Source organism: Elgaria multicarinata, chromosome 6 (genome assembly GCF_023053635.1).
Source record: "Elgaria multicarinata webbii isolate HBS135686 ecotype San Diego chromosome 6, rElgMul1.1.pri, whole genome shotgun sequence".
Taxonomy (NCBI): Eukaryota; Metazoa; Chordata; class Lepidosauria; order Squamata; family Anguidae; genus Elgaria; species Elgaria multicarinata.
In genome coordinates this window covers 9,130,512-9,272,197 of record NC_086176.1, presented here as the reverse complement: position 1 = coordinate 9,272,197, position 141,686 = coordinate 9,130,512, and the positions used below count along the sequence as shown (strand labels likewise).

The window sequence follows — 141,686 nt, the reverse complement described above, 5'->3', positions numbered from 1 at the left end:
TAGCGGGGTGGTTTGCCATGGCCTTCCCCAGTCGCAGTTACCTTTCCCCCAGCTAGCTGGGTGCTCATTTTACCGACCTCGGAAGGCTGGAAGGCTGAGTCGACCTGAGCCGGCTGCCTGAGAACCAGCTTCCCCTGGGATCGAACTCAGGTCATGGGGAGAGTTTCGGCTGCAGTAACTGCCGCTTACCACTCTGCGCCACACAAGTGCCCTTTAAGGGTCACAGTTTTATACAAATTAGCGGTTTTAAGAAAAAACACAATAAAAGGAAAATATAGTAGTTCAGAAACTCTTCTTGAATAGCTGAATCGAAGTTGGCAATTTTGGTGTGTGTGTGCAAGTAGCTCACCTTGCCTAGGGCACAAAATAGTCTGGCACCGGCCCTGGTAATGTGGGTAGGTAAAAGACAATTCTAAGCATGCCACATTTAAAATCATTTTTTAAACCAATTTTTAAAATCTATTCTAAAATCTAAAGCTGCTTTTTTGTTATTATTTTCATCATTTTTTTAAAAGGTAAGCCAGCTGAGAGAAGCTTCACCAGCAGAGGGGCTGTCCATCCTGGAGGCCCACAGCAAGATCTGCAGGTGGAAATCTACCACCAGTCTTATGCCTGCCTGCGGTAGGCCCCAAAATGGGGCATTCTGGAGGCAGGCGAAAGGGGCCTTGGGCCCCAGGATCAGGCTCCACACCTACACCAGCTGGCGTTAAGAATGTCCCCTCCCATTAAGAATTAAAAAGGGAACTGCCAAACTCACCCCACCTTTCTTGCCCCTCTATGCGGCAGGGTCTTGCTATTTACTGTTTTACTCTGTACAGCACCATGTACATTGATGGTGCTATATAAATAAATAATAATAATAATAATAATAATAATAATAATAATACAGTGGCTCTGCCTGCCAGGAAGACTTCCTTGCACTGCAGAAGGGCCTTCAGCAAGCTGCATTTTCAGCTTCAGCCCCCGTCTCTGCAATGTGATAATATCAGTATTGACTACCGGCTTTACAGGCTGTTATAAGAGATGATGATGATGATGATGATGAATAAAGATCAAGTATGAGCTGAGTAAGTAGGGTGGAGAATTTGGGGAGGTCTTAAAACAAGTGTTTGGATTTTCTTGCCAATCTCTCTAGTTAATGTGGAGAAAGCAGAACAGAAAGATTTCTCCATCCAGGCAAAGGGCTTTGAGTGCTTGGCTCTTAAAAGTCTAGAGGGCTGTCTGTCCGCTTTGAAACCCACGCGGTGGCTGCGCGGTGGCACTGCATCAGTTATATGGCGCAGCAACCACCGGAAGTGCGGGAATGCAGCCCCCAGCCCTTCGCCTCGCATCAATCTGAGGCTTTGCTTGGTCGGTGCCATTGCGCCAGCAAAGAAAAGTCCCGGATGTGCGATGACAGGCGACGGGCAGGGCTGGGGGCTTTCCAGGCCTTTCCCCGGTAAATTAAGGGCCAGTCCCGGTTGCCCTGGAGATCCCCATTTTTCCAGTGGTCTCCGGGGTTTTCCAGGTCATCTGGTCACCCTATAAGTTACAGGAAGGGGGCATTTTGGCATTTTGCTTATTAATGTGTGGAGATTTTTGGACATTGCTAGCCATGGTAGGACCTCTGCAGTCTACATGTGTCATCCTGCTCCTCCCCTTCCTTCCTTCCTTCCTTCCTCCCCCCCCCCCCGCTTCCTCCATGCGGGGAGCACACGGGGTGCTTGCGCTCTCTCCTGGTAGCCTCATAGGACAAAGAAATGGACTAAACAAACTCTTCTTTGCAACTGTAATCTTTGCCTGAATTTGCATATGCAAGAATACGTGACTAAAGCTGTTTTCTTTCTTAACTAAAGAGTTAAGTCTCTTAACTAAAGAGTGTGGTCTCTTTTTATTAAGACAGCTTTATGTGTGCATGTAGGCTGATAAACACTCGTTCTGCTAACTCCCTTTCTTTGCTAACTGCCTTTCTAACAAGAGGCAGCAATACTAATAAAACCCATCAGTGCAGATGGGTGAGGATTTTTTTTAGTTCATTGTTTGATAAGAACTAACAAACACTTGCAAAGTTCTTTTAAATAGGGTAACCATATGAAAAGGAGGACAGGTCTCCTGTATCTTTAACAGTTGTATTGTTGAATTGAAAAGGAAATTTCAGCAGGTGTCATTTGTAGATATGGAGAACCTGGTGAAATTTCCTCTTCATCACAACAGTTAAAGCTGCAGGTGCCCTGCCCTCTTTTGCATCTGGTCATGCTAGTATAGCTCCTGCAGCTTTAACTGTTGTGATAAAGAGGGAATTTCACCAGGTTCTGCATAAATACAAATGACACCTGCTGAAATTCCCTTTTCTATGCAACTGTTAAAGAAATAGGAGCCCTGTCCTCCTTTTCATATGGTCACCCTATTTTAAACAGGAGAGAAAGCAATCAAGATTTTAATCATTCAAATGTGGGAAGGAGTGAAACTAACAGATTTGTCCATCTCTAGTAAGGTACATCTATTTGGGTTTGATTTTTTTTTACATTTTTCTGCGGCCTTTCACTTCACAGGCTGGCTTTCAAAGGGGTTATCAGGCCCAGATCCTGAAAGGACACCCATACCTTTAAGAGCTACATAAAATGTATTTATGCACCTTTCCTCTGTGGTGGGAATACTGGACAAGTGAAATTGTCCACCTCTCTTGAAGGCATAGGAGCACTTTCAGAGCGTGGACCTGGCGACGTGCTCAGAGGTCTGCTCCGTACCTTCCTTTCTGTGGTTGTCTGTAGTCTCAGGGCGTATGTGCGTACACAAATTCAGAACTTTACTTCTCTGCAGTAATTGTTCCTGGCTTCTCATGTGCCTTGGAACATGTACTGCTCACCACCAGAAGCTGAAACTCCATATGCTTATTCCCAGCTAAAGCAGGTTAGGCTCTTGAAACAAGGGAAGGAGGTCAATTTATTATTTATTTTAAACATTTGTATCCTGCCCTATATCACTAGGCTCTCAGGGCGGCGTATCTACCTGGACAAGTTCAAAGCCTCTGCGCTCTCTGTCTGGCCTTGAGGGGCAAGGGCCAAGTGCTTCTATTGCGAAGGCAGAGTAGAAGAAGCATTGCGTCTTTTTCCATTCTCCTGGGCCAGGACTTCTTCCTTCCTCATTCCAATCCTCGAAGTATTACCAAAAGCACCTAGCTGTCAAGAAACGCGTTCTGTCCACATAATCTTTTGTTCTCCTGGTAACTGGGACATTAAAGTCACCTGAGGACAAGTCCCAGAGTTGTTCCTTCTTAACAGTTTGCCATGAGAGAAGGGATTTCAGTTCCTGTACTTTTAACAGGTGCACAAAAGGCCATAAGTGTGAGAGGTGGAGGTGGTGCTGTCATGAAGGTAGAGTTGAAGTTTTTTGAAACCATTAAGACTTTTGAAGTGCTATGAAAGGTACTTGGCCTACTCTCCTTTCCCTTTGCCCTCCCCCCTCCCCCAAAGAAAGCAGCCTTGCTCCTTGATCATTTTTATGGAGAATAAGCAACACAAATACAATCCGAAGGGGTGGGGGATGTGTTCCAAACCAACGTAGTGAAACCCTTTTTCTTTTCTTTCTTTTTTTACTGTTAATATAATCTCCTTTCCTGGAAGGGCTGGCATTAAGACAGTTAAGCTAATGTTTATCCAGTGCCTTTGAATTAGGCACAGGCTGAGTTTCCAATTCTACCTGTTCCCTCCCTGTGAGGTGATTCCAACACAGGCTGGGCAATGAGCCCAGGCAAAAGCTGAGCGTTTCAATCATTCAGTACCCTCCACTTAAAAGCCCAAAGACAGAGCACGTCGAAAAGGTGGATCCAGAAAATCACAACGCTTCCAGGAGGACTCAAAAGCTGAATAAGTATTTTGTACATGTCTTTATCATAGAATCATAGAATAGTAGAGTTGGAAGGGGCCTATAAGGCCATCGAGTCCAACCCCCTGCTCAATGCAGGAGTCCACCCTAAAGCATCCCTGACAGATGGTTGTCCAGCTGCCTCTTGAAGGCCTCTAGTGTGGGAGAGCCACAACCTCCCTAGGGAACTGGTTCCATTTACGTACTGTTCTAACAGTCAGGAAGTTTTTCCTGATGTCCAGCTGGAATCTGGCTTCCTTTAACTTGAGCCCGTTATTCCATGTCCTGCGCTCTGGGATGATGGAGAAGAGATCCTGGCCCTCCTCTGTGTGACAGCCTTTGAAGTATTTGAAGAGTGCTATCATGTCTCCCCTCAATCTTCTCTTCTCCAGGCTAACCATGCCCAGGTCTTTCAGTCTCTCTTCATAGGGCTTTGTTTCCAGACTCCTTATCATCCTGGTTGCCCTCCTCTTAACACGCGCCAGCTTGTCTGCGTCCTTCTTGAATTGTGGAGCCCAGAACTGGATGCAATACTCTAGATGAGGCCTAACCAGGGCCGAATAGAGAGGAACCAGTACCTCACGTGATTTGGAAGCTATACTTCTATTAATGCAGCCCAAAATAGCATTTGCCTTTCTTGCAGCCATATCCCACTGTTGGCTCATATTCAGCTTGTGATCTACAACAACTTCAAGATCCTTCTCATTTGTAGGATTGCTGAGCCAAGTATTGTATACTACAAGTATTGTAGTATTGCTGAGCCAAGCCATCTTGTAACTGTGCATTTGGTTTTTATTTCGTAGATGTAGAACTTGGCATTTCTGCTATTATGATGGTTGTATTGTCTCTGTCAATCTGGAAAATCTGGACCGTATGGCCATTGCAATAGTATAGAGAGGATGTGTTGTCTACTTTTACGTTTACCGCAATATGTGCCTTCATAAAATTGATACAACGGCCAAACATGTTTTCCTCGCACTCTGGATTGTGGTATGGGTACAGGGGCAATGCTGAATGTACTTATCACTTTAAGATCCCAAGAACAGACCAAGAGTCCATCTAGTCTAGCATTATAGGCAGTATCCTATGCTGCCTGCATGCTAGCGGGACCTACCACTAGCACAACGGGAGCTAGTGGTTGTTAAAGCAACTCAAAACGAACAGAAACACTTGTTTCCAGAATGGGGCAGGTCAGCAGAGTTTGTAGGAGGAAGCGGTGCTGTTCTGTCCCGATCCAGAAACTAGTGTTTCAATCAACGGGAGTGCAGCTATGGATACTGCCTTAGATTTTTAGCAGCTGCCAGATATATTATTTATTCATATTTTTTCCAATGCATTTCACTTTTTACGTTTTTTGTTAATTTACCATGTCTTTATATCACTTTCCCATTATCTCATTTACAGGGTACAGTATACAATTAATTAAAAACAACAAATCCAATTTCCAATGAGGGGGAGACATGTTAGTCTGGCACCTTAAACACTAACAACACAAATTTATTTATTTATTTATTTATTTATTTATTTATTTATTACATTTTTATACCACCCAATAGCCGAAGCTCTCTGGGCAGTTTACAAAAATTAAAACCAGGAGGAACATAATAAAACAATCTAAAATCCCAAACAATCTAAAATCCCAAATACAAAATACAAAATACAATACAAAAAGCACAACCAGGACAAATGGCGTAAGCTTTCATGGACCCACTTCATCAAATGCCATGAAATCTAAAATAATTCAACAATCAACAAATCTGCAGCTGCAGGATCAACCCTCAATATTTTTGGTAAACAGGATGCTCTTTGTTCAAAGTGTTGGCAGAACAAAAATGTGTTTCACTGTTTCTGAAAGGAGACAAGTTTCAGGATCAGCCAACAATGGATGTATAGAGGCAGATGACAACCACTCTGTACAATGGCAGCAGGCATTTCACAGTATGGAAGCGGACTCTGAACGTCATCACAAGGGGAAATTGCGTTTGCTTACCCTCGCTTCTCTGCCTGTGTGTTTGTCCCTCATTACTTCCTCTTTTGAAAGAGGAAGTAACCAACTTGCACATGGCCCATTCAGTGGGCGGTTTTGATCACACTGATTTTGAGTACGCAGCAGGAGATAGCAGCAACTTCTGTCTTTAAAAATAAGTTGGACTTACTGGAGTGTGTTTTTGTCATGCAAAGAAGACTAGAAGAGGCGGGAGGCGCTTGGGAGGCAGATGACGTCGTGAGAGTGACCCGTGAAAATCCGTGAGTGCCCAGTAACGAGCATACAATAAAATGCTCATCTCATGGAGCTCAATGAGAATGCTCTGATCCTAGTGTATGCTATTGTTGCAGCCACAAAGATGGTATCCTGAGCTTTGAGGGGCTCTCTAGCACATCTTAAAACACAGGGTGCAGTTATACTTTTTCATCCTGCAGGGACCCAAAATGGCTCTGGAAGGAAGGCATAACAGTGACGGCCAACCAGAGTTGTTCATACCCAGCAACTGGTACTGAATGGTATATTGCCTCTGAAAATGGAAATTCCATTTAGCTATTAAGGTTACGACATTCATCAGACGTGTTTTATCGCACGCTTGCTACTCCTTCTGTTTGTTTGTTTTTTCTTTTTTTCTTTTTTTGTGAATATCAACAAACAAAACAAGAAATACATCATGGAAACCGAGGGGGGACACCATACATTGGGTATATAACATTGTTGTCGTTTTCCATCATATGTACTGTTCAAAAAACAAAAAAAAAGTGAGAGAATTATACAAAGGTTTCAAGAAAAGCAGACCAGATATCTGTATATTTATCCACTTGCAAGTTGCATCTATATAACACTCGTTCAAAAGTTGATAATGTTATTAGGTCCTTGATACATTGCATTATGGGAGGCGTGAATTTGTCCTTCCAATGTGATAGTATAAGACTTTTGGCTGTCATAACGACTCTGAAGATCCATCTGCGCTGACCAGGTGTTAACTTTCAAGAAGCCAGTAGGTAATTTAGGAAGAGATGCACATTGTTCCTTATTATAGATTGTTTCAGTACAAAGTTCATCCTTATTATAACCTCCTCCCGAAAAGGGGCAACTATGGAGCATTGCCAAAACATATGAGTTAAAGAAGCGTTAGATGCATTACATCTCCAAGAATTGTGCAAGTTAGACAAACCCTTATTGAAAACGCGTTGTGGAGTCCTATAGACCCGAAACATATTTTTTTTTGCTGAATAAGACGTAACCTCAGATCCATAGAAGTTTCAGATACACATGCTAAAGCAATCATCCATTGGTTAGGCAAGATAGGGCACTCCAGTTCTCTATTCCAATCTAGTCTTAAACGATGGGTATCATATGTACTTACTGCTATTAAATACTTATATATATGGGTCATAGATCGACGTGTCAGTTCAGCTGTTATAAGTGTTTCTAACAGTGCTGGAGGCTCCGAAGCTGTAAAAGCAGCTGAGCCAAACCTAGATTCCAGCAGGTGTTGCAATTGTAAGCATTGCCATTTAACACACAAGTCTGAAAAGGACAAAAACTCGTCATCCAAACCTATTAATTGATCCAAAGTAAAAATAATCTTAACTGTCTATGTCCTCCACAGAAATGCTTTCTTCCAATTCTTAAATCGGGTTTTCCCCATATAGTCAATTTTGCATGAGAGAATGGATCAAACTGTAATTGGCGTGATATTATATGCCAATGTCTGTAGCAGCCAGAATTGTAAGCGGGGGGGTTACCGTCTAGCTCCTTCCTCTCTTTCCTCTCTCATCTCACACTATTGCCCCATTCATGCTCTTCGCTCCTCTGATGCCATGTTTCTCACCTGCCCAAGGGTCTCTCCTTCCCTTGCTCGGCTTCGTCCATTTTCTTCCGCTGCCCCTTACGCCTGGAACGCTCTTCCAGAACATTTGCGAACTACAAGTTCAATCGCAGTTTTTAAAGCTCAGCTAAAAACTTTTCTTTTTTCTAAAGCTTTTAAAACTTGATTTTGTTCTTACTTTTATACTGTTAGTTTTACTCTCCCCTGTGCCTGTTTGGTGCCTTCTCTTCTCCTTCTTATTGTTTTATTATGATTCTATTAGAATGTAAGCCTATGTGGCAGGGTTTTGCTATTTTATTGTTTTACTCTGTACAGCACCATGTACACTGATGGTGCTAAATAAATAAATAAATAATATACCGTTCATTTTTCTGTGGCAAAATAGACTCCTTCAATCCAACTTTTTTTTAAAAAAATAGAATGTGCCATGATCTCCTGCTGTGCAGGAAAAGCAGCATGATAAAAATGGCCCCTGAATGGGACATATGGTCTTTGTTTATTTCGTCTTTCCCCTCCAGCAGAAAGAGGAAGTGATAAGGGACAGAAGCAGGGGCGGAGAATCCACGGTAAGGAAATGCAATTTTCCCCCATGTGATGACGCTTCACTTCTAAGTCCAGGGATCAGCAACATAGTGTCCACGGGTGACACTGTACCTGAAACCATCTCCCCCTGTTCCCACAAAGTGCTTGTGAGGTTTTAAAGGGGTTAAAAAAAATCTTAAATCAGAGGGGGAGGAGAGAACTGGGCGGGTTTCAAAGTGAATGCTTCCAGGCTCCTGCCATCTTTATTTTCCAGAATGCTTCAGGCCCCTATTCTATCTTAGTAGGAGGTGGAGCTGGCTGGTGCCTGGAGGCAGCGCTTCACTTTGAAGTGTTCCCAGTCCCCAAAAGAGGAGTGGTGGAGAAAGGCAGGAAGGGATCCACTAAAGCTATCTGGGAAGTGGGAAGCTAGGCGTGACCTGACATGGGTGAAGGGAGGAAGTGGATAGGAGGAGGTTAGACAATCAACTCTGATACATTTGTAAGCAAAAACATCTGTTTTCTCCATGTTTGTTTTTGTGCTCAAAACTGGATTTGCATTTTTATGCACATGTAACATTCATGTGTACTGTCTGGTTAGTAGTTGGTAGGTTTCAGTGTGCTGGGATTGTGCAAATCTATTTTATTTATACGAGAGGCAATTTAGATGGGGGGTGGGGCAAACAGGCAAACCCATTGCCTATTGCATGGCCTTACCACCATCGTTGTTGTTATTATTATTATTATCAGTAATGATAATAATAATGTGTCATTCCCCCAGCTTCCCCCAGCCTGTCCTCTCTAAGCATCTCTGCATTAAGAGGACATCACATTGCTTATCCAGGGCTTTGTGCTTCCTGGTTCTTTCGTGCAATTGTTATGGGCTGCATTAAATGGGCCAAGAAGGGCGCCCATGTGCTTTGAATTGAATACTTCCCAATGCCATCTAGTGGCAGAAGATCCCGCTTTTTCCTGCATATTACCACATGAAAAGTGGTTCTTTTCATAGTGGGATTTCCAGGGGAAACCATGGGAGATGTCTTGGTCATTAACATCATGTAATGGACCCAAAAACTTCCATGAGTGACCTATCACGAATGTGCAATAAATTGCTCATTTAGAGGAGCGCTCTGTTGGAGGACTGTGTTGTGTCATCTCACACGCTGCCCTATCCTCTCCCACCGCACAATGCGAAGCTAGCACTTCCTAAAGCAACTGAAAACAAGCTGAAGCACTCATTTCCAGAACAGAACAGGTCAGCAGAGGTAGCAGAAGGCAGCTCCGCTGACCTGACCTGTTCTGGAAACAGGCATTTTGGCTCATTTCTAGGTTTGCTCTAAGAAGTGCCACCTTCCTCTTGCGCTAGCGGTAGGCCCCACAGGTGCAATACAAAGAGCAGAGGCACAGTGGCAACATAGGATGCTGCCCTTCACCCTTAAATTGGACTTGGACCAGGCAGCCCTTTAAACAGAGGATACCTTCAAATAGAGGACTCTCCTCTGTAAAATAGGGACACTCATTGCTAAGTGGTAGATCCTCAAGATGAAGAACAGGAACCACTAATCCTGGCCACTGATTATCATCTCCTGAAGTTTCCTGAATTTGCTGCCAACTGCTTTTCTCTTTCTTTCTTTCTTTCTTTCTTTCTTTCTTTTTTTCTGCGGCTAGGATATTGTTTGCCCTCTAGTCCCCCTCCCCCATTCCTGGAACGCAATGTTCTCAAAGTAGTTTGTAGTTATACCCTGAAGCAGAAAATGTGTTTCCTCCCACTCGGTCCTTCCAGGTGGCAGAGGAGGGCCAGGAGATTGCAATCGCACCAAGCAAGACACAGTCGACAAAGTCATGGGACAAAATGGTCACCTGCTACGTTCACCATTATCTTTTGTACCGACTTAAAGAACTGAGCAGCACATGTCACTTTTGCTAGCACTGAAATAAACAGGGCAGGGGGGGAAGTGTCACCTGCTGAACATCCATCCTCCAGGTGCAGAAGCACGCCTCTTTCTGTGTCAGTCCTGGTCAGGTGTGTCCGTTTTGCCCAACATGGCTGGTAGGCAGGACTTCACGTGACATAAGAACATAAGAAGAGCCCTGATGCTGGTCCATCTAGTCCAGCACTCTGTTCACACAGTGACCAACCAGCCATCGGCCAGGGATGAACAAGTAGGACATGGTGCAACGGCACCCTCCCACCCATGTTCCCCAGCAACTGCTGCACACAGGCTTATTGCCTCAAATACTGGAGATATCACACAACCATCAGGCTAGTAACCATTGATAACCTTCGCCTCCAGGAATTCATTTAACCCCCTTTTGAAGCCATCCAGATTGGTGGCCATCACTACATCTTGTGGTAGTGAGTGCCATAATTTAACTATGCGCTGTGTGAAGAAGTCCTTCCTTTTATTTGTCCTGGATCTCCCACCAATCAGTTTCATGGGATGACCCCACTGGGTTCTAGTATTTTGAGAGAGGGAGAAAAATGTCTCCCTGTCCACATTCTCCATACCATGCATAATTTTGTACACCTCTATCATGTCTCCCCTTAGCCTCCTTTTTTCCAAGCTAAACAATCCCAGTTGACGTAACCTTCCCTCATAGGGGAGATGCTCCAGCCCCTTAATCATTTTAGTTGCCCTTTTATGCACTTTTTCCAGCTCTATAATATCCTTTTTTAGGTGTGGTGACCAGAACTGTACCGACCCCCGTGTCTGTGTGCTGTAGCTTACTCAGCAGATAGTGTGTCCTGATGTTTTATATATCACTATGCTCATAGCAGTATGTTCCCTGTTTTTTACCCTCTAGGCAGTGCTGGATAGGTGAGCCACAAGTTGAACCATAGCTGTGAATTCCATTTTATTTTAAAAGCATGATCAGCAACTAATTTTTAAAGAAGGACTATATTTTGAACTGAAAAGTCCCTGAAGAGCCAAGTGATGCTGGCCTGCTCTGCAGGGCCAAATTAGAAGTCCACGTGGGAAGTTCTTGGGGGTCACTTTGAGCCCAATGGTCACAAAATTTGCCTACCCCTCATGCAGAGCTACTATGCAGTTGATTCTATTGCTTTTGTCTCACTCCACTTCCGTCACGCCTTGCACAAGCTCCGCAGTTTTAGCGTAAATAGAAGAGAATTGGGCAGGGTTGGTCTTACCGGGAAGCCATGTGAAATAGTCACTTTGAGCCACATGTTCCAATAGGGATGGTCTGTTCCTACCTCCTGTCTCTGGGCTCCTTTAAACGAGTGATTTATAGCACACTCGTGACTGGCCACTCGCAGAAGTTTGTGGGTCGATTTCATGATGTTGTCAACAAACAGGACATCTCCTGCAGTTCTCTCCCCCTCCCCTATTCCATTTTTTAAAAGATCAGAGATAAGCTACATGGGTTCTCAACAAGCTGGGAATTCCCCCCCCCGGGGTGGATTTTAGGGTTCGGGGGGGGGAATTGGGACCACTATTCAGCAAATTATCATGTCCTGTAGATTATGTTTTCTACACGTTATTAAAAACATCCCAGAAAAGTGTCGTGTTGTCTGCAAAAGCCAGGCCTTTGCTCTCTTTCCCCTCCCTCGTAATCCTAGAAGTTTCAAGCTTCCCATTTAAAGGAGCAACGCAAAGCATGGGAGCTGAGAATGGGCCATGCTTTGCGTTGCCCCTTGAAATGGGACTAGTAGCGAAAAAAATGAAAGATTTTCAATATTATATGCGTATTATTTGGAATGCACCTTTTGAGTTAGACTATGTTGGGAAGGGGGGAATTATATTCTGAAAAATGGTGAACAGGGGGAATGGAGCAAAAAAGGTTGAGAACCACTGAGCTAGAATAAACCCTTAATAGTGCAAAATCTGCAGTATGTAAAGCTGGCGTTACGCTATGAATTTGCCAAGGAATCATAGAATCATAGAATAGCAGAGTTGGAAGGGGCCTACAAGGCCATCGGGTCCAACCCCCTGCTCACTGCAGGAATCCACCCTAAAGCATCCCTGACAGATGGCTGTCCAGCTGCCTCTTGAAGGCCTCTATAGAATCATAGAATGATTCTATAGAGAATGATTCTATAGAGAACCATAGAATGATTCTATAGTTTGCAGACATGGAAGGACTTTCCATGTCTGCAATCGGAGGGAGAAGAGGATAAAATGCCTCCCTGCAACTGCTAGTAGTTCAACTGTGGTTGTTCAAGCGACCCGGGGGGGTGTGTGTGTGTGAACAAGCCAAAACTCTCTTTTGGAGGCAACACTGGCATTTTTTGAGCCAGAAGTTGAGCTTTTTCTCAATATGGTTTGTTGAATAAGCGGTGGGTGTTTCCATGACTGTGGGAAGCAACTGTGGCCAATATTCATACAAATGTATTAATTTGTACATGTCATAAAATTGCTTATTGTTTTGCTTCTGGGGGTTCTGGAATCCGCTTCAGAAAAAAAGTAGGCTCAAGGGAGCAGGAGGTACTGTTTGGCCCCCATCATGACTTAGCTAACAACACCACTGAATATGGAGCACTAATTCACACAGATCTGACCTGTGCTCTGCATGAAAACCAACTGAGATGTTACTTAGAGTTGCTGCCCAACCTGTTCATAACATTTTGCTGCCTGAGGCAACGGGCAAGATGGCCTCCTCTCCCATTCCACATGCAGAAGCTGCATGGACAAATAAAATGAAGTACGTCTTCACACAGCACATCGTTAAATTGTGGAACTCACTACCACAAGATGTAGTGATGGCCACCAATCTGGATGGCTTCAAAAGGGGGTTGGATGAATTCCTGGAGGCAAAGGCTATCAATGGCTACTAGCCCTGATGGTTGTGTGCTATCTCCAGTATTCGAGGTAGTAAGCCTGTGTGCACCAGTTGCTCTGGAACATGGGCAGGAGGGTACTGTTGCACCATGTCCTGCTTTGTTGGCCCCTGGCCAATGGCTGGTTGGCCACTGTGTGAACAGAGTGCTGGACTAGATGGACCCTTGGTCTGATCCAGCAGGGCTCTTCTTATGTTCTTATGTGTGTACAGCTCACTTCAACAGTGTGCTCCACTGCACCTGAGGAGTGTAGGGCAGACTGTGTGGCACACACTGCTTGCTTCCACTCTCTGCCCCCTCAGCTTCAGTCACCAGCACTTGCCTCGTTCTGCCTAATGGTAGGGCTGGGTTCTTCTAGGCCCAACTCCAAAACTACCCAGCCTGTTGGTCTGATCTGAAGAGTTTGCCTCCTTCAAATTCTTTATGGATAGAGCTCCTTAAGTCTGTTTCTGATCTGAAATGAATCCAGCTTGGGGGCAACTCTAATGAGGACAGTCTAGAGGCCCTGATGCACCACGTTCTTCTGCCACGCTGGAGAAGTGCAGAGGTGCTCCAGCAGCCATTCTGCTCACTGGCCCACCCCCTCCCCTATCCAGCTGATGGCGACCAATCAGGGGTCACCATCGGCCGGGGTACACCTCCGCCGCAGCTCCAAAACAAGGCGACAGATAGCAGATGCTGTCATCGCCTCACTCCAAACGGGAAAAGTCGGGGTAAGTCCCCAACTTTTTTTAAAGCGGAGCTTCAGGGGAATGCCCTGGGATGGCTCCGCAATGGTGGCTACATCATATAAATGACCTGCCACCACTGTGGGTCCATCCCGTGGCTTTGCCCTCGTCAAGATGTACCCCCAATCACATCAGGGCAGGATCTATGCTACTGCTTTAGAACGGTTTATAACAGTAGTGACAACTGTTCAGGCCCAGGACACACTCTCCATATAGAGTTTTCAAACTGTTTTCAAAGTGTTATATTCTGCTTGGTGTAGATCTGGAGGGGTCCAGGTTTCTAGTGGCCTCTAGGCCCCAGTGCATACCCGATGTTACTTGGAGGTGCCAATCAGTGCTAAATTCTTCCCAGGAATTCCACAAAGGTTTTTGGGATATTCAGCGAGCATCCTTAAAGTGTAACTGATCCAAGTTTTTCTAATCATCTCTACTGTTACTGTTTTGAACTCAGCATTGAAAAGGTCATCCTGTCCCCATGTGCTGCACAGCAAAATTGTGGGTGAGTGGAAGGAAAGTATTTTGACTGTTGTTCACGAGCAGGGCTTTTTAAAATAATGAAAGAAGAGCAGGGAAGGGTGGGACCTTTTTCACCCTGAGGGCCACATTCCCTGGTGGATAACTTTCTGTGGGGTGGGTGCCAGAAGCGAGGGGCCCAAAGTCACATAGACACTGCATTTACACACATCCGTCCACTGGCTCCCCACTTTCACATCCATCAACACACACAGACACACTCTTACCGCTACCCTACAGTTCCTTTCCTCCTCCCCCCTCACTTTCTGCACCATTGATCTAGAGGAATGACATATGAGCCAGTCTCACCCACCGTATCAATGCCAGCCACCCTGCTACAAGCCAGGGCACTTAGAGACACGGAAAAGGCGTTTCAGAAGCGAGAAGACGATGCAGAAACGTACGATGAAAAATCAAAGTAGAGCTAGTAACTAGAACTTCATAACACATCAAACCCTTTCAAAAACGTAACCAGGGTGTCCTGCAGGGCAGACACAGACTCGTTTTCTTCTTCTACTGACATCTCTGCTCTCTCTTCTCCTTCCCATCTTTCCCAACCTTTGCTTCCTTCAAGTATCACCCAGTGCTGCTGCTGCTGCTGCTGCGGCAGAGACTTTTCTTTCATCCCAGCCCCTCACATGGGCGGGGAGAGGCAGGGAGGGCCGGAGGAGCAGGACAAACTGCAAGATAGATCTGGAAAGGAACCAGTTTAATCCCAACCATCAGGAAAAGAGTGCTGCCAGCAAGGCAGGGCCAGTCTCCTGAGATCTGCAAGCCAAAAAAAGAAAGAAAGAAAGCAGCAGCAGCAGTATCAGCAGCAGTATCAGCAGCAGCAGCAGCAAAGACAGGACCTCTCTTCTAGAGGGGAGACCCTGGCTCCTGGGAGAGAGACCCCCTTGGAAAAGACACCAGGACCGAAGTATCATCCCAGGCAAAATGCGTGAGGTTGGTTGCTGTTGATTCCAGTCCTGCTTTCAATCGGCTTCTTCTGAGGCTGGGTGCGGGGAGGTGGTCCCTGTGCACCTGAGAGAAGGGAAGGACCACTGAGGAAAGGCAGGATAGGAGGGATGCTTGTGGATAAGGAGGAGCTGTGGGAAGGCTGTGCGGGTAGAGCCAGTTATTTTCCACGGGAATAACAAATCACGTCTATAACCGAACAAGGTTGCCAGGTTGGTTGTTATTACGGCCATCCTCCTGTGCCTTTAACAACAGCCAGGCATGCAAAGATTGAAAGCTCCATCCCGACGAGCATTTTATTGCATGCTCCTTACTGGGCACTCGCGGAGTTTGCTCTGGTCCCTCACATGACGTTGTCTGCCTCCCATCTGCCTTCCACCCCTTCTGGCTTTCCTCGCGCGACAAAAAAAACCCTCATTAAATCCGATGGTTTTTTAAACTCGGAATGGCTGCTCTCTCTTGCTGCATGCAGGAAAAGCAGCGCCATTAGAACAGCAGCCTCTATGGGCCTCGTGCGCATTCTGTACTTCGCCTTTTGAAAAAAGGAACTAACTGAGGAAGGAAAACCCAGGAGGAGAAGCGACGGTAGGGAGCATGTTAACCCCTAGTTTGAAATGTAACTTTCTCTTTATGCTAGGAAAGGGTGACCCTATGAAAAGGAGGACAGGGCTCCTGTAACTTTAACAGTTGTATTGAAAAGGGAATTTCAGCAGGTGTCATTTGTATATACGGAGAACCTGGTGAAATTTCCTCTTCATCACAACAGTTAAAGCTGCAGGTGCCCTGCCCTCTTTTAAATCGGGTCACAGTATAGCTGCAGTATAGCTCCTGCAGCTTTAACTGTTGTGATGAAGAGGAAATTTCACCAGGTCCTCCATATATACAAATGACACCTGCTGACATTCCCTTTTTTATGCAACTGTTAAAGATACAGGAGCCCTGCCCTCCTTTTCATAGGGTCACCCTATTTACAAGGTAGGAAAAGGTGGGAGGAGAGAATCTAATCACAGCAAGAGTATAGATGAGTTGTGCCCCAAAGGCCCCTGGGATACATGGTGGAGTGGCCGGGAGGAAAGAAACCATGCTCAATCCCTATTTAAATAAACAGGGAAAGAAGCCATGACAAGCCGGTGAGCGTATGGTTGTCTGTCAGCAGCAGCAGCGTGGTTCAGTGAGCAATTAACCAACCTACCAAGGTGGGTTTTCAGAATGCGTTATCATGAGCTAATGTTCCGCTCCATGTTAGGCCAGACTGGTCATAAGCAACTGTGGCAAACATTAAACTTGCGCCTCATCAAAGGGTTGGTGACAGGCTCCTCTCCTTGCCCATCCCACCCAGGTTGGCAGACCCCTTTGTTAAATGCTACTTTCACTGCCTATTAAACAAACTTGTACATCACTGGTTCGGACAGGAAGACATATTTACAAAAGTATTCCTGCAAATATTTTTGCAGGAATACTTGCAAAAGTATTCCGGCCCTGTTCCTTTCTCCCCCCCCCCAAAAAAAGTTCTCAAGAGGCACCAGGCAGGATGAGTTCAGAGGATGGGGCGTCCCTCCCCCCCCCTTTTTTTTTAATTTAAAGATCCCAATATGCAGAGCTCCACATATTCAGATGGGGGTTGAGCAGTCGTCCCATTTATATTTATATTTGTTTCTGCGGAACTCTGGAGACTTAGATGATAAAAAAGGGTGGGGAGATGACTGGCACTGCTCCTCTGCTCTCCCTCACCCCATTTTTATGGTTTTTTAAAACTTTTCAAAAGTTTTTAAGAGCCTTGGAGCTGCCTCCCCTGGCAAAAAAGTCAGGGTAAATGCCCTACTTTTTTGGAGTGGATTTTCCAGGGCTTGCCCCTGGATGGCTTCGCATTTGCGACTGCATCATTTGTCCAAAAAGAGAAAGATGCGCATTTACTGCGATGTAAACAGCTGTAGGGACAAGGCTGTGGTTTGCCAGCCACTTTTGGCGGGTGGGGTGGGGGAATTACACTGTGTTTTGTATCTCCTGGGATTTTTCACCTCTAACTAGAGTTTCTGGACATATATATATATATATATATATATATATATATATATATATATATGTGTGTGTGTGTGTGTGTGCGTGTGCGTGATGTTGCTCATTTCATTGTGGTGAGGCTGCCAGCTAAGAGCTCATCTACACTAGCATTTTATACCATCTGGCTCAAGCACGGCGCACATGACATGCACTACAACCCGCTGGGTCGATGTTATTTCTCCCTCAATATTCTGTTGCTTCCCAAACTGCTTTTATTATTCTTTTTCCAGTGCTTGCGGTTTCCATGCACGACAAAGAGATGTGTGTGTTCCACATATAGACACACACACACACATCCTGCTTTATACACGAACAGGGCCATTACATAAGTATAAAAGATCGCTGTTGACCCCATCACGTCTTGTTTGCCTGTTACAGCATTTGGCAACAGCTTGTTCTGCGGTCTGCACCTGGGCTGTGACCCTGCAAGGCAAAAATGCTCATGGGTTTGGCCAGCAGTGACAATGGTTGGAGTGGCATGTCTGGCCTGGGCCAACAGAGAGCGTCCCTGAGTGTGGGGGTGTTCTCTGTGTGGAGGACATGGCTTTTTGCTGTTGGGGGGTAGGAAAAGAGTATTAGAGCTACATAGTTCAGACAAGACATAGTATTCATATATGGCAAAGCAGGTGGAGGGGAGAGGCAGTTGCAGTAGAATTATACATTTTAACAGTGTGGCGCAGTGGCTAGAGTGTTGGGCTGGGAGTCGGGAGATCCGGGTTCTAGTCCCCACTCAGCCATAGAAGCTCAATGGGTGGCTTTGGGCCAGTCACAGACTCTCAGCCCAACCTACCTCACAGGGTTGTTGTTGTGATGATTATGTACGCTGCCTTGGGTTCCTTGGAGGAAAAAAGGCAGGATATAAAGGTAATAAATAAATAACATACATCCCCCCCTTCCCTTACTTACTTGTGTGAGGCCCTTTGTCCTGGGAGTCCCAGTTGTTGGAGTGGAGTTTGGTGTTGGAGGTTTGTGACTGGAGTCCCAAGGCGAGGTGCCGGTTAGGGCTCTGGGCAGAGAAATAGTCGCCATGTGCTCAAGTTCTCCTGTGTGATCTGAGGCTAGGTTCTCTGTGAACGAAGTGCGCTTTCCACATAGTGCCCCCCTTCACCAGAATTCTCCTTGGGGGCACTAAGTGGGCATGACGTGAGGCCAGAGAGATATGGCCCCATGCCATGTGCCCCATCACTGGAGTTATGGTCTCTTTGTGTGCGGTTTTTATACTGGTGGTGGACCTGCGATTGCACGTTGAATTGTCATAACCTACATTCTGTCATGGAGATACATGTGTGCGGTATGAGGGGGGGATAATAATAGTTTGACAAGTGAATGGTGACATGGAACGCAGCAAATGTTGGATATTTGTGAATATTCCTTTCAGCTGTAGTAGCAACCATGAAGACTGACAATCCACCAGAAGCCAAGAGGATAGAACAGCTCAAAGTAGAGGCTGTGCAGCAGAAAATGAAGGGGGCAGAAGAGATGGAAGGGGAGAAAAAGGAAGAAAGTGACAGCTTCCTTGAGTTCTTCAGTTCCTACCAAGAGCTTTTCCAGTTCTTTTGTAACAATACCACCATCCATGGAGCCATCCGGCTGGTTTGCTCTAAGCAGAACAAGATGAAGACTGCCTTCTGGTCGGTACTCTTCTTCCTCACCTTTGGCCTCATGTACTGGCAGTTTGGAATTATCTATAGAGACTACTTCAGCTTTCCTGTCAACCTGCAGTTGAACTTCAACTCTGATAGGCTTACCTTCCCTGCTGTCACACTGTGTACTCTCAATCCCTATAGGTAAGCGTAATGGGGTACCTGGTGGTGTCGTATACTGCAAGCTTGGGCCGACTTCAGTCTTGCATGGTCTACATCTTTTCCCCTGTCCTCCCCCGCTCTAGAGTCTGTGTGGTTCATCAGTGTTTTAAATGTATAAAGCAAGAGTTCCCACTCAGGATCCAGTAACCATTAAAAGCTGTATTGTGTGATCCTGAGTAGGTACTCTTGCTTTAGAACAACTTTCTCCAAACTTGTTCCCGCCAAACATTTTGGATTTCAACTCCCATCAACCCTAGCCAGCAATGGTCACAGTTCAAACCACCTGGAGAGTGAGGGAAGGCAGCTTTAGAAATAAGTTCTTTGTGGGATCAGATCATGGGTGGAGTCCACCTGTTCCAGCAGTAAGAACCGCAGTGCTAGGTGACCCACCACAGATTAGCCATTGGTCCAGTGGTGGACTGGAATCTACCTTCTGCCCCTTTTCTTGGGTATTGTATCCCTGAAGGTAAGTGTGGAGGACCCCCACTCTGGACCCCCATCCTTCCATCTTTTTTAGGTACAGTGCTGTTCAGAAGGAGTTGCAAGAACTGGATCAGATCACCCACCGGATGCTAATGGGGCTATACAAATACAATATGTCCCTGGGGATGGCCCAAACCTCCCGGAAACGCAGCTATAGAAGTCTTTACCACCATATCCAGCGCCATCCACTGCAGAGACATAAGCGTGACAGCCAAGCCACCATGGAAGACAACAACCCCACAGTGGACAAGGATGGCTGGAAAATTGGTTTCATCCTGGTAAGGTTGGCTTCGCTTCTTTTTAACTCCCTTCTCTGCTTCTCCCTCCTGTTTGTTGTCTGTCATACATCTTTTCCTGGAATGATTCTTCCCCTATTATTGCCTTGAAGTCTAGTATTCATGCTGGACCTAGGGAAATTCAACAGTTGGGAAAACACCCAGGCCTCTCTCTTGCCTGAATTCTCTTGCCTAATCCAACGCTGCTGGGTTGTTTTTCTTTAGACCACTCTGTAGATTTTTTTATCCTCTAATTCTCCCAAATCTTGGACCCTTACTCCCAAGAAAGCATGCTGGTAGGATGACTTTTCTTCTTTTAAAATCTCCACTTCTGCCCTGAGAGCAGCCTGCTACACATATCTACTCTGAAGTAATCCCCATTTTCTTCCATTGCACTTATTACTCATGGGTGTGGAGAGAAGGGCGTGGAAGGGAATTTCTTTCCATGTTGTTTCAAATTTTGCTCCTCCAGAGGAGCAGACCTGTGCATAAGTTAAATGACTTTAAAATCTGATCATGTTTTGTTTTCCCCCAAATGAGTCTCAAAGTCAGTGCATTACTTTGGGGTGACTGTTGTTCTTTAAAATCTCCACTTCTGTGCTGAAAACAGCCCACTAAACTTGTCTACTCAAAAATAATTCCTATTGTCTTCCATTGCACTTACTCAGTACGGAGCTGAGAGGTGGGTGGGTGGGGAAGAGAATTGGTTTGCCTTTTGTTTCAAATCTCACTCATCTGGAGGAGCAGGCCTGATACTGTGAGACTCCATCCACATAGGGCCAAACTAATGCCATTTCTCTTGCAGTCTGCCATGCAAAATAATAATAGTAATAGTAATAATAATAATTTGAGGCTGGACATCAGGAAAAACTTCCTGACTGTTAGAGCAGTGCAACAATGGAACCAGTTACCTAGGGAGGTGGTGGGCTCTCCCACGCTAGAGGCATTCAAGAGGCAGCTGGACAACCATCTGTCAGGGATGCTTTAGGATGGATTCCTGCATTGAGCAGGGGGTTGGACTTGATGGCCTTGTAGGCCCCTTCCAACTCTGCTATTCTATGGTTCTATGATTCTATGATTCTATGAGGCAGGAAACAACAACAAATATAAAAATACTACAAAATATATAAAACTACTACATTATTAAAATAACAGCCAGACATTTTAAAATTCAACTGGGTATAGGCCTGCCGGAAGAAATCAGTCTTTATAGCTTTTTTAAATTCAGAAAGACTGTTGAGTTGGTGGATCTCTCCCGGCAGGGCATTCCACAGTCTGGGAGAGAAAAGGTCCTCTGGGTAATGGTTGCCAGCCTAGTTTTCACTAACTGGAGTAAATTCTTCCCAGAGGACCAGAGTGTGCAGGGCAGATTGTACGGGAGAAGGCGATTCCGCAGGTAACCTAGACCCAAACCATGTAGTGCTTTAAAGGTAATAACCAACACTTTATACTTGGCCCAGAAACTAATTGGCAGCCAGTGAAGGGATTTTAAAATTTTTGTAATATGGTCACCCCTAGGTGTACCTGTGACCAACCTGGCTGCCATATTTTGAACTAGTTGATGTTTCCAGACGAGGCACAAAGGTAGCCCTATGTACAACACATTGCAGAAGTCGAGCCTTGAAGTTACCAGCGCATGCACGACCGTCTTTAGGTCTTCCAACTCTAGAAAGGGGCACAGCTGGCGTATCAGCCAAAGCTGATAGTAGGCACCATCAGTGGAGGGTTCTTTTGTATATGCCACTTTAATCGACTACCTGTGCCACAGGAGGAGCAAATCTGATTTGATGAAAACGTGGTTTTCAACTGAATCACATTGGAAAGTGTCTCTGTGAAGATGGAGCCCTGGGAATTGTAGTTTGTGGGCACTGACAGTTCTCTGTTTGACATAAGTTTGAGCAGTATACACTAACACAGTGGGTAGAGGCATGGGGCCATGCAGGCTGACCCAACTTCCTGTGTCTCAGTGTGTGCCAGTCCTGCTCTCACAGTTCCAACCTTGCTGCATTGAACAGCAAGGTCTGAAAAGGAGTTCTACTCACGTTTGCTTGGATGTGAGTACAACTTTCTGCATAATCAGGGACCCTGATTGTGCAGAGTGTTCTACTCATGTTCAAGAGAACTCAAGTAGAAATCCCTTTCAGACCTTGAAGCTTTATGCAGTGTGCATCTGGCATGCAGAGGATGGGGCTTAATTCCTGAACAGGGCTATAGTGGTCTCTTAGAAAACTACACTTCCCAGGATTCCTTGGGTCAAGGCAATAAATGTTAAACCAAAGTATTTGTAGTTTAGCTATACTAAAAAAAATCTACATATCTTATAACCATCATACTCATGACGCCGAAGTTTTGAGCCTCTCTAACATAGTGGGCATGGCTAGACAGGGTGTTATCCCGGGGATTGTCCCTGTGCGTCCACATGATGCACGGGATCCCGGGAGCAGGGAGGGATGATCCCTGCATTTCCCCAGGATATGGCCCTACACATTTTTCATGTTTTTTCCCACGGTCCTAGGATGATCCCGAGACCGCGGGACATGTGGGCAGCCATCCCGGTATAGTCCCAGCTCCTCGCGAGTAAATGCGAGGAGCCAGGCACAGAGCTCTGCAAGAGCTCCATGCCCATTTGGGGTGGGGAGTGAGGTCAGGGCGTTGTTGTTTTTAAAAACCCACTTACCTTTGCGCTGGTACGCTTAAGCTCCTGTTTCTTTAAAAAAAATGGTGGGCACGATGTCCTCTTCCCCCTGGGACGTCGCGTGCCACATGTGGACTGAGGGGGATGATCTCATGATCATAAAATCGCGAGATCCTCCCCCCTCCCTCCTGGAAAGCTGGGAGGTCTAGACATGCCCATTGTCATGGAGCATTTGGAGTGTAAAGGAAATACCTTTACAAGGACCAACTAAACGTGGGCAAGCCTTTGAGATCTTCAGATCTCTTTGTCACGCAAGATATTACAAAAAAGAAGTGGAGAGGCAGAAGAAGGGGGAAGGTTGACTTATTTTATTTATTTATTATTGCATTTAAATCCCGCCTTTTTTCCGGCGTACATAATGCTCCTCCTCTCCATGCTATCCTCACAACAACAACAACCTTGTTAGGTGGGTTGGGCTGAGGGTCTGTGACTGGCCCAAAGTCACCCAGTGGGTTTCCACGGCCGAGTGCAGACTAGAACCCAGATCTCCTGAAACCCAGTCTAGCCACTACACCATACTGGCTTGATCTTGAAGTCTGTATGGTCAGAGCCTTAAGATGGAGCGAAGCGTTCCCTGTGTCCATTTGGTATTTCTGTTCATTGTTTTTCCTATAAACAGAGATGCCTTCACTTCCTATCAGTTTCCCTTTTGTCCTGGGAGCGGCTTAACAGGATTACTTGTCTTCACAGTGTAACAAAAACAAGACAGACTGTTTCCACCAAACGTACTCCTCCGGTGTGGACGCCGTACGCGAGTGGTACAGTTTTCACTACATCAACATCCTGGCGAGGATCCCTGACACCAAGGCCTTAGATGAGTCCAACTTTACCAGCTTCATTTATGCCTGCCGTTTCAACGAGGCGACATGTAATAAAGCGTGAGTCCCTGCTGCTTGGAGGCCACTGTCATTCTTGTCTCTAACCTAATTCTCACAGCTTTATTTTATTTATTTAAAAGGTCTCTATCCCAGCTTCCCACCATGGATTAAGGTGTCTCTCAATGTCAATTAAAAACCATTTCAAATAGCAGATCGTTTTGGATGAGAGATGCAATCCTGTATTTGTTTGGTGTTTGCAAAGGGGTAGTTTGTTTTTCTGTAGAAGCTTTACGGCTCCTGCCCAGGGCCGGTGCCAGACTATTTTGCACCCTAGGCAAGGTGAGCTACTTGCACCACCACCCCCAAATTGCGTGGAAGTCTGAACGTGTGCGCCGAGTGGAGAGCTGGGACTGGCTCACTTCGATTTGGGACCGAGCCATCTGGAATGGACTTACTTATATGCAAACGCAACCCGCTATGCAGCCTGGCGTCTCGATCCCCTCCACATGTTTACTCAGGGGAATAAGGCTGCTGAGTAAGGAGGCATAGGCGGATCGGGCCGCACTGGTGCCTCCCGGTGCAACGCTTTCTCAGATGCATGTCCCATTGATCCACGCACGCAGGATCGGGAAGCAGGAGAGTTTGCCTTGCAAGGAGTCCACAAGTCCCTAGCTTTCCTGGGGGAAGGGAGAGGGAGTCCTGCTTGCTCGCCTGCCTGGACATCGTGACCTGTTTGAGGAGAGAGGAGAGATGACCCAGTGCCCTTTCCTCGGGAGTAAGGCAGAGGCTGGTTTGAGCCAGGGTTGGGCTCGCCATGTGCTTTTTCTTCTTCCTCTGGTGGCAGCCTCCCGGCTCTGGGAGGGTGGCTTCTGGGTGGCTAGAGCGGCTCTGGGAGGGCGGCTTCCAGGCGGAAGTCTGAACGTGGAGCCGTCCCCGGCTTCGCTTCAACTGGGCAGGCACGGGGCGCCATCTCGCCCGCCCAGGCCCAGCTGAATCCTCTGGCTGGGCTGGGCTGGGCTGGGCTGGGCTGGGCTGGCTGGCTCACAGCCAACAACGCGCGTGAGTGCTGTGTGGCGCCCCTCTTAGCTTGGTGCTCTAGGCAGCCGCCTGAGTGGCCTCTATGGTAGCACCGGCCGTGCTCCTGCCCAAATGGCAAGTTCTGTGCCAGAAAGGTAATGGCACTGGGGCATAATTAACGTGGGGCTGATCTTACTTGCTCAACTTGCAGTTCACCCCTACGCCTTGCTCTCCAAGTAATACACTTCAGACTCCAAAGCTTCCACAACTTTATCAATATTTACATGAGAAGAAACTAACTCCTGAAGAGCCACACTCCAGATTGCCTGGCTCCAAAACCTACACAAAGAGAATGGAGAATGGGCCCTACCCAGCCCTGCAGAAACTAACAGCTTCAGGGACTTCTGTCCATGTACCTCTGAACATGCATAGGCAGCAATACACCCAGTGCTTAGGAACCCTGGTTCCACTGGGTTCTCAATCACACGGAAGAGCTTGCATACATACTGCTGTTTGCATGTAGAATTCCATTTCAGGTGTTCTGCTGAATGTTCAGAAGTCTGTGGTGGGGCCAATGGGTAGGGTGACCATATGAAAAGGAGGACAGGGCTCCTGTATCTTTAACAGTTGCATAGAAAAGGGAGTTTCAGCAAGTGTCATTTGTATATATGGAGAACCTGGTGACATTCCCTCTTCATCACAATAGTTAAAGTGCAGGAGCTATACTAGAGTGACCACATTTAAAAGAGGGCAGGGCACCTGCAGCTTTAACTGTTGTGATGAAGAGGAAATTTCCCCAGGTTCTCCATATATACAAATGACACTTGCTGAAATTCCCTTTTCTATGCAACTGTTGAAGATACAGGAGCCCTGTCCCCCTTTTCATAGGGTCACCCTAGCTCTAGTAAACGTTACATTATGATCGAGCAGTCCACAAATACCATGCCCTGACCAGCTTTGCAATCTATGCATGGAATTTCGGTAGGGTTTGCATTACATTTTATTTATTTCATTCCTATACCACCCGATAGCTGAAGCACTCTGGGCGGTTCACTTATTAATAGGCTGGAGGATTGAAGTTTCTCTCTCTCTTCACTCTGATCCACACGTACTTGCACACATCCCCGCAGCATACCTTGCTCATATGCAATTAGGAATAACGTAGGAGTGTGATTTATGTTTTATTTTATTTCAATGAACATTTTTAGGGTAGTTTACAATAAAAAAGAAAACAACAACAACATAAAAATAATAAAACAAAAACAATAAATAAACACAAGTCCAGAACAGCAGCGTTAGAAATAAATAGAGGTGAAAGAATGTTACAAAGTCTGATATATATATAGAGAGAGAGAGAGTATTCACCTGGTACTCGATGGAGATCAACATAGGGGCCAAGCAAATCTCATCAGGGAGTGAATTCTGTAAGGGGGGCACTGCAACCGAGCACAACTTCCAAAATTGGGGGAAGGGGGGATTTCATTGTGGTATGAAGCTTTCCTAAAATGTTGTTCCCATTTCATTTTAACTCTAGTTTGTTCGTTTTTGAAGTTTTCCCAAAATATTGTCTCCATTTAATTTTTAGCTCTAATTTTCTTTTATTTTGTAAAAATAAAACTAATAGCTTAGACATGGGCCTCATCTATACCAAGCAGGATATTCCACTATGAAAGTGGTATGAAAGCGCTACATAAAAGGCAGGAGCCACACAACTGCTTTATAGTGGTATTGAAGTGCACTGCAGGATCTACTCTACTGCTTTATAGTGGTACTGAAGTGCACTGACACCTGTTGGGGCCCATGACACCTCTACACCAAGCAGGATATCACACTCTGAAAGTGGTATGCATCATGGGCCCCAGCAGTTGTCAGTGCACTTCCAATACTGCTATAAAGCAGTAGTGTGGCTCCTGCCTTTCAGATACCCCTTTCATAGTGGAATATCCTGCTTCGTGTAGATGAGCCCATTGATAACAAAAGTCATTTGGGTCAATATTTTACAGCTCTGTTCCTCTCAGCCACTGACCAACCCCAACTCCCATCACCCTGTTGTTTTGAAACCTCATTATGTTAGGGTGACCATATGAGGAGGAGGACAGGGCTCCTGTATTTTTAACAGTTGTATTGAAAAGGGAATTTCAGCAGGTGTCCTTTGTATGCAGGCAGCACCTGGTGATGTTCCCGCTTCACCACCACAGTTAAATCTGCAGGAGCCCTGCCCTCTTTTGTATCTGGTCACTCTAGGCAGGGCTCCTGCAGATTTAACTGTGGTGGTGAAGAGGGAACATCACCAGGTTCTCCATATATACAAATGACACTTGCTGAAATTCCCTTTTCAATACAACTGTTAAAGATACAGGAGCCCTGTTCTCCTTTTCATAGGGTCACCCTAATTATGTATGCATTGACCAATTCACCATTTCATCTCTCTCTCTCTCTCTCTCTCTGTATGCTTATAGAATGTATAGAATTTAGCAATGTCTAGAACAGCAGAGTCCTGGAGGATTGGAAGGACACAGATGTAGAAGTGGTCCTACTTCAGACCATAAGGAGTGATTTCTGTGAAGCAGGTCCACTTGTGGTTTTGGCAATTGGGGCCATATCAACAAATAGGCCTCTTCTGCCCAAAGGGAGGTTGAAATTGCCCAATCCCTGTGAGGAGCCACTTCCGAAGTAGAAAGGGGCCCACACGGCTCTGTGGAGGCCAGTCTGCGGCCCACCAGCCATGTAGCCAAGCCTGCTGCCAGGCCCTTGACAACCAGCCCCATCCCACTTGTTTCTGCCGTGCCAGGGAAGCACCAAAACCAGGAAGTTTCTCAAATCCCAAGCGGGTTGTTTTTTGTTTGGCTTGGTGATAATCAGGCTTCCGTGACCACAGTTAAGCAAGAGTTAGCTACGCTGGTTAGTTCTCTTGCCTAGAATGAAAATACCATTATTATTATTTCATTTCAGTTGAACCTTGGTTGTTTGGAGCCCAGACAGGCCATCTTCAGTTCCTGCGGATGTTTGCAGTACTTTATGAGTTAACCTTCCCCTAACCTTCCTTTCACAACTTGTGTACACCTTCACCCTCCCCCCAACCCACCTGCTGCTGACACCGGGCTTCATCACAGGTGTTTTGAATCACTACCGAATGCCCAATTATCCTTGTTTAAATTTGCATTGCATTTAAGCCATGCTGATCGGCACCTGATGCTGCAGGTACTTTAGTGTAGGCACGATTTATGGAAGGTCACTTCCACCCCCTTGTACATCACTAAGTATAGGTCATTTTGGAAGCTCTTAAACTTCTCCGGGAAGATCGCTATGTGCCTCTGTCAGGCTTTCCCAGAGAAATGATCCTGTTATAGGGTCATCACAGGCAAAATTTAGTTGCCTTTAACTTGGCCAACTAAAAGATTACCAGGTAATGAACAGGTTTTTGAATAGGGATAAATGCCAAGTTCTACATTTAGGAAATAGAAACCAAATGAACAGTTGCAAGATGGGGGATGCATGGCTCAGCAATACTACAAACAAGAAGGATCTTGGAATTATTATTATTATTATTATTATTATTATTATTATTATTATTATTATTAATTTATATAGCACCATCATCGCAAGCTGAATATGAGCCAACAGTGCGACATGGCTGCAAGAAAGGCAAATGCTATTTTGGGCTTCATTAATAGAAGTATAGCTTTCAAATCACGTGAGGTCCTGGTTCCTCTCTATTTGGCCCTGGTTAGGCCTCATCTAGAGTATTGCGTCCAGTTCTGGGCTCCACAATTCAAGAAGGACGCAGACAAGCTGGAGCGTGTTCAGAGGAGGGCAACCAGGATGATCAGGGGTCTGGAAACAAAGCCCTATGAAGAGAGACTGAAAGAACTGGGCATGTTTAGCCTGGAGAAGAGAAGATTGAGGGGAGACATGATAGCACTCTTCAGATACTTAAAAGGTTGTCACACAGAGGAGGGCCAGGATCTCTTCTCAATCCTCCCAGAGTGCAGGACACGGAATAACGGGCTCAAGTTAAAGGAAGCCAGATTCCAGCTGGACATCAGGAAAAACGTCCTGACTGTTAGAGCAGTACAACAATGGAATCCTAGGGAGGTGGTGGGCTCTCCCACACTAGAGGCCTTCAAGAGGACAACTATCTGTCAGGGATGCTTTAGGGTGGATTCCTGCATTGAGCAGGGGGTTGGACTCGATGGCCTTGTAGGCCCCTTCCAACTCTGCTATTCTATGATTCTTCAGGCTGGATGTCATGGGTGAGAGAACAAAAAAAGACGTGGCTGGGCTTGATGAAAAGCTGGAGTTAACAGTTTGTAATAGTTTTAAGATGGAAGGGAGGAGGGAAGGGATTAGAATAAGGGCTGTGTTGGTGCAAAAGAGCTCAGATTGCAGCAAAGCATGCTAGGACGAAGGAGCAAAGGCTGCTGTGACCTAATTGAATTTGGATCATGTCTGCTCCATTCAATCTTAAAATGATTACAAGTTGCAGACCTGGCCATCTCATCATAACCAACAGCATCATTTTTCTTTCTTCCTCCACCTCCATTTGATGGGATTAACACCTAGTGTGAAGAAAAGATCTCAGACTCAAAAGCTTTCTTGCTACTTTGTGGATTTTATTTTAGTTTAGTTGCCATTTGGATTTTTCCGGCTTCTAGTGGACCAATACAGCTGCATAGAGGTCTTATTCAGCTACCTTAATAAAATAATTAACCTGCATGCTGTGTGTCTCTTCTCTCAGGAACTACACCCATTTCCATCACCCCATTTATGGCAACTGCTATACATTCAATGATAACAGCAGCACTCTGTGGATGTCTTCACTGCCTGGGATCAATAACGGTGAGCAGATGCACAGGTGGTGATGACGGGTTTCAGGGGAGGCTCCTTGGGCTGTAGCCTTACCCCCCTTTTTCCTGTGGACTATGGCCAAGAGCTGCTAAAAAGGTGCTATCTTGGATAGAAGGTAACCACTTCTGTTTCCTATAATATATGCAGGCTGCAGTCCTTCACTCAGCCTGACCAGGCTCCCCTTTGTCTAGGGCCTGGTTTGTTTAAAAGAGATGGTAACATTAGGGTGACCCTATGAAAAGGAGGACAGGCTCCTGTATCTTTAACTGTTGCATTGAAAAGGGAATTTCAGCAGGTGTCATTTGTATATATGGAGAACCTGGTGAAATTTCCTCTTCATCACAACAGTTAAAGCTGCAGTTGCCCTGCCCTCGTTTAAATCTGGTCACTCTAGTATAGCTCCTGCACTTTAACTGTTGTGATGAAGAGGAAATTTCCCCAGGTTCTCCATATATACAAATGACACCTGCTGAAATTCCCTTTTCTATGCAACTGTTAAAGATACAGGAGCCCTGTCCTCCTTTTCATAGGGTCACCCTAGACATGTTTGTGGACCTCACAACTTTAAGTTACAGGGTGGTGTGACACATGAGTAAATCCTTCCCCACGGGGAGGGGGGGGAATCCTGCACGTAGAAAACTTAGCATATCAAAGCAGCCAGGCCACAACTTTAAGTTGAAAAAACCAAAAGGGTTTAAGAAAATTGGTATGATACAATGTTCAAATGGAGCTATACGTGCTAAAATAAAATAAGTAATCCATAAAAAGTATTAATAAGTACTTGGTAATGTAAATATTTAATACGATAATAAATACATAAAACTTAAAATACAAACTAAATGGTCTGCAAATATAAAACATACGGCTATCCCAAACGTGTTTCGACCCACAGGGTCTTCGTCAGTGGGATAATTTTTTAAATAGCATTCTAGCCTCAAATACAAAAGATTTTAATTATCTCAGTGCTTCCATTTGGACCAAGCATTGTTTCTAGAGGCCTCTTTGAAAGTTTGCGCTGACGAAGGATTTGATCGACGGATGCTTGTTACACTTTGGAAGTTATGAGATAGGGAACATTACCGGTAAGTCCCCTGTTTTTTCTGATGCATCCTCAAGCAGACAGACGCAGATAAATTTCACAGGAGCCAATGCTTGGCCCAAATGGAATCACTGAGATAATTAAAATCTTTTGCATTTGAGGCTAGAATGCTATTAAAAAAATATTATCCCACTGACGAAGACCCTGTGGGTCGAAACACATTTGAGATAGCTGTATGTGTTACGTTTGTGGACCATTTAGTTTGTATTTTAATTTTATGTATTTGTTATAGTATTAATTATATGAGCCTCGTGTGGCGCAGAATGGTAAAGCAGCAGTTTCTGCAGCCGAAACTCTCCCCACGGCCTGAGTTCGATCCCAGCGGAAGCTGGTTTCAGGCAGCCGGCTCGGGTCGACTCAGCCTTCCATCCCCCCAAGAGTCAGTAATGACTCAGTGCTTGCACGAGAGGTTCCTTTCCTTCCCTATAGTATTAAGTATTTACGTTACCAAGTGTTTATTAATACTTTTGATGAATTAGTTATTGCTCCATTTGAACCTTGGAACAGTGTATCATACCAATTTTCTTCAACTCTTTTTGTTTTTGGATTGACTTTGGTTTAAGACACCACTTTTTATAATATTCACAACTTTCAGTTGGACATTTAAGGTGTTTCCAAGTGAGTGTGGATCAATCAGCCTGCCTCAAACATGGAATTTTATGGGTGGGCTGGGGGTGGTTCCAGACAATATTGTCTTCCATTTGGAGCTCTTGTATTTTTTTCCAATGTTTTTTCCATCTTTTTTTCTTACCACAGAAAATCCATTAAGTGTGAGACATTGCCTGAGTCCTGGGGGAGCTATTCCCTGTACCTCCAATTTTGAATCAGGGATGTGGGTGGGGTGGCGTGAGGAACTTTAATGTCAGGCCCAGCTATGGGAAGCCGGATGCCTAAGAATACAGTTATACCAAAGAATACAGTTATACCAGTTACCTAAGGAGGTTGTGGGCTCTCCCACACTAGAGGCCTTCAAGAGGCAGCAGGACAACCATCTGTCAGGGATGCTTTAGGGTGGATTCCTGCATTGAGCAGGGGGTTGGACTCGATGGCCTTGTAGGCCCCTTCCAACTCTGCTGTTCTGTGATTCTATGATCCCACTGGCCTGTGAGCTGAGGGCGGAATAAGACTCACAACGCTGATATGGCCTGTCTTCTACACAGGGCCGGTGCCAGACTATTTTGCGCCCTAGTCAAGGCGAGCTACTTGCACCTCACCCCCAAATTGCATGGAAGTCTGAACATTTGCGCCGAGTGGAGAGCTGGGACTGGCTCACTTCGATTTGGGACCGAGCCGTCTGGCCAGATCTACACTACTGCTTTAAAGCGCTTTATAACAGTTTTATAGTGCCTTAAAGCAGTTAAAGCGCTTTATAACTGTTATAAAGTGCTTTAAAGCAGTAGTGTAGATCCGGCCCGGGACTTACTTCCGGGTGAACGCAACCCGCTATGCAGTCTGGTGTCCCAATCCCCTCTGCACGTTTACTCGGGGGAATAAGGCTTCCAGGTAAGGAGGCATAGGCAGATCGGGCCGCACTGGTGCCTCCCGGTGCAACACTTTCTCGGATGCAAGTCCCGTTGATCCACGCGGGCAGGATTGGGAAGCAGGAGAGTTTGCCTTGCAGGAGTCCACAAGTCCCTAGCTTTCCTGGGGGAAGGGAGAGGGAGTCCCGCTTGCCCGCCTGCCTGGACATCGCGGCCTGTTTGAGGAGAGAGGCAAGGCAACCCGGTGCCCTTTCGTTGGGAGTAAGGCCGAGGCTGGCTTGGGCCAGGGTCTAGGGTGACCATATGAAAAGGACAGGGCTCCTGTATCTTTAACAGTTGTATTGAAAAGGTAATTTCAGCAGGTGTCATTTGTATATGTGGAGAACCTGGGGAAATTTCCTCTTCATCACAGCAGTTAAAGTTGCAGGTGCCCTGCCCTCTTTTAAATCTGGTCACAGTATAGCTCCTGCAACTTTATCTGCTGTGATGAAGAGAAAATTTCCCCAGGTTCTCCATATATACAAATGACACCTGCTGAAATTCCCTTTTCTATGCAACTGTTAAAGATACAGGAGCCCTGTCCTCCTTTTCATATGGTCACCCTACCAGGGTCAAGCTTGCCATGTGCTTTTTCTTCTTCTGGCGGCGGCGGCCTCCCAGCTCTGGGAGCTTCTGGGTGGCTAGAGCAGCTCTGGGAGGGCGGCTTCCAGGCGGAAGTCCGAACATGGAGCCACCCCACCCCAGCGTCCCTGGCTTTGCTTCAGCTGAGTGGGCGTGGGGCGCCATATCGCCTGCCCAGGCCCAGCTGACTCCTCGGGCTGGGCCGGCTCACAGCCAACAACGCGCGTGAGTGCTGCACGGCACCCCTCTTAGCTTGGCGCTCTAGGCAGCCGCCTGAGTGGCCTCTATGGTAGCACCAGCCCTGCTTCTACAGCTGAGTGACCTGACCATGGCGGAGATCCTGTTTCTTGACCAGGGACATCTTCCATGGGAACAGGGCAGCAGGGAAAGGATTCTGTAAAAGAAAGGGCTTCTGGGATATGTCCAAAGAGATGTCATCAACTAAACAGAGTGGAGCAGAGGTGACTGGCAGGACACGGCATGCTTTTGTGAGTGAAGTTTCCCTGCCAAGATCAAAAGTCTGATAGTAGCCACTCCTGTGTATTTAAACTAGAGCAACAGGCAGTAGAAGGTGCTAGAAGCAAAGTGTTTTCAACTTAGAAATCTTCCTGACTTTGCTGGAACTATAAAGCCATTTAGATTTATTCTTTGAGTTGAACCCAAGGCTAATTGGGTCTTTTGTTGTAGTCGGTTGTCTGTGAACTTTTATTAAGACTGTAAACACTTTTACTATAATTACTGCAACAAAAGTTTTACTTAGACTTTTTGCCTCTGTATCGGGAACTCAGGCTTTTATGTTAAAGGATGGAAAGAAAAACAGAACAGCTGCTCATTGTCGCCTAATTGCTAGCACTAGGAACTGCTCGTTATTATTATTATTATTATTATTATTATTTATTTATTATTTATTTATTTATATAGCACCATCAATGTACATGGTGCTGTACAGATAACACAGTAAATAGCAAGACCCTGCCGCATAGGCTTACAATCTAATAAGTTGTAGTAAACAATAAAGAGGGAAGGAGAATGCAAACAGGCACAGGGAAGTGTAAACAGGCACAGAAGAACATTCAGTCATGGGATTGCTACATTCTTAGTGTGAGGTGGTACAGTCCTAGAACAGTTCTGCCATCTCATCTGCTACTTGTGTAAAATAGGCTTCTGTGAGACAAAGGTGAGGTGTAGTGGCAAAAGTGTTGGACTGGGAGTCGGGAGATCCGGGTTCTAGTCCCCATTCAGCCATGGAAACCCACTGGGTGACTTTGGGCCAGTCAGACTCTCAGCCCAACCCACCTCACAGGGTTGTCGTTGCGAGGATAAAATGGAGAGGAGGAGGAGGAGGATTATGTACGCCGCCTTGGGTTCCTTGGAGGAAAAAAGGCGGGATATAAATGCAATAATAATAAATAAATAAATAAATAAATAAATAAATAAAGATGCAGACATAAGTTCTGCCAGTATCTGGCACATGGCCCAAGTACTGTTTTCACTGGAATAAACCTCATCATCAACACACATCTTGGAAAGGTCACAGTGGCCTAAGAGTCTGCTCATCTGAGGTTCAGTCATGGACACAATTTGCACTCTTCATGGTCACCAGACTCTCTTCCTCTCCTCTAACCTTAATAATACCTAGATGATCTGACGTCCACAGCCACCTTCTGCCCTGTTTTTGACTATGGACTCGGTCTTCCTTACTCTCTGTCTCCACAGGCCTCTCCCTCGTCGTCCGCACGGAACAAAATGACTTTATCCCACTAATATCCACTGTGACAGGAGCCCGAGTAATGGTCCACAATCAGAATGAGCCAGCCTTTATGGATGAGGGGGGGTTTAATGTGCGTCCTGGTATAGAAACATCCATCAGTATGAGAAAGGTGAGGGGGGAAATAAGATGAGACATGTCTTCGGTCATTTCTCATGTGAGTAAAGGAGGGGGAAACACCTGGTGGCAGTAAGACCCATTTGGTTCAGCTTTATTCAGTGCAGAGTTTATTTTCTGAAGTTGTAGGTCACATAAAAAACATATGAAATAGCTTTGGTTATTACAGAGCTCCATAAAAATAAGAGGGTATCAATAGCCCAAATCCTGAATTCTTAATTATGATAACCGTATAATTTCCTTATCTAGTTTTGTTTGTAAGATTAAACAACTGCAGAGTGAGAAAGACAGTCCATGCCAAAGCTAAGGGCTGCTGCAAATATCATCACTGAAATAAGCGTCCATTAAAAATGTAGTCTGTACCTGCTTCTACCCTATAACGCGTGAGCCAGCTCGGGGTCTTCTCTTTGCAGCCTGTAAACTGTGGAAACGTGCAGCAGGAAGCCACGATTGGCCCCAGCTCCTCACTGGGCATTCCCACGAAGCAAAAAGCCTGGGTTCAAATCTTGCTCAGCATTGGGTGATGCTGAGCCAGTCGCTCTCTCCCAGCCTAATTATACATCACAAGGTTGTTGGGAGGATAAAATTGGGAGTGGAAGATGGGCAGGATCAAAAGAAAATAAGTACCGTATTTCTTCGATTCTAAGACGCACTTCCCCCCCCCCCCCCATATAAACATCTCTAAAAATGGGGTGCGTCTTAGAATCGCGGGTGTGTCTTAGGGTTTTTTTTTCAGTTGGTGGTACTGAAATTAGTGTGCGTCTTACAATCGAAGAAATAAGGTAATCTTGCATGTTATGTGGTAGAAGCAAACAGGCCTGGCTGTGTAATTCCGCACCCTGCTTGCCTGGAGAGCAAGTGCTGGAGTGTGGCTTTGCACCAAGCACCCGTATAACTCCCTCTCTGCTTGCCTCTATACCCAGGGTGCCATTGCTATGCCAGGCACACTGCCCTACAGATGCCAAGGCCCTCCTGGCCCTCACCTGGGAGCATCTAGTTACCTATTCTTCTCCTTCCCCCGCCCCCAGGAGCAGAGCTCTGCACCAGAGCACAGACAAGCACAAGATACTTTAAGGTGAAGCACAAAAAAGCCCAGCCTGGCTTGACCTTCACGGCATACTGTGTCATAGCCGGAATGCACTCGGTGCAGAAAAGCATAGAAGAAGGGAGAGAGAGAGAGATTGGAGCACGATGAGGACCAGACAGAAGGAACTGGGCCTGGCAGAAGCAGCCCAGGTTCCTAGTCTCTATATCAGGCCCAGCCAATCCTTGAGGCCTCAGGCTTCCTACCCGTAGTAGGGCCTGATGTTGCACAGCCCTTCTGTGCCCGGAGAGGGTTGGAGGGCAGGCAACAAAGACTTGCAGAAGAACTAGGTAATCCTTTAAAGCACCGACAAAGTTCCTGGTTCGAGCTCCAGTGCCAAGCTGTGCATTCACCAAGCGGGAGGAAAGGAAGGTCCCTCGGCACGGGAGGCAGGTGCAAAGTAGAAGGAAGGGAACTGCAGCGATTTAACCTGTTTCAATTTGACTGGCAGGTAACAACAAAGCGCCTTGGGGGCACCTACAGTGGCTGCACAGAAAACGGGAGTGACGTGCCCGTGAAGAACCTCTACTCATCGCATTATACTGAACAGGTATCTTCATCCAACTCCCACCACCACCAGTTGGGGTGGTTCCCATTACAGACATGTCACCATGGCGTTCCTGGGGGTATTATTAATGCTACCATGTGATGAGTTCCCCCCCCCCTTTTGCTTCTCCTAGGTCTGCATTCGTTCTTGTTTTCAGAACAGTATGGTAAAACGGTGTGGCTGTGGCCATTACTTCTACCCCTTGCCCCCCGGAGCAGTTTACTGTGACTACACCAAACATGTTGCATGGGGTAAGTGCAGACGGAAGGCAGGGAGCAGTCCGCCAGCCCACCCATTGCGCACTTCTGAACCCACCGCCCCCCAGTCTAACGCCTTACTCACGTGGGTGCAAGTTTCTGGGGCCTCCTATCCCATTGCACACTTAACTTATTGCATGTGTCTCTGTCTCTTGCTAAGGTTATTGCTATTACAAACTTCAGGCTGAATTTAAAGCAGGCTTCTTGGGCTGTTTCACCAAATGTCGAAAACCTTGCAAGTAAGTAGGTTTCAAAACTTGTGGAGTTGCATTCCTGGGCCTGGTCAAATTCCACAGCGCTTGCTAAGCAATAGAAATATTCAGTGAAATGGAGCAAAACAGGGTTTGTACCCAGCACATTGTTCTACGTCAGCCACCAAAGCTTGTTGGAGGAAGCTCCCAGTCTCAAGCCTTCTCCAGAAACCCAGGAGGGTTCTTCAGTTAGTTTTTGGGGGGATGGCCTATTTCTCCAGCTGATGAATCCAGTCCCAATGCAGCCCACATAGGCTGTGAATGGCAGCAGGTGACAGTGCCACAGATGGCATAACTCAGTGTATGATTTAGCCATGCCACGCAAGGCAATTTAGCCTAGGCCTAGGGCATCAACAGAATAACAGCAGTATAAGGAATTGCATGAGGAATGCTGGTGTGAAGGAATTTCCCGTGGCAGCGTGCCTTTAAATTTCTCATATGCCTTTCTTTAGGGTAACAGAGTACCAGCTCTCAGCTGGATACTCACGTTGGCCTTCTGCTGTCTCTGAGGTAAGGAGATCATTTTCTGGTTACTTCTGGGAGCTGAGGGGCAAATTACATGTTTCGCACAAATTCATGTAACAGAGGCCCCATGCCACTTTTTAAAATGAAAAGCCACTTCAGGTGAGGGGGGTTAATCCTTTCCCTGCACTAGGTTCCAAACTGTTTAGGGCTCCCATCCTAGGCATTATGTGAAGCGTGTTTATATTAAACACTCTTTGGGCAGACAATTTGGCGGGGAGAAATGTTGAGTGTGTGTGTGGGGGGGGGAACTGCTCCTCCCATACCTTTGCATTTTAAAAAAAATGGTGTTGAGGCTCGATTACATGAATTTGTCTGCACTGCTTGTGGTGATTTTTTAAATTGTCGGCGGTGCTGTCATTCCAGGCCTGGGTGTTTCACATGCTGTCTCTGCAGAATAAGTACAGCATCACATCCAAGAGGTAAGAGCGCCACCTCCAGTCCAACTAAACCAGCCTTCCTCAACCTGGGGCGCTCCAGATGTGTTGGACTGCATCTCCCAGAATGCCCCAGCGGCATTCTGGGAGTTGTAGTCCAACACATCTGGAGCGCCCCAGGTTGAGGAAGGCTGAACTAAACATTCAGGGTTGGAGACAAATCTGGTAACGGGTAAAATTTAAATCACCAATGGGGGGGGGGGGGAAGCAAGAGCAGAGACGCAAAGATTTTTAAAAGGGCTTGGAAATAGGATAGAGGCTGTAACTTCGCACCGACTCGTGTGATACGCTACAATGGGTCAGAAGAGGAATGTGCTGAATTCTATTTACCAAGAAAGAAATCGCTCGGGGATAGACTTTAAGCTAGATGGCTGGAATGAAAGGTATGCTTTCTGGAACTCTGGACGTGATTTATAGTGCATGAAGCAGGATGGAAATCAATTCCAAGTTGCTGAGTAGCTCAAAGAGAGCCACTCTTTAAGTGAGGTACTTTGCAGTTTTCAGGGGGTCGAACAGGAAATTATGCTTTTCACATTCTTTTCATATATTTGATGTTATGCTACAGTTTATGCAAGTTAGTGGAGCGCAATGAGGTAAAATTGGGATACAAGCAGAGTATTAGGGATAAATATTTGTAGGTTTGAAGAATTCCTATAGACTTGGCTTATAGATTTGTAGATTTGAAAGACATACAGGTATTGATGGAGCTACAAATATCTACAGGCCCAGATTCACTCAATCCCTTTTTTTTATTGACAGGGATGGAATTGCCAAAGTGAATATATTTTTTGAGGAGTGGAACTATAAAAGCAACGGGGAGTCTCCTGCTTTCACCGTATGTATTCCATTCATCATTGCATATTGCCAGCTGCCTGAATCACAGCTCTGACTCCACCCATGGCAGAAAGGAGCCACCAGCCTTTAATGGGGACCTTTCCAGAAGATCAGTTTTTTACAGCTACAAAAGGGCAAATGGTTGTTTATTGTATTTGTTCAATAAACAAGGAAAATATTCTTTCCCTTGAAGGGAGGGCCATTGCAATGCGGAGACCTGGCTGAAACGCGATGGTTAGAATAGCATGGGGTATCTGGTGGAGAACACCCGGGTCATCACTGACACTGAGTAACATGCCTCCCCACCCAGAGTCATATTTGATGCCTACTAACACACTTCCCACCTTTTGGTTGCCCAAAAGGAACCCTTGACGATAGTTTCAGCTTCTGTGTGAGTCCATTTTTAGTAGACCAAGTACTGATTACTATTCACTGGAGCTACAGCTGAAATGAATTTGCTCTCCCCCACCCACCCACCCCCAAATTCTCTTGTGCAAATGTTGATGGTGAATATTCTCTGAATGCTCTCTAGGTATCCAAATCTTCAGAAAATACTGGCCAGTCAACACCAGCATTTGACATCCAAAGATTTTAGAAATGGTACGGTTAATTAGGGCTCTGCACGGACCCCCCCGCTCCACTCCATCCCTGATCTGCAAATTCCGGATTGGGCCCGCTCTGCCCCGCATTGATCCGCCTACGGGCTGCTCCGCTGCGGAGCTCCGGCTCCGAATCGGAGCTCCGCAGTGGCGGCAGGTAAAGCCCCCTCCCCCCTTACCTGCATCTGTTGCGTTCCGGCAGTGGCTTCACCTGAGGCCGAGGCTCAAAGCAGAAGGGCAGGCTGCGGTTGCGGCCTGGTCTTCCGGTTTGAGCCTCAGCCTCAGTTGAAGCCGCCGCTGGACCGTGACAGAGGTAGGTAAGCCCCCCTCCCTGGCTCTGCCACCGTCGCCGCACAGACTGCGGCAGCGTCAGGTAAGCCCCCACTTACCTTTTTTTCAGAGCTCCGGATCGAGGCAAAGGATCCGCTTGGTCTCGATCCTCTTCACCTCGATCCGCAGCCCCTCCCAACCCGCTTCGTCTCTGCCTTTGTCAGAGGCGAATCAGGCCGCCTTATTGCTTCTACACTCCGCTGCAAAGCGGAGCACAGCCCTACGGCTAATCCAATTCAGGGTAACTGCGTTCTCCTCTGAATAGGAACACACAGAACAACTCCCCCACCAAAAAGAAAATGTAGCGGTTGACACATTTAGAATGGATAATCTAGGAGAGATGCAAAATATGCCAAGCTCCTTCAGGCCCTAGCAGTAGCTCAGCTGTCCAGGGAATCAAGAAACTTTCTGGAAGTTATTTTGTTTTGTTTTTTAATTTTATTTTTTTTAAAAAAATCTTCACTGTACAGGTGGTGACGTTGCTTTCACAGCTGGGAAACCAGTGGAGTCTTTGGTTTGGTTCATCCGTTCTCTCCGTGGTAGAGTTGGCTGAGTTGATTTTGGATTTTTTGGCCATTACCTGCATCTTGGCTTTCCACCGGCTGTACTTGCATCAGTCCTCTGACCTCCCGACGCCCAGCAGCCCCGGCAACACTGCCTTCCGCAGGGTATCTCCTGCTCCTGCTCCGCCACAACCCATCACTGTCGAGGCTGAGGTTGCTACGCTGCCATCCTACAACAGCTTGGAATCGCTAGACCTGCACAGAGTTTCCTTCAGGAGAACAGAGTGAGGCCTAGATCAGCATGGCTTGAATACATCCTGAAGCATTAAGATGATACATTGCTGCTAGCGTAAGGAAGCAGCTCACAGAACCAGTCAGCTAGCTGTACTTCTGACCTCCACAGGACAGAGGGGGCGGAAGGCCTCCTGTAAAGTTGTGAGCAGCATGAAGTTCACGGTATGTACAGGACCAAGTGACTTGGATGCTCCTTCCTTTGCACGCTTTGCCTCTGCTGCGTGCAACTGCCTGTAGTATATCTAAAGGAATGAACCAGATTAAAGAGATGGCTGTGGCGTTACACCCCACAAGTCAGTTCCCAAATGTATGTCTGAAATTTGTAAGTCTGTGGTTTTTAGAATGTTGGCCTGAGTGGGCGGAGTTAAATGTCTTGGGGAGGGGGAGGAGTGATATATAAGGGAAGGACTGAGGGGATTTGGGACAGACTTTTGAGGTACTCTGGGGCCTCATCTACACCAAGCAGGATATAGCACTATGAAATCAGTATGAAAGTAGTATCTAAAAGGCAGGAGCCACACCAAGCAGGATATAGCACTATGAAAGCAGTATATAGTATGTGTCAATGGGCCCCAACAGTTGTCAGTGCACTTCAATACCGCTATAAAGCAGTAGTGTGGCTCCTGCCTTTTAGATACGACTTTCATACCACTTTCATAGTGCAATATCCTGCTTGGTGTAGACGAGGCCTTAGAGTCTTTAGTGCTCTCTGTGTTTAGAGTACTTAAGTTCTAGGAAATTTGAGGTTCAGGGTAGAGAGTGGTGTCTTTGGAGTGTGGTGTGCACGTAGTTGATGTATATGAATCAAAACAGATAATAAAGCTCAAGAGTGATTGTGTGAGAGAAAGAAAAGCGCATATGTGAATGAGTGAAAGGATTGGATGAAAGGTTTCAAAAAGGTTTTAAATGTTTTATTTGAAACAAAACTTGTGAACTTTTAAAAATAAATTTTAATTATTTTGTTTTTAACTACCACAAAAATCCCACGTGTCTGTTTGGCATTTATCATCTGAAGTTTACTCATTTAGCACCCACTCTGTCAATAATTCACCTCAGCACATATAACTCACAGTGTTTTATTTTATATATTGAAATCCTTCTCCATTTAACCCCTTTCTCCGCATGGTTTGGAGGAAGGTGGTTTTTATCCCTTGCCTCAGGCGGTGGTGCTTGGCTTGAGCAGGGAGTAGCCGTGGCCAGGCCTGGTGTTCAGAGCCTGTGTCGTGGCAATGGCCTCTCTCTATAGGCCTGAAAGCCAAAAGAGCTTCCTTTTCCAGCCTGATACAGGATGATAAAGACCCTAGAATGAATTTGAAACCAAGCAGGGACGTGAGCATGAAGAGCAAGGTAACAACACCTATATACAACCCTCAGCCCATGTATTTTATCGCTTCCTTCAGACAGGCCGGCTGCTGCCTCTCGCCCACTCTGCTTTCCTGGATTTTGTCCCCTGGTCATTAGATTCGCTCTATGCAGGAGGTGCACAGAAAGCAAGCTTAGATGGGAGTCCCCCTCCCTCAGTGCATACACAGTCACCAGGACTTGCTTCTGTAGGGTGCTAAAAGGAAAAGGAAGGACCTCCTTGGAACCATCTTTTCCCGTCTCTCTCAATGGCTGGAAACACCTTTCATATTACAGCAAGTGTCAGTGTCATACACTGGGGAACAGGCAAGGAATAACTCAGAAGGATTGGAAGCATAGAATCATAGTTGGAAGGGGCCTACAAGGCCATCGAGTCCAACCCCCTGCTCAATGCAGGAATCAATGTACATGGGGTTCCCTGGTAGTCGCCCTTCCAGAAACTGACCAAACCTAGACCTGCTTAGCTTCATCAAGGTTGCAGCATCCCATGCCATCACACCAGATAATCATGGCAGTACCCCATTCACAAACTGGCTACTGTGAAAGGATGTCTGTGACTGTGAATGTGCCTGTCAAAATTAAGTCAGCATGTTGGAAACATCCACTTCTCTACCTCTGTTCAGAGCTGGGAAGCCCCATGAGATAAGACGCCCTTGGGCAGTGACACCCTGGGATTTCCTCAGGTTGAGCCCAACACAGTGGTCCAGCACAGGTGAATGGCAAAAGCATCACCCTGCTTTTGAAATCAAAGGACCTCTTTCTCACCCCTTGGGGGGCGAAGGGGAGGGTGAGGCAGCAGAAAATATTAACAGAGCTACATCACAGTAGCCAGGAGAATGCTTATCCCCTGTTCTCAGAGCTGGTAAAAATTGCATATGTTTGAGTATAGCAGTGAAGTGCCCTTCTAATTAAGGAAAAGGTACTCTACCTCCGCTATCAGAAGTCTAGGGAGCGCTGTCTTTCAGCTCCTCTCTTCTTACCAGTCTACCTCATATTGACAAAGGTCAAAGATACTCTATAAAAGCCCAGAGAATGCACCTTTCTGAATAAAGGAACCGCCTGGAATTGCTTCACACTGCTCCTCTTTGGACCAAGCTCTGTCAAGGAATTTCTCTTAGTGTCTCACTCCGTTTCTCTTTCTTTGAGCACACCCAAGGGTACCCACCATGCTGTACTTTTTGCAGGGATGCTGATGCTGAGACAAGTGTCCAGCTGTATTGACCCCCTCAGGGATTTGTTTACTTTCAGCCCCCTTTGAGGCACAACTGCCTTTTGGGGGCTGCAGGACAGAGGCGGTCTCTCACTTCCGCTTTGAGCACCAGCCCTAATTTCCCCCACCCCCAAAAAGTGTTGTACTGTTTGCCTAGCCCTCATCACTCTTCTGGAGGGTTTTGTTTCCCCCCCCCCCATTCCTGTTTCATGAACTAATGTGACGCCTATCCTAAGTGCCCTTTCCCCATTTCTAACAGTGCAGCCCAAGTAAGATTAAAGCACAGGCATAAAGAGAGCATGGCAGGGGATACTAGGATTGCAGGAAATTGATCGGTATTCAAGATGTTATGTGAAAACCAGTACTGCTTAAGGGGAAGGGGAACTTAGGCAGACCCTTCCAGTGCTCTACCGACCCAGGTCCAGCTTCTGTATTTGACCTCCAGAGCTAGGAAATGAAGGCAAAGGCCTTCTGGGGCAGCCCCTCTCCTTGAAAATAGTTCTCGAAGAAGATTAGAATCGGAGTCTCTCCTCTCCCTCCCCATAGAAAGTTCTAAAATGCAAAGAATACACAGTGCAGAAAGATGTGCCTTTGTTCAGTGGTTAGCATGGGATTTTTGTATTGGCAAGGAACAAGAATCCATCAGTTGTCTGTGCTCGTCTTCCAGTGCTGCCTTGTGGGTTCTTAGGTATTTACTGCCTCATGTCTTTGTCATTGTGGGGACACAGCATCAAACAAACTCCCTAGATTGCATGTGGACACCTTAGGACCCACCTGCCCCAGCTGAGAAATTTCCTTGAATGAGTTCAAATCTCCAGGGCCCAATAAACGGCATCCTAGAGTAATGAAGGAGCTAGCAGAAAAACTCTCAAAACCACTGTCTATTATAGAAATCGTAGAAGTGAAGTGCCAGACGACTGGAGGAGGGCTAATGTTGTCCCGATTTTCAAAAAGGAGGAACCTGGGAACTACAGGCCAGTTAGTCTGACATCCATCCCTGGGAAAATTTTGGAGCAGATTATAAAGAAGTCAATCTGTAAGCACCTTGAAAACAATGCAGCGGTTACTAGAAGCCAGCATGGATTTGTCAAGGACAAATGCTGCCAGACTAATCTGATCTCATTCTTTGATTGGGTAACCTCTCTTGTGGACTGTGGGAATGCTGTGGACATAGTACATCTTGACTTCAGCAAAGCTTTTGACGAAGTACCACATGACATTCTGATCAGCAAACTAGCTAAAAGTGGGCTACATGGAACAACCATTAGGTGGACCCACAGTTGGCTACAGACTCAGACTCAAAGAGTGCTTAACAACGGTACCTTCTCAAACTGGGGGGAGGTAACGAGTGGGGTACCGCAGGGCTCAGGGCTCTTCAACATTTTTATTAATGACTTGGATGAGGAGGTGCAGGGAACGCTTATCAGATTTGCAGATGACATAAAATTGGGTGGGATAGCTAATTCCCTGGGAGACAGAAACAAACTTCAAAGTGATCTTGATAGGCTGGAGCGCTGCGCTGAAAACAACAGAATGAGATTTAATATTGATAAATGCCAAGTGCTATACCTAGGAAAAAGAAAACAATGCACAGTTACAAGATGGGGGATACTTGGCTCCGCCATACTGCAACTGAGAAGGATCTTGGAATTGTTGTAGATCACAAGCTGAATATGAGCCAACAGTGCGATGTGGCTGCAAAAAAAGCAAATGCTATTTTGGAATGCATTAATAGAAGTATAGCTTCCAAACTGCACGAGGTACTGGTTCCCCTCTATTCAGCACTGGTTAGGCCTCATCTTGAGTATTGTGTCCAGTTCACCACACTTCAAGAAGGATGCAGAGAAGATGAAGTGTGTTCAGGGTAACCAGGATGATCAGGGGTCTGGAAACAATGCCCTATGAGGAGAGACTGAAAGAACTGGGCATGTTTAGTCTTGAGAAGACTGAGGGGAGACATGATAACACTCTTCCAAGTACCTGAAAGGTTGTCACACAGAGGAGGGCCAGGATCCCTTCTCGATCCTTGCAGCGTGCAGGACACAAAATAATGTGTTCAAGTTACAGGAAGCCAGCTTCCAGCTGGACATCAGGAAAAACTTCCTATTACAGCAGTACGGCAATGAAACCAATTACCTAGGGAGGTTGTGGGCTCTCACAAACTAGAGGCCTTCAAGAGGCTGCTGGACAGCCATCTTTCAGGGATGCTTTAAGGTGGATTCCTGCATTGAGAAGGAGGTTGGACTCGATGGCCTTATAGGCTCCTTCCAACTCTACTATTCTATGATATCATTTTACAGACACTTTTTGCTGTATCTACACTTACCAACACAAGGCATTACGATCAGCCTGTCATGATGAAATAGCTGAAGTCAACACATCACAAGGACCCCATTCTGCTTGGGCTAGACATTTCCTATATTAGGCCACCTAGCTCAAAACCATGTAGTTTTTAAGTATTCAGCATTTCTGTAGGAACACGTGTGGTTATGACAACTGAAGGCCACTGTATACATACCAATGGCCTCCTGCAAAGGTTTAGATTTCGTGATAAGTCAGCAACCCTATGAGGCATTTTGTAAAAATGTGTTCGCGTAAGTTGCTCTTTTCCAGGTTACCACTCTCTCCTCCAAATCAATGGTACTTAAATGTTTGAGCAAGGACAAACAGACGACTCTTCGCTCTAGCAGACCTGCACAGAAAGGCATGTGCACGCTCACTACCATTCAATTAGAACCTCTCATTTCATACACTGCAGCTGGGGGTGATGATGTTGAACTGTTTAATATATTATAGGACAGTTATGTTTTTCCAGTATATCTGTAGCAAAACAAACACTTTGCCTTGCATTTAAATCAGTGCAGGACAGATAGTAGAGAAAATACATACACCATATAGCAGAGAAAGGAGAGCCTTCTGCAACGGGAAAATGGGGGAGGGCGACTTCAGGCAGTGATCCTTTGAATGAGAACATGGGTACCCGAAGTACACAGGATTGGTCCTATTTCCATTTGCCACGTCTGTGCAAGAGGGACGAAGAATTGCTCTGATTTGGGTACCCTCCGATGTTACACGCTTGTGTGTTAATAGCAGCTGGGTACGACCTCCAGGTGCTACTTGCACATCCATCTACCCATAACAAGGATAGTAGTGACACGCGGAGTTGTGTCACACACCACACAGCATCCCCCCAAACTGCTTTTCTCATGTCTTTTCTTTTGCAACTTCCCACTTAAGAGTTTTATTTATTTGAACAGAAATGATACAGAGATAAATTTATGTAGATCGGGGTTGGGGAATCTCTTGCAGCCCAAGGGCCAGATTTCACTTTGGAGAAGTTCTTGAGGGGCGCTGAAAGGAAAAGGGATGGGCCGAAAATGCCAGCCTAGTGTAGCTTAAAGCTCTTTCTGCTGTAAACTAAGCCTCAGAAGAGGCATTTCAACCTTTTAGAATTGGGGGGGGGGGGCAGAGTCATCAGGAGAACCCCAGAAGGCCAGATTGGAACCCTGGGCCTGAGGTTCCCGACCCCTGATGTAGATGGAGGTATCAAATGAGCTTCTCTCATTACTTCCAGTTGTTCTTGCACCCATGAGCTGGGCCTGGGAGGTGCCCAAGAACAAAGCGCCCAGGAGCCTGTCTTGTCAGTGTCCCATTTTACTGAGGCCTCCCCCCGTGTCCCGTAGGAGATGCAGTTTGGTCTACTTCGTATCAGATGAGGGGGAAGGTCCCTGTTTTCTCAAGAGTTGAGGCCCATGACTTTCCCCTGTGTATACAGCAGCCTTAAAGACGAGCAACTTTCACCAGAACCAGACACCTATACAATCTGGACTGCAGCATTCAAGGTGCTCAATTTCACACAGATCATCTCCCCTTATTACAAGTGAGTTATGAAAATTACAGGGCCAGGTATTTGGTTATCTTGACACAGTTTATTCTGCTCGTAAGGATGGTTTTCACTGAATTCAGCGGTTTACGCAAAAGAAACAGAAGGTGCAGTATGCCAATAAGAGAAGGTCAAACAGGAGAAGTAGGACTGTAAGCGTGATATGGGTCATTTACGCCGTGGTCAAGGTCTGCCCTGGCCTCGGGCTCTTCTCACAGTGCCAACCCTTTCACAGCTGGCTGCTGAGCAGCTCGTCAAGCCCCTCCCCTTTTGAGCAAGGCTCCCCATCACATCCAACATGTGAGATGATGCCAGTCATGTACTAGAAGACCCCTGCAGCCCCCTTCTACCAGGGTGCGGTTTTACCTGTAGCGTACTGAGCCAGGAGCAGCATTGCTGATGCAACAAGGAACATGGGCCCAGCTGTGCCATTACCATACCTGCAAGCTCTCCTGCTCTTCTTATCCAGGTGTTACACTGTCCACCCAGGGCCTACTACAGCATAACAGCTGCTATGATCACCTACATTTCATACCCGTTATATTCCCCCCCCCCCCCGCGGCGTCTTTTGTTTGGACACCTGCAAGCAGAACCCCTTCCCTCCAATACTCAGACAGATGAACCAGACTCATTTAGGTGACAGGGAAGTTTTTGTTAGCATAGCCTGTGTTAGTTACACATGCCGGGGGGAAAGATTATGGCTGCCTTCCTCACAAGGACAAACCACGCGTGCGTGAGAAAGCGGCTGAAGTCCTGTGCATAGAGAAAAGTAGTCCCTTGCTTTAGGCCCAAGAGGGCCCAGGGGAGTGGGTGTACTTTTTGCCCATGCAGAAAGAGATGGAGCAGTGGAGAGGGAGAAGGGGGAGAAGGCGCAACGTACGACATCCATGAGAACAGACAAGAAAAGCAGAAGAAAGCCGCCGGGAGGCCTCCTCGCCATCAAGGTGGTGGCAGATCAAGCCAAGATCTTGTCCAGAAGAAATCGAGAGGGGCCTGTACACCTTACTGTGCTTCCTCTCATACAGACAGCATCACGGATCAGGCCCCGGCTCCTCTTCAGATGTCACGCTTCCACAAGCACAGTTCCACTGAGATAGAGGCTTGTCCACTGAGATAGAGGCTTGTCCAAAGGAGATGGGAGCTCTGTTCCTGGCCTCCTCCATCAGCCCCCAAGGTGGAGAAAGATGGGGGAAATCGCAAGGAGATGAACTCTGCAAATGAAAGGCTGGTGCATGGCAGTGAACATGCAAAACGTCTGCACCGTCGCAGCATGCTATGGGGATTGTAGAGGCTATTCCTAGCACAGCTAGAGTAAATGCTCAGGGGCCAGATAAAATTGCTTTGAGGGCTAAATTAAGCCCAGAGGTCACTAGCTGACCATTCCTGTCCTAAAACATCCCAGCCTCTGCTCCCCCTTCAGCAGTATTCTCTCTGGCCAAACCCCGATCAGCACTTTTTGCACATCCAAACAGGCCTTCGCTGCCGTGCCACTTCCTGTGACTTGATAGGCAAACATGGCGGTGCCCGTCCTTAAGCACATTCAGACTTGCACCCTTTGCTCTGAGCTCTTTTCAGCCAGGAGTATTACAACACCTCCCTAGCATGTTCTGGTGGCAATTGAGCATGAGTTCCTACATTGCATGCTCACCACTGACAGCATCATCAAGTGATGACCGAAAACAGGAGGGATGGAAGGCTTGTGAGAAGCAGCATTCAAACATTCCCAGAAACATGGGCACTCTGCAGTGCTGCCTCCAACCCCAGAAACTTCTTAAAACCAGACCACAAATTCAGCCCCGTCATCTTACAGCACACCTGCCTTTAGAAGCAAATCCTTCTACGGTGATTTCTGTAGAAGACGACGGGAAACCTGTGGCGTTGGGCGCGCCAGTGCTGTTAAGTTGCTGCGATTGCTACTCAGCTATGGAGTGAGTAGTGTGGGAGTTGCTAGCTGAACGGCAGGCTCCGTCAGCTACCCGAGTGGTCAAGCAAGCCACACAGCCACAGAACAGCAAGAGCCACACATTTTATCCCCTTTCTCATTCTGACTAACTACGAGTATACAGGGCTCCTCTAACAACACACCTGCTTTTGAAGCCAACGGGATTGAGTCAAGCCAACCTTAGCCATGAGGCCAAGTGTGGCTTTAGGGACAGTAAGGGAAGGGCGTCGGTCTTCACAGGACCAGAACGCCTGTAGTCAGAGCATCCATCTTGAGATTATACCTCTGAGTAAGGGACTGCCTGCCCAATTCTGGCATCACACCCTCTGAATCCTCTCCCTGTTGGGGCTCGGCTTCTCCGCTCTGGAGGTTTCTCCAACACTGCCCACGGCCAGAGGAAATGCTTTGGAACGGAGTCGCAAGTGAAGTGGACACTTACAATTCCCCTCAAACTGCAAGTGAAACCCCAAGTGTGTCGTTAGACAGCGTGCACCAGTCCCCCACCCCGCCCATTTCTCCACTAGGCCCACTGCCACCCTCCAAAAAGAGCTGGCCCATTCAGAGGCTGCAGCAGCTATGAAGGGGTTCAACTCAAAACTGGAAACAGTGCGTTAAAAGTCTCATATGGAAGGCAAACGAAACGAAAGGAAAACTGATGTTGAAGCCAGAATGAAGGGAGAAAGGAAAGAGGAGGAGGAACTGGGACAGGAAAGGGAGGGGGGGAAGAGGCTGCAGACTGGGGAGGGGGAGAAGGGGAGGGGACCACATTCTCAGGTAAAAAAGTAGACTGGGGACAGAAGCAACAGAAGGGAGAGAAAGGAGAAAACAAGAGGGTGTGTTACACCAAGCACCCCACACTGAACATCCAGGATAAGGAAGGCCCTCCCGTACCGGCATGCCTGGGTCCCTTCCTCCTCCTCCTCCTCCTCCTCCTCCTCCTGCGGCAGACAGAACACCCCCAGTGGTCCCAAAGGGCACCAGGCTCACAGCTTTGCTGGACTTGAGCATATCAGAAGACAGAGGCGCAGGAGCCGCTCCCCAGACCCATGCGCAAACAGGCATCGCCGTCCGTCCAGTGCTTGTGGCTCCCAAACCACTTACGCTGGTTCCCCTTGGTACTTACGTGCAATTGCGATCACCACAATGGCACAGATCACTCCCAGCATGATCATCATCTGGAGAGGAGAGTTAGGATGAGGCCGCGTGTAGCTTTCTTAACACACCGCCCCCAGCAAACAAGAGGCATCGAGGCCTCCCGCAAAGGCGGGCAAATGAGCATCACGACCCTTGGAAGCTGCCTCATACCACCGCCAGACCACTGGCCCATCTAGTCTGGTACTTTCTAGCCTCCAAGATTTCAGGCAAAGACACTTTCCCAACTAGGGATGGGAATTGGGCAAATCTGTTTCGCTTGCTAAAATGTTTGCATTTTTTCAAGCACACGTTTCTTCCAGCCCATTTTTGCATCAGTTTGCACATTTGTTTTAACATCGTCGCAAACATTCATATGCACTTTCATGCTTATTTTTGCATGCCCCCAAAAGTTCATATATTTTTGCATGCAATTTTCCCCAATGTATGCATTTTTGTACTCATTGTTTCAGGGCTGTGGAGCCGGAGTCGGTAAAAATGTATTGACTCCAACTCCTAATAAATTTAAATTGTATATAGTGTTGTGATATGTATATTCACTTGAACTTGACCCGGGCTTTAACAGGTTAGGGTTCTAAAAAGTTGTGTGCTTGCAGTCGATGTAGGAAATATATGGGAAATTTATTTCCTATATCAATATATGATTAAAGGAGTCAGAGTCGGAGTTGGAGGTGCCATGAATAAAGGAGTCGGAGATTTTATGTGCCGACTCCACAGCCCTGCATTGTTTGAGCGGAGAAATGCATTGCAAAATTTGGGGGAAGTGCAAACACCAAAGGATAATTGTGTTCCAATCCACCTGTTAGTTTGAGAAGTGGAAATTTGGTCAATATGTATTCAAATACAACCCAAATGAATTCCCCTCACTTCCCTTTCCCTGGCCCAGCTTCCCAAGATCTCCTTTCCCCAGAATTACCAGGGACTGAACCAGGAGGCCTTGTGCGTGCAAAGCACATGCCCTACTCCTGCCCTATGCCCCCCCCCCCTCACCCCAGTTCTGGAAGCAGACTGCTGCTTCACTGGACAGGGCCCTGTAGTTTCAGACTGTGGCTACTGACTGAGTGCACTCCTCACGAAGACTCACCTTACAGTTCTTCCACCAGTACTTCCTCTTGAGCGCTGCCGCGCTGCTTTCAAATACTTGGGCACCAGCTTGGAGGGCATCTGCTCGTTCATCTAGTTCTGATAGCTTCTGATCTCGTTCCAAGACTTTGTCCACATTCACACGCATAATATCCACCACCTGAAAAGGAAGGACAGCCAACTCGCCAATAAGAAGGAAAGAGCAAAGCTATCAAGAACAACCCAGGAGGTCACTAACTTACCTCTTCCACTTGAGCTTGAGTTTGTTGCAGGCGGCGATTACTGGTCAGATTTGGAGGTTGTCCTGGGGCCCCACCAGCATTTTCTCCCCCTTCTTGTCCTGGGGCACCTGGCTGAGCTGGATCAGACCTGTGGAGACACACCAAGCACAGAGGTGATAGTACCTGTCTATGCCCAATACTCACCCAGAAACCATGGTCTTAAGCAACTACCACAAAACCATAAGCAACTAAACTCCAACAAGAGAAGACAATGCCAGATGTTATATATGACTGCCATCATACAAGGTAGCCAAGGATATAGCAATGCTGGAAAAGGTACGGAAAATGGCAGTTTAAATGACCAGAGGGCTGGGCACCTTTCCTATGAGAAAAAGCTAAGCGCATTTAGTTCTATGTTCCTCAAGCTAACAAAAGTCCTAATTGTTAACATCAGAGCTTAAGATAAGTCTACATGGCACGGAGAGAAATTTCTCCCCTTGTACATTAATGGAATTCCAAGTCATACAGTGAACATGTTTAGAAACAGGCTCAGGAATGGAATTAAGTACATGCTGAATCAGACTAAAGACCCATCTAGTCCAGCATTCTGTTCACATAGTGGCCAACCACATATCTGAGGAAAACCCACAAGTAGGACTAGAGATGTGAAGGCCTGGAAAAAAACTGGAAAAATTCAGGGGAAACGGGTTTTTTCCAGGTTTTTCTGAAGCCTTTTTGGGGGTTTTCCCGAAAAATTGGAAAAAATGAAGAAAAAACAGATTATGGGATGTTTTATTTTATCACGATGAATAAAATGTTTAAGGCAAGGTGTTCAGATATTTACTTCTCCAAATGATTTCTAAAAACTGTACAGTATCAGATTATTACAATGTCTGTGCATCAAGGACAAGCAAGTCCTAGGTTGCAAACTGAGACTACAACTCTCAAATGCAAGAGGAAGATGCACTTCTGCCTCTAGGGGGCAGCACTGCCATGGAAGCAGAGACTGAAACTGATCCTGATGGCTAGAGGTCAGAAAATGAGTCTGATTAAATTTCATGCATATTCATTGAATCCTGGTCCCCCACATTTTTCTCAGTTTTTTTTATGGGAATGGGGGCTTTATGTCTTGTCACTGGAGGACTAGCGGAGACCTAAATAATTTTCTTTGTTACTAATGTCGGTGGTTTCTTCAGTTGTTGTTTTTTAAAATTGTTTTTTGCCTGCTCCTCATAAACTGGCAGAACTAAAGAGGTTCCTTACAGTTCAGGAGCTTGTAGCTCCATTTGTTACCAAAAAAAGTAAAATAAATTTGTAATCATTGTTTGAATACACTAGTTTTAATATACCAAATCTAATAATTTTATGCCAAACCAACTTGGACATAATTACATTTTATGTTCCTGAAGTAACAAAGTGACTTTCAATCTGTAAAAAGTGTGAATATTGCATTATTTCAATTTTTCTGAAAATTTTCATTTTTTTCTGGGAAAAATGGGGGGGGGGAGGTTTCCATGGCTTCAAAATTTCCGGAAATTTTACATCTCTAAGACATGAGTGCGATAGCACCATCCCACTTGTGATCCCCAGTAAATGATATACAGAGGCATCCTGCCTCCGCTATTGGGGAAAATATATAGCCCTCATGATAAAGCCATTGATTGCTTTATTCTCCATAAATGTGTCTAATACCCTTTTAAAGCCATCCAAGTTAGTGGCCATCACTGCGTTGTTCAGTAGCATGTTTTGTCCTTATCTACTTTCTTGAGACCGTGCATGATATTATACACCGCTGTCATGTCTCCCACTATTCATCAACCAAGATGATCAAGGGGAGTTGCTCCAGCCCTTTGATCATCTTGGTTGCCCTTTTATCTTTTTTCAGCTCTACAATGGCCCAGTGCAGAAGACACCTTAAACCACGGCTTTAACCACAGTGAATAAGGCAAAAAGCCTTATTCACTGTGGTTAAAGCTGCAGTTTAAGGTGTCTTCTGAACAGGCCAATATCATTGAAATCTGTTGACCTGCTTTATTGGTGCCTGGTTGAAGCTGGTTGGCCACTGCATCCAATATTCCAGGTGTGGCTGCATCATAGACTTGTTTAAAGGCATTAGGATATTGGCAGCTATAGTTCTGACACTGGGTCAACATTTTTGCAAAGCTATCAACTACAACCCTAAGATCTGTTTCTTAGCCAAGCATTGTCAACTCAAATCCCATCCATGTATATGTGAACTTAGGAATTTTTGCCCCAACATGAAAAGAAAGATGCTTAATTTATGCATTGAGCAGGGTGTTGGACTCGACAGCCTTATAGGCCCCTTTCCATCTCTACTATTCTATGATTCTATGACATTCAATAGTATAACATAAGAATTGCCACGCAGGATCAGACTGAGGGTCCATCTAGTCCAGCACTCTGTTCACACAGTGGCCAACCAGCTGTCAGCCAGTCACCAATAAAGCAGGACACGGTGCAACAGCACATTCCCACCCATGTTCCCCAGCAACTGGTGCACACAGGCTTACTGCCTCGGATACTGGAGGTAGCACATATCCATCAGGGCTAGTAGCCATTGACAACCTTCTCCTCCAGGGATTTATCCAACCCCCTTTTAAAGCCGTCCAATTTGGTGGCCATCACTACATCTTGTGGTAGTGAATTCCATAGTTTAACTATGCACTGTATGAAGAAGTACTTCCTTTATTTGTCCCGGATCTCCCACCAATCAGCTTCATGGGATGTCCCCGGGTTCTAGTATTTTGAGAGAAGGAGAAAAATGTCTCTCTATCCACATTCTCCACACCACGCATAATTTTGTACACTGCTACCATGTCTCCCCTTAGCCTTGTTTTTTCCAAGCTAAAATGTAGTGAGGGTCACTAGCTTAGACGGCTTTGAGAAGTAGAGGTTTTGATATCTATTAGCCATGATAGCTAAACGTAGACCTTTCAAAGGCAGAGACTCACTCAGTACTAGTTGTTGGGACACAAAGAGAGTCTACACATCCTGCATATTATGGCTTCCCAGAAGAACCTGGCTGGACACTACGTGAAACTACATTGGAATTAGAATACTGGACCTTTGGCCTGATCCAGCAGGGCTCTTCTAATGCTCTTTAGAAGATGAGAAACGCGGCAGAGATGGCAAATGGCATAGAAATCCAGAACACAGCAGCAGAATAACGGGCTCAAGTTACAGGAAGCCAGATTCCAGCTGGACATCAGGAAAAACTTCCTGACTGTTAGAGCAGTACGACAATGGAATCAGTTACCTAGGGAGGTTGTGGGCTCTCCCACACTAGAGACCTTCAAGAGACAGCTGGACAACCATCTGTCAGGGATGCTTTAGGGTGGATTCCTGCATTGAGCAGGGGGTTGGACTCGATGGCCTTGTAGGCCCCTTCCAATTTTACTACTCCAACTGGTTTAATTCTGTGCCAGTGTCTCCTTTACAAGGGGGACACAAAGAGAACCACAACCAGCTATTAAGAGCAAGTACAAGCTGTAATCTAGGAAATCACCCAGTTCAAGTCTTACCTCAGCAACAAGGCCTTTGGGCTAGCCTTCCCTCCCCAACCTGGTGCCCTCCAGGTGTATTGGACTACAACTTCCATAATCCCCCAGTCCAGCACATCTGCAGAGCAGCAGGTTAGGGAGGGAACGCTGCTCTACGGGGCTAGAGGTATGCAACTCTAAGGTCCTCCTCCGAGTGCCTACTCCGAGGGATGCTCGGAGGATGGCAACAAGGGAGAGGGCCTTTTCAGTGGTGGCCCCCCGACTGTGGAATGCTCTCCCCGATGAGGCTCGCCTGTTGCCAACACTGTTATCTTTCAGGCGCCAGGTCAAGACTTTTCTCTTCTCCCAGGCTTTTAACACCATTTAACAACACTGTTTGTATTTTAACGGACCCCCAGAACTGTTGTTTTTAAATGGATACTGTTGTTTTTATACTGTTGTTTTTTGTGTTTTTAAATTTTGTATACTTTTTAAATGTTCACTGGTTTTTAACTTTCGTAAACCGCCCAGAGAGCTTCGGCTATGGGGCGGTATATAAATGTAATAAATAAATAAATAAATAAACTCCCTCAGCATCCCTGCCACCAGCCCCCTGTTCGCAACATGGGAATATTGGCCTTCCATTAGAGCCGCTGTTGGGTTTCCTGTGGGCTGTATGTGAAGCACTTTGGATGCTTGAATATGCCCCACGTGAACACCAGCGTGGCTGCGGTTATACCACAGCAGCAAATGTTGTAGCCAACAAGGTCAGGCGACTTTGTGATCATCAGGGAAATTGAGAGAGATCCCCAGGTCTGCAAAGATGAAGGAACTGCTGTGTCACAAGGCACGCACGTTGACCACTGCGGGGAACTGCTGTTACCATCCTTGGCTTTGCTGCCATGTTCCTTCCTGCAGGAGGAGGGCTGCGAAACGCCTGTTCAGAGACCGAGGCTGTGCTTCTCGCCTGGCAGCTGCCTCGGGAGGAAGAGAATGAGGGCTACGCTGCTGTGCCCTGCTGTAGGATGCTTCAGGTGACCCCACCGGGCAGCCGGGGCTTGGCCCACAGGTGAACAAAAGCAAATGGATGGAGGCTGGTGGCTCCAATTTCGGGGAGGTCGGGCATCCGTTCTAGGTTTCGGCCAGAGCCAGCCAGAACCCTAAAAGAGCGCTCCCAATTGCTGGACCCTATCCCTAAACTGGGTTCAGGACCTTTAGAGGTCTGGTTGGTTCTGACTGAAACCCAGAATGAATTCACAGCCCCACAAACACTGGGCCACCAGCCTCCACCGATCGGGGACGGTGTTCAGACTTGCCCAAGTCCAAAGGCAACGCTGCCCTTTTCTGTTCTGCTGCCCAAAGCAGAGAACTCCCCCCCTCCCTCTCTCTCTCTCTCCTATTTCCTCCCAGGTGACCCCTCCATCACCGGCTCTTTCATCAGCACAGCGGAGCTCACAACACAAGACCCCCTACCCGGTGGAGGGTTTCCACATTCCCTGCACCTCTTGCGGGTGATGGGGGGAGGGGGGCGCAATGTTCCGCACACCCTCCGCCCCCGCACACGCCGCCTCGGTCACGCACGACACCACGACCCCTTGCCGCGTTTCTGCCACCTCTTGAACACGATGCGGAAACCTCCCACGGTCTGAATAGCTCCGCTCCGCGGCCCCCGCAAAAAAGCAGCGCTATTCACACGTGCACGCCAAAAAGCAGCATTACGAAGAAGCCTTTTGGCGTCCCGTGTGAAAATGCTCCCGTGTTTTGCTTGGTGTCGTGTCCGCCGCACCCCACCCCCTCTTTGCACCCTCCACTGGAGCCGCCCTACGGACAAGCAACGTTTCGGGGGCAAGCAGCGCTGGGGAGACCGGGGCCAGGGAGGGCAGGGGCGAGAGCGAGGGGGAAGCCGGAGACCGCGCCGCCACTCCGACGGGGCGACCGCGGCAGGCACACCCGGGCAAGGGCGCCGGGCAGACCGGACAGGCGATGGAGAGGAGAACGGGGCGGAGGGGGCGGAGGGATCCCGTTGCTGCAATGCGCCACTCGGCAGGTGCCGCAACCGCGCGGGGAAAGCGGCAGCGCAGAGCGGGAGGAGCTCGGGAAGGCGGCGGCGGCGGCGGCGGCGGCGGCTCCCCCCTCCATGCCCGCCCGCCCGCCGGCGTCCCTACTCACATGGCGGGCCGCGGCTCCGGGAGCTGCCCTTCCTCTCTTCGGAACAGAACCTCGGGAAGAGCGCAGGGGTCGAGGGCCCACCCGCGGGAGCGTCCACACGAAACAGCCTCTCCCGCAGGCGATCGGAAATGGCTGCAGCAGGCAGGCGCCTCGCCGCCACCCCCGCGTCTTATAGCAGGGGAGGGGGCGGCCCCCGCGTCACGGCCGGAGCCACGCCCACGCCCCCACCCCCACGGGTGCCGGCGAGGCGCGGCCGGCCAATGAGCGCGCCGCTGCCCGCCCTGCCCCAGCCACTACCTGGGCTCCGGGAGGGACCCCTTCTCCCATGGCCAGTCAGCGCCGGGGCTGCGCTGCACAGGCTCTCCACCAGCCTGCCTTGAGGCTGCCAGCCGGTGCGCGCGTGCAGCGGGGAGTCCGGGCCATTGAGCTCAATGGGAGTAGACGATTAGGATGGCACTCGGTCCAAGACTGACGGTTAGGATGGCACATAGACGATAAAGACGGCACATAACGGTTAGGATGGCACTCTGTCCAAGACTGACGGTTAGGATGGCACATAACGATTAGGATGGCACTCGGTCCAAGACTGACGGTTAGGATGGCACATAGACGATAAGGACGGCACATAACGGTTAGGATGGCACTCGGTCCAAGACTGACGGTTAGGATGGCACATAGACGATAAGGACGGCACATAACGATTAGGATGGCACTCGGTCCAAGACTGATGGTTAGGATGGCACATAGACGATAAGGACGGCACATAACGATTAGGATGGCACTCGGTCCAAGACTGATGGTTAGGATGGCACATAGACGATAAGGACAGCACATAACGATTAGGATGGCACTCTGTCCAAGACTGACGGTTAGGATGGCACATAACGATTAGGATGGCACTCGGTCCAAGACTGATGGTTAGGATGGCACATAGACGATAAAGACGGCACATAACGATTAGGATGGCACTCTGTCCAAGACTGACGGTTAGGATGGCACATAGACGATAAGGACGGCACATAACGGTTAGGATGGCACTCTGTCCAAGACTGACGGTTAGGATGGCACATAACGATTAGGATGGCACTCGGTCCAAGACTGATGGTTAGGATGGCACATAGACGATAAGGACGGCACATAACGATTAGGATGGCACTCGGTCCAAGACTGATGGTTAGGATGGCACATAGACGATAAGGACGGCACATAACGGTTAGGATGGCACTCGGTCCAAGACTGACGGTTAGGATGGCACATAGACGATAAGGACGGCACATAACGATTAGGATGACACTCGGTCCAAGACTGATGGTTAGGATGGCACATAGACGATAAGGATGGCACATAACGATTAGGATGGCACTCGGTCCAAGACTGATGGTTAGGATGGCACATAGACGATAAGGACAGCACATAACGATTAGGATGGCACTCTGTCCAAGACTGACGGTTAGGATGGCACATAACGATTAGGATGGCACTCGGTCCAAGACTGATGGTTAGGATGGCACATAGACGATAAAGACGGCACATAACGATTAGGATGGCACTCTGTCCAAGACTGCCGGTTAGGATGGCACATAGACGATAAGGACGGCACATAACGATTAGGATGGCACTTGGTCAAAGACTGACAATTAGGATGGCACATATCGATTAGGATGGCACTTGGTCAAAGACTGACGGTTAGGATGGCACATAATGATTAGGATGGCACCCGGTCAAAGCCTGATGATTAGGATGGCACTCGGTCCAAGACTGATGATTAGGATGGCACGTACAACAATTAGGATGGCACTCAGTCACAGATCTCAGTTCACACTTCTGTTAGACTCCCCGCGATCCTGAGAAGCCTATCGAAATCAATGAGAAATCTAGGATTTCATCCAGCACAACACCCAGATACAAAAAGAAGTATCAAAAAGGTGGTCTTATGGATTTTAATTCAGGTCTTATTTCGCATTCGAAGAAAATAAAGTTTAAAACATGCTAAAGCGCAGCGAGCCCACAGACAAGTCAATGGAGCTGAAGACTACTGCACGCAACAGAGCACTGGATTTAGGCTGGAACAGGTCTGGGAAAGAATTTAACAAGATCTGTTGTAGTGGGGGATTTTGGGTTGGAGAATCCAAACCAGCCTCAGCTGCAATATCAACAGAGAACTACATCGCAGGGCTGTCGCAAGGCAGTGTCTTCGAGCCACAGCTCCCCCAACTCTCATTATGGAGATAATTGTTCGTATACGTGCACTGGAGTGAGTCTTCAGTTAGAAAGCGCAGGAGCTGCGATCTTCGTTGCGACCTTTCCTTTCAGCGCAATTGCACTGCTGTCCAATTATAGTTAAGCCAAAATCCTGGATTTCGCCTTTGATTCAGTTAGCTCTCACATTAGCCCCAGGAGAGAAAGGGGGAAAGGGGGGGGGCTTCCAATTTAAACCTGGAAGTTATCCAGACAATGAGCTGAGTTGCAAATTTTATCTCTGTGATACATCCTCGCTCCTCCCTCCTCTTCTTACTGGTCGGGTGAACTGCAACCTGGAGGTGGGGCGGGGGATTACTGTATACCACTGAAGGCTGGTGGATCCGATGTGAATCCACTCTAGGTTTCAGCAGAACTCTACAGCCAAGGTACTGTACCCATTTGGGGTTTGGCACCTTGGATAATCCTTTAGAGTTCTGCCTGACCCCCAGAATGGATTCATAGCCTCACCAAAATCGGAACCAATGGCCTTTGCTGGGTTCCTCCTTCAAACCCCACAAAGTTCACTGAAAGATCCCCGGTGCTTCAAGCACTCTGTCCTGTCCTGTGCCGCAGAGGGGCAGTTCCGCAGCCTCCTTCCCCTCTGTATGCCCTTGAGATTTGAGGTCACAGAATCCTAGGAATTTGTTGTCACACTCCGACATCTTGTTTTTATAGAAACTTTTATATTCTGCTGTTCTAATATATTCATTTTACTGTAATTTTATTTTTTTGTAAGCTGCCCTGGGGACCTGTTGAAGGTCAAGGTATGATTCATTTAAATACTTAAAAAAATATATCCTCTTGTCCAGGGAGTGTGTAATATCATCTCCAAAATGGCCAATAACCAGAAGGTGACAATGTGCCTATGAGTGGGGGTTAGGTTATTTTCTTGCCTTTACCAGGAATAAAACAACCATGAAAGGTCTTCATAGTCATAAGAGTGGTGTGAGGGCTGAATATCACTAATATTCCTAATGAATATGCAGTGGAAGTGAAGAACAGATTTAAGGGACTAGATTTAGTAGATAGGGTCCCGGAAGAACTATGGACAGAAGTTCGCAACATTGTCCAAGAGGTGGCAACAAAAAACATCCCAAAGAAAAAGAAAACCAAGAAGGCAAGATGGCTGTCTGCTGAGACACTGGAAGTAGCCCAAGAAAGAAGGAAAGCAAAAGGCAACAGTGATAGGGGGAGATATGCCCAATTAAATGCAAAATTCCAGAGGTTAGCCAGAAGAGATAAGGAATTATTTTTAAACAAGCAATGTGCAGAAGTGGAAGAAGACAATAGAATAGGAAGGACAAGAGACCTCTTCCAGAAAATTAGAAACATCGGAGGTAAATTCCAGGCAAAAATGGGTATGATCAAAAACAAAGATGGCAAGAACCTAACAGAAACAGAAGAGATCAAGAAAAGGTGGCAAGAATATACGGAAGATCTGTATAGGAAGGATAATAATATCGGGGATAGCTCAGACGGTGTGGTCAGTGAGTTAGAGCCAGACATCCTGAAGAGTGAGGTCGAATGGGCCTTAAGAAGCATTGCTAATAACAAGGCAGCAGGAGACAACGGTATCCCAGCTGAACTGTTTAAAATATTGCAAGATGATGCTGTCAAGGTGATGCATGCCATATGCCAGCAAATTTGGAAAATACAAGAATGGCCATCAGACTGGAAAAAATCAACTTATATCCCCATACCAAAAAAGGGAAACACTAAAGAATGTTCCAACTATCGGACAGTGGCACTTATTTCACATGCCAGCAAGGTAATGCTCAAGATCCTGCAAGGGAGACTCCAGCAATTCATGGAGCGAGAATTGCCAGATGTACAAGCTGGGTTTAGAAAAGGCAGAGGAACTAGAGACCAAATTGCCAATATCCGCTGGATAATGGAGAAAGCCAGGGAGTTCCAGAAAAACATCTATTTCTGTTTTATTGACTATTCTAAAGCCTTTGACAGTGTGGATCATAACAAACTGTGTCAAGTTCTTGGTGGTATGGGGATACCAAGTCATCTTGTCTGCCTCCTGAGGAATCTGTATAACGAACAAGTAGCAACGGTAAGAACAGACCACGGAACAACGGACTGGTTTAAGATTGGGAAAGGAGTACGGCAGGGCTGTATACTCTCACCTTACCTATTCAACTTGTATGCAGAACACATCATTATTATTATTATTATTATTTATTTATATAGCACCATCAATGTACATGCGACGTGCTGGGCTTGACGAATCCAAGGCTGGAGTTAAAATCGCAGGAAGAAACATTAACAATCTCAGATATGCAGATGACACCACTTTGATGGCTGAAAGCGAGGAGGAGCTGAGGAGCCTTATGACAAAGGTGAAAGAAGAAAGTGCAAAAGCCGGGTTGCAGTTAAACCTCAAAAAACCCAAGATTATGGCAACCAGCTTGATTGATAACTGGCAAATAGAGGGAGAAAACGTGGAGGCAGTGACAGACTTTGTATTTCTGGGTGCAAAGATTACTGCAGATGCTGACTGCAGCCAGGAAATCAGAAGACGTTTACTTCTTGGGAGGAGAGCAATGACAAATCTTGATAAAATAGTTAAGAGCAGAGACACCACACTGACAACAAAGGTCCGCATAGTTAAAGCAATGGTATTCCCCGTAGTAACCTATGGCTGCGAGAGCTGGACCATAAGGAAGGCTGAGCGAAGGAAGATAGATGCTTTTGAACTGTGGTGTTGGAGGAAAATTCTGAGAGTGCCGTGGACTGCAAGAAGATTAAACCAGTCCATACTCCAGGAAATAAAGCCAGACTGCTCACTTGAGGGAATGGTAGTAAAGGCAAAACTGAAGTACTTTGGCCACATAATGAGAAGACAGGACACCCTGGAGAAGATGCTGATGCTAGGGAAAGTGGAAGGCAAAAGGAAGAGGGGCCGACCAAGGGCAAGATGGAGGGATGATATTCTGGAGGTGACAGACTTGACCTTGGGGGAGCTAGGGGTGGCGACGGCTGACAGAAAGCTCTGGCGTGGGCTGGTCCATGAAGTCACGAAGAGTCGGAAACGACTGAACAAATAAACAACAAAAACAAAACGAGGGCTGAATATTAAATAAGAGGTAGGAAGACTAAAGTGTCCTCATCCCTTAGGGTTAAACTGAATTTATAAATCCAGCAGCAGAGTTGGAAAGAGTAATCCAGAAGAATAATTGAGAGATGTTTCAGCCTGGTATTTAGAGTTCTAAAGCGTCTAATACCTTTTGTATTGCAGTCAGTTTTCTTGTACATTTCTCCCCTTTGGAAGAGTTTTAGCTTGTGAGGTATTACCAGTGTGACATAGATATGCTGCATCAAATATAGAAATAGATTTGAATCCAACATTGCACAAGTAGAGCCCTGCCTCCCTGTCCTTTTCTTCTCCACCCCTAGACCCCCAAATTAGCTTGAGAGAGTCCCCAACCCTCCGGAGCAGATTTTCTGGCACCTGAGGGGAGGCTGGGGGAATTGGAAATCTGTTCTACCAGTGGTTTTTGTTCCACTGGTGGAACACACCATTGGATTAAAGCCTTTGCAGTTGTCTTAATTAAGCTCCACCGGGCTATAAAATTACAAATGCCTAAATTCTGAGGTCTCCAAGTTGATGCCCATGGCACCATTGACACACCTGCCAGGCTCCCTGCACTTCCTGATTTAAAAGAGAAAAAAACTTGGGAAGGTGGAGGCTGGTGTGATGCAAACTGAAGCACCAGTCTCCAATGCCATCCTTATTTCAAAGAATGCCACTAGTCCCCATGTGGCCCCTGGAGGGATGTTTAGAAAATAAAAATGATAGTTGGCTGCCATTCATCACTTCAATTTGAACCACACCCAGCTGTCTAGAAAAAAAAAGGGGTGCTAGAAAGCATCTTGGGGGGCTAGAGAAGGCAGGGGAGCACAAGGGATTATTGGGCGGCAGGAACTAAAAACAAGATTACCAGTTCCCACATCTATTGCTATTTTCCCAGCATTTCCTGCAGAATGGGATATTGTTAATTCAACTCAGTTCTCAATCTCCCAGGCACCCCACTATTCAAGAAATAGCCACAGGCATTTCACTGGAGAGCGCCTCATGACATCACTCCCCCAATCCTACTCTGCAGGGTGAGTGCTTCACCACACATCCCTTTACAGGGCATAAAACCCAGAGAGGTGCCTGTGGGCTGGCCCAACTGTTCCCACCGTAGGAAAAACTGTGCTGGATCAGACCAAGGGATCATTTAGACCAGCATTCTGTTCACAGTGGCCAACGAGCTGCCCATGGGAAACCCACAAGTAAGGCATGCGTGCAGTAGTACTGTCCCGCCCATGTTCCCCAGCAACTGGTGTACATAGGCATGCTGCTTCCGATGTACATTGGTATTCTTTGTTGGTATTTGTATTGTATATATTGAAATGTGTAATTTTACGAAGAATAAATTCACTAAAGAAAAATAAAATAGGCAAAAGATTGTAACAATCTAAAAGCAGGTGTTTAAAATTAAGGCACAAGAAATGCTGAACCATTCAGTGTCAGCCTGTTAACCGTTTAAATAGGGGAGCGTCCCAGACAAAGGTGTGGGCGGAAGTGAATAGGAGGTGGAGGGTTTTTTTTGCAAAGCTGGTTATCTTGTCATTCGGTGGCTGCAAGAGCGAAGACCTCAAGCAAGTTCATCCTGAAGGTATTCAAAAAAGTCTTTTCCAAAGGAAAGGAGGAAAAAAGGACTCTTTGCAGAGGAAAACAACATAACTTAGAACTGTGTGTATGCAAGGAATACAAATTGTTCAAATGCTGCTAATCTGAAAAGTAAAGAAACTCATCCTTAAACCTAGCGTAAGAAGTTTGTTCCGGAACGTAGGTTCAAAAGGGTGAATCCACTGTATCACTCCGTTTCAATAGAAAACTACCCTAACATTCTTGTGGGTGGGGGAGAGGGGCAATTAATGAAGAAAAACTCTTCTCCTACCCCAGCAGAGATAATATTCCTACAGCAAGACTTCTCTCCCTTTCATAGCATATAACAGGTCAAACGCTATCTTGCAACAGGTGTGTGGGCAGAAGAGCAGACTTCTGCAGGCTGGGGAAGACTGGGCTAGAGGAAAGCCAATCTCTGCCCTGCAGGGTAAGTTGAGGGAGATATATACTGTTGTCCACCACAATGGTGAGCAGACTGACTCCTGCTCACATGGCTGTCCTTGCCTCTGCCGCCAGGAGACCTTCCCTCAGCTCAACACTAAAACATTCCTTGCAGATGGCTGTTGCATGCCGACAACTCAAAATCCATACCCATCTATAGGCCTCTTTATAGAAAGTAGTGGTGGTGGGCAAAGCCAATGAAGAGGGCACCCTCACCACACAGAGCTGGTGGGAATGATGTCTCTCCAACCACCACCATTTGCTCCTGGCTGTCAAAGTTGCATCTGCTCAGTACTATCTTATTATCAGCCTAGACAGAATTCTGGCAAAAGCCTCCCCTCTTCTTCTCCAACTATTAACTAGCCAGTGAGCTGCAGCTCTTCAGGGCCCAACTTCTCATCTATCATTGACTTTCAAATCCAAGCTAAACCACTGGTGGGAACCGTTGGGCCAGCCCACGTGCACCTCTCTGCAAGATCATCCCCCAACCAGCTTCTAAGTCTACAGTCCTAAGAAAATGTACTTGAAAGCCTGTGGCACCTTTAAGGCCTGAGGCATCTGATGAAGTGAATTCTGGTCTGCAACAGCTGATTATGCATGCATACATCTGTTAAAACTTTAAGCTGCCATAAGACTCATCGTTTTCTGTGCAACAAATGAACATAGTCATCCCTCAAGAAACTGTTACCCAAAAGTAACTTTCCAGAGCAGGCAACGTGATTTATTCTAAAATAAGTCTTTCCTGGGTATGGCAGGAAAGAAGCGAAAGCCCTGCCTCTCTCCTGTGAAGGAAGAGTCAGCAGCAAAGCACCCCTCCCCCTTATGCATTTTGGAATTGCAGACCAATCTTGATCCTACAACAGCAACTACCTCTGAACACTAATAGCCAGGAGTCATAGAATAGCAGAGTTGGAAGGGGCCTACAAGGCCATCGAGTCCAACCCCCTGCTCAATGCAGGAATCCACCCTAAAGCATCCCTGACAGATGGTTGTCCAGCTGCCTCTTGAAGGCCTCCAGTGTGGGAGAGCCCACAACCTCCCTAGGTAACTGGTTCCATTGTCATACTGCTCTAACAGTCAGGACGATTTTCCTGATGTCCAGCTGGAATCTGGCTTCCTTTAACTTGAGCCCGTTATTCCATGTCCTGCACTCTGGGAGGATCGAGAAGAGATTTGAAGAGAGCTATCATCTCTCCCCTCAATCTTCTCTTCTCCAGGTTAAACATGCCCAGTTCTTTCAGTCTCTCTTCATAGGGCTTTGTTTCCAGGCCCCTGATCATCCTGGTTGCTCTCCTCTGGACACGCTCCAGCTTGTCTGCATCCTTCTTGAATTGTGGAGCCCAGAACTGAACGCAATACTCTAGATGAGGCCTAACCAGGGCCGAATAGAGATGAACCAGTACCTCACGTGATTTGGAAACTATACTTCTATTAATGCAGCCCAAAATAGCATTTGCCTTTCTTGCAGCCATATCCCACTGTTGGCTCATATTCAGCTTGTGATCTACAACAATTCCAAGATCCTTCTCGTTGGTAGTATTGCTGAGCCAAGTATCCCCCATCTTGTAACTCTGTGTTTGGTTTCAATTTCCTAGATGTAGAACTTGGCATTTATCCCTATTAAATTTCATTCTGTGGTTTTCAGCCCAGCACTCCAGCCTATCAAGATCACTTCTGTCTTCCAGGGTATTAGCTATCCCACCCAATTTTGTGTCATCTGCAAATTTGATAAGCGTTCCCTGCACCTCCTCGTCCAAATCATTAATAAAAATGTTGAAGAGCCCTGAGTCCTGCAGTACCCCACTTGTTGCCTCTCCCCAGTTTGAGAAGGTTCCATTGAAAAGTACTCTTTGAGTCAAATAGGGTGTGAAAGTAACAGCCATTTCCTTTGCTTGTGGGCTTCTCGGTCACTCTGGCTGGATACTAAATAGCCTCTCTCAGGGTGATCTGGTAGTTAAGAGGTACTTTGGCAACAAAAGCATCAAACAAGTAGCAATGTCCTGGCTGAAATACCCAACTTCTTCCACATCCCTCAGATTATGGTCCAAGAATTGCAGGAAGAGGGAAACATCAACCCAACCCCGAAGGGCGTCGAGAGCCCTGCCATGGCTCAGTGGCTAGATGTGCTACTCCAGGAATTAGCAGGCATGTTTGAACACTGCAAATAGCCCACAGTAAAAATTATAAGAAACAAGGACATTGGAATCTATTTTGCAGTAGAAGATTCCTGGGGAAGAAGGAGGCACAGTCATCAAAAGAAAATTTCAAGGTAGGCCAAAGGCAAGGGCACAGTTTCTGAACCTATGTAGCAATCCATTAGGTAAGTGTTGCCAAGGCTTGCACTAACACCCTTTTCACTGATGTGTACTACCAAGCAGCAGGACAACACCTAGGCCTCCCACCCCAAGGGTAACCTCCCGACCCTTCACCAACAGTGGCAAGCACTCCGTATACACAAAGCAGGCCAGCCCTAGCAGCCCGTCTTATTCAAATATGCACAGGCCCACATGTACATCTCACGTTCCCAAGCATTTCCCTAGTGTAAGCCCTAAGCAAAGGCTGCAGCTAACAGATACAAGCATAACCCCCCCCCACCCCACACAAGCCAAAGGACCATGACAACAGGCTGAGATGCAGTTCTAGGTCTGTGTTTGTATCAAGTCATGTATTAGCATACCTAGTGGGAATGTAAATACAGAGCATACAGCAACTCCCATCTTAACAGCGGCACTGTTACTGTCTGTTGGGCATTTGTTGTTTGCGGTGCTCTGCCCTTTGTGCTATCACAATATAGCCCCCAGCACCATTTCCCTTGTTTTCTTCATGTTCTTGCATATACGCTCATGTAGGAATAAGATAATATAGCTCGTTGCAACACATCTTAATAACATCACCCATGTTTCTGCTGTTATGCCTTCTTGTGCCCTAGCTGCTGTGCCACACTTGGCTACCAGAATGCTCATTATCTTCTCCCACACACTCCTTTAGGATGGGGTGGTGTGTGTCAGTCCATGGCTGTGCTCGGGTATAACTTTTTTGCCTGTGTTCTCATGCTTTCCAACATAATTTTGTCCCAATAGGCACTATAGTTTCAGCCTATAACTCCCATCAGCCTTGGCCAACACAGCCAATGGAAAGGGAAGATGGGAGTTACAGTCCACCAGAAGTTACCCACCTCTGATTACAGTATTGCTTGCTCCGGAGTATACTACTAAATTGCTTGCTGAATAAAGTAAAGAAAAGCAATGTACTTCGGAGAAGCATCTACTAAAACCGGTGTGACTTTTTTTCTTTATCTCACTCCTTTCTCCCCGTTATTCTAGTGTCTTTGCTCAGAGCAAGAATTCTAACAGCATTTTAAAACATGAATTCAGCTCACGGGGGAGGGAAGAAAAGTCAAATTTGGTATCTGAACAGATTTGTGCTTATTCATGCTGGTCCCAGTATCTTCATCCTATTACACATAGCTGACTTGACTCTACTCTCTATAAGTCAATCCATATGTGGAGAACTCAGATGATCAGACAAAACAAGGAAGCAGTGAAAAAAGCTGGAATTAACATTTTTTGTACCTATGTTATTGACCGCCTTAGCAAATATTCATAACAAAATCATCTTATTCTTGAACTGCTAATCAATTTTCAGTCTGAAATACATGAGAAATACTGATGTATGGGGGGGGGGAATGCTGGGAGTGGCTATAGTTATGGAAGACAGCATATAGCAACTATTGTGTATGCATATACACAAACATGGTTGAAACTGAAGGAAGTTCAGCAACTTCAGGCTATTAAGCTGAAGGAGACCACCAGGAAAGGAATTTCAGTGCATTGCACAGGAATTCATTGGCAGATATGAAGTAAAGATATAAAATGGAAAACATATTCATAAAACACAAGACCATTTGAACAATTTCACATAGGCATCAGTCTCTGCATGAATATTCTCCACAAATACACGATGTTCTTGAGGACAGATGTTAGTTCTCAAGGAGATACTCTTAGCGATGCTTCCCAGTTCGGTTAAAATGCTTGTACAAATATTTAATCCTCTTGTTCAAGTTGTGGTAATCCTCAAAAAACATTCGGTCACCCACCATTTTCTTTTTGCGGATGCACCTTTGCAGCTCATTCCCCCGCCAGCCACGTAACCATTTGGGACCTACAATCAGTTCCCTGGGGTGGACCAAAAAGTCCCCTAAAAAAAAAGAGAGAGAAAGAGATGCAAAGGACAGAAAAGGAAGTTGATCTTTGAGTCCATCACTTTGGTGTACAAATGGTGACTAGGTTTAGTAGCCAGCCAATGTCCACCTTCCTCACTCACACACTTGTCCTTATCTCCCAAGGCAGCCTCCCCCTTAGAGTACCAAAATAACAATAAGAGTATCTTTGAACAGATAATGGTGGCTTTCCCTTACTACCTGTTATCAAAAGCCAAAACATACCCCCTCCCCTGAATTAGAAAGTAGATCTTCCATGTCAGTTTTCCCTCCATCTTCCAAGCAAGGGGGAAATGTGTTTCTTAAGTTTCCTTTAACGTCCTGCTAGAATAATTGGAAATGAGGTTTGTAGGGTCAGCCAAACAGAGGAAAAATATACCACTTAACCACACTGTACTAGCAGAAGAAATGTGAGAGGCAGTCTCAGGTAAATAAAATAGGGAGGCAGAGGTGAGAGAGGTCATAACAAGAAGTCTAAGAATAAGGGGAAGGAGAAGAAAAATGTATGAGCAATGAGAAACAAAAGGAAGGGAAGGGGAAATTAGACAGAGGAGGGGGAATAGGCGAGCAAGCAATGAAACACAGAAGACTGAAGGAAGTGAGAGGGAGAGTGTGTGCGTGCAACCTTTACTAAAGCGACTGTTGGCTTTGTTGGCTTTTCTGTGGCACAAAAATTAGGGGGGGGGAGGAACAGAGAATTGTAGGCATTCTATTAATGTTAAATAATAACATTACGACCAACAATAGCAACTAGCAAAGCAGCAGGAGGAACACTAACACTGGTTAAGAGCTTTTCTATTTCACATGGTCACAACCCAACCCCAAACCCCCAAATCTAGTTTGCTGAAGTTTAACTCAAGAGACCAGGGTCACACATTATTTGTAGGATTAACCATTGGGTTGTTTTTAGCTCCTAACCTGACCATCGTAGGTTGGCGATTAAAAGCAGAAGTGAGTAGCACTGCTCCCTGCAAACTGACTCCAAGTCATCATTAAGAATCTGATATGCATAGTTCTGGATCCTTAGCTCTCATTGTAATTCCATATCCTAGTATTATTCCATTGCTATCAATGAAAGAATGCCCACATTGGTGAGCAAGGGCTTAAATCTGAAGTTTATTTATTTATTTACAATATTTCCATACCACTCAATATCTAAAAAAGTTTCTAGAGCAGTGAACATAGGTGTAAACAGTAAAAAGAAATATTAAAAAAGCAAATTAAAATTGTTCAATTTAAAAACAAAGGAACCAGAAAAACAGTGGCTAGTCAGTTGAGGAAGGCTTCTCGAAACAGAGTTGTTTTGAGGAGACACTGGAAGCAGCCTAGTGTTGGCGCCTGCCTGATCTCCAGGGGCAGGGAGTTCCACAGAAAAGGGGCCACCACACTAAAGGCTCTTCTCCTGGTGGATTCCAATCAGGCCACAAGTCAACGTGGAACCACCAGGAGCATGCCCTCTGACAACCTCAGTGATCGGGCAGGTTGGTAAGGAAGAAGACGCTCTCTTAGGTATCCTGGTCCCAAGTTATTTAGGTCTTTGTACAATAGTACCAAAACCTTAAACCTGGTCTGGTAGCCAATAGGCAGCCAGTGTAATTTCCTCTGCAAAGGAGTTATATGCTGGAAGGAGGCATTCTGCATCAGCTCCAGCTTCTGGAACAGCCTTAAGGGCAGCCCCCACATAGAGTGCATTGCAATAATCCAGTCTTGAGGTTACTAATATCTATACCACTGTGGCCAAGCTATCCCTGTCCACTTGGGGGTGGGGAAATTATCACTCAACAGATAAAAGTCTTCCAGATATTTACCCAGAATTCCAATGTTGTCATAGACCCCAAATAGTGCTCGTTTCTCTGTCCAGCGATCAACCTCTTTGGGGCGGGGGGGCTCCCTCACATGGAATGAGTGAGGGACTCCTGGAAAAGGAAAAATCAGTTAGCAGAATATCAGATGCGTCTCTTCTTTAGAAGGCTTTCCTTGGGTGCTCATAGTTGGAGTTTTCACATTGCATATTTCCAAAAGAAGTTCTTATCTGAAACCCAGTTAGATGTAGATATGGGAGACCTGAGCTCAAGGCCATGCTTTGCTACAGATTCCATTGTACAGCCTAGCCCTAACCCTTAACCCTAAACTTCAAATTGCCATTTGCAAGAGAATAACTAGTGATCGATCTCAGAGCTGTTTCAAGATGAAATACAATAAAGACTTTTGCACGACATTTGGGAAACAACTACCATTATATAAATAATAGTCTGTATTCACTGGTTTGGATTTTGAAAGCATGCTGCCATTAAATAATTGTTTTAAATTGAGAAGCATGCATTCATTTACATACACCTCAAACAAGAATCCTCCAGAGCCACTTTCTAGAACCGTCCCTCTGTCACTGAACGGTGGCACCTGGTCCCACCCCTGCCAAACTACCCAGAAGGATACCATGGCCAACAACACCGGAAGCCAGTGCATGTGCACTTTTAGATTTACAGCCTATGGCAGGGACTGACTTCCTTCCTATTGAGGGCCATTCTGACAACTTTTTCGGCTAAAGAGTAGGGTAAAAATGCTTTAATATCCGCTTTAATATGTATTTTTATCATGTTTCTATACGGTTTGTTTTATACTTTGAATTGTTTTAGTTTTTGTGAAGCACCCAGGGAGCTTCAGCTACTGGGCGGTATAAAAATGCAATAAATAATAATAATAATAATAAGAAGAAGAAGAAGAAACGTACAAAACAGGGATTGAAGCTAGCTACAAACTGTTTCTAGGTAATAACAATAACAATAATAATAATCTAGGTAAACAATTATCTAGAAAAAACTTCTAGAATTAGCAGGACTTTCCCCCAAGCAAATAAGTTAACGAAGATAAAAGATGAGGCAAAAACACCCAGAGACTTTCCAGAAAGAATCAGAAGGAATCAATTAGGTCAAGGCGACCTTAGTGACGTCATCAACAAGCGACAGCCCCCGAGGCATTTCTCCGCTGCTCTGTCCAATTATCCGCCATTGACTCACCCGAACTGGCCAGCCGACGACCTTTGGGAGCGAAAAAACTGCGGCCGAGTAAGCCCCGCGCGGCGGTCAACAATAGCGCTGCGGCCGCCATCGAGCTCTCGAGTTGCCGAAGCGCTTTCCCCTCAGACAAGCACCTAGCTCTCAGGAAGCGGCCATCTTAGAACCTTCCCAGAATGCCGTGGGTTATTCTGTGGGGAAGGGGGGCGGGGTTAAGAGGAAGGAAGGAAATCACCGTAGATATAGAAAACGTGTAGAATCTACAGGTATAAAAAGTAAGTGAACTAAATAAGGGAATTCCGGATTCATGTCAGAAGCTGGGTGTTTAATTTTAAATTTTAATGTAGGGCCTAAGTGAGCGCCGAAATCAATGGAGAAATTCAGGATTTTAGCGTAGTTGCAATTGGGCTGCAGTATGTCCATCCAGAAGGAAAAGGTAGCAGCAAAGACAGACATTCATGCTCTAATTTAGGGTGACCCTATGAAAAGGAGGGCAGGGCTCCTGTATCTTTAACAGTTGCATAGAAAAGGGAATTTCAGCAGGTGTCATTTGTATATATGGAGAACCTGGTGAAATTCCCTCTTCATCACAACAGTTAAAGCTGCAGGAGCTATGCTAGAGTGACCATTTTAAAAGAGGGCAGGATACAAAGTAGCATACATAATCCTCCTCCGCTCCATGTTATCTAAGGTGACCATATGAAAAGGAGGACAGGGCTCCTGTATCTTTAACAGTTGTATTGAAAGGGGGATTTCAGCAGGTGTCATTTGTATATATGGGGAACCTGGTGAAATTCCCTCTTCATCACAGCAGTTAAAGCTGCAGGTGCCCTGCTGTCTTTTAAATCTGGTCACCCTAGTATAGCTCCTGCAGCTTTTACTGTGGTGATGAAGAGGGAATTTCACCAGGTTCTCCATATATACAAATGACACCTGCTGAAATTCCCTTTTATATGCACCTCTCCAGAAGGTCTAAAAACCCCAGGACATTTTAATGGGAGAAGGTAGTTTGGTCCCAAGCCATATAGGGGAAGAATCCACACATGTATTAATACCGTTTAAGAAGAGTCCTTTTAATGGTGCATTGAAATGTTTCAAAAGCACCAAAACGCTAATGAAGAGACATTTACTGTTTGGTGTGCCCCGCCATACCGGCTGCAAAACAGAGGCATTCGCTCTCTTTTCCCTCCCTCCCTCAGCAAGCCCATTTAAATGCTTCCCATTTAAAGAGGCCGTGTGCAGTACGACCCCTTTTTCATTCTCAGCTCCTCCGCCCAGTTGTTGCCACCGCTGCTCAGCCCAGGCGCCCAGACCAGCAGGATCCAGAGGATTTGAATAAATATTCAATTAATTGTTACTGTTTTGAATTTTATTGCTATTATCTTCCTTAGTGGGTTGTTGAAAACTGCTATTCTGAATAATGATTTTTATAGGGTAGGGTAGGGGGCACAGGGCATGAGTTTGTGGAACCAAGGGGGCGGTGACCTGAAAAAGTTTGGGAACCACTGATTTAGAGCGAAACCCTGTGCATGTTTAGAGAGAAAAGTCACATAACTGTGAGGCCACCAGTGAGGGAGGAAGCAGCAGCCAGGCACCTCTCCATCATGCCTGGGTCCAGCTGAGAGCCCCCTCCCTCCTGCTGCCAACTGCCAACTTTAACTGCTGAACTTTGCAACTAAGATTGTAGTGCCTGAATTTGCTTTGATTTCCCCCCTCCTCCTCCTCCTCCCTCCCAATCCTGTTTCCTTTTGTGTCATGTCTTTTAGATTGTAAGCCTGTGGGCTTGGACTGTCAAGAAATACTTTTGTAAGCCGCTGTGAAAGCCTTTTTTGGCTGAATGGCGGCATAAAAATGCTTAAATAAATGAATAAATAAATAATTCTCAGTATTCGATAGCCGGCAGTGCTGGCTGCGGAGTGCTGGGAGTTTTTTCTGTCTCAACACGCATAGGATCTCACACTTATAACATAAAAGGACTATATTATTATTATTTATATTTATATCCCGCCTTTTTTCCTCTTAAGGAACCCAAGGTCGCGTACATAATCCTCCTTTTCATGTTATCCTCACAACAACAACCCTGTGAGGTAGGCTGGGCTGAGTCTGTGACTGGCCCAAAGTCACCCAGTGGGTTTCCATGGCTGAGTGGGGACTAGAACCCGGATCTCCAGACCACCAGTCCAACACTTTAGCCACTACACCACACTGGCTCCTATACTGGTAGGGTGTCGTAAGTAGGGTGACCATATGAAAAGGAGGACAGGGCTCCTGTGTCTTTAACAGTTGTATTGAAAAGGAAATTTCAGCAGGTGTCATTTGTATACATGGAGAACCTGGGGAAATTTCCTCTTCATCACAACAGTTAAAGTTGCAGGTGCCCTGCCCTCTTTTAAATCTGCTCACTCTAGTATAGCTCCTGCACCTTTAACTGTTGATGAAGAGGGAATTTCATCAGGTTCTCCATATGTACAAATAATACCTACTGAAATTCCCTTTTCTATGCAACTGTTAAAGATACAGGAGCCCTGTCCTCCTTTTCATATGGTCACCCTAGTCGTAAGCCAAGCGCCCTGCCCACCCCAAAATATAGGGATAAACGTTTCCTATTGGCAGGACAATTTTTAAATATTTACGAATAAAAAGCATTCTTTTCCACATAAAACAAGACGTGAATTGGGGAAAAAATGAGCTGCTCCTTTTAAAAATCTGGATAGTTCAATGTTTTTGAAACAAACAAACAAACAAAAAGCGTCAAAGGGAACCAGAAAACTCTGTCTCCACACTGATTTTCATATCTCTTTGCCTTTACAAAGCTCCTCAGCAAGGCCGTTGTTGTGGTATTTGAATACGGGCCGTTGGAGGGTGTTATTTCCTCATTGGCTACTGAGCCCTTAACTAGCAGCTTGATTGGGCGAGCGGATATTATTCGAACGGTTGGCGCGTCTCCCCCCCCCCCCAATTTTGATTGGCCGGCGGGTGAGCGCGAGCGAGAGACTGAGGCCGGTTCGGCTTTTCCAACGGCTTCGCACGTTTTCTAATTAGCCCACCCGGAGCAGAGATGTCCGTGCGGTAATTGGTCAGCCTTGCGTTCGAACGTTGTGACGCCCTGATTTCTGCCCGGCTGCCTCTGGCGCGGGGCGTTCGGGGATCAGTCTGTTTCCGGTCAAGGTCCGGAGCGGAGCCAGCATGGACGACTCAGCTTGTTCCCCGGCGCCCGCTTGGGAGTTCCACTTACCTCTGTCTCCCGCCGACTTGCTCCGCAGTGCAGGGCCCTCGCAATACGTGGTGCAGGAGGTGCTGCCCCTCAAACAGCTCCCGGGGCAGCTGGCAGGTGGGTAGGACGAGAGGGTTTGTGTGTGCATTTATTTATTTACATTTGTATCCCGCCTTTTTGCCTCCAAGGAACCCAAGACGGCGTACCTAATCCTCCTCCTTTCCATTTTATCCTCACAACAACAACCCTGTGAGGTAGGCTGGGCTGAGAGTCTGACTGGCCCAAAGTCACCCAGTGGGTTTTCATGGCCAGGTGGGGACTAGAACCTGGATCTCCCAACTCCCAGTCCGACGCTTCAGCCCAGTGGTTCCCAAACTTTTTCAGGTAACCGCCGCCCCCTTGGTTCCGCAAACTCATGCCCAGCACCCCCTACCCCACCCTATAAAAATCATTATTCAGAATAGTGGTTTTCAACGACCCACAAAGGAAGATAATAATAAAATTCAAAGCAGTAACAATTAATTGACTATTTTATTCAAAATCCAATTGGTGTGCCCTGCCATGCTGGCTGCAAACAGAGACGTTTGCTCTCTTTTCCCTCCCTGCCTCAGCAAGCCTGGGGCGGTTGCTTCCCATTTAGAGGGGATTCTAGGAGTTGAAGGACTTTTTTCTGTCTAAACATGCATAAAATTGTGCCTTTAACTTATCATGTCACACTAGCATGAATACAGGAATCAAATTTGCCGCTCTTTCCTGATTGGTCCCTGGGTTTTAGGACCTTCTGGAGAGAGCACCTCGAGTGCCCCCCTGCTGCCCCTTTGCCTGTTAGCGCCCCCCTGCCGTCCCTTTGCCTCTTAATGCCCCCCTATGCAATCCCACCACCCCCAAGGGGGTAGTACAGCCCACTTTGGGAACCACTGTTTTAGCCGCTACACCACACTGGCTCACACCAGGGCTGCAAAACGGAGCTGGAGGGAGAGGTTCCCAACGAAGATAGGTAACTTGTATCATCAAGCCTGCTCGTGTTGCCATAAGGCACCCTGGCTGGGGCGGGGGGGAGTTGTAGCCCAGCACATCTGGAGGGCACCAGGCTAGGGAAGTCAAAGTTGGGAGGAGGGAGACCAATGAGTTGTGGCAATAGCTCCTACTATCCCTACTAAGAACATAAACCTAGCAAGATAGCTTTTTTTTTTAAGACTTAAGGCCTCTCTTAAACCGGTAGAATCAGCCATCCAGATGTTTGCTCCAGTCAAAAGGAAGTCATGAAGTGGATGATGGTCGTTCTGTCTTGTGTGTTTAAGTGTCTGCTGTTGGGAGGTTCTCTTTATCATATAACGGTTAGCATAAAGCTTTCAGGGTGTCCAAAGTAGTGTGTGTCATCCTTACAGCAGGAATGCAGAACCTCTTCCATCTTGAGGGCCAAATTCCATATTGGAGATGCTTTGAAGTGTTAGGTTTCAGTGGTGCGGCCCCGGATCTGACGTTCTACATGCCTACCTTTCAGCCACTCTGTATGAAGTCAGTAGTTTTTTTAAAATTTATTTTAGCAGGGTATTTATATCCTGACTTCCTGTCTTTAAAAAGACTCCAAAGATTGCCAACATTGCATATGGATGGGACAGAATGGCTTGCCTAAGAGGGGTACCAAATGAATTCATGGCATAGGTGAGATTTGAATGACAGGCTTACCAATTCATAGCTCAGGCTTTTAGCTACTGTGCTACACCCGTTATCCTGGCTAATCACTGTTGATAGACTTGGCTTTAGCCTGTTTAAGCCCTTTTTAAAAATCTATGGGAACTGGTGTTGCCTTCAACATTAATATAATCTAATATTACGCAACAACCAGAAATCAAAATTACAATGCTTCTTGTTATGGAAACTTTGTTGGGCTTGTCATGGATCATATCCATTGATGTATTTTTCCATGCATATAGCAGCTTGATATAGCAGCTCCACATATGGACTTTTCTTCCTTTGCAGCTTTTCGGGCAGCGTTCCGCACACATGGAGCTCTTGCTATCCTGCAGCATTTTGATACTTTGTACAGTATCTTACAGTGAGTTTGCACATTCAAATGCACTATTGATATTGTTGAAGGGATCTCTGTTCCTTGGGTTTGGGAGTTCCTTGCCTAGGGCCCTTTTAGTAGTAATGAGGTTAAAAGAAGAAAGTAGCCAGGAAGACATGGAAAAGTAAAAACAACAGAGAAACACATTGAATTTTTTTTAGCCATTTTGCTAAAGAAACTATGGTATTTCCCAGTGACACATGTTAAAATGGCAGAGACACTGCAAAGCTGTTTACTAATTCTAACAGCTTAAGCACTGTGTTTACAAGGCCAATGGGTTCTTATAACTATTCACCAAAAGGGTTATAAGATCCATAAGACTACATCCAAGGTTGATTCTCCCTTATAAATGATGATATTCTAGGAGTGTTTCATGTAGAATAGTTTTCTAGTGAGTTCAGCTCCCTCCAGGTCTTGTATTTTGTTGTGGCAAAATAAAGTTGTGCCACTCCTCTTGAGAGTACCGCAACACAAAAATGCCATGAATGGAAGGATGTATGTTCTCAATATTCTAGCCTATGTATTGGTGCGCCTGTTTAACCAGTCGCTCAGTTTTCCTTCTGAAGTGAGTGACTTAATCCATCATGATCTGTGGAAGTGACTTGACTTTTGGGCTCAGTTCAGACAACACATTAGTGAACACAGTGTGAAAACTCCACTCAGCGGTTGAAATTTTAGAGAGTACTCCCTACACAACATATTCTAACTGTACCGTTGTGTGACTGTGGGCGCTACCGTGGAGCTGAGTAAAATCCATTGTGATGTTTGATTGAGAGTTCTTCTGCCCTCTCTCCTTCCCTCAGTTCTCCAATCTCAGAGGCTCTCCTAGAGCGGTACTCACTCCTTTTGCTGCTCTTGCCAGGGAACTCTGTACCCAGTAGGAAAAGTCAACTCAACGGAAAACACCACGGAGCCCGCCACACGACATGCAACACAACGGTTGTGCAGGAACTCTCCTCTGCACAGCATGGATATTCTGTGTGGAGTGTTTTCCCAAAAAAACTCCAGTGTTGCATGGAGTTTTCCTGCCAGACAACACGTTTCTCAGCGGTGGTGTAAAAACTCCACCATGGAGTTCTAAAACCACCGTTGAGGAATTGTTGTCTGAACTGAGCCTTATTCTGCTTTGAACACCATTCTTGACAGGTCTTAAGGGAAACTTCTCAAATTTTCCCAGGAAAAACTTTCACAAGTTAACCCATTCCTCATGACACCTAATAAATTAATTCCTTTAGACTTCATTTGGGGTTTATGGGGTGCTAAAACAAGTTTATGCTAACCTTTATGGTCACTAATAGTTACATTTTCTTAACTTTATGTCTGTGTCCTGCAGCCACTTCAGAACTGTAGATTCTGCTATTAAAGAAGATGCTCTAGAACTGATGGTGAAAGGTGAGCAAACCCCTTTGATATAGGAAGTAAGATTTCTTTTTTGGCAGCTTCATGATGATATCAAGGCAAATGTGACTTCATTGGCAGGCTGCTCCCTCAACCTGTTCCCTTTATTAAGGTCTGTAATCTTGGTGGTCAATACAGAGTAATGTGTGTTCACTGTAAGGGCAGACCGACAGGATGTCCCATTCCTTCTGCCTTCCAGTCTGGAAGTGATCCATCTCTTTGTAAAGCGATACAAGGAGTGTTTAAATGAGTGGGAACAGGACAAGCTTAGTGTGGCAGGGTTATGGGTTGTTGGGTGTTGCCAGAGTTATGGCTGTTGAGGCACCATGAGCACAAGTCTTTGGTAATCTGAAAGCTGCACTAAATTTGCATCTAGGGCAAAGATGCACAAAGATCATGTCTGATTATCATATCTTCCTACTTCTCTCTACAGCTGTGACCAGTCACTCCAGTGCCTTGACATCCATCATGAATGATGCTGACCTACTACCTTCACTTCGTGCTCTTCACCTTAATGCTCTCAAAATGAACTGTTATGTAGTAGTACGGCTAGTGGAGGCTTTTGAAACAGAGTCTGGCAAGAGCAACCTGGTGGGGCTGGATTCCAAGGGGAAGGTAGAAGACTGAATCCATAAATCTGCTGGGCTTGGAATGGCTTTTCTCCCTGAAGACAGTTGCCTCTAAGTCAAATTAATGTCAGCCTTGCAGGTTGTATGAGAAACTACAGAGTGAATGCTTCAGTAATGATGTGAGGACTGCAGCTTATGAGAGATGACGTGTGCCTGATCTCAGTGTTTTTTCGGTCTCTATGTGGCAGGCTCTTTCTTTTACTGAGCATCATTGGATGCTGCCAGACCACAGCTTTCCCTCCAAGTCCCACTTTGCTAATTGGGGAATTCTCCTTCAGTGGAGGATGGTATCCCTGAGTGGATTATTCACCTGGCTTGCTCCAGTCAGCAAAACTCTGGCTTTTGCCTCAACCCATTCCCACCCAGTTTTGTTCCTATGGCCTCCAAAGCAATAGATAGGAGTAGTTCCAGCAAAGCTTCATCGCTCTGATGAAGTGAGAAGACTTCTTCTCTTTCTTGGCTTAGATAACTAGGATGGGAAGGGAGTTATGTCTTACTGGAGCAACACGAGGACAAGAATGCCTTTCCCCCTGTGTGATTTATTGTCTAAAGAAGTAGCTCTCTTCAGGAATTAGGCTCCACGCATTAAAAGACTACTTTGAACTGTGCCCACTGTGCCCACATGCAACATCACTGGACCTGGACCTTTGCACTTTGGGTGGAAGGCCTGAATGAGGGACTTGCATTCAGCTGAATTTGCGTTGATTCTGACTTCTGCCCAACGCGCAGCAGTCTGGAGCTGGCCCAGTGGGTGTAGTGCTGCTCTTTCAATCTGCGGAACCTAAATTCTGAAAGCGGTTTGTATGTGCTTGGTTTTTCTCCCCTACACACATCCTTTTCTGAATTTGATGTCCTGGATTTGCCTTACAGAGCAAGAAGAGCCAGGCTGAAGGCTTTCTCTGGGAGGAGGAAAGGCGGGCAGTCTTACTGCTTCTCACGCAGTTACTTCAGCTGGACATTCATCGCTTGTGGAGCGGCTTAACAGTGGAAGAAGAGTTTGTTAGGTGTGAATACTGGAAGGGGTTGAATGGGAAGCTGTGTTCAGACAAGGCCCTTGAAAGCATACTTCGTTCTGTTGGAAGAAAGTGACAGGGATCAATCAATTGCAAGGAGGAGGGAACGGTTGGAGTAACAAGGTGAACTTGAGCCAAGGAGGAAGTTCACCTTTTTATTTATTTTTAGCCATATGTGGGCCTTGGAGGCTGGCAGCTTGCTGCTAACTGAAATCTCTCCATTGCTCTGGTCTACCAAGTAGAAGATGCACCTGTTCTAATTCCTATTTTTATTTCCCCCCTTCAGTTTAGTGACTGGCTGTTGTTACCGCATCCTGGAAAATCCTAGCATCGGCCTCCAGAGACATCAGCTGTCACGAGAGGCAGTGGTTCACCTGCTAGGTGTTGCTCTACTACGATATGACCACATGCTCAGTAAGTCTGCTCTCCTCTTAGAATTCCTGCAGCGCGTGGTACTGTTTGACCTAACTGCTGCTACACCATGTACCCCAAATCTAAATCTACCTACCTACCCTCTTATTGAAAATGGCTCTTCTCTTACCACAGCTATCTTTGTTAGGTGCCACTCTGAAGGTCACACAGATGCTTCAGCACTTTGAACATGTGGCTCCAGTGTTTGTGGAGGCTGTGAGTGTGTGGATCAAGGAGTATGGTATGAAGAGCATTGTGGGGGAGTTACTGAGGTGAGAATGGTTGTTCAACCCCTTCTTCCCACCAAATCTCCGCAGCTTCAGCCACTGACTCTTGATTCACTGTTCAGGGAGATTGGGCAGAAGTGCCCTCAGGAGCTGGCCAGAGACGCCTCAGGGGTGAAGGGCTACGCTGCCTTCCTTGCTGAACTAGCTGAACAAACACCAGCCATCGTGCTGGCTAACATGAGTGTCCTGCTGCATCACCTGGATGGAGAGGTACTGCTCATACAACGAGGTCCTGCAAAATATGTATTATGACTGCATAACTTCTGCCTTTCGTTTGGCCTGAGAACTGCATCTTTGACTTGTAAATGAGGGAGAGAGCCACCTCTTCACATTCTCATCAAACCACCGACATGTGTCAAAGCAGTGTAACTGTCTTCTGTGATTTTGTCTGCCTTGTGTGCTGTGGCTCCCTTTCTGTTGCGTCTCAGTATGCTCAGAATCCGAATGACCTTGCATGTTCTAAAGCAGGAAGTAATAAGCACTCAGATCTTTAATTTCCCCCTATCTTGCAATTTAGCATCCTCCCTAGGAGTGAGAAATAGGGGAGTTGATGCTTCTGCTTGGATTTTCTGTAAAGAGCCTGATTCAAATATAGATCAGATTGTGATTCACAGTTAATGAAGTCTTCTGTTAATATGCCATCAGTCATGCTGATGTTTATTTAGAAACAGTGGTGTTAAACCCGGTGGGACTTTCTTTTGAGTATACATGACTTGGATCAGAGTGCATGTTTGCCATAAGCTTGTGCTGCAGGTGGAACCCTGAGCAGTGGAGGGGAGACGTGCCAGCACTGAAATACCTTTTCAGCTATTAAAAAAAAAAAAAAGGAGGGGGCAACTTCTTAATTCTCCATTGTGACTCACCAATAACTCTCAAGTATTGCACCAGCCGATTCTGAATTTGGATTGCCTTTTCCCTGCAGTATTTGGCAGCCCATGACAAATAGGCCCAGCCTGGCTGCTATAGTGGGTATTTGGCCTATAATTGCTGCATCGATGATGCAATTCCACCTATTTCACGTTTGAAGCTTCTTTGTGACATTGGCCTCCGAAATGTTGCAAGATGTGCAAACTGCCAAGAGGAATGCCCTTCTAAATAGCACTGTTGTTCTGCAGAACTATGGGATGCGCAATGCCATTTTGGCTGCTATGGCAGAGATGCTGCTGCAGGTGCTGAATGGGGAGCAGCTGGAAGAAGCTGCCAGAAACACAAGGGATCAGTTCCTGGATACCCTGCAGGCACACGCGTGTGACGTTAATGGCTTTGTGCGCAGTCGTGTGCTGCAGCTCTTCACCCGAATTGTGCAGCAGAAAGTGAGTTCTGAGGGAGGGAGGGAGGCGAAAGGGCTCTTGAGTCTAGTATTTTTGGAGGCCTTCGTTTCTGTAATTCAAAGGGTAGGAGCTAGAGATGGAAAACTTCCGGAAATTTGGAAGCTATGGAAAAAACCGAATTTTTTTTCTGGGGGGAAACGGAAATGTTCACAAATTGAAATAATGCAATATTAGCACTTACAGATTGAAAGTCACTTTGTTACTTTAGGAACGTAAAATGTAATTAAGTCCAACTTGGTTTGGCATAAAATTATTACATTTGGTATATTAAAAGTACTGTGTATTCAATTATTACAAAATGAATTTACTTTTTTTTTTTAAAAAAAAAAAATACCTTTTTGGTAACAAATGGAGCGACAAGCTCCTGAACTGTTAGGAACACCTGAACTGTAAGGAACCTTTTTGGTTTTGCCAGTTTATGAGGAGCAGGCAAAAAACAATTAAAAAAAAACTACAACAGAGGAAACCACCAACATTAGTAACAAAGACAATTATTTATGTCTCCGCTAGTCCTCCACAGTGTCAAGCAGACATAAAGCACCCATTCCCATAAAAAGAACTGAGAAAAATTGGGCGGGGGGACACACCAAGATTCATTGAATATGCATGTCATTTAATCAGACTCATTTTCTGAGCTATTTCTATCCGTTTCAGTCTCTACTTCAGTGGCAGCGCCCCCTAGAGGCAGAAATGTATCTTGCTCTTGCATTTGAGAGTTGTAGTCTCAGTTTGCAACCTAGGACTTGCTTGTCCTCGGTGCACAGTAATTAATAATCTAATACTGTACATAGTTTTTAGGAATCATGTGGAGAAGTAAATATCTGAACACCTTGTCTTAAACATTTTATTCATCATGCTAAAATAAAACATCCCATAATCCATTTTTTCTTCGTTTTTTCAATTTTTTGGGAAAATACCCAAAAAAAGCTTCCCCCCCCCCTGAATTTTTCCGGTTTTTTCCCCAAGCCTTCACATCTCTAGTAGGAGTGCAATTCCCATCGGGAAGTGCCCTCTCCTTTGCCTGTCACTGTCCAGAGAGAGGACACTTTCCAGCAGAGACAGTACTACTGCCTAAACAATGTTGGCAGGGGGGAAGTTACGTTGGTCCTGCTAAAGAAATATTTGTTTGCCATTTCTTCCGCTGCACCTGCTTAGTCTCTCTTCTCTTCCCTTCTTGCTCTAGGCCCTGCCCTTAACTCGATTCCAGGCTGTGGTGTGCTTGGCTGTGGGCCGGCTACAGGACAGATCTGTAACTGTGGTTAAGAATGCTATTCAGCTGCTGGCTGCCTTCCTTTCCAATAATCCCTTCTCCTGTAAGGTATTTGTTTTCCTTGTTTCTTAATACTTTATGGAAGAAAACTTTTAATCGGAACGCTAATACTGTATTTCTTCGATTCTAAGACGCACTTTCCCCCCATGTAAACATCTCTAAAAACGGGGTGCGTCTTAGAATCGCGGGTGCATTTATTATTTCTTAAAATCAAAGCTTTTTTCCTGTTGGTGGTACTGAAATTAGTGTGCATCTTACAATCGATGGCATCTTACAATCGAAGAAATACAGTATTTCCCCCAATTTTGATTTCTGTCCAAACACACAATCAGTTGAAAAGAGTAGGGCTGTGCACGGACACCCCCATCCGCTGAACAGCTTCGTGGCCAAATCCGCAACTTACGAACCTGGCCCGAACTGCTTCGGATCGATCCGACCCGCTCCATGGAGCGAGATCCGGAGGGACAGAGCGAGATTTTGCCCTCCCCTTCCCCACTTACTTGCCTCTGCGGCGGACAGCAGAGGCAGGTAAGGGGGGACAAAATGGGGGCTGAATAAGCCCCCCTCCTCCTTTACCTGGCTCCGTCGCCCCATGGACTGCCGCAGAGCCAGGTAAGACCCCCTCCCCCACACACACTTACCTGCTTCCAGCTTGAGGCCTGGGCCTCAGTTGAAACCGGTGCCGGACCGCAACAGAGGCAGGTAAGCCTCCTGCCCCCTTACCTGGCTCCACTGCAGGTGCCGCACGAACTGCAGCGGCGCCAGGTGAGCCCCCTCCCCCCCACTTACTTGCGTCTGGAGCTCCGGATCGAGGCGACCCGATTCGGATCCGCCTTTGGCAGAGGCTGATTGGGTCGCTCCACTCCGGATTCGGGGAATCGAAACAGAGTGTAGCACAGCCCTAGAAAAGAGGCAACTTATTCGAAACTTGTGAAACACAATAAAGTTCCGTGAAATTTGACCCAAGGGCAGGCCATCCATAGAAAGGCTTCACGAATGCCCCACATCACTTTCTCATACCCATTTTTGTCCAGCTTTTGAATTGGGTTACCTCAGATCTTACAAGATTGGAATGTGAAATTTGGGGATAGAAGGAGGAGTGGGATAGTGGGCAGGGATGAGGTGGCTGTATTAACAAGAATTCTCCTCAAATTCATAGTTAAGCTGCACAGACTTAACACAGCTGCTTGAGAAGGAGAGGCAGAAACTTCGGGAAATGAACAACTGCAGAACCACAGTTGGTAATGTGCTCCTTTTGTTTTTTTACCTGTGCCACAGCTCTTGACATGTGAGGTGCCTGTGGCTGGGGAGATGTGGGCCAAACCAGAAACAGGAAGGAAAAGGCATGGAGAGCAGAATGGAAGAAAAGAATGCAAAAATGGGACCAGTGGTGGGAGCAGAGTAAGAGGAAAGGCAGAATCCTTCTCAAAGGCTCTAGCACTGGGGACCCCTGATATCTAATATTGTACCTAAAGCTTCAAGAAGGCCCATGTAAAGGAGCAGGGAAGTCGAAATCTATTTTTATTTACCCTTCTTCCCACGGTTAAGGCTGGAGAAGCTGGCAGGAATCCAATGCCAACTTCTCCACGTAAGTGGCAAGTTAAGTAATGGGAGTGTGAAGACACACCTAAATCAAAGCCAGTTCAGTGTCATGATGGGCGGAGGAGAACTCCGCAGAATGAGTAGATGAAGTACAACAGGGCAACAGTTAAATTTCTGTTACTTTCAAATTCCTATCCCATAGGTTTTCTACATGGTTTGCAGTTACTTTAAAACCACCCAATAATACTGGGATAAAAGATGCAATCCCTGTCTGAACCTATATTTCCTGGCTTGGTAGTGTTCAAAGGCTCCATTAAGTGCTGTGTATTTATTTGATCATTATGGGGATGGAAGGCGGAATCTGACCCTTCTTTTCCCCTTGGTAGCGGTGATCTCCCCAGAGGAAGAGTGGGAAGCGATGCAACCAGAGCTCCAGGCAACTTTGAGGAGGTGTCTCGATTCACAGCCACAGGAAGAAGAGATGAATGAGCTGGAGATAGGGGACCCTGCACAGTTAGTCAACAGCATTGTCCAACTTTTGAGAAGATCCAACTACAAGTGAGTAAAGCTGGGAGGGATATGGGCCCTTCTGATCACAATAGGAATATGTCACAACACAGGCCTCACACACCAGGCCTTGTCACACACAAACCCTCCTCAAGCCAAGCGGCACCGCTTTGAACAATCTGAGGGTAGGGCAAAATACAACCTTTCCCTCATATGAGAGGGTACAGGCTAGAATCTGAAAAGGTTTTACTGTGTATGTAATAAGCTGAAGGTTATATATATAAGGTGTATACTGTAGAGCAGGTGATAAAGCCAAGCAGACACGTGGTCTGAGGTAACAAAACAAAATAAAATGTTTATTTTCGTTTAACAGATCTTAGTTACTTCAAATTCAAGTTAACCTCCTTAATCTACTAGTTTTAGTAATAACACTAATTTTAAAACTCTTAAAATCGTATCTCCTTTCACTCTCCACACCACTGACACTCCTCACTGACACTCCCAAGCAACTCCCCAAGCTCTAGACTCCCCCATTTATACTCCTCGCCCCACCCCTTTCACAGCATCATCAGCCCCACCCACTCAGTCCAACATTCTGCACTCACTAGACATACAAAGCCAGACATACCTAAGGGAACAACTGTGGGGTGATGCCACAGAAGGCTTTCCTTGGGACCTTGCATATTTCATGTAGTCACGTTCAAGTAGTTCCTGAGGTACCCTTCATTTCCCCTAAGTAAGTTGGATGCATAGGAGAAGGGTGGTTGGATCATGTTTAGCATTGCTGTGTCCTCTCTCAATGCAGGGATGCGATCCGGCTGACTCAAGAAGGCATGAACCATTTCCAGGGGGTGGAGCCCTTCAGCAGCCCAAGAACAAAGGGTGATGAAGATCTTACCTTGAGCATGTTGAGGACGTTTTACCTAGGTAACCATCAGCTTGTGCTTCAATTAACTTTTGTCCCTTGGTTGGTTCTGCTGTTCACAAAAGCCGCAGCAGCTTCTCTTTCCCAGGGCCAAACTAGACAGGGCAGTGACAGCTATGCTAGTTTGATCACATGTCTTTTCTCTTCACATATCTAGTGGATGGCAGGAGGTCTAAACTTTAAAATCAAAAGGAGTGAGGAGCTGAACCCTCCCTTCTTCACCATACCTCTCTGCTGTCAGCCACCCAATCTCCTCCTTCCTCTGAGCCCAGTGTCAGTAGAAGTAGTATGCCCAGGGGGTGGGGGGAAGCACCTTGAGGCAATAGCGACCAGAGAAGTAAGTGTTATGTACTATAGCTGTTCCAGCGTTCTCTGGGAGACGAATGAGACAAAGTGCTGGGCAATTTACAAAGCTTTATTGCAAGCAATAAACACTTCTGTAACACAAACTAGGCGCCTTCTGTGAAACTCCCCCTTAGGCAATAACTATGCAAACTAAGCAAGACAATTGTCCGTTCAAAGAAAAGGCTGTTCAAAAGTTCATAACTTCGAGGTGGTTGACGCATGGACCTTTTCTCATGCAATCTGTCCGCCTGTCTCTTTGCCGCTAACCTCGCTGAACGTTTTAGTTTCCGGAGATTCCTAGCATCAAGTAAGGTCTTTGAATGCTCACCCCCGGAAGTTGACTCCCTGTCTCCTGAAAGCATAGAATTGGGCCTTGAAGAGGTAGACTTTGGAGGGGGCAGATTACCAGCTGGAGTCTCTCCCGTGTGAACCTCTTCCTCCACTGGCTCTAACTGCCTGGTGTCTGGCTCAGCGTCTTCTGAGGCTGAATCTGTTTCTGATTGATTACCTGCCTCACCTACTCCCAATACAGGAGCAGTGGGGCTAGACATGACAGTAAGATATAGGAGGTTCGACTCCCCTTTTGATGAAATTAAACCACCCACCCACTCATTATTTATAGCTGATCTAGCTAAAGCGGCTGCCCTGATCATGTTTAAATTGACCCCTACTTCCCTTCGGCATTGGCTGTTTGTCTGGAGTCACTGTTTCACCAGGCTCTGCTTGCAATGGTATGAAAAAAATACCCCCATGGCAATATAGGTCTAAATGTGCTTGGTATTGATATCACTCTGTATGAGGCCAGCAGGTTGGAACTGCATAAACTTTCTCCCTGGTTTTGCTGTGTAGGTTCCCAGACTAAAGGCAGTGTTCAAGAATCCACAAATGGTACAGATACTGCTAGGAGTGAAGAGCAAGCGCAGCAGGAGGAGGAGGAGGAGCCACCAGCAGAACTGGCAAAGCAGGAGATGCTAGTACAATACTTGCAGGATGCCTACAACTTCTCTGCAAAAATCACTGAAGCCTTGAGCATGGTCTCCAAACTGATGTATGAAAACTCAGTCTCTGGTAAGTTTAATGATGCCCCCTGGTCTACCACACATCAGATTCTGTAGTGTTCTGCCTAATCAAGGCCTGCACAAACGAACTCTCCTGTGTGCGACAAAATATGGAAGGGAGCATCTGGTAACTGGAAGCATCAGTAACTTGGAATATGTACTTTCTAAAATCCACTTCTGTGGTTTTAGAGACTGCAGACCCACAGCTCATCACACGGAAAAACTGCCTGGACTGTATCACGTATAGGTGGGGATTCACATGATTTAGTGCTCATACCCTCACCCTTCCAAAAGACAAACAAAAAAGCCACCCTCCATATTTAGAAAACTAGATCTTATGGTTGAATGCTGTAGTTTAGCTGATTTATATATACCTTTCCATTTCTAGAGACCAAGTATGTAGACCGGAAACTTGGAGAAGTGACAGCTATTTAGTTTTCCCTGTGTTTCTATACCGCCCAGTAGCCGAAGCTCTCTGGGAGGTTGGATCACAAAAAATAAAACCATAAAGTACAACCAGAATAAAACTGAGCAGCAATGCAAAGATTTAAAATACAGATTTAAAACAGTAAGTTAAAAGACTAGGATGGTAAAATGCTAAAATACTGGGAAAATAAAAAGGTCTTCACCTGACGTCAGAGTATAATGTAGATGCCAGGCAAACCTCTCTAGAGAGCTCATTCCACAGCTCACTTCCTTTGGCAGGGGAATGACCCCAGTGAACGACCCCTGAAGAGAGCCAGTGTGGTGTAGTGGCTACAGTGTTGGACTTGGAATCGGGAGATCCGGGTTCTAGTCCCCACTTTGCCGTGGAAACCCACTGGGTGACTTTGGGCCAGTCACAGACTCTCAGCCCAACCCACCTCACAGGGTGGTTGTTGTGAGGATAAAGTGGAAAGGAAGAGTGCAGGAAAAAAGCAGGATATAAATGCAATAATTAATAAATAAATAAAATAAGATTACCTTAGGGCCTGAGTAGGTATATATGGGAGGAAGTGTTCCTTCAGATAATCTGGCTCCAAGCCATTTAGGGCTTTGAATGTTAATGCTAGCACTTTGAATCAGGCCTGGTCGTGGCAGGCAGTGAAGCTGGAAAAGTACTGGCGTGATGTGGTCTCATTGGCCAGTGCCCGTTAACACATGTATGCTTGAACCCTTCCTGGCTTATAAAAGCTATTCTAAAGGGACTGGTTGAGAGGGTGTCAGAACCATTTTTTTCCATGTGATGAGTTTGTGTCTGGAGAGCCTCAGAAGACATGTGGGTGACAGTTCTGAAGGGCCCAGCTAGATGCTGCGCATTGTACAGTAGATGCACCATGGTCTGCCTTTTACCATCCACACGACAGATGGACACAATTGCATGAGTAGTACAGGAATCCCAGAGTGCAGGATTCACACATGAGGTTTGTTTTGTTTTTAAGTATCTGCTTTCTAGAGGGACCTTTTCTGTCTGCTTCCCAAGTATCAAGTTTGGCAGAAATGTGCCACGTAGTGAGCTGTGTTTTTTTTTCAGACGGTTATTTGAATGGTGCACCTGTAACAGGAGGAGTTTCTTGTTTACAGAGATCTGTTGACAAGATCTGTCAATAGAAGGTTTGGAGAGTGGGAATTGACTGGAGAGCTGGCAGCAGATATAAGTAGGTTATTGCAATTAGTCAGCTAATCAAGCGTTTTTAAAAGCATCTTTAAAAATTGTCTTGATCTGGGATTTGGATTCTGTCAGGTCCCAGTCAAAGTAGGTTCTTTTGATTATCAGAATGAAACAAAGATGCAAAAAGATGAGTTTATTGATGGAAAGCGGGTGCAGAATATATATATAAAGTTCACACCTCTCTTCAGCTGACAATGGTAGGCCTCTGTCACAAACTGAATTGTACTGGGGGCGTGGGCAATTACGTACAAAAGGCTGTTCCTGAGCCACACATTTCTCCAAGCCAACTACACCCCTTGCCCCTTTGAGTGAGACCAAAGAGCAAAGCCTATGGATTGGATCTTACAAGCTTCTCACTCTAAACTCAGGAGCTAACGGGAAGGCCTCTTATCCCTCCCCTCAGGAACCAAGAGGCCCACACACACACGCACACACACACACGTGCAGGAGATAGGTGGGCTTCCCTCTTCCAGAAGCAGGGGGTGGCTAGGTTTGCTTCTCACGAGAACTGTAACCTATAGCATACTCTGGGATGACATAACTTAGCTGGAATAAATAGCTTCAAGGTGAAGCTGTGGGTTGCTGGCCTGTTAAAGGCCTGCTTACTTAACTAGGGCTGTGCAACATTTGGCCTTGACTTCAGAAAGCTGAGACTTTCACAGAGTCCTGCACAGCCCTTGTGTCCAGGGAAGCAAAGCCTACAACTTCCAGCATGCCTTGGCAGGAGGGAGGGACCTACGGGGGTCGGGGAGCAGCGGATGCTCATGGCCTCACAGCTGTTGATCCTGGTGGATCGCCCACCCAGCTGTGCGAGACCATGCACAGCTCACTGCAGGGTCCGCAAGCGCCCTGCAGCGTCGGCAAAGAGCTGAGGGAAGCTAGCGGCTCTCGGGATGCGGACGGCTGCGGCATCATTCTAAGCTGCACTAAACCTGCCTTCCCCCACTCTCCTTCCTTTTCAGTTGTGCAAGAAACTATTGAATTCTTTGTGGTCGTCTCTCAGTTTGGCGTCCCTCAGGCTGTGCTTGGAGTTCGCCGGATGCTTCCGCTCATATGGTCGAAAGAACCAGGAGTCAGAGAAGCTGTTCTGGATGCCTACAGGAGGCTCTATCTGAACCCTAGTGGAGACTCTGAAAGGTTCGGCTGACCCTCTTCCACTAGTCACAGCAGAGTGGGTTGTGTGTTCTCTTACCTTGGGAGCGTTGGGACGGGGTGTGTAGAGAGAATGCAGTGTGCCGTGACAATTTAAGTATACTATTCTGGCATGGCTTTACGTGTTAGGCATGCTTGATTCGTTAGACTGAAGCCTGTTGTTGTGGGTAGGCTCTTTGGTCCCACAGAACATAGATTCAATGAACAACTAGCCTGTGCTCTCAAGATGCCTTCTCCTCCCCCCTAAATGAATTCTCTGGTTATGGGCAGGCCCAAAGTTGCTTACTTGGGTATAGTCTCACCATTTTTAATGGCTTTGCAGTCAAGACAGCTGGTTCTTACGTGGGATCTCACAATGTCAGCCCTTTAAAAAAACAATCTCTTCCTGCGTCTCCACAGGACTCGTGCCCAGAACTTGGTGCAGTCTCTTTCCCTCCTCATGGTAGATGCATCACTGGGGACTATTCAGTGTCTTGGAGAAATCGTGAGTGTTTTCCTCTGTAACCAACTAACTCACAATCCCAGTCACTCTTGTGTATCTTGTTTTTCTTTATAAGAATCTTCGGAGTCTTACCTGTTTTACAAACTTAAGAGGTCTCCGATTGGATTCTTGCACAAGCTTCCCTCCCAAATTGACAGTGTTATTACTCAGGCCCAGCCCAAGGTATCCTGGCACCAGCATGGCTGCCCCGCTTCTTCTGAAGGGTGGTGGTGGTGATGGCAGCAGCACTGACAGCTCCTCCTCTCCCTCCCTCTTTGCTTGGCGGTGGCTCCTCCTCCACAGGACCATTGGCGATATTTCAATCGACTCTTCCAGGGGGCTGGGGTGGAAGTGGTTGGCCAGCGAGCGAGCATGTACGCGGGTGGGCGCTGGAGGAGGAGGTGGCGCAACAGGAGGGAGAAAGTCAGTGGCTGGCCAGCCTGTCAGTGGGGGGCCCTTTGGATGGGGAGAATGGCATAATTCACTGCTCTTCCCATTCCACGTCGCCTGATGCACCTGTATCAGGCCATGTCATTGGGCCAGCCCTGTTATTCCCTGTCTAGCATGTTTTCCTGCAATTTTTTTAAGTTTTTGCAGCTCTTTGGGCATTTAATCGAACACCAATGATCTTAGGATTCTTGCAGTACAATTTGAAGTTGGTTAAATGTGCTGTTTATGCTGAAGTGGGACAGCAGTAAGTAGATTCGGGATAGACAAATTACTTCCAGCATCACGTACTTAAGTTATAGAATTTGCTGCCCCCAGCTTAAATACCTTTAAAAGGGAATAAGACAAAGTCACTGGCTATTAGCTGAATGGATCCTCTGTTCCCATTTAGCTATTCCTCTGAATATCAGCAGCTGGGGATAAACTGCAGCAGGAGGGTGTTTGCCTTTATGCCCTGTTTGTGGGCTTCCCAGAAACATCTTAGTAGCCATTGCTCCACTAGACTAAATGCATAGTTACAAGATGTGGGGTACTTGGCTCTGCAATACTACAAACAAGAAGGATCTTGGAATTGTTGTAGATCACAAGCTGAATACGAGCCAACAGTGCGACGTGGCTGCAAGAAAGGCAAATGCTATTTTGGGCTGCATTAATAGAAGTACAGCTTCCAAATCGCGTGAGGTACTGGTTCCTCTCTATTCAGCCCTGGTTAGGCCTCATCTAGAGTATTGTGTCCTGTTCTGGGCTCCACAATTCAAGAAGGATGCAGACAACCTGGAGCGTGTTCAGAGGAGGGCAACCAGGATGATCAGGGGTCTGGAAACAAAGCCCTATGAAGAGAGACTGAGAGAACTGAGAAGAGAAGTTTGAGGGGAGACATGAGAGCACTCTTCAAATACTTAAAAGGTTGTCACACAGAGGAGGGCCAGGATCTCTTCTCGATCATCCCAGAGTGCAGGACACAGACGAATGGGCTCATGATACAGGAAGCCAGATTCCAGCTGGACATCAGGAAAAACTTCCTGACTGTTAGAGCAGTATGACAATGGAGCCTTCAAGAGGCAGCTGGACAACCGTTTGTCAGGGATGCTTTAGGGTGGATTCCTGCACTGAGCAGGGGATTGGACTCGATGGCCTTATAGGCCCCTTCCAATTCTACTATTCTATGATTCTATGACAGACTCTAGTGAGTGGGAGATATAATCTTCATGCCAGGAGCACTGAAGACAATTTTTAAAACAATTACTTGCTTTCCTTGCCTGATAACCTTTGTGGTTTCCTAGATCTCTGAGTTCGTGCAAAAAGATGAAATAAAACCTATTGTGGTCCAGCTGCTCTGGGAACGGTTTACAGAGAAATTGCAGTGCTCGAGGTTGGAACGCCACGCGGCCGTCACGCTCCTGGGAATGATGGCCAGGTGAGTCATTTGCTCTGCCTTCTCCACGCTGGCAATAGGTTTAGGAGACACCTCAAATTTCAGTAGGATGGCTATATCACGTGCAGCAGGCCCTAAAGAAGAGTCTAGATTTCTTCTTTTCCGAGGAAAGTTCAGGAATTATTCTTGTGTGCACAGGTGCCTTCCTTTTTGATGATGTGAATACACTTGTCATTGCCTCCCAGGCACGGTGAAGTGCTGTTTTTCAACCGGGAGATAAGCCTGTGTGTTGAAGCGTTCTGTTACAGATACTAGGTCTTTGGAATTCAGTTGGGAAAGTTACATTAGAAAAGGTAGCTCTCTCCCTCAGTGAAGGAGGTTTATCTTGAGGTGGATTACTCCTCCCATTCATTCCACAGGCAGGATTGTGAATCAAAGCTTCCAGAAGAGGAGATCTCACCCAGGTCTGGTTTATACAGAAACCCGGGGGGCAGGGATTTGCCCCTGAAGCTCCTCCATTCTACATACAAAGCTGGATATTTTCTGCTCTGATATTTTCTGGACACCCACTTTTCTGGGTGTGGGGAGCCTAACTAATCGCAAATGTTGATTGTTTCCTATACACTGGGTTGTTTCCAGCGGCAGTGTTCTACCAATGGGAAGGAAATCATCGGTGTAACGCACTTCCCTCGAGCACAGGGTTGGGGGACCCTAGAACAGATTTGGGGGTTGCAGGACGAACACAGGGTAAGGAGAGGACTGAGAGGTCCTGTTCCCCGAGCAGACCTCCACTTGCAGGACGATTGGATCCGGCCCATAGTGTTGTTTTAACCCATAGATAAAACCTCACCAAGGATTCAAATGTCCTTTTTGTAGAGGCTGCAGCTAGTCCAAAGAATTTTGGAAGTCAAATATCAGCCTTGGGGTTCTTACCATGTTAGGGATCTCTCATCATCGTTTGGCAAAACATGGTTCCTTGGTGGGTGGAAAGAGAAGCAGAGAGATACTAGACGGTTTTATATTAAGAAAGCTAGAGGTAATGTTAGGTAGCATAGTGAGAAATTAAATGGAAACCAAGGAAGGAATGTATCCTCAGATAATAAAAGTTCCATTTTCAGGTGGTATAAAACCCTCTTCCTCTAGTTTAGGATCCTGCTGTTGAACAGTTAAATTTGTTATTCTCCAAGTCACATACAAAATAAAGGCCATAAGAAAAAAAATCTATGCTAGGGATGGAGACAGATATGGGTAACACCTACATTTTATATCTTCAAGAAGGGATGAAGTTTGTTACTTTATCCCAAGAGTGCTAGGAACAATCCTTAGTGCGATGTGACACCGTCACAGTACCTAATTTGAATGTCTGTTACCACATCCTACATTCAGTTTTAGGACTTACTGATTTGAAGGCTAGCTAGTTCAGCCTCTGTGGCTTCAACATCTGCCAGTTCCCCACCCTCCCTCCCACTTCATTTGTCATCTAGTTTGATGAGGAGTTCTGGAGAATTCAAAAGCTTACCTACTACTTTGTGATATTTTGGTTGGCCTAACAGGAATTTGGCATTTTTCATGAGGGCTAACAAGGCTACCATCGCTTCTTGTGGTGGTGGTCTTACAGTTGCAATATCCCACTTTTGTCTGGTACTAATTGAGCCTTAATGCATTATCTGAAGATACATTCCTTCCTTGGTTTCCATTTAATTTATTACTCACTATACCACCTAACATTACCTCTAGCTTTCTTAATATAAAACTGTCTAGTATCTCTTTCCACCCATCAAGGAACTATGTTTTGCTAAACGATGAAGACAGATCCCTAATATTGTTGCCCTAATATAGAAAGAACCCCAAGGCTGATATTTGACTTCCAAACTAGAACTTTTCCTTTGCCTTGCTTCTGTGAGATAATAGGAATTGTAACCTGTTGGTTTTGATCCTTTATAGCAGCCTTCCTCAACCTGGGGCGCTCCAGATGTGTTGGACTGCAACTCCCAGGATGCCCCAGCCAGCTGGCTGGGGCATTCTGGGAGTTGTAGTCCAACACATCTGGAGCGCCCCAGGTTGAGGAATTATTTATTTATTTATTACATTTTTATACCGCCCAATAGCCGAAGCTCTCTGGGCGGTTCACAAAAATTAAAATCATCATAAAACAACCAACAGGTTAAAAATACAAATACAAAATACAATATAAAAAGCACAACCAGGATAAAACCACGAAGGCTGCTTTATAGTCACTTGAACATGTTTGGGGATTTCTGCAGTATTTTGGATCTAATGAAGTGTGTTCTTGTCATCACCAGGGGGAAGCCTGAGATTGTGGGGAGCAATCTTGATGTTTTGGTGACGGTGGGGCTGGATGAGAAAGTCCATGAAGATTATCGCCTTGCCCAGGAAGTGTGTAATACTATCTCCAAAATTGCCAATAGCCAGAAGGTCAGCACATGCCTATAAATCCATCTGAGTTCCCCTCCCCCTTACCTGCCTCACCAGGTGTATCCAACTTACAAAGTTTGGGTGTGAGGCCTGCAAAATAAAATGAAGATGGGGAAACTGTCATTTAGGCTTCAAATTATTTTATACATAGAAAGCAACCTTGGACCACTTCTTCTTGTAGAATATTTGTAAAGGGTATCAACCAAATCTTCAGTAGTGTGCTTGGAGTACTGAAGCATCAGGTATTATTTCCAGGTACACACACCTTTTGTGGGCTAAGGGGTGGTTCTCGAGAGTGAGGGCCCTTTTTGTTACGCGGCTCCAGTTGTGCAACAAAACCAAAATTGAACCCCACATTCCTTCCCCACCTTTTTTTTTAAACCTGGTGCTGATGCAACTTTCCAGAATTCTAATCTTTAAGATTTGGGAGGGTTTTTCTATAAAATTTATTTATTACACTTATATACCGCCCCCATAGCCAGAGCTCTCTGGGCAGTTTACAGAAATTCTAAAATTGAGATAAAAACAAGTGTACAAAATTTAAAATTTTAAAACACAGAACATAACACACATGAAGCATTAAAAAACGTTTTAAAAAAAAACCTAAACATGTGGGTGATTAAGATGTGCTGCCACATGCCTGGGCAAAGAGGAAAGTCTTAACCTGGCACCGGAAAGATAGCAGCGTTGGTGCCAGGCGAGCCTCGTCAGGGAGATCGTTCCATAGTCTGGGGGCCACCACCGAAAAGGCCCCGTCCCTCGTTGCCACACTCCGAGCCTCTCTCGGAGTAGGCACCCGGAGGAGGACCTTATATTCACGTCGGGAGAGGCATTCCGTCAAGTATGAAAAATGTATCCTGCTTTTCTACCATAAAAGGTTTCAAGAAGGCTTTATATATACAACTAAAAAATACCGTACTAAACCGCAAAAATTACCATGAGCTATGTAACACCGTGGTGTTATAAAGGCAAACAGGCAGGTGCAACCAGAAAGATCCTAACTGCCCTTAAAAGCTTGTGTGAACAGGTTGGACCTAGGCTGGCATCTAAATAATAACAATGAATTTTGCCCAGAAAGAAATTGAGAGCTGTATTAGGCGAGTCCTAATTAACTACCTGGCTGTTATAGTTTGGACTAGTTATCATAGAAACATTGAATAGTAGAGTTGGAAGGGGCCTATAAGGCCATCGAGTCCAACCCCCTGCTCAGTGCAGGAGTTGAAGTTTCCAAACGCTTTTCTTAAGCAGCTTCACATGCAATGCATTTCACTAATCAAACCTGGTTGCTGCTGCTGTTGTTTTCCAAAGCACAGATCACTGTAGCAAGAGGGAGATGGCTGCTGGCACACTGATGCACCTCATCCAAGTCCGTGGATGACTAGCAGGTTCAATTAAGTGTTAGAATAGCGTGGCCAGACTAGAACCCTGTGGCCTAAAGAGCAGAATCACTGGAGAGGCCGAGCATGTGTTTAACAATATAAGTCGTGTGAATGAGAGGGGCTGAGTTTCAAATTGGAATTCCTAGCAATGTATTCTATTGTACCGCCTTGGAAACTGCTGTGTTAAGCATGGCCAATCTTTCAGGGAGACTGAGGATAAATATAAATTGGAATTGTGTATTTCTGTTTGCACGTATCAGGATGTGGCCTTATTGCTAAAAGACGAACAGGATTTTTTTCCTGCTGGATACTAAACTAAAGCAGTCTCCCTCCCTCCCTCCTTCCCTACAGCCTGGTCTCGGGAAAAGCCAGGCTCCTTTCCGTCTTCCGCAGTCACACCAGCTCTTTGAGTGCCTGCGTGAGGCCATCAGTGTGGGTGAGTTACTAAAGCTGAGGGACGGGGCTATAGACAAGCCTGTGGCCTTGCCCGATTTACATGCCTGCCCTTCTGGTTTTCCTTAGGCTTTGCTACATCCAGAACATACTGGATCCCCTTCACTGAGACGGCAGTTGCCCTCATCTATCAGTTGGCCGAAGGGCCTGAGGAAATATGTGCCCAGATCTTGCAGCGTTGCAGCCAGCAGGCCCTGGAGAGGTTACAGGAGGCTGACGAGGCTGAGGCAGGTGAGCTGGGCTCAGGCAGCGGGCCGCTGCTTCTAGCAGAACCTACTTGAGCGTGAGAATGGGTGAGGCAGTTGGTCTGTAGCAGAAAACGAACGGATGAGGGAGCGACAAGAGCTCAGACTCTTCAGACAGTAAGTCTGCAGCCTAGAGATATAACTAGAAAGGGATAGATAGCCTACAAACATGTTGTGATTTTTTATTATTATTAAAATAAATAAATGGTATTGACATTTAAAGCCCTAAATGGCTTGGGGCCAGGTTATTTGAAGGAACGCCTCCTCCCATATGTACCTGCCCGGACCTTAAGATCATCTACAGGGGCCCTTCTCTGTGAGCTGCTGTGGAAGGAAGTGAGGCAGGTGGCTACTAGCAGGAGGGCTTTCTCCGCTGTGGCACCCTGGCTGTGGAACGAGCTCCCCAGAGAGGTCCGCCTGGCGCCTACACTGTACTTCTTTCATCGCCAGCTGAAGATCTTTTTATTCTCTCAGTATTTTAACACTTAATTTTAACTTAAATTTAAATTTTACTGTTTTAACTCTGTATTTTAATCTTATATCAATTTTGCTGCGTGGTTTGATCCTGGTTGTGGTTTTTATACTGTATTTTGTATTTGTGCTTTTAACCTGTTGGTTGTTTTATTATGGTTTTAATTTTTGTGAACCGCCCAGAGAGCTTTGGCTATTGGGCGGTATAAAAATGTGATAAATAAATAAATAAATATTATTTGCTCTCCAGGGCCTGGATCTTCTCCCACTGAAATTGCTGGCGATTCGAGCACTATTGATACGTTAGTGTTGACCCATTTGGTCTCCCTCGCGGGGGACGTGGCCTTGCAGCAACTTTTGCATCTGGAGTTGTCGGTAAGCAATGAACTACACAGGCGCCGGGTCCTTGGCGAAGAGCAAGTAGCAAAGGGACGTGCTGCAAGCAGTGCTAAGATGCAGAATGACAAGGTGAGGACTGGAGTTCTGGGGGTGGGGGGGTGGGGAGTTTTCCATGGCCGCTTGGCTCGAGTCACTCTGACACCAAAGCAGCGTTTCTCATCTGGTTATAAGCCGCTCCAAGTTCTCATAGGCTTTTAAAAAAAAACTTTTCTGGCTTTCTGTAGTCTTCCTAGGAGCACTTGCTTGACACTATTTCATCTGTTTGGGGAGGGGAGAAAGCAGGGCGTTTAGGCTGCAGGTAATTATTCTAGTTGGTCAAATCCAGTCTCTGAGGCTGGTGCTAGCCTACCAAGGGGCTTGAATTGTTCCGTATAATTTCGTTCTTACCATTTGCCAGTCCATATATAGAGGCGGCGGCAGAATCCTTTTCCTACGGATCCTGAGTGACGCAATGAAAAGCTCTAGAAATATGCCGTGTGAACATCTCATCATCTGAATTGTTGAATTCTTTTAATTATATCTCCTTTATAGTGTTAAAATTGGAACGGTGTGATACTAAGCGAGCTTAGGGAAACCAGCATGTGTCCTTATCCAGACAGTTTCTATTTTCAAAAGTCAAGTTCACATACTTCTTTTAGCGGCTTACTGTCCCGCTACATCCCTCTCCCCTGGGATTAATGTTGCGCTGACCAGTGCATTTGCAAAAGTGGTCATAATGCTTCTCCCTCCTACCCCGCTCCATTTTATTTACAACCTTTTGTTTTTAGTTACATTTTGCTGGAATTCTTAAGTTGTTGTTTGTTTGTAATCATTGGCTGTCCTTTAAAAACAAAAGAAAGCTGACCTACAGACTTGATACCTGGTATTTGAGTTAAGAGAAGCTGAACCCTAGTGGTACTTCCCAGCTGGAATTATGAGGTGCCGGGGAGGGGGGCAATGTGCTGTGAAGGATAGAGATGTCAAATTTCTGGAAATTTTGAAGCCATGGGGGAAAACCTGAAATTTTCGGAATAATTGAAATAATGCAATATTAGCACTTTTTGCAGATTGAAAGTCACTTTGTTACTTTAGGAACATAAAATGTAATTATGTCCAAGTTGGTTTGGCATAAAAGTATTACATTTGGTATATTAAAACTAGTGTATTCAAACAATTATTACAAATTTAATTTACTTTTTTTTTTGGTAACAAATGGAGCCACAAGCTCCTGAACTGTTAGGAACACCTGAACTGTAAGGAACCTCTTTGGTTCCTCTTAGGAGCAGGCAAAAAACAATTTTAAAAAACAACAACTGAAGAAACCACCGACATTAGTAACAAAGAAAATTATTTATGTCTCCGCTTGTCCTCTATTGTCAAGACATAAAGCTCCCATTCCCAAGATCTGAGAAAAGGGTGGGGGGGGGAACCAAGATTCAATGAATATGCATGACATTTAATCAGACTCATTTCCTGACCTATAGCTATCAATATTAGTTTCAGTCTCTGCTTCCATGGCAGTGCTGCCCCCTAGAGGCAGAAATGCATCTTGCTCTTGCATTTGAGAGTTGTAGTCTCAGTTTGCAACCTAGGACTTGCTTGTCCTTGGTGCACAGACATTGTAATAATCTGATACTGTACAGTTTTTAGAAATCATGTGGAGAAGTAAATATCTGAACACCTTGTCTTAAACATTTTATTCATCATGCTAAAATAAAACATCCTGTAATCCATTTTTTCGTCATTTTTTTTTCAAAATTTTCCGATTTTTCCCGGGCCTTCACATCTCTAGTGGAGGACCACCTCCGCTTTTCTTTGCCCTTCGCTCTGCCTTGCTTCACGCTGAGGAGCCTCAGTTGCTGGGCAGGAGAGGGTGGGTGTTCACTGACCATGGCTGCCTTCCCTCCGCCCAGAGTACTGGCAACGAGACCACCATGGAAGAGGATCTTGGCTTGGTTGGGGCCTCTGCTGAAGACACAGAAGCAGAGCTCATCCGCACCATCTGTGAGACAGAGCTGTTGGACGGTGAGTTCGGCCGTTCGCTTTGGAGTTCTTCCTTCTGGCCCATCTCTCCCGTGCCGCCCAACTTCTCAGTAATCATAGTTTACTTTCTTAGCATGATGGCTAAGAAATAGAACTACAAATCAAAGTCCCCAGTCTTCACTTACCTACCTCCGCCACGAACTCACTGGGTGAACGCTCAGTCTCTAGAATTTTGGGTGTTAAGTGGTATAGGGTCGGTGTAAAGATTGCAGATAATGTATACGGAGTGCTTTGTCTACCATAATCATAAGTATTTTATTGCATTTCTATACCGCCCCGTAGCCGTAGCTCTCTGGGCGGTTGGAATGCAAACTTGTTTGGCAAGAAAATCTGAGTATTGTTCACATTAGTGTAAAATGTGTAAGGTAATTTTCATTAAAAAAAAACAAAAACTGGACCATTGTCCTTCCCCAGTGAGAGCATTGTTTTGGGCAGAGGAACCAAATTTTGGTTTGCGTGTAAGTAGCTTTTTCTAGCACGTTGAAAACATGAAGGGAGACTGTGGATGTTGACCCAACATCCACATTAGAATTGTCAGGCTCCTGGATGTGTTTGACATTTTTGCATTCTTTTTCCACTGCTATTCAAGCAACTTTCTGTGGAAACCAAATTTCTTCTCAGCAGCTGAGGCCAGTCCCATATTGGCTAAACCTGGGTTCCTAGACTGAACTGCTGTGACCTCTCTCCTTCTTACTGAATAGGAAAACAGCTGCTTTCAGGCTTTACTCCCCTGGTGCTCAAGATTTGCAACAACCCAGGACTCTATAGTGATCCAGCGCTCTCAGCTGCTGCTGCATTGGCCCTTGGGAAATTCTGCATGGTCAGGTATTTAGCAGTTTTCTTCTTCTCTTCCTGGTCTTCTGGAGCACCTCCCGCCAGGCAACCTACAGCTGGGAGCCTCCTCACCGAGGGACCTGAAGTTGAGATGCTTTTTGTTTCCATGCAGTGCGGAATTTTGCGACTCTCACTTGCGGCTTTTCTTCACAATGATGGAAAAATCCACCCTCTCCAGTGTGCGCGCCAACCTCATGATTGCAGCTGGAGACCTGGCCATCCGCTTCCCCAACTTGGTAGAGCCCTGGACACCCCACCTCTATGCCAGGTATAGCTTTGGTAGAGAGGGTATGGGTGGGAGGCCGAAATACTTTCGGCCGTAACAACAGGACCTCTCCCAGATGGGGAAACCTTCTCGGAGCCTGGTAGTGCACCAGGTGATACCGCCTGGATGCTGACTGCCCCTGTGCATGGCTTTGCTCCTCAGGCTGCGGGACCCTTGTCAGCACGTGAGGCAGACAGCTGCCTTGGTAATGACTCACCTGATCCTGAAGGACATGGTAAAAGTGAAGGGGCAGGTGAGCGAAATGGCAGCTCTCCTGATTGATCCCCAGGAAGAGATTGTTGGACTGGCTCGGAACTTCTTCACTGAACTCTCTGGCAAGGTGAGCATCACGCTAAACATCTGGAATAGGAAACATATAATCTTGGTCAGTACCACTCTGCTATGCTTCAGATGTTGTTATATGAAGCAGAGCATAGTTGTCATTGAAAGACTCCGGCTGTTTGTTTGTTTTTTCAAACAGCACAGACCAATTCGGATCAGAAAGTGGAGCTGCTCTCTGGCCTAAGGAAACAGGCTCATGCAGTTCGGTTTGAGACCTGCCCATCTAATTCCGTCAAGATGCAAATTGAATCTCCTCTCAGTGATGACCTGTAAATCTGAAACTCTCCCCTTTTATGTGGAAATTGCCTAGTAGTCTAGGATTTATGGTGTTGACACTCGCTGTTGCTATCAGCCAATGCCCGTATTTCCTCTGGTGTCACTATCTCCACTAGAACCTAGGGAAGGTTAAAGTTCAATTCCTATTTCATCGAAGATATAACAGCTCATGCAAGTATTTAATGAGGACAGCAACACATGCTCCCTGCAGAGTTGTTTATCCCAAATGGCCCTATTTGCTTGGACAGGGACCACTGAGAAATACAGGCATGGTTCTCACCCAGATGGCAAACCTGTTTTTTTTTAAAATACTTTTGACCTAAACGTTTCAGCTTCCGCCCACATCTCAAAATTAAACCCAAAGTCCAGCTAGAAGGAATCCAGACAACCAAGGTCAGCCTAACTTTGTAGGGCCCCTATTCAGTGGTCCCCTGAACTAATGATTGCTGGTCAGTTAGAAAGTTTTCCCCACTCTGCTGTTTCGTTTTATTTTTTAAATTTTACTGTGTAGTTTTTATTGTATGGTAAATGTTTTATATTGTACTGTAAACTGCCCTGGGAAGTGATTTTATACAAATCCTTTGGATAAAGGATACAAGTGTACAAACGGTATAAAAATATCTAAATTAATAAACCATCCAAAATTGAGCAAATAATACCTGTTCTGCCATGAAGCCAAAACCATTCTGCATTTTCTGAAACTGGCTGTGGGCTACCAATTTTTTAAATGATTTTTTGGGCGTCCTTTTTGGATTTGGTTCTGAAGATGGAGCCTGCTTATCCCAAGGTGAGAGAGGGACTCCTTTCCCCCCACCCCCACCCTGCCCTTCCTAGGCCTGCTTCCAGATAGCTGTTCATATATTGTGTGTCTGAGAAACTCCTCTCTGAATACTAAGTGGGGGGGGGGGGGCGGGAGAGAGAGAACCAAAGAAGCAGTCTCATGTCTTGGTTTTAGCATCTTAGCCAAGAATCCCAAACGCTAGAGGCTCCAGGCACTGCCATCCACGAGAGTTGTGGAGTAGTTCAAGGGCATTACAAGCTTTGTCCTTGTATTTTCCATGCAGGATAATGCTGTATACAACCTGCTCCCGGACATCATCAGCCGCCTCTCGGATCCAGACTCTGGCATAGAAGAGCAGCCTTTCCGCACCATCATGAGGTAACCTTGTTTTGATTCCCCACCCCCTTTTAAGGTCACCTGCCCCAAGGCACAGAACTTCCTTAATTCCCAGGCTGGCAACAGGAAGCAGGCCAAATTTGCTAATAGCTGCCTTGAAATGCTCCGTAAATCAAATGGAAGATGCAGCACCATATCAGATTAGGGAGGATGGTCTGTCAAGTGGGTCAGAGATGGTGGTATGGCTCTGAATGCCAGTTGCTGAGGAGGCAAACAGCAACTAGAGTATTTATTAATTTTTACACTGTTCATCCAAAAAGACTCTGAGTATCTTGGACTGATCTAAACTGAGACTCAATCCAGACAAGACGGACGTACTGCTAGTGGGTGGTTCATCTGTCCAGCGAGGTGATGTTTGCCCTGTCCTGGACGGGGTTGCACTCTCTCTAAAGGATCGGGTCCGTAGTTTGGGGGTGCTCTTGGATCCAGAACTGTCACTTGAGGCACAGGTGAACTCAGTGGCAAAGAGCACCTTTTACCAGCTTAGGCTGATATACCAGCTGTGCCCTTATCTGGACAGAGATAGCCTAGCTACAGCGATCCATGCTCTGATAACCTCTAGTTTGGATTACTGCAATGCGTTATACGTGGGGATGCCTTGGAAAATGGTCCGGAAACTTCAACTGGTACAAAACAGGGCAGCCCATTTACTAACAGGGACTGGCCGATGAGACCACATCACGCCGGTCCTTTTCCAGCTTCATTGGCTCCCAGTCCAGGTCCGGGCCTGATTCAAAGTGCTGGTATTGACATTTAAAGCCCTAAATGGCTTGGGGCCAGGCTATCTGAAGGAACGCCTCCTCCCTTTTGTACCTGCCCAGACCCTAAGGCCATCCTCAGGGGTCCTTCTCTGCGAGCCTCTTCCAAAGGAAGCGAGGCAGGTGGCTACCAAGAGGAGGGCCTTCTCTGCTGTGGCTCCCCGGCTGTGGAGTGAGCTTCCTAAGGAGGTTCGCTTGGCACCTACATTATATGCTTTTAGACGCCAGGAGAAGACTTTTTATTCAGCTATTGGGTGGTATAAAAATGTAATAAATAAATAAATAAATTCTCCCAGCATTTTAACAGTCTATAAATAAATTTTAACTTGGTGTTTTAAATTTGTAATTTTGCATTGCTGCTGTTTTTATCTGCTTTAGGTTTTATATTGTATTTTATATTATGGTTTTATCCTGTTGTTTTATACTTTGAATGTTTTTAATTTTTGTGAACCGCCCAGAGAGCTCCGGCTATTGGGCGGTATAGAAATGTAATAAATAAATAAATAAATAAATAAATAATAGTCACAGGTGCGCAGTATTAAAGATCAGAATGGTTGCTCAGAATGTTTCACGCAACTTTGGAATATCCTTCTAGAACTCACACCTTTGAGTACACTGTAAAGTTCTAGTTGCCCTTTCCAGAAAAAGATGTAGGTAGGTGTGTAGCGGTGGGGATACAGGCAGCAGCGCCTCAGGGGTCTAGAAAGAATGAACAAAATTACTCAGGACCCAAATCTCTTACCCAGAGTCTCCCTAGCAGCGGAGGCACGAGGGAGAGTCTTGTTTCACCTCCCATGGGGCTTTAAAGAAGGCGGGCGGCACTTCCCCAAATATTGGGAAAGACAAGCTGTGCTACTTGCCTTTTCCAAAGCCCCACAGGAGGTGAAATCAGATTGGTCTCTTCCACCAAGTCCTCTGTACATCTTGGAGTATTCTATGGGGGGATCACTGGTGACAGCAATGTCTGTGGGTTAAGCCAAAGTTTGGGCACCACCAATTAATAAGACGAATAAAAAGGCTGGATCCTATGAAGGTGTACGTGGTATATCACACACACACACACACACATGAAATTTAATCTATAGTTTCAGACAGTATTTCTAGGTGTCTTACTTTGTACAACATAATAATAAAGTGTAATTACTCAGTCCCTTAATGACGTATTTCAGAGAGGGGGATTCCATTCTTGATGATGATGCTTTTGCATATTTCACTTTGGTAAATTGTAATTTCTGCCTTGGGACGTGTAGAGAGATTTTCCTCTTGTTCTTGTGTTCCTCCCGCTAATACGGAAACTGCAGTAGGAGAGACTAAAAACGCTGAATATCACTTCAACCCCTCTTTCCTCCTCTCCGCTCCGTTTCCAGGCAGCTTTTCTCTTTTATCACAAAGGACAAGCAGACGGAGAGCTTGGTGGAAAAGCTCTGTCAGCGCTTCCGGGCTGCCCGGTGAGTAAGGAATTGCCAGGGAGACGGGTGGGTTTCTGGGAACATCTCTCAATCCCTTCGATTCTGAAACTGAAAATCATGACCTCTGGAATGAGGAACTAGGTGGAAGAGAGTTGGGTGGAAAATGTGTGCCTCCTTCACAGAAGTAAGGCAGTGACGAGTCCTGAAGAGCAAAAGCTAGTTTTCTTGCAGCAGCTGCTGCCAAGAGCGTGCAAATAATGAAGTCTTAACGAAGACTTAAGAGGGCAGAGGGATTTGCAATTTCTGTTAGACTGCAGGGGGAAATTCTATCCAAATTAGCATCTGTTCTCCCAGATTGCTGCATAGTGTCCTGCCTGTAGGGGGACTGGTTATGAATTATTAGGTGAAAGCTTCCTTCCCCCCCAATAGTGTGTCTTTTTTATGTAAAATTGTGAAATTTGCTATCTAGTGGGTAGGGTGGAATATAAATTATATTTTCATAATAGTCAATTGAACTGCTTTGAGGCCAGTAAAAGCTACCTGGCTGAAGGCCTTTCCTTAGATTTTTAAATAGATGCTGCTGCTCTAGTTTTAAGGGGGGAGAGCTAAAGAATTTATCTTATTACAGTGCTAGAAAAGATTTGTGCCTAAATGGCATTATCTGCAAAGTTTTTTTAGGTTATTTGATTGATTGATTGATTGATTGATTGATTCCATTTCTATGCCGCCCAATAGCGAAAGCTTTCTGAGCAGTTCACAAGGTTATGTACTGATCATTTAGGAAAGCGTGATTTGTCTGACTTGAGTGCTGATTTGGAAACAGGGGGTGCAGGCCAGGATGTTACGTAATGCTTCCTTTTGTGAAAGTGAATTAGCAATCCAGCACTGGATAAACCAGGTGTTTAGTAAGCTTTGGTACATTGTACTAGAAAACATTTTCCTTTCTGGTTTTCTGTTTATTTTGAAAAATCAAACTTACCTCACCTCCGCTTCCCATGAAATCCTTATTCTACCAATGATAATTCCTTTTGCACACTCTGTCACTGAAAGTAGCGTGAGATGCCACTGCAGTCAGTGCTTTGTCGTAGGTCCTGGTTTCAGCTGTCTACCTCCTAGTTTTCTTCACATGAAAGCCCCAGTACTGTTTGAGTTGGTCCACCTGGATCTAAACTGTACCACTTCAGTCTGCAAGTGAAGATCACAGGATGAAAGGTGCTCTTCTGCTTAAATTACTGGAGCCAAGAAGTCCAGGTTTCAAAAAAGAAGGCTTTGGCCATTGTGAAAGGAGAGCCAGATTCTGATCAGCGACATAAGCTCAAGGCTTCATAGAATCATAAAATAGCAGAGTTGGAAGGGGCCTACAAGGCCATCAAGTCCAACCCCCTGCTCAATGCAGAAATCCACCCTAAAGCATCCCTGACAGATGGCTGTCCAGCTGCCTTTTGAAGGCCTCTAGTGTGGGAGAGTCCACCACCTCCCTAGGTAACTGATTCCATTGTTGTACTGCTCTAACAGTCAGGAAGTTTTTCCTAATGTCCAGCTGGAATCTGGCTTCCTTTAACTTGAGCCCGTTATTCCGTGTCCTGCACTCTGGGAGGATCGAGAAGAGATCCTGGCCCTCCTCTGTGTGACAACCTTTTAAGTATTTGAAGAGTGCTCTCATGTCTCCCCTCCATCTTCTCTTCTCCAGGCTCAACATGCCCAGTTCTTTCAGTCTCTCTTCATAGGGCTTTGTTTCCAGACCCCTGATCATCCTGGTTGCCCTCCTCTGAACACGCTCCAGTTTGTCTGCATCCTTCTTGAATTGTGGAGCCCAGAACTGGACGCAATACTCTAGATGAGGCCTAACCAGGGCCAAATAGAGAGGAACCAGTACCTCACGTGATTTGGAAGCTATACTTCTATTAATGCAGCCCAGAATAGAATTTGCCTTTCTTGCAGCCATATCACACTGTTGGCTCATATTCAGCTTGTGATCTACAACAATTCCAAGATCTTTCTCGTTTGTAGTATTGCTGAGCCAAGTATCCCCCATCTTGTAACTGTGCATTTGGTTTCTATTTCTTAAATGTAGAACTTGGCAAGCTCTGGAGCTGGAGAGGAAGGGGAATGAATCCCAGTCACAAAGTTCAGTCTGGGGGTGGGGGTGGTTTTGTGCTTGTTGGTGCAAGTGCAGAGCCATAAGAAGCCTCCGCTTACTTCTTGCCAACAGCTCCCAGCTAGCGAGGAGGCAAAGGCTCAGGGCCGCAGCGTGCCTATTACCAACTTGGAGCAGAATCCAGGGTCAGCTTGGAGCTGGAGTTCCCCCCTAATCTCATGCTGCATTTCAGAGGCGTAGCATAAAGCCGAAGGACAAGACTGTGGTGTTCAGCTCCCTGGTGCCAACAGTTTTTTGTTAGCTAGTTAGTTTTGCTTAGCCAGCTAACTTTGCCAGCCCTTGACTTCAACCCCATTATTCATGGGCAGGCGTCTTGCAACGTCCCTCTTTTAGCCCTGGTTCTGTCACGTTCCTCTTTCAGTACTGATAACTTTTTCTTCCTTCTTAAAGTTGATTTAAGAATATCTGCTCCGTTCTTGTAATTTAAGAGGTCAACAGGTCTGTTTCTGATCTTGTACAACCCCAGCTAATTCACAGTTCAATGGCGACATCCTGAGGTTCCCTTGGCCCCTTTTTGGTACACTTTATTGAAGTTGTTTGGGGCTGAGCAGGAGCACAGCTATAATTACACACATTCAGTGTTGATGTTTAGTATTGCAAGCAGCAATAATATGGGTTGAATGAACGGAACTAACATAGACTGAATCCGACTCATCGCATAGAGGAAACACATGAACATTAGTCCTGGGACAACCTGATATGAAATGGAAAAAGTCAAAATTTATAGGCATATCCTTATCCCAACGTCTCTCCATCGTTAATTACTGGTGTGTACGCGAGCAACGTTTTTCCATAAAAGGAGACCTTTCTAGGATTACAGAATCTGTGCCACAGAATACACACAGTGGTTGCGCTCACATTCTGTTCGTAGGCTTCCCAGAGGCACCTAGTTGGCCTCTATGGAAAACAGGGTGCCCCAGCGAGACAGGCCTTAGGTGCATTCAAGCAGGGCTGTTCTAAGGTTGTGAGATCTGCTTATTCTTGCTATGTCACTACTTCTTGAATGAGGTGAACTACTGAGGTCCCTGCAGTGCGCCCTGGGAGCAAGGCTCTTGTATGTATTTTGGATTTAGCTGTAATAGCAGGGCCTAGTCTCTGGGCGTGGTCTGCTTTCACTGAGACTGAAGGCACTTTGGCTTTCCCCTTCTTTGCAGGACAGAGCGGCAGCACCATGATCTGGCTTACTGCCTCACCTTGCTTCCTCTCACAGAACGAGGTCTCTGTAAGATGCAAGACAACTTTGATTGCTTTGCTGACAAGCTCCAGGACACGGCTGTCTACAACTGCTTCCTGGCAACATTGAGCCGGATCCGCAGGGCCGGCACTAAGCCGGAGTTGAAGGTGAGGCTCATTTCTTTTCCCAGGCTAATGTAGGGAGTAGTTGCCGTTTTTTCTGTTTGCAAGGTGGGGGGGGGGGAATCAGAAGTACCTGAGCATGCAATGTTCTTTGATGTATAACTTCTACTCTCTTCTGCATGTGGTGCCATTTATCAGGACATTACTGAAGAATTTGAACAGAAGCTCCGGATGTGCCACCGCAAGGGTCTTGACTCATTCACTGAAGCTCCCAGGGAGTCCAGAAGCCAAGAAGGCAGCAGCAATACACCCGTGCTCCAGCCATCAAAGAAAGCAGCAGCAAGTATGTCCAAAGTTTAAGTTTGCACTGAAACTTCCTTATCTTCGTAGCTTGAAAACTCACGTTTGATTGCTAAACTAAGCTGCCCAAATTTTCACCTTGACTGTTTTCCCCCTAACTTTGAATAATTCCTAAACTATTGAGGGGCTAGGTGGAACGCAGCCCAGGGTCACTGTTGAACAATAGCTGTAACGGCACAAGAAGAACGAATTGTGCATAGTAAGCAAGATGTTTTGCAGTCGGTGAAAGCATTATTGAACATACCCTGTCTCCCCTCATTCCTTGACTTTGCAGGCTTATAGAAAAACATACCACTGCCCGGTTTTCCTTTCGCACGGTAGCTCAACCTATAAACCCAACGTTGGGAAATCTCAGGATTCCTGAAATACCTTACAAAGATTTGGCAATAGAATGTGACACACAGATTTCTGCGTGCTTAATAGTGTTTAACTCCAGAACTATACCTCTCAGAATGGTTATGGATCAGCACACTTGGGACTGGTTTGGATAACACACTACTTTGCAATAATCCCTTGTATAAATGCACTTGAGTAAAACTTTAGGACAGGCTAGAAAGGCACCTGTGATTTTGCCCTAAAAAGCCCAGGAATAGGAGCTGGGGGGAAATGTCCGGCTTTATGAAGGGTGCGGTACCCTCGGTTGCACGTTCAGTCTGTTTCCCACAGCTTCTTCAACCTTCCACAGGCTCACGGCGGAGACCTCTACGTGCAGCTAACAGAGATATTGAGTCTTCCTTCATCACTCCTGAGCCCCGTATTTCTAGACCCCGCAGAAAGACTTCAAAACCTAAAGTTGCTGTTTCCTTCTCTAGTGATGAGGAGAACAGCACAGAGGAAGGTGAGAATATATGTTGTGCACTTGTCTGAAAACTGGGCTGGTTGAAGTGTACTTGGAAGGGTCTTATTCTGCATGTTTCAGGGAGACATTTGACTTAGCGTGCTTGCTTGCTTCCTTCATCAGCTCTATATTTTGTTAGCCATCGTAGCAGTGTTTTTCCTGTTAAGAGCAGGCTATGCGTTAATATAATTAATAAATAGGACATGGTGATGGTTGCTGTTGCTGGCCATTGCTATGACTTTTTAAAATCCCCTCTTCCTCCAAAGACATCTGATGCTTCTTTTCTCTTTCAGAACTCTCTGCTGAGCTGAGGGAGGAGGAGACACCTAGCAAAACAACTCCCATTTCCCGTGCATCATCTCGCCGGTGATAATAATTGCCTTTTTGTAGACTGTCGTGGTTAATGGGAAATAAAGGTCACTGGGTTCCTGAAGTGCTGCATCTCCTGGTTTTGTATATGATATTGTGATGTCCGGAGGGTGTTTGCTGGGTCTTGGAGGCCTTGCATCACAACAGGAAAATTGCACAGCCTCTCTGTTCATGTGTTTTAGGCTGAAAGTGTTGGTGGGTATTGGCACGTAGGTAGTGTAAATAGAGCACAGGACCTCAGTAAATGGGTGTCATTCCCTGATTAGGACTATTTGATCCTGGTTTGTTAAAAAGGCCCCTGAAAACCCACCAGTGTCCCCTTTTATGACAAAGTGTTTTAAGGAGGAGAACGCTGCTGTTAGAGGCAGGGGGGTTACAGCTTTGTTTATATCTTGAGAAGACTCAAAGTGATCATAGCTGAGGGCCGGCTGCTGTCTGGCTTCTCTGCCACCTGCGTCCGCCACCACTCTGCCCATCTCCAAGCAAACAGTAGTGAGGCCTTGACTGGGAAGAAGCACCAGCCTACACTTGATCTGCCGCCCCAGAGCTATAATCGAATGTGAGGTGAATCATGGCTGCTGAAATGAGGACTGAGGGTTTGTGGCTTCCAGGGTCGCTGGCATTAAACGACCTTCCTCTTGCTGAACAGGGGTGGCAAAGGGAGGGGGAAGGACAGCAGCACTCATTGTCCCAGTGTTGTTGAAAGTGTCTAGGGGAAGAAGGCTCAGCCCCAGACTGGCTTCCACCTGCAGCAGGACTTGGCCCGGGTGACTGTGCCCACAGCTCCCTTCTCTCCTGGCTTTAAAGATGGGGGAACCGTTCCCTAAATGCCCTCCAGAGATGCTTACAGGGCGTGTCTCCATTGTCTGGTTCTGTTGACGTCCACCTCTGGGCTTCAGTGCCTGTTAACTGATTCCAATGTTTATGCTAATCCTTCTGTGCCCCACCCACAATTAAACTTCAGCTGCCAGAGGCTGCACTGCTCATGAACCGGACAGGCGTGCAGCTTCACCTCTGGCAGGTGGGACTCCGTAGAACCCACTGCTATAGAAGTGATCCAGGCCGTCCTCACGGAGAGGCCCTTCCAGCTCGTGGAGATGGTCTTGGGCTCTGGTATCTCCCACCCTGCTACAGGGAGTATCTTTGCCCTCGCGTCTGCTGGCTTTCAGTTACTGAAACTGAAGGGTGGGTGGGTTTTTAATTCTTCCAGGAGTTACATACAGTGGAAGTGGCAAAGGCGACAAACCTTCTACAGCCTGAGGATCAAATTCCATTCCAGGGAAGCTCTTGGGGCTGTATTCCAGTGGTGGGTGGGTCACAGGTGTGAGGGAAGGCTGGGGTCCACCCAACCTCCCTGCAAAGTAGGCTCTGGACCAATTGCCCAGTAACCCAGATCCCCACCTCCCTAACCCCGTTCCAAGACGGTATTAGCCAGCCCTTCGGAGAATAACCACACACACACCACAGACTGAGGACTGAAGCAGTTCTGTTTACACACACTCAGGCCTTAGCTAGACCTAAGGTTTATCCCGGGATCATCCCGGGGTTGTCCCTGCCTGCTCCCAGGATCCCCTGTGTGTCATTTACGAACAGGGATGACCCCGGGACGATCCCAGGATAACATACAATATGTTTGTTACATACAACATACAATATGTTTATTGCTCAATCCACAGATCATTGCAACACATACAAACTTGACATTTTGCTATACTATATATGATAAAAATTACATATGGTTAAAATTACGTAACATGCATTACTGAAAGGATAGTAAGATGGGAGCACAGCGGACATACAGAAACCTTTAATTGCTTCTCAGTGACATTTCATTTATATCTCTGAATCTTTATAACACACACCAATAGTATCTAAAAACTTTGCTCTACATCTATTAGCTTTTACTGCAAATAGTGCAACCCTTTGTATCACATATGGGTTGGTTGAATGTAATAAATAACTCAGTTTTTCCTTAGCACCCCAGTATTTCACTTTCTTTAAAAGGGTTCCAAGTAACTTTTCCTTATATCTATATATAAGGGGCAGTCAAATACATAGTGTCCTCTGGAACTGGCTCTCCACAAACACATGACCTGTCTTCTACTGGTATGCCGTGGTCTAGCTAAAGCCTAAATCTAACACGTTCAGAAGCGCAAGCAAGGAATGCAAAGGGAAGGAGAGGAGAGGAATGAGGAGAGGTTTGAGGTAGGATTTAGCAGCAATTGAACACCAACCAACCACTTAAAACATTAGCCCACCGTAAATCATGCCACAAAGGCGACAAGTCCTCCCTGGAGAGTCCAGACACTTGAAAAGTGTTTAGCTTAACAAGCTGTTTTTTCAGAGCTGGACCTTGAGAGCTGTTCTCCAAAACTCCCTCCCTCCCTCCCCATTAGGAGGCCTGGACAAGCCTGAGCGAGACCGTGGCCATCTTGGGCCCGTCTTCACAACAGGCTTGAGTGGGTGGGGCTGAAAAAGGGCCCCATCCATTCCATCGTTAGCAATGCAATCTGGTCTATTCAGAAGTAAGCATGAGCAACGTATCGACTCACAAGTAAGCAGGACAAGGCTCAGAAAGAAGCAAGACTGCATAATTCAACAGCTTCCCTTTTCCCCTGTAGGGAAAAGCTCTGCTCAATAGCTGATCAAAGATTCGAGCTTTCCCCTCTGGCCAAGGGGGCAGGCCTGGGTGGGGAGCCCCACAGACCTTATCAGGTGTCAGTGGTCTCCCACCAATCCCTGAGCCTTTCTGTTCTAGCCCACAGCGCCCCCTTAGCCCTGCTCCTTCCCGGGGGCAGTTACACTTGGAAAAACGAAACTACTCCTGAGCTCAATGAGAGCCTTTTCCCAATCTATTGCTGTGGTGGCAGTGGGGAAATCTTTGTGGACGTTGCTACCAAGAAGGCAGGCTAATCCTCACATCCCCTTGCACTGTGATCTCAACCGTTGCCTACCCGTCACAATTAGACATGGGTGGGGGTGGGAAACACCCACCCACCCTTGCCATGCAAGGCTAAAGAGAAAAGTCCCACGACGTAGAAAAATCTCAAAAACTATTACAAGCAACTTCGGCTTTTGATGCTCCTTCCTGATGCTGGTCTCCCCTGACCCAAAGACATACCTCATTTTTATAAGACATTTTTACCCGTTAACATAACTATACATCAGAGAGTTGAGCTGATGATCAGGGCTACAGTTGAGTCTTTGAATGATCTGCCCTGGGGTGCTAGAAAACAGGCTACTCTGGATTTGATTAAAGAACATGGCAATAATCATAAATACCAGTTGTCTATAGAGTTCAGTATTCTGTCGGAGGAGGATTTTCTGAGTATGTCCTTTCCCATTTGATCCTAAGGAGCTGGAACTCTAAAGTATAACATGGCCACAGCAATTATGACTAAAGCTTTTTGCCACATTTACCCACCCCTTCCAGCTTCTGTGTTGTGTAATATTTTCGAAGGATGAACCTTGGTTACTGTCTACATGTCTTTCCGGCTTTTACCTACTTCTCTTGCCTTGGTGTCTTTTTTTAAAATAAGTGGGGGACGGGAAACCCTGCCACAGAAGCTTTTTTGCCTAATGGCATTGATCCATCTCCTGTTCACTTCTGCCTTCTGCACACTTTTGAGGTGAGGCAACCTGGAATCGTACACAAGACTTTGTAAATATGGGTGTTAGAGCAGTACGACAATGGATCCAGTTACCTAGGGAGGTGGTGGGCTCTCCCACACTAGAGGCCTTCAAGAGGCAGCTGGACAAGCATCTGTCAGGGATGCTTTAGGGTGGATTCCTGCATTGAGCAGGGGGTTGGATTCGATGGCCTTGTAGGCCCCTTCCAACTCTACTATTCTATGATTCAATGGGTGCACCATGAAGTCTTAGACTCCAGGCAGGTATATATCGGAGGAGGCAATCCTTAAATAACCTGGCCAGAGACTATTTAGGACAATAGTGGGTAATGTAAGGAGGTCTGGGGGCAAATTTTGCCCCCTGATACACACAAGGGCCAAACTGTGGGGCTCCAGCAGGGGGAAATCAGTTTGATGCTGAATTTAGGGAGGAGGAGGAACCACCCATATTTTTTGCTGCTGGCAGTGTGAAGGGGATAGCAGGGGGCACATATGGGCATGCGTTGCCTGCCCTTGGTTTAGGGTTTTAAAGGTTAATACCACACTTTAAATTGGGCTTGGGAAAGAATGGAAGCGAGTACAAATCATGACGTGCTGGCATAATAGCCTCATGTTCAATATCATTACTACTTGTTAATTGGGTAGAATACTGCCTGCATTTGTATATCTCCACAAGGAAAAAGGATTTTAACTAAATTTTTAGCATTCATCAAAGGGGCCAGAAATATCCCTGCAAAGGCTGGTCTCATCACTGCTATTGCTGTGGCCTTACCTTGCCACTTCCTTATATTATGGCAGGTAATGAGCTTTTACAGTGGATTTACCCTTCTAATATAGACATCTGTCAGCAGTCTTGACACTCTCGATCTTGGTCAGCAGGATCTCCGAATCCATCACTCCCGGACACTGGCCAGGGCCAACGCTACCATTGGGCCAACTAGGCAGCCGCCTAGGGCGCAGACCTCAGAGGGGTGCACTACTGCCCTTTAAGGGTCACAGCTTTACACAAATAAGCTGTTTTAAGGAAAATCAATAAAATCATAGAATAACAGAGTTGGAAGGGGCCTACAAGGCCACTGAGTCCAACCCCCTGCTCAGTGCAGGAATCCACCCTAAAGTGGATCCACCCTAATAGTTCAGAAACTCTTCGTTAACAGCTAAATTGAAGCTGGCATTTTTTGGTGTGTGTGTGTGTGCGTGTGCAAGTAGCTCGCCTTGCCTAGGGCACAAAATAGTCTGACACCGGCCCTGCCACTGGCAAATGCTCCTTTCTCAGCTCTTTTGGAGAAAAGTGGCACTTCACAACAAATGCAATGCCTGCCTTTCCCAGAATCAGATTCTGAAACTCTGGGCCACCCGTTGTACTCCTTTTGGCTTGTAGAAAGGTAAGTTAAAAGGGGTTTCAGGGAGAAGCCTCCTAAAACACCATAACACCTCATTTTACTTCAACAGCCTCCATCCCCTACCATTTGACTCTACATTTTTGGCCAAGAGTGGTAGGAAAACAAATATATAGAAAGGGTCTACTAGACATATAGGGCATGTGGCTGGCCCCCGGTTATGGAGCAATGTGCCACTGGAGATTCGACAGGCTCCCACTCTCAATTGCTTCAAACGCCTTTGTAAGGCGTTTTTATTTTCACAAGAGTCTGGGGAGGGGGTGGTTTAAATTGGGGTTGAGGGCTTTTAATGGTTTGAGGGTGAGGGTTTTAATGGCATTGTCTTAATGTGGGTTGAGGGTTTTAATGGAATTGTTTTATGTGTTATTGTAAAGTGCCTCGATGCCAGAAATGGTGAGGCGGCGCTATAAAAATGCTTTAAATAATAAATAAATAAATAAATAAATAAATAACATTCACCCACATTTTCCAAAAGTAGTGTAAATTCAACCATGGCATAAATAGGGGTGAATCTGAAATTAACTTCCTTGCACAGTTATATGGTGATAGAGAAGCGTATTTAAGGTAAAAGATTCACAAGCACTACAATGTTTTTAAAAGATGGGGAAGATTGTGTCATTAAAAAATCATAGCAAATATCTCGCATGCCAATTTTAAGATGGATTTAGCTAGGCAGGTTTCTCAAGTCTTGTTTGCAGGAAAACGTAGCTCAAATTCTATCACATTCTAAAGAGAGAGAAACAGGCACCTTTCTTGGACCAAAAGAGTCCCGAAATTTCCTAGCTATGGGGAAATCCTAAACTACCCCTTGGCTGAAATCGTTTAAGATCTCCCCAGGAGATCTTTCTCTCAAAAGAACCATGACAATTTGCACCTAGTATTAGCCAAAACCAGTTTCACTGGAAGAAGGGGTAAAGATCCCTGGGAGAAAATTGTATTCCTTGAGATGAGAAGCCTTAAGCGATTACAGGAAGGAGGCAAAACTTCTCAGCCATTACAAAAGTAATTATCACCATTCAGCTGAGCAGAAAACAAAGGGAAGGAGTGTGGGGGAAGGGCACTGAGGAAGGGAAGGGGGCCGGTATGCCTGGCTTTGTCACATATGCCTGTGTGCATCTTTTGGCAGGAAAAGGGGGGGGGACAGGGTTTGGGGCCTTCCAAGCTGGACTTGGTTGACCAAATGTAAAGCACCCCTTCGGTTCTCTCCATGGCTTTACTTTTCCTTGGTGTCATAGAATCATAGAATAGCAGAGTTGGAAGGGGCCTACAAGGCCATCGAGTCCAACCCCCTGCTCAATGCAGGAATCCACCCTAAAGCATCCCTGACAGGTGGTTGTCCAGCTGCCTCTTGAAGGCCTCTAGTGTGGGAGAGCCCACAACCTCCCTAGGTAACGGGTTCCATTGTCGTACTGCTCTAACAGTCAGGAAGTTTTTCCTGATGTCCAGCTGGAATTTGGCTTCCTTTGAGCCCGTTATTCCATGTCCTGCACTCTGGGAAGATCAAGAAGAGATCCTGACCCTCTGTGGGACAACCTTTTATGTATTTGAAGAGTGCTATCATGTCTCCCCTCAATCTTCTCTTCTCCAGGCTAAACATGCCCAGTTGTTTCAGTCTCTCTTCATAGGGCTTTGTTTCCAGACCCCTGATCATCCTGGTTGCCCTCCTCTGAACACGCTCCAGTTTGTCTGCGTCCTTCTTGAATTGTGGAGCCCAGAACTGGACGCAATGCTCTAGATGAGGCCTAACCATGGCCGAATAGAGAGGAACCAGTACCTCACGTGATTTGGAAGCTATACTTCTATTAATGCAGCCCAAAATAGCATTGGCCTTTCTTGCAGCCCTATCGCACTGTTGGCTCATATTCAGCTTGTGATCTACAATTCCAAGATCCTTCTCGTTTGTAGTATTGCTGAGCCAAGTATCCCCCATCTTGTAACTGTGCATTTGGTTTCTATTTCCTAGATGTAGAACTTAATTTAATCCCTATTAAATTTCATCCTGTTGTTTTCAGCCCAGCATTCCAGCCTATCAAGATCACTTTGAAGTTTGTTTGTCTTCCAGGGTATTAGCTATCCCACCCAATTTTGTGTCATCTGCAAATTTGACAAGCGTTCCCTGCACCTCCTTGTGTCCAAGCTGTGTGTGTTGGCTTAATCACTTTCCAGGTTTAAGTATCTTCTTCCGCTCGCAGCAAAATGCAGAAATTTGGGCTGTTGTATCACTTAGCTCAATCAAGCCCAGTGTCCTACTATGCATCAAAATATTCAGGGCTGTGCAAGATCAGAATATATTATGCGAAGTAAAATGCTTAATTCTCATAACTCTACCTTTGTAGAATCCAAATCTAGTGTACAGAGCCTAACATCTTAGCAGGCAGCAGAAGGGAAGCATTGTGGTAGAATTGGGAAAATATATTAACAGGGAGCGTGAATTGCATACTAACAGGAAATCCTGACCGCAATGACAACCTGATTCCCTCTTGAAAGATAGCCGCTGGGTCCTAGTAACCATTGAACCCACAGCAGTTTGCAGTATCTTTTGGATTCTGCTGCTCACTATAAAATAATCACAAGAGCCTAGCCTTTTCTGCCATAGATTCCCTCCCCTGAGAGCTTTTTAAGTTTAAGGTTGCCACACTGGTACCATATTGCATTCTTAGTCATACGAGCAGGCGGCAAAGAAACTGGCACTCCTCCTAGAGAGGAAAACTCTCACAGACTTCTGTCTCTCTCTTGTTTGGACAACCATTGAATCATAGAATAGCAGAGTTGGGAGAGGTCTACAAGGCCATCGAGTCCAACCCCCTGCTCAGTGCAGGAATCCACCTTAAAGCATCCCTGACAGGTGGTTGTCCAGCTGCCTCTTGAAGGGCTGGACATCTGGAAAAACGTCCTTACTGTTAGACCAGTCCATAAAACTAGCAAAGTATTAACACAGCACACCAAACCAATCTGATCAATAATAAAACTTGGCAGAGTTGTTTACCCAGATAAACAGAGAAAAAGTGCAACCACCACACATGCCCTGGCCCAAGGTGATGTAAACCTACTTATTTTCTTCAATGTAAAGCAGACATACCCTCTTAACTTTTTTTTTTATTTATAAACATACATAAAACATTATGAGGTTACTCTGTGTTCCCCCCTCCCATATGTAAATCTTAGAAAAACAGGGTAACCCCATGCATAAGGGATTTTATTCTTCATTAATGTTTCAGTTATTGGTTTAATACTGCGTCTCCAATTTAGTGTGTGTTGAGAGAGATCATTATAAATTTGCACTGCTTTGCCTTTGTACTGCAACTGGGCCATAGATCTCAATTCTTTCATTACTTGCTCTTTTTTGTAATAATTACCAAATTTCACCAAAATGTCTCTAGTCCCTTTGTAGTTTTGCCCCCCCACACGGTGAACTCAATCTAAATCCGATCCATCTATCGATAGGTCAGGCATCAGCTCTTTGAACCAATTCAGAATGATTTCTCTTAGATCTTCTCCTTGTGTCTGCTTCAACTGTTTTATACGAATTGACGATCGACGAGATTGATCCTCCAAGGCTATCAGTCTTAATTCATAATCTTTGAATTGAATATCTGTTGATTTTTCGAAAGCCTCTTGCTTCTTCTGGTCCAAATCAGCTTTTGCCTCCAAATCTTTAATCTTTTTTGAATTTTCAGATGTCTTATCAGCCAGAACACACATTTGTTGTCTAAAAACATCCATTTGCTGATCCATTTAAAAAAAAATAACAATATTATTCTCCGCTATCGCCGCTTTAATTTCCACTAAAGAGGGTGGCTGACTGCCAATTTCTTCTCCCCCTTCAGCCATGTTTTTTTCTTTATTTGGTGCTGTGTCTAAGAAAACTGGGCCTGTATCTTCGTCTTCCTGTTCTGCTTCAGGGACTGTATTTTCCAGGTGGGAGAGATTATGATTGGATGGTTTCTTTTTTTGTGTATTTAACCTTTCCCACTCCTTCCTAATTCTCCTTTTAATGTTAGACATAGGACACTTCTGAGCAGGGCATAAATCTTAGAGTCCAGCTCACTTTCTTGGCTGCTTTTACTAGCTTATCTTCTGTGCGTTAAACACTCTTCCTTCTTCCCAAGGGGGGGGGGATATATCCAATTCACAACAGCATTCACTAGAGGGGATCAGAACTAATCATACACAGTCTATCAATGTCTCACTTCGCCCCTCACCGAATGCTGTTTTCTTCCACCCCTGCACACCCCCCCTTCTCGCCACGACGATAACTACAGCAAACTGCTTCCACTTTACAAAGCCAGTATTTCAGTCTTTTCCATTTAAGATAGAAGATGAAAGGTGAGAATCGCTATAAATCAGGTCAGCGTCTAACAAAAACAAGCATTCTCTTCAAAAACTGCGCCACACCAGCAGGCAGACCAGTTTAGTTTCACTTTCGGCGCTGAGCTTATACAAACATTCCGTTCTATCTCACCTTATCTTTTTAAGCTTTTCCACTACCGTCAGCATTCATAGTCCTTCTCCATCAATTACTCAAAGATTTATGCCAATTAAAACGGAGATAATTGCTTTTCCCGGCAAAGCTGATTAGAGCCTCAAAAGAAACTCACCGCCTCCATGGCCGCCAAGCTCCGCCCCCCCCCCTCTTAACTTCATATCTGGCATATTTTCATGCCAACCTTCTGGATTATATTAAAAGCACTTGCAGATCCTGTTTTGCAGTTGCCTTTGATCGGGGCGTCCTAGAGTAGCAGAATTGGAAGAGGCCTACAAGGCCATCGAGTCCAACCCCCTGCTCAATGCCGGAATCCACCCTAAAGCATCCCTGACAGATGGTTGTCCAGCTGCCTCTTGAATGCCTCTAGTGTGGGAGAGCCCACAACCTCTCTAGGGAACGGGTTCCATTGTCGTACTGCTCTAACAGTCAGGAAGTTTTTCCTGATGTCCAGCTGGAATCTGGCTTCCTTTGAGCCCGTTATTCCATGTCCTGCACTCTGGGAAGATCAAGAAGAGATCCTGACCCTCCTCTGTGGGACAACCTTTTATGTATTTGAAGAGTGCTATCATGTCTCCCCTCAATCTTCTCTTCTCCAGGCTAAACATGCCCAGTTGTTTCAGTCTCTCCTCATAGGGCTTTGTTTCCAGACCCCTGATCATCCTGGTTGCCCTCCTCTGAACACGCTCCAGCTTGTCTGCGTCCTTCTTGAATTGTGGAGCCCAGAACTGGACGCAATGCTCTAGATGAGGCCTAACCAGGGCCGAATAGAGAGGAACCAGTACCTCACGTGATTTGGAAGCTATACTTCTATTAATGCAGCCCAAAATAGCATTGGCCTTTCTTGCAGCCCTATCGCACTGTTGGCTCATATTCAGCTTGTGATCTACAATTCCAAGATCCTTCTCGTTTGTAGTATTGCTGAGCCAAGTATCCCCCATCTTGTAACTGTGCATTTGGTTTCTATTTCCTAGATGTAGAACTTAATTTAATCCCTATTAAATTTCATCCTGTTGTTTTCAGCCCAGCATTCCAGCCTATCAAGATCACTTTGAAGTTTGTTTGTCTTCCAGGGTATTAGCTATCCCACCCAATTTTGTGTCATCTGCAAATTTGACAAGCGTTCCCTGCACCTCCTTGTGTCCAAGCTGTGTGTGTTGGCTTAATCACTTTCCAGGTTTAAGTATCTTCTTCCGCTCGCAGCAAAATGCAGAAATTTGGGCTGTTGTATCACTTAGCTCAATCAAGCCCAGTGTCCTACTATGCATCAAAATATTCAGGGCTGTGCAAGATCAGAATATATTATGCGAAGTAAAATGCTTAATTCTCATAACTCTACCTTTGTAGAATCCAAATCTAGTGTACAGAGCCTAACATCTTAGCAGGCAGCAGAAGGGAAGCATTGTGGTAGAATTGGGAAAATATATTAACAGGGAGTGTGAATTGCATACTAACAGGAAATCCTGACCGCAATGACAACCTGATTCCCTCTTGAAAGATAGCCGCTGGGTCCTAGTAACCATTGAACCCACAGCAGTTTGCAGTATCTTTTGGATTCTGCTGCTCACTATAAAATAATCACAAGAGCCTAGCCTTTTCTGCCATAGATTCCCTCCCCTGAGAGCTTTTTAAGTTTAAGGTTGCCACACTGGTACCATATTGCATTCTTAGTCATACGAGCAGGCGGCAAAGAAACTGGCACTCCTCCTAGAGAGGAAAACTCTCACAGACTTCTGTCTCTCTCTTGTTTGGACAACCATTGAATCATAGAATAGCAGAGTTGGGAGAGGTCTACAAGGCCATCGAGTCCAACCCCCTGCTCAGTGCAGGAATCCACCTTAAAGCATCCCTGACAGGTGGTTGTCCAGCTGCCTCTTGAAGGGCTGGACATCTGGAAAAACGTCCTTACTGTTAGACCAGTCCATAAAACTAGCAAAGTATTAACACAGCACACCAAACCAATCTGATCAATAATAAAACTTGGCAGAGTTGTTTACCCAGATAAACAGAGAAAAAGTGCAACCACCACACATGCCCTGGCCCAAGGTGATGTAAACCTACTTATTTTCTTCAATGTAAAGCAGACATACCCTCTTAACTTTTTTTTTATTTATAAACATACATAAAACATTATGAGGTTACTCTGTGTTCCCCCCTCCCATATGTAAATCTTAGAAAAACAGGGTAACCCCATGCATAAGGGATTTTATTCTTCATTAATGTTTCAGTTATTGGTTTAATACTGCGTCTCCAATTTAGTGTGTGTTGAGAGAGATCATTATAAATTTGCACTGCTTTGCCTTTGTACTGCAACTGGGCCATAGATCTCAATTCTTTCATTACTTGCTCTTTTTTGTAATAATTACCAAATTTCACCAAAATGTCTCTAGTCCCTTTGTAGTTTTGCCCCCCCACACGGTGAACTCAATCTAAATCCGATCCATCTATCGATAGGTCAGGCATCAGCTCTTTGAACCAATTCAGAATGATTTCTCTTAGATCTTCTCCTTGTGTCTGCTTCAACTGTTTTATACGAATTGACGATCGACGAGATTGATCCTCCAAGGCTATCAGTCTTAATTCATAATCTTTGAATTGAATATCTGTTGATTTTTCGAAAGCCTCTTGCTTCTTCTGGTCCAAATCAGCTTTTGCCTCCAAATCTTTAATCTTTTTTGAATTTTCAGATGTCTTATCAGCCAGAACACACATTTGTTGTCTAAAAACATCCATTTGCTGATCCATTTAAAAAAAAATAACAATATTATTCTCCGCTATCGCCGCTTTAATTTCCACTAAAGAGGGTGGCTGACTGCCAATTTCTTCTCCCCCTTCAGCCATGTTTTTTTCTTTATTTGGTGCTGTGTCTAAGAAAACTGGGCCTGTATCTTCGTCTTCCTGTTCTGCTTCAGGGACTGTATTTTCCAGGTGGGAGAGATTATGATTGGATGGTTTCTTTTTTTGTGTATTTAACCTTTCCCACTCCTTCCTAATTCTCCTTTTAATGTTAGACATAGGACACTTCTGAGCAGGGCATAAATCTTAGAGTCCAGCTCACTTTCTTGGCTGCTTTTACTAGCTTATCTTCTGTGTGTTAAACACTCTTCCTTCTTCCCAAGGGGGGGGGATATATCCAATTCACAACAGCATTCACTAGAGGGGATCAGAACTAATCATACACAGTCTATCAATGTCTCACTTCGCCCCTCACCGAATGCTGTTTTCTTCCACCCCTGCACACACACCCTTCTCGCCACGACGATAACTACAGCAAACTGCTTCCACTTTACAAAGCCAGTATTTCAGTCTTTTCCATTTAAGATAGAAGATGAAAGGTGAGAATCGCTATAAATCAGGTCAGCGTCTAACAAAAACAAGCATTCTCTTCAAAAACTGCGCCACACCAGCAGGCAGACCAGTTTAGTTTCACTTTCGGCGCTGAGCTTATACAAACATTCCGTTCTATCTCACCTTATTTTTTTAAGCTTTTCCACTACCGTCAGCATTCATAGTCCTTCTCCATCAATTACTCAAAGATTTATGCCAATTAAAACGGAGATAATTGCTTTTCCCGGCAAAGCTGATTAGAGCCTCAAAAGAAACTCACCGCCTCCATGGCCGCCAAGCTCCGCCCCCCCCCTCTTAACTTCATATCTGGCATATTTTCATGCCAACCTTCTGGATTATATTAAAAGCACTTGCAGATCCTGTTTTGCAGTTGCCTTTGATCGGGGCGTCCTAGAGTAGCAGAATTGGAAGAGGCCTACAAGGCCATCGAGTCCAACCCCCTGCTCAATGCCGGAATCCACCCTAAAGCATCCCTGACAGATGGTTGTCCAGCTGCCTCTTGAATGCCTCTAGTGTGGGAGAGCCCACAACCTCTCTAGGGAACGGGTTCCATTGTCGTACTGCTCTAACAGTCAGGAAGTTTTTCCTGATGTCCAGCTGGAATCTGGCTTCCTTTGAGCCCGTTATTCCATGTCCTGCACTCTGGGAAGATCAAGAAGAGATCCTGACCCTCCTCTGTGGGACAACCTTTTATGTATTTGAAGAGTGCTATCATGTCTCCCCTCAATCTTCTCTTCTCCAGGCTAAACATGCCCAGTTGTTTCAGTCTCTCCTCATAGGGCTTTGTTTCCAGACCCCTGATCATCCTGGTTGCCCTCCTCTGAACACGCTCCAGCTTGTCTGCGTCCTTCTTGAATTGTGGAGCCCAGAACTGGACGCAATGCTCTAGATGAGGCCTAACCAGGGCCGAATAGAGAGGAACCAGTACCTCACGTGATTTGGAAGCTATACTTCTATTAATGCAGCCCAAAATAGCATTGGCCTTTCTTGCAGCCCTATCGCACTGTTGGCTCATATTCAGCTTGTGATCTACAATTCCAAGATCCTTCTCGTTTGTAGTATTGCTGAGCCAAGTATCCCCCATCTTGTAACTGTGCATTTGGTTTCTATTTCCTAGATGTAGAACTTAATTTAATCCCTATTAAATTTCATCCTGTTGTTTTCAGTCCAGCATTCCAGCCTATCAAGATCACTTTGAAGTTTGTTTGTCTTCCAGGGTATTAGCTATCCCACCCAATTTTGTGTCATCTGCAAATTTGACAAGCGTTCCCTGCACCTCCTTGTGTCCAAGCTGTGTGTGTTGGCTTAATCACTTTCCAGGTTTAAGTATCTTCTTCCGCTCGCAGCAAAATGCAGAAATTTGGGCTGTTGTATCACTTAGCTCAATCAAGCCCAGTGTCCTACTATGCATCAAAATATTCAGGGCTGTGCAAGATCAGAATATATTATGCGAAGTAAAATGCTTAATTCTCATAACTCTACCTTTGTAGAATCCAAATCTAGTGTACAGAGCCTAACATCTTAGCAGGCAGCAGAAGGGAAGCATTGTGGTAGAATTGGGAAAATATATTAACAGGGAGCGTGAATTGCATACTAACAGGAAATCCTGACCGCAATGACAACCTGATTCCCTCTTGAAAGATAGCCGCTGGGTCCTAGTAACCATTGAACCCACAGCAGTTTGCAGTATCTTTTGGATTCTGCTGCTCACTATAAAATAATCACAAGAGCCTAGCCTTTTCTGCCATAGATTCCCTCCCCTGAGAGCTTTTTAAGTTTAAGGTTGCCACACTGGTACCATATTGCATTCTTAGTCATACGAGCAGGCGGCAAAGAAACTGGCACTCCTCCTAGAGAGGAAAACTCTCACAGACTTCTGTCTCTCTCTTGTTTGGACAACCATTGAATCATAGAATAGCAGAGTTGGGAGAGGTCTACAAGGCCATCGAGTCCAACCCCCTGCTCAGTGCAGGAATCCACCTTAAAGCATCCCTGACAGATGGTTGTCCAGCTGCCTCTTGAAGGCCTCTAGTGTGGTAGAGCCCACCACCTCCCTAGGTAACTGATTCCATTGTCATATTGCTCTAACAGTCAGGAAGTTTTTCCTGATGTCCAGCTGGAATCTGGCTTCCTTTAACTTGAGCGTTGTTGTTTCCGAACAAATGTTGGGGCTTGCAAACTGTTGCCAGTAGGTGGCAGCAACACTAGAGTCATCTTAGCATGGGATGTCCTTATTGGAGGGTCGTGGTTGTCTTCTGGCTCATTTTCCAAGCCTCTTCCTAGCCACAAGAGGCAGCAGAAATGTTTGCAGTGTTTCAGCAGCGCTAATGCCAAAGTGTTCCCTTCGGCCACCACTAGCTTCAAGGGCTTCTGGTTGGGTCAAGGCCAAGTCTTGCTGGAACTGTGGACATTATCTCGCATAACCTCACAGAAACAGTAGCCCCTTATGCTCACCCTCGCGGTGGCCCACGGGCCCCCAAATTCCTTTTTGTAGTGAAAGACGTTTCAGCGCCATTATGTCAGCATGGTGTTCACTATTCTCTTAAACTGTGGACTTGTGTGTGTAAAAAAATGTGTGTGTGTCTAACCACTTTTATTATTTCATTTTATTTATTTATTACATTTTTATACCACCCAATAGCCGAAGCTCTCTTAAAGTTAAATACATAATAAAACCAACAGTCTAAAAACACAAATACAAAATACAGTATAAAGAGCACAGCCAGGATAAAACCACGCAGCAAAAATTGATGTAAGATTAAAATACAGAGTTAGAACAGTAAAATTTAAATTTAAGTTAAAATTTAGTGTTAAAATACTGAGAGGATAAAAAGGTCTTCAGCTGGCCGGACCTGGACTGGCAGCCAATGACGTTGTAAAACGACTGGCATGATGTGGTCTCGCTGGCCAGTCTCTGTTAGTAAACGGGCTGCCCTGTTTTGTACCAGTTGAAGTTTCCGGACCATTTTCAAAGGCAGCCCCACATATAACGCATTGCAGTAATCCAAACAAGAGGTTACCAGAGCATGGATCACTGTAGCTAGGCAATCTCCGTCCAGATAAGGGCGTAGTTGGTATATCAGCCTAAGCTGATAAAAGGGTTAGGCATAATTTTCTGAGTTTGTGAGCCAGCCTGCCTCTGCTCACCTCTGAACAGCATCACATTCCATCAGTCCGTGTTGAAAGTTGAGGAGAGGAGACAGGCCTTGATATATTAATACATATTAATAGTTCTGGGGTATATTTTACAGCTTGGAATCGAGGGGGGCGTCAAGTTGGGGATTGTTGAGGATGGAGAAAATAGTTCTCTGCATTTATTTATTTATTTTTGCATTTTATATCCCACCTGTCTTCCTCCAAGGAACCCAAGGCAGCATACATAATCCTCCTCCTCTCCATTTTTATCCTCACAACAACCACCCTGTGAGGTGGGTTGGGCTGAGAGTCTGTGACTGGCCCAAAGTCACCCAGTGGGTTTCCATGGCCGAGCGGGGCTAGAACCCGGATCTCCCAACTCCCAGTCCGACACTTTAGCCACTACACCACACTGGCTCACTTACGAGGCTTTTGTTATGCTACGCTAATGCAGTACCATTAGACAGCAGATTCTGGGGTGCCATGAATGGCCAAGCACGCTTGCAATGACATTTCTAGCATTCTTTTTACCACAGGACAAACCTTTTTAGGATTTCTGCCTCAGGCTTGATTGATTGATTGATTGCATTTTTATACCGCCCAATAGCCGAAGCTCTTTGGGCGGTTCACAAAGAGTTCCAGAGCTGGCTCTGGCCATTCTAGGGCACATGTTTTGCAGAGAGGCCAGGCTAAGAAAGGCCGTGCCTGAAGCCACGGAGAGCCACTGCCACTTTGGGTAGAGATGGACCAATGGTTTGACTCCACATAAGTTAACATCCTATGTTCCTAATCAATGGGTATCCATCCAGTGTATTCAACTGCCGGCAACTCCCATCACAGAGTATCAGGGTGAACATGGTCGGTGCTTTAGCTCCAGTGATCGTATAAACATAGTGGAACATCAGCATTTCATGTTCCTCTGTCCTTTGGCCCCTGCACAGAGTCCTTGCTGGCAACTGTTTACTCATCAAACAGAATGCCCTGATTGTGCAAATGCTCCAATGCTCTCTGATTTGTCCCCTTTACTTTACTCTTTGTCCCCCTTACTTTATAGCAGCTCTGAACAACATGCAGCCGTCAAACCTGTGGCCTGTCAAAGCCTCCATAAACCTCATCATTTTGCTGCCTGCCTGAGCTTGTGATGGCTAAGCACCTGGAAGGCCACACAAAACGCACTTGGCTTAGTGGGTCGCAAGCATCGGAATTATTATTTTAGAGCAGCTGGTGGCAAGAGGGTCTTTACTACCCCTCTTGGTATCCTTTCATATCAAGTTATAAACCATCCCTCTGGCCTTTCGTTAAAGGTCATAACCTCAGCCAGGGCTAAACTTAGTGCCTTGGTCCTTCAGTAGTAGAGGGAATAGCATCTGGGCGGTAAGAATCAAGTTACGTCCTGAGCCAAATGAACTTTCTTCAGAGTCTCTTGGAATCTAGACTGCTTCCCATCCTCCATCTGCCTCCCTTCACCAGCTCCTCAGCTTTTTATGTCCTGTTTTGCAAAGCCACACAGGCCAAGAAGGTGTGGGTTGCAGCGTGCAACCGCCAGCTTATCATGTCATCCAAACCCAGCGAGGAAGGGTTGTTGGCACGGCTAACAAACCACCCAAACTGTAAAGCAACGCATGGGTTCTAGGTGGTTTGTTAACCAAACCATCAACCCACCCTCGCTAGGGTTGGATGACACAGCAAGCTGTGGTTGTGGCTTGAAGATTCAAAATGGCTGCCCACATGCACGCCCTGCAGCCCACCGTGGCTTACAGAAGCCGTGCTGGGTTGCTTGATCATGCAAATTGGGCTAATGAGTGAAAGGCAGGGCCGGTGCTACCATAGATGCTGCTTAGGCGGCCAAGGTAAGGGGGGGCGCCGAACACTGCACCCAGAAGCTGCTCTCCCACAGCAGCTCTGAGAGGGCGGCTTCTGGGCATGCTGTTCTGAAGCCACCCGCACGCCCCAGCATCCTGGCTTTGCTTTGGCTGGGTGCCCACCCAGCTGAAGCGAAGCCATGCCTGCCCCCCCTCCAGCGTCCTGGCTTCACTTCGGCTGGGTGGGTGCCAAGCTGAAGCGAAGCCAGGATGCTGGAGTGGACAGGTGGCTTAGGAATGGCGCGCCCAGAAGTCACTCTCCCAGAGCGGCTTCCGGCTGGGCGCACCGTTCCAAAGCCGCCGGCCCGCCGGCCCCCCCACCCCAGCTTCCTGGCTTCGCTTCGGCTGGGCGGGCAAGATGGCACCCTGCACCCAGGTATGCTGGGGTGGGGTTGGGGGTGTGAAAGCAGCTCACCTGCCTAGGGCGCAAAATAGTCTGGCACCGGCCCTGGTGAAAGGCAGCATGGGAAGAGCCTCCCCTACAGATCTCAAAGCAAGAGAAGCACGATTTATCACTTGGGACTTCTCAGGCATCAACATTGAGCTTGTTCAGACAACACACTAAGCCATGGTTAGGCTGCTAACCCTTTTGCAACAAGTGGTTAGTGAGCATGTTTAAACCATGGTTAGTGTATTGTGTGCACAGGGCTACTGAAAGAATTGCAATTACGGTGCAACCATTATCAAATGGATTAATTTTGCTATGAGAAGCAGAATCATTTGGTCTTGCATTGTTATGAACGCCATCGCCATGGCTAGACCCCAGAGTGAAAGGCCTTATTGCACACACACAAATGTACAAGCCCTGAACAAGAATGCCCTCTCTGTTTCTAAGGGGTCACAAGTCTGAAACGTACCATTTCAGATTGTGCCAGTGCTCCATGGCCTTGTCGGTGTCAAATGCCCTAATCTGTACACAGTTAAGAGGACATTTGATCTGCGCTGTAGATATTTTACCCTAGGATCCACAGGGAAAGGATGCTGGGCCACCATTTTAAGATCAAATGTATAATGTGGGCCAGACAGATCATATATACAGCAGGGGAGTCAAACTTCTTTCAGCCTGAGGACTGACTTCAGTTTCAGAGAAAATCTCAGGGGCTGCATTCCAGTGGTGGGTGGGGCCAAAGGCAAAAGCAGACAGGGGGTACAATACACCCCATATTTTAGCTTAAAGCTCTTACTGGCAGTAACTTAGCCTTGTGTTGTTTATTCGATCAGTTGCTTCCGACTCTTCGTGACTTCATGGACCAGCCCACGCCAGAGCTTTCTTTCGGCTGTTGCCACCCTTAGCTCCCCCAAGGTCAAGTCTAGGGGAAGCATTTCAATTTTTTAGAATGATGGGAAGGGGGGGACTGGGCAAAAGCCAAGAAGCCACCAAATGATCGGGGGGGGGGGCAGTCAGAGAAAGGGAGCCTGGCTATCTGGGCAACCCTGGAGGGATGGCTTGGGACTCCAGGCAAGCCAGATTTGGCCCACTGGCCTGAAGTTCAACACCCCTGTTGTAACAAGCTGCTGAGACATATTTGGGACTCCATCGTCTGAACTCATGACCACAGCCCACCGGTCATGTCCTACGGCATTCTGAGCCTCTGCTAAAGGTCATTTCTCCTATGTCATGTTCTTTGCACCATTGTTTGTGATGTGTGTTGTTTCCACATTCCATGCCACTTTGAGGAAGGAGTACGTTAACCCAACAGGTGCTAGGTGGCCCACTGCAAGCAGGGCAGTGGCCTCTCTGTGAAAGTAGAAAGTCCACCCCGACCTAAAATATGCTTTTCCCCCTGTCGTGTTCTTTGTCACACATTCTCCCTTCCCTAGAGGTGGTGTGCTTTTACAGCATTCTGTTACCTGTGAACCACACACCTTTGTAATCTTTCTCCCCCTTTTTTGGTGAGAATCTGTTTAGATTTTGCACATTCCACTATGGCGGTGTATGACCACAGGCAGCTTCTGCCTCAACCGAGCTTGGTTAGCCACTTTTAAGCCAGGTATTCCTTCCAGTGATTTGCACAATCGCTGCCAGCCCCAGCCCCGTGCAGCCTCAAAACGTGCTTGTGCACAAACGCACTCTGAGCCCCACCAGAGCCCTATTCCCGGGGCTAAGGGCTGCCGGCGGACTCTGAGGCAAAAGCTGCGTCGTCTGTCTGGGTGCCCCGACCCTCCCCTGTCCTACCGAAGGACGAATCGCGATGGCCTGGCTCCGGTTGACGCGCGCGGCCCAATTGCAAGGAGAAGGAGGGATTTCCGTTCTCACGTTCCTCGGGCAGGCCCCCGCCCCTGCCCCCATCCCCACGGTCTGATTAGAAATGTTGCTCACGTTGTGCTGGAGGGGAGGGGAGGTAGGGTGACCATATGAAAAGGAGGACAGGGCTCCTGTATCTTTAACCATTGTATTGAAAAGGGAATTTCAGCAGGTATCATTTGTATATATGGAAAACCTGGGGAATTTCCGCTTCATTACAGCAGTTAAAGCTGCAGTGCCCTGCCCTCTTTTAAATCTGGTCACTCTAGTATAGCTCCTGTACCTTTAACTGTTGTGATGAAGAGGGAATTTCACCAGGTTCTCCATATATACAAATGACAGCTGCTGAAATTGCCTTTCCTATGCAACTGTTAAAGATACAGGAGCCCTGCCCTCCTTTTCACATGGTCATCCTATCATTTATTTATTTATTTCATTTCTATACCGCCCAATAGCCGGAGCTCTCTGGGCGGTTCACAAAAGTTAAAAACATTCAAAGTATAAAACAATAGTATAAAATCATAATATAAAATACAATATAAAACCTCAACCAGATAAAAACAGCAGCAATGCAAAATTACAATTTAAAACACCAAGTTAAAATTTATTTATAGACTGTTAAAATGCTGGGAGAATAAAAAGGTCTTCACCTGGCGTCTAAAAGCATATAATGTAGGTGCCAAGCGAACCTCCTTAGGGAGCTCATTCCACAGCAGGGGTGCCACAGCGGAGAAGGCCCTGCTCCTGGTAGCCACCTGTCTCACTTCCTTTGGCAGGGGCTCGCAGAGAAGGACCCCTGAGGATGACCTTAGTCCGGGCAGGTACATATGGGAGGAGGCGTTCCTTCAGATAGCCTGGCCCCAATACCAGCACTTTGAATCGGGCCTAGAACTGGACTGGCAGCCAATGAAGCTGGAAAAGGACCGGCGTAATGTGGTCTCGTCGGCCAGTCCCTGTTAGTAACTCTTTTGTATCTGGTCACGCCAGGCAGGGCTCCTGCAGCTTTAACTATATGTATGCGAGAGAGGGGTGCAGGAAGGGGCATGTTAAAATAAAAGGGAAGTTCCCCACCCTAAAGCAAATTACGCCTGTGGTTGTTTGGAAACACCCCATAGTTCTTTGGGTTTGGGGGAGGGGAGAGGTTGGAAGGAACTAATTTCCTTCTCATCCTGTTGCCTGTGCCAGAGGGCTGGGCTTGGCCTTTACCGTATTAACTGTGATATAGGCATTTCCTAATAAGGATGGGTGGAGGAAGAAGAGGATGGAAGTTGAATCTGGCCGTACCCAGGTGGTGTTGTGGAGTCTCGTGCTAATCTTGGTGTAGGTAGATGATCTCTATGGAATTACAAGCAATTTCCTAGACAGTGAGGGTGTCTCAGGGCAGGTTTACTAAAGGCATATCCATTGCTTGATGGCTTCCACATCCAGTTATATGTTGAGTGTAGAGATGACAAATCAGAAAGCCAAAGCACAGTCACGTGCCTCCGTCCATTCACACAACCAGCTGATGGCCATCAAGCGCAGAGCGTTCAAGTGTAGAACAATCAAGCCAGTTGTGTGAACCAGAACTCAAGGAGTCTCCTAGCTTCTTCCTTAAGGAGGCTTTTGGTCATCCATCTGCTATTCACACACACACACACCATATTTAAAACACAGACACAGAGAGAAGTGTGGTTGTTTTTTTAAAAAAAAATAGGGAACTTGGGAGTGATGGGTTTTGTTTTAGGAACCATTTTGGAAGATAGGATCCTCGCTACCAGGGTGACCATATGAAAAGGAGGACTGGGCTCCTGTATCTTTAACAGTTACATAGAAAAGGGAATTTCAGCAGGTGTCATTTGTATATATGGAGACCCTGGTGAAATTTCCTCTTCATCACAACAGTTAAAGCTGCAGGAGCTATACTAGAGTGACCAGATGCAAAAGAGGGCAGGGCCCTGCCGCTTCAACTGTGGTGATAAAGAGGACATTTCACTAGGTTCCCCATACATACAAATGACACCTTCTGAACTTTCCTTTTCAATACAACTGTTAAAGATACAGGAGCCCTGTCCTCCTTTTCATAGGGTCACCCTAGACCATATGAAAAGGAGGACAGGGCTCCTGTATCTTTAACAGTTGAATAGAAAAGCGATTTTCAGAAGGTGTTATTCGTATGCATGCAGCACCAGGTGAAATTCCCTCTTCAGCTGCAGGAACCCTGCCTAGGGTGACCAGATACAAAAGAGGGCAGGGGTCCTGCAGCTTCAACTGTTGTGCTGAAGAGGGAATTTCACCAGGTGCTGCCTGCATACAAATAACACCTGCTGAAAATCCCTTTTCTATACCGCTCCTTTTCATATGGTCACCCTACCTAAGGAGAGGGGAAGAAGGAGGACCGACTCCAAATGCGTCTAGTGGGGCAGGGAAGGGCAGTCACCAGGGAGGTCCAGCTTCCGGGTGCTTGTTGCCTGGTCCCTTCCTTGTTAAGTGGGAAGTGATTACGGAAGAAGGGAAGACCGGCGACGAATCCATTCCACGCTGCGCTCGCCCTCAGTATAACCAGGCCAAGTAATGGGCAGAATCCACTGGCGCAGCAAAAGCTGGAACTCCACCTCGAGACTTCTGGGCCATCGAGGCCTCGGATTGGCTTTGGGGGTTGTCCCAAAAAAGTCCGGGTGAGGGTGCTGGTGAGGAGCAGGAGCCTTGGCGAGAAGGCACACGGGCTATTTCCAACCGCATGGGGGGCAGGAAGCGGGCGGTGGCGGCGGGGCTCGCGGCATGAGGGCTGCACGTAGCTTCCCCTCGGGCGCCCCCGGGCTCTGATTTGGTGCCTGCGCTCAGGGCCGGGCCTCGTCATTAGCATACCGGGCGGTATAAAGGGCGGCGCAGGGGCGCTTCTCTCGCACCTCCTCACTGCACCGCGGAGCTGAGTCAGGTCAGGGAGCCCTTGGTAAGAAGCCGCCTCGCTGCGACGGGACGGGAGGAGCAGGCGGCGGCGGCGGCGGCCCCTTGGCAAGGCGCTTGGCGCACCTGGGGAGGCCCCAGGTCGCGAAGGAGCCGCCCCGGCTGCTGGCCCCGTCCCTGCTGCGGCCAGCGGGCTTTGACCCGGCTGCTGGCGAGGTGGGCGGCGGCGCGGAGAGGACGCTGGGGGCGCCTCGTTGGGGAGGCAGCCCCGCCAAACTCGGCGGGGCCGGCTTCCGAGTCCTCCTGCGCCGGGAGCGGGGCGAGTGGCGGGGTCCGCGGTCTGGGAGACCGGCAGCTCGCCTGCTCCCCCGAGGCCCCTCCGGCAAGGGCAGCCCGAGGGAGCCGCGCCCGCGGGGAGAATAAGCCTGGGGATAATACAGTTTCCAAAGTCACGAAGGGGCCGGCCGGGGGCCGCGTGGAAGCAGGCGTGGGCCGGCAGCCTCGCGGTGAAGGAATGCCGACCTCGCCTGCCGCGCAAAACTCTGCGCTTCGGCTCTTCCGCTTCGCTTCCGCCCGCCGGGTGCGGTGTGTGTGTGTGTGTGTGGCCCTTTAACGTATGGGGGGGGTAGGGAGGATTTCTCGACTGGGGGGAAGAAGCAGCCCCCCCATTAATCTACGGGGCTGTAAGTAGGGGCTTGTTGCGTGGAGAGACTCAGAGGGCTGAAGGACTGGGAAGAGTTTTATAAAGTACTGGGAAGAGTTCTATAAATCCTCTCCCCTCCCCCCTTTCTCTTTCTCTTTAGGAGCACTTTTTCCAGAGACAAAGATGGTGAAGATTGGAGTTAACGGGTGAGTTTGGAGGGGGTGGACGTGCAGCCAGCCTGCCTGAGCATGGCTGGGAGGGAGGGGCCTGGGCGGGGGGGGAGCGGGCGGGAGTCCGGTTGCTGGGAGAAGGCGGGGGCGGGGCGGCCCCTTCCTCTGTGCCTTGGTAGCACTTGGGGAACTTTCCAGCCAATGGGATCTCTGGGCGTCGGGATGCCTGTTGCTGTCTCACTCCTAGCTTGATTCGGCTCTTTGGGTGGGGGGGGGGGGGTGCGCGGCAGGAGATAACCTAGCCGGGCTTTCCTTTCCTGCCTCTTGCAAGGACATCTGAAGGTCACTGTGGCCCATCTGCCTCTCCTGGCAGCTGTTTCTCTCAAACAAGTTCGGCTTGTGTTCTCCTAGGCTCAGCTGTCCTCCTAAACAGAGGGTAGATGTTCTGACTCCTCATGCTACCTATGTGTTGGCCCAGAGGCAGAAAGCACATGGGGGAAGCTGATGGCCAGGATGTGCCCAAGTCTGAGAGGCACCCATGGTGACTCACTTCCCTGAGCTGGGCTTGCTGAGTCACTGTGGTCCTCTCTCTCCACCCTGCTTCATTTTCCCACCTTTTGCATCTCCTGCCTCTCCCTGTGCCCTAAAAAAATCAAATCAAAGCCTTCCTTAGATGTCACTGGGAGGATTGTGTGTCTGTCAGTCCGACGGGCCCACAAAGAATGTGACCTTCTGCATATGCCGCTGGGAGGCTAAAAGTTGTAACCAGATAACTCTGCAGCTCAGTGCCGGAGAGAGAGAGAGAGAAGGCAAGGGCTGCCTCTAAAGTTAGTGCCTGACCTTTTTGAGGCAGGATAGTGGTGGAAAGGAGGGAAGAGTTGAAAGCAGTATTGCCTAGAAAGGGGGCAAATGGGCAGTCCACTCCGTGCAAATTCAGCGGGGAGGAAGGACCCTGTCCAAACAATACTTTTCCCAACACAGGCATACCTAAGGAAGCTGCTTCCCTTAAGAATTGCTGTTTGGGGTCTATAATTAAATGGCCGAATGGGCGCTTTGCATGTAGAAAGTTTGAGGTTCAGTCTCTGTGCATGTCTACACCAGCCCTATATCCTGGGATCATTCCTGCACATCCAAATGCCTCACAGGGGAGCCCGGGAGCAGGCAGGCATGATCCCTCCATTTCCCTGGGATAACCCTTAGGTGTAGAAAGGGCCTCTCATATCTCCAGGGCTCAGAGGGGTAGTGAGGAGCTGCTGCACACTGCGGTGAATAGTATGAAGTGAGTGGATATGCCACAAGGAAGCTCCATGTAATTGTCAAACTTCCCATTGTGCAGAGCGCTTTAACTCTTATAAGATTTAACCTCGGAGCAGTCCTGAAAAGATGGCAATGGTAGAAGTCTTGACTTTTCAAGCTCTTACTTAAATTGATGTTCATAGCTTGAGTGGGAAAATTCAAGCCTCTCCAGCCCACATCTTGGCCCCTATATTGGGTTGTTACCAGTTCCAACCATTTAGGAGGGAAGGAAGAGTTTAAAAGGAGAGGGGCTGGAAAAGCCATTGTGGGGCAGACTGTTCAGTCTCATGCAAGGATGCTCTTTGTCTCAAACACAAAGCCTTCCTCACGTGACCCAAAAAGGGGTGGCCAGGGCCTCCAGGCTGTTGTGGGCTTTTAAAAGATTTGCAGCCCTGTTGGGCACTCTGACCCCAGCCAGCGGGAAGAAATCGAGGAGCCTTTCTGAGCCTTCTCTTGCCAATGCTGTCAGCAAATGATGGCTCTGTCTGGGGCAGCCCTAGCATGAGACAAGGTAAAACTGCTGCCATGAGCATAAGATTTTGGTTGTTGTGGCAGAATAGAAGCAGGGTAGATAGAACATGTGGGATTCAACCCACCAGGAAGGTCTCCGCCTCAAGCCCCATTTGAAAATAATTGGAAAAAATGTATTTCAGTGAAGTTTGCACCGTGTATCCCTGTAACTTGTGCCTAATGTTAAGTTAAACACCGGAAAGGAAGATAGGTAGAGGTCTTGGTGCCTGGGGCAGACAGTCTGCCTAGAATAAAACTGCTTTGCCCAGACTGGGGTCAGACTATATGGTCTAAGCCCTAGTCCATCGCTAGGTTTGCCATCTGATTGCAAGTTACATTGTGACACACTGATCTCTGCTTCCTACCATGCATTTGGTCATTGATACATTTGTAGAGCAGTGAACAACTAAAAAGGGTTAGTTAATCCATCCTGACGATGACACTGTTATCCTTGTTTCTCTAGATTTGGCCGTATTGGCCGTCTGGTCACCAGGGCTGCAACCCTCTCAGGAAAAGCCGATATTGTGGCTATCAATGACCCCTTCATTGATCTGGACTACATGGTGAGAACTCAGAATTGTCCCTTGTGAGACTTGAATCTCCCTGCTACTTGGAGCAAAGTCAGACTACTTTGCAAATTTCCTCATCACTATATAGTCATCCTCTAATATTTTCCAGAAAGTTTGTAGTGCTTCCTGTAAATAAGACAAGCCTGCAAGCAGATTTGGGTGTGGCAGGGCAAATGCCCCTTGAAAGTTTAGGAAAAAGGGCCCCTAGTTGATGTCATATAATTCCTGTATAAATGAGATGGTGTTGAAAAACAATCTCCAAAGAGAAAAATAATACACTCCGTAGGAGTCGCGCCACAAACAGAGACCCAGTTATATGCAATTAGTACTTACATTATACTAATATAAAATATTAAACACGCATACAAAATCCCAATAACATAAATTACCCAACTAGCAAAAAGTCCATTTTAACTACATGTTTAATTGCATATAATTAATTGGGTAGTTGCTTTCCATGTGACAAATAAAATCTCCCAGCTGTGACTTTCAAAAGACCCAATTGATATTGCCTTGCCACCAAAATTTCTCCATGATTGTGCGGAGAAAATACTGGACCTTTTCAGACAGCAGACTGAGCCATGGTTAGGCTGCTAACCCTTTTGCAGCAAATAGTTAGTGAACATGTTTAAACCATGGTTATGTAGCTATCATGGTTAGGAATGGCTCACACGACATGCTCAGTCATAGTTCACATGACACGCGAAGCCACGTTTAGCTCAAAATGCTTAACCACCATAGCTTAGCATATTGTCTGAACAGGGTCACGCTTTGGTGGTTTCAGTGATCACAGCCGTGTTTCCCATCCTCTACCCCAGCCTTTCTCAACCTGGGGCGCTCCAGATGTGTTGGACTACAACTCCCAGAATGCCCCAGCCAGCTGGCTGGGGCATTCTGGGAGATGCAGTCCAACACATCTGGAGCGCCCCAGGTTGAGAAAGGCTGCTCTACCCCAACTGCAACAGCCCTGAAGTACACTGGGCTTCCAATTCACATAGTACCTTCTTGAAGCAGTCGTGTATGCGAGTAGCTTGGTGTGAGGAAAGAGTGGAAGCAAGGGTGTGAGGGATGAAAGGGGAATCCGACTCCATGATGACAACTAACGTTTCGTGTCTCAACTTCAGGTCTACATGTTTAAATACGACTCCACTCATGGCCGTTTCCATGGCGAAGTCAAAGCTGATAATGGGAAACTCGTGATTAATGGACATGCCATCACAATCTTCCAAGAGTGAGTAACGCCCTCTCCGCTCTAGTTTTCCTTGATGGGCAGAGGGTGATTTCATCAGAAACTTGCAGATTCTAAATGGCTTCTTTCCTTTCCTTGTTAGGCGTGACCCTGCCAACATTAAATGGGGTGATGCTGGCGCACAGTATGTTGTGGAATCCACCGGTGTCTTCACCACCACAGAGAAGGCCAGCGTAAGTGGGTAGCATAGATGGGTAGCATAGATATGGCACTGTCTGCTGTTGGGTTGTCTGCTTACGGATGTAGAATGGCAAGAGAACATGCAAACCACTGGTGCTCTGAAATTGAAGGGAACCTGGATGCCTATACTTCCTGGATTAATACAAAAGTAAAATGGAGCAAAAATCAGCCGTCTAGAGTTCAATATGATACAACCCAAAGGAGGCGTGGGAGTTTAATGATTCAAGGAACTGTAGCTCCTAAATTCCTACAGTTGCACTAGTTTCAAGTAAATCTCTCTCAGGGACCCACTTTGTGTATTACTGCAGTGGTGTAGGAGTTTTTCTGCTTATTTTCCACTCGGTCTCTCCCCTCCCTGGGCAGTGATCAGGTGTGACGAACCCACAGAATTTGCCTCATCCATGTGGCTGATGGCTTTCAAACGTTACCATTGCAGCATGGGACAAACGCATAAAATTATGGCTCCCGCACTGCTGCTATGGTAACATTTGAATGGAGGCTTGGTGGCAAAGATTTTTGTTCACTGGCCAATCTTTTGTCTTGGTCATCTTTGTGTCCTTAACTCTAACCTATTCTACCTAAACCTTGAAGAGGGCTAATTGTTTTTTATTGTTTTCTTTCCTCTAGGCTCACTTGAAAGGTGGTGCAAAGCGTGTTATAATTTCTGCCCCATCAGCTGATGCTCCCATGTTTGTGATGGGTGTCAATCATCAGAAGTATGACAACTCTCTGAAAGTCGTCAGGTGAATATGCAAGGGAACTCTGGTATTTACAATTGGAGCAGAGGGCTGTTCTGCCTCACTGAAATGGGGCCAGGGAGTCCTCTGGAAGGGGGGAGAGAGTGTGATCATCCATTTAGCTGCTCCCGTTTTCTTCCAGCAATGCTTCTTGCACCACCAACTGCCTTGCTCCCTTGGCCAAGGTCATCAATGACAACTATGGCATTGTGGAAGGCCTTATGGTAGGTGAATTGCATGTTCCTCATGGTTAAGAACAAAAGAAATGCCCTGATGCTGGATCAGACCAAGGGTCCATCTAGTCCAGCACTCCGTTCACATAGTGGCCAACCAGGCATCAGCCAGGGATGAACAAGCAGGACACAGTGCAATAGCACCCTCCCACCCACAACCATCGGGGCTAGTAGACATTGATAGCTTTCACCTCCAGGAATTTATCCAACCCCCTTTTAAAGCTATCCAAATTGGTGGCCATCACTACATCATGTGGTAGTGAGTTCCATAATTTAACTATGAGCTATGTAAAGAAGTACTTCCTTTTATTTGTCCTGGATTGCCCACAAAACAGTTTCATGGGATGACCCTGGGTTCTAGTATTTTGAGAGAGGAAGAAAAATGTCTCCCTATCCGCATTCGCCACACCATGCATAATTTTGTCCACCTCTATCCTGTCTCCCCTCAGCCTCCTTTTTTCCAAGCTAAACAATCCCAGCTGTTGTAGCCTTCCCTCGCAGGGGAGATGCTCCAGCCCCTTCATCATTTTAGTTGCCCCTTTTTTGCTCTTTTTCCAGCTCTATAATATCCTTTTTTAGGTGTGATGACCAGAACTGTACACAGAATTCTAAGTGTGGTTGCACCATAGATTTGTATAAAGGTCGTATGATACTGGCGGTTTTATTCTCAATTCCTTGCTTGCCCGTGCAATCTCCACCTCCTGGCAAGACACCAGTGTGACACAAGCATTGGAGAAAGGAGCCGTCTGGCCCCCTCACAGATGCTCCAAGCACTTCAAATTATTAGTGTCTAGTTCTCTTACTTGTGGAGGTATAAAGAGAGGCGTGCACACAATATTCTGTCCTATTGCTCACTTAAAAGCTTTCAACATATTAAACCAGCCTGGTTTATGTTTCAGCTCTCCTGCAATGATTCCTTGACCCTTTAAGTCCCCTCAGCACAATTTCTGAGTACAGTTCTGATGAAGCGCCTCAAGAACTAGGCCTCGGTGGGGCTCTCACTTTTTGCCAGCCTTGCACTGTTCAGAGTTTGGCCACAATGGTGAGAGGTGGAGGAGGAGGAAGTGGAGGAAAAGAGGTAGCCGAGATGAAAGTGTGAGAGAAGTTTTCAGGATGCTACTCTTGTTGACGTGGGAATATCTCTTGTGCTTGGGGTGAAATGGTCTCTGCTGTTCTTCCTACTCCAGACCACTGTCCATGCCATCACAGCTACACAGAAGACTGTGGATGGTCCCTCTGGGAAAAACTGGAGAGATGGCAGAGGAGCTTCCCAAAATATCATCCCAGCATCCACAGGAGCAGCTAAAGCTGTTGGCAAGGTCATCCCTGAGCTGAATGGGTAGGTTCTCCTGTCTCCTGATGACAGGGATCACAGGGGTTGCTAAAATAAGGAAGATGTGTACCCTAACCCAAGTCTTCTCCTGCACCTACAGGAAACTCACAGGAATGGCTTTCCGTGTCCCAACTCCAAATGTTTCTGTTGTAGACTTAACATGCCGCTTGGAGAAACCAGTGAGTATCTTAGATCCTGGAGTACCTCTCCTTCTGGGTCCCTTATGTGGAATACTTTGAGACTCTGAGGAGTACTTGCCAGTGCAGAACCCCCGCCCGTGCGCAATAGTGGGTTGCTGGCTTACCCACCACAATGTAACCTCTGGATTGTGAGATATATGTATTATTGATTCTCATGATTCTTCCACCTCAACATTAAGCAAGATTGCAGGAATTGTATGTAAGCTCAGTGCTGACCTCATGCTATATACGTTATAGTGGTGAAAGTACTTCCCTCCCCTCTAAAAACCTCTCAATAGAGCTACTTTGAGTATAGGAGAACAGTATCTGTCAGCTGTTTCACCAAGCCCCTACTCTGGCCTGTGACTTGAGACATAAGTGACTTTAACATAAGTGGCTATGTGCGCGAGCACGCACACACACACACACACACACACACACGTTGGAATCTGGGAGTTTTGAGTATCTAACACTTACATCTTTCCTCACAGGCCAAATACGATGACATTAAGAAGGCTGTGAAGGCAGCTTCCGAGGGCCCCATGAAGGGTATCCTGGGATACACAGAGGAGCAGGTAAGCTGAATTTATGCAATGTATACACATGGCCATATGGAGAAAGTACTGTCAAGGGCATGTCATTTTTTGCACAATTTCTGCTAGCATGGTGACAGTTCTAAAGGTCCTGCCAGGGTAATGGATATGCATTACTCAATGCAGCCGTAACACTTTGAAACTCTTGGCCACTGTATGGGATGGCCACTTGGATAAATGTGTGTGTGTGGGGGGGGGTGTATTCAAGACTGATGCCTCCCCCCTTTTTGGTCAAGGCTCTGCGCACCTCGTAAGTCTCTCTTCTGCTTCTCCTGAAGGTTGTTTCCTGTGACTTCAATGGTGATACCCACTCTTCCATCTTTGATGCAGCCGCTGGCATTGCTCTCAACGACCACTTTGTCAAGCTGGTTTCCTGGTAAGAGATGGGGCTGGGTGATTCGTCTAGAGAGCTAGAGAAAAGGGGGGAAATTCCTACTGTTTCAATAATTCTGGTCACTCAATGGCTTGCTGGATTTGAGGAGGTGGAATAGTATATGTATGTAGGAGTATATGGTGACAGGGCTGTTACCTTTTGGCTTGCTTCCCTTCCTACTTCAACGTCTGATGGAGAATAGGGTGATCTCATGTTTTCCTGCCTTTTCCACCCCCCCAGGTATGACAATGAGTTTGGATACAGCAGCCGCGTGGTGGACTTGATCGTTCACATGGCATCTAAGGAGTAAAGACCAGAAACCCTTTTTTCTTACAACTCGGCTCTGTGTCTTGCGGTTAGAGGCTCTCCATTCCATCAGCCTCTGAGGAAGTGAGAGGCTGGAAGAAACTTGATGTTTCAGTAACACCTCCCCTCTCAATAAAGTCATCACTGTCTCTAGTATTTGTGTTCTTTCTCATTATTTTGGGGAAGGGTTAGGGTGTGAGGACAAAGACCAGTTTTCCAAAAAAGGTGGATCTCCCACTTTTGCCAGGTGAAAGAACATAAGGGCCATACTGGATCAGACCGAGGGTCCATCTAGTCCAGCACTCTGTTCACACAGTGGCCAACCAGCTGTTGTCCAGGGACCAGCAAAGCAGGACATGGTGCAACAGCACACTCCCACCCATGTTCCCCAGCAACTGGTGCACACAGGCTTACTGCCTCGAATATTGGACACAACCATCGGGGCTAGTAGCCATTGATAAGCCTTCTCCTCCAGGAATTTATCCAACCTCCTTTTAAAGCCATCCAAATTGGTGGCCATCACTACATCCTGTGGTAGTGAGTTCCATAGTTCAACTATGCACTGTGTGAAGAAGTGCTTCCTTTTATTTGTCCTGAATCGCCCACCAATGAGCTTCATGGGAGGACCCCAGGTTCTAGTATTCTGAAAGAGGGACACTGGCTGATGTGTTACAGCCCCCCATACACACA

General features: G+C 46.3%; 5 protein-coding genes and 1 non-coding gene across 7 annotated transcripts; 4 read left to right on the top strand and 2 right to left on the bottom strand.

Moving 5' to 3' along the window:
• The first annotated feature begins 15,113 nt into the window (after positions 1–15,113).
• Positions 15,114–40,160, top strand: SCNN1A (sodium channel epithelial 1 subunit alpha). Its single transcript, XM_063128477.1, has 13 exons — positions 15,114–15,164; positions 18,613–19,021; positions 19,557–19,800; positions 23,183–23,370; positions 29,066–29,166; positions 34,093–34,256; positions 35,797–35,895; positions 36,026–36,143; positions 36,310–36,388; positions 36,853–36,910; positions 37,289–37,344; positions 38,119–38,194; positions 39,593–40,160. The coding sequence occupies exons 2-13, from the start codon at positions 18,627–18,629 to the stop codon at positions 39,911–39,913; spliced, it is 1,899 nt and encodes a 632-aa protein (XP_062984547.1). The 5' UTR covers positions 15,114–15,164; positions 18,613–18,626; the 3' UTR covers positions 39,914–40,160.
• Positions 40,161–46,928: 6,768 nt separating this feature from the next.
• Positions 46,929–56,577, bottom strand: VAMP1 (vesicle associated membrane protein 1). Its single transcript, XM_063128994.1, has 5 exons — positions 56,442–56,577; positions 50,794–50,920; positions 50,553–50,711; positions 49,440–49,491; positions 46,929–49,103 (listed from the first exon to the last, which is right to left on the bottom strand). Coding segments are annotated over exons 1-5 (357 nt in total). The 5' UTR covers positions 56,444–56,577; the 3' UTR covers positions 46,929–49,086.
• A 9,860-nt stretch (positions 56,578–66,437) lies between these two features.
• On the bottom strand, positions 66,438–71,219 carry MRPL51 (mitochondrial ribosomal protein L51). Its single transcript, XM_063128993.1, has 3 exons — positions 71,047–71,219; positions 69,838–69,945; positions 66,438–68,007 (listed from the first exon to the last, which is right to left on the bottom strand). The coding sequence occupies exons 1-3, from the start codon at positions 71,135–71,137 to the stop codon at positions 67,811–67,813; spliced, it is 396 nt and encodes a 131-aa protein (XP_062985063.1). The 5' UTR covers positions 71,138–71,219; the 3' UTR covers positions 66,438–67,810.
• A 3,010-nt stretch (positions 71,220–74,229) lies between these two features.
• Positions 74,230–109,701, top strand: NCAPD2 (non-SMC condensin I complex subunit D2). Its single transcript, XM_063128427.1, has 31 exons — positions 74,230–74,374; positions 76,241–76,316; positions 77,662–77,720; positions 78,160–78,341; positions 79,226–79,359; positions 79,655–79,782; positions 79,928–80,051; positions 80,129–80,276; positions 81,182–81,379; positions 82,581–82,715; positions 83,827–83,908; positions 84,596–84,767; positions 85,522–85,643; positions 86,836–87,054; positions 89,658–89,832; positions 90,247–90,331; positions 92,059–92,192; positions 94,454–94,586; positions 96,317–96,401; positions 96,488–96,649; positions 97,385–97,602; positions 99,426–99,537; positions 100,257–100,380; positions 100,502–100,657; positions 100,817–100,994; positions 102,337–102,431; positions 104,575–104,655; positions 107,929–108,115; positions 108,269–108,413; positions 109,116–109,268; positions 109,562–109,701. Exons 1-31 carry the CDS (start codon positions 74,230–74,232, stop codon positions 109,636–109,638), a joined length of 4,224 nt encoding a protein of 1,407 aa, XP_062984497.1. The 3' UTR covers positions 109,639–109,701.
• On the top strand, positions 77,767–78,083 carry LOC134401002 (small nucleolar RNA U85). The gene has a single exon (XR_010025633.1). It is a non-coding gene; the product is annotated as a small nucleolar RNA U85 (small nucleolar RNA).
• Positions 109,702–132,608: 22,907 nt separating the features above from the next.
• Positions 132,609–141,147, top strand: GAPDH (glyceraldehyde-3-phosphate dehydrogenase). 2 transcript variants are annotated; one of them, XM_063128984.1, is made up of 12 exons: positions 132,609–132,671; positions 133,429–133,474; positions 135,708–135,807; positions 136,938–137,044; positions 137,145–137,235; positions 137,870–137,985; positions 138,122–138,203; positions 139,400–139,551; positions 139,646–139,724; positions 140,216–140,299; positions 140,596–140,693; positions 140,931–141,147. In XM_063128984.1, the coding sequence occupies exons 2-12, from the start codon at positions 133,452–133,454 to the stop codon at positions 140,998–141,000; spliced, it is 1,002 nt and encodes a 333-aa protein (XP_062985054.1). In that variant the 5' UTR covers positions 132,609–132,671; positions 133,429–133,451; the 3' UTR covers positions 141,001–141,147. The 2 variants fall into 2 exon arrangements, with proteins under 2 accessions (XP_062985054.1, XP_062985055.1); XM_063128985.1 differs by having other exon boundaries at positions 132,622–132,671; positions 133,444–133,474.
• The last annotated feature ends 539 nt before the right edge of the window (positions 141,148–141,686 follow it).

What these genes read in the sequence shown, in the direction of transcription:
- MRPL51 (XM_063128993.1), bottom strand. Translation starts at nt 71,137, where the DNA reads ATGGCGGCCGCAGCGCTATTGTTGACCGCCGCGCGGGGCTTACTCGGC. An exon ending in TCGTCGGCTGGCCAGTTCGG is followed by an intron (nt 69,946 to 71,046) that starts GTGAGTCAATGG and finishes TTCCTTTTCCAG; the next exon opens with GAGTCCCTCACTCATTCCAT. An exon ending in TGACAACATTGGAATTCTGG is followed by an intron (nt 68,008 to 69,837) that starts GTAAATATCTGG and finishes CTTTTTTTTTAG; the next exon opens with GGGACTTTTTGGTCCACCCC.
- VAMP1 (XM_063128994.1), bottom strand. An exon ending in CTCAAGCTCAAGTGGAAGAG is followed by an intron (nt 50,712 to 50,793) that starts GTAAGTTAGTGA and finishes CTTCCTTTTCAG; the next exon opens with GTGGTGGATATTATGCGTGT. An exon ending in ACTGGTGGAAGAACTGTAAG is followed by an intron (nt 49,492 to 50,552) that starts GTGAGTCTTCGT and finishes TCTCCTCTCCAG; the next exon opens with ATGATGATCATGCTGGGAGT.
- SCNN1A (XM_063128477.1), top strand. Translation starts at nt 18,627, where the DNA reads ATGAAGACTGACAATCCACCAGAAGCCAAGAGGATAGAACAGCTCAAA. An exon ending in GGAAAATTGGTTTCATCCTG is followed by an intron (nt 19,801 to 23,182) that starts GTAAGGTTGGCT and finishes TTGTCTTCACAG; the next exon opens with TGTAACAAAAACAAGACAGA. An exon ending in GAGGCGACATGTAATAAAGC is followed by an intron (nt 23,371 to 29,065) that starts GTGAGTCCCTGC and finishes CTCTTCTCTCAG; the next exon opens with GAACTACACCCATTTCCATC.
- GAPDH (XM_063128984.1), top strand. Translation starts at nt 133,452, where the DNA reads ATGGTGAAGATTGGAGTTAACGG. An exon ending in TCATTGATCTGGACTACATG is followed by an intron (nt 135,808 to 136,937) that starts GTGAGAACTCAG and finishes TCTCAACTTCAG; the next exon opens with GTCTACATGTTTAAATACGA. An exon ending in TTTGTCAAGCTGGTTTCCTG is followed by an intron (nt 140,694 to 140,930) that starts GTAAGAGATGGG and finishes CCACCCCCCCAG; the next exon opens with GTATGACAATGAGTTTGGAT.
- NCAPD2 (XM_063128427.1), top strand. Translation starts at nt 74,230, where the DNA reads ATGGACGACTCAGCTTGTTCCCCGGCGCCCGCTTGGGAGTTCCACTTA. An exon ending in GCTCCCGGGGCAGCTGGCAG is followed by an intron (nt 74,375 to 76,240) that starts GTGGGTAGGACG and finishes CTTCCTTTGCAG; the next exon opens with CTTTTCGGGCAGCGTTCCGC. An exon ending in ACACCCCACCTCTATGCCAG is followed by an intron (nt 100,658 to 100,816) that starts GTATAGCTTTGG and finishes TTTGCTCCTCAG; the next exon opens with GCTGCGGGACCCTTGTCAGC.